Below are 144179 nucleotides of genomic sequence, written 5' to 3'. Positions count from 1 at the left end.
ATCATGACCTGAGCCCAAGTTGGACACTTAATGGACTGAGCCACCTAGGCGCCCCTATTACTTTTTCTTTAGTGAATGAACATGAAAAAATTATCTCAGAAAAATGATTTGCAACCTGAAATTCAAATGGCAACCCAAAATCTAATAATTGTCTTTTCTTTAAAATACCTTGAACAAAAGTTATTTTACATCTTATTTGACATTAAATGGCATATTAGACTCCTCAGATGTAAGCAACGGATACCCAACTCATACAGCTTAAACACAAAAGAAACCACAGGTTTGGCTTCAGATCTGATTAGAACCATAGGCTTTGTTACACCAGTATACTCACTGATTCATGTCATTTTCTCAAACAAGCCTTCCCTTCCTCCCATAGACTGTGAGGATACCTCTCATAACATTCTGCCTACTTCCTTCATATAACATTACAACTTCAATTATAGAAGTGATTATGTATATACTTTAATGTTGTATCTGCCACTAGATTTTAGGTTCCAGAAGGTAAGAGATCAAGTCTCTGATGTTCACTACTGTCTCCAAAACACCTAGTACAGGATTTTTCACATTATAAAACTATATAAATTTTTGTTGAATAAATATGTAAAATTCTTTTTGAAAAATACTGGAATTTATAGTCAGTAAAACCTAAGGAAATAGGCCTCAGAAATTGTCATTAAATTAAAAAAAAATTTTTTTAATGTTTACTTATTTGAGAGAGAGACAGACAGAGTGTGAGGAGGGGAGGAGCAGAGAGGGAGGGAGACACAGAATCTGAAGCAGGTTCCAGGCTCTGAGGTGTCAGCACAGAGCCTGATGTGGGGCTTGAACTCACGAACTGCAAGATCATGACCTTAGTGAAAGTTGGATGCTTAACCAACTGAGCCACCCAGGCACCCCTAAATCTTTTATTGAATACTGAAGCAGCCTCTTCTACCCCATATAAAAAGAAAAACTGTATGCAGTGAGTCTTTTTCTATACTAGGAGAAAAGTTACTCCTTTCTGGAAAGTACAGGTGGCCTAAAACAGAACAAGAATTATATAAAATACACTAATGGGCTAGCTCTCTTGATGTATATACCACTTGTCATTTTACTTATAAGATTTTTCACCTATCCATATACACAGCTGCATATGGATATCTGGTTTAGATAACAAGGAAGAATACAAAAAATGCTGTATAAAAGGAATAATTCTTTTATTTACACACTTTAACATGCCTCATGATCTGTTTCTTCCTGATTGTAAAACCAAGACCAATCTAGAATAACTATTTGAATTTCATGGGACCTTATATGTATTTTACATTAGTTCTTAAAGGAAATGGCATGTCAGAATTAAGATCATCAGAGACTAAGCATGGTGGCTAGATCAATGGTAAGTACTGACATAGTGTAAAATTATTTGTATTCCTGGTTTTTGTCATTTATTGCTCCTTGTTAGTTATGATGATTACTTTGACAAGGGAATGCTGAAGGCTTAGCAGTTTTTTCCAGGACTTCAAATATAGTTACCTTTTATTTGCACTATCAGTATATGAGAGATGACATTTGATGGTCAATGCTTACCACATCTTTATAATCTAAGAAATTAAATTGAATGCAAATGTATGTATTTTTATTATAATGTTAATAAGCATGGATTTATAAACCACTAATAAGAATCCTATCAAATTATAGTATCTCCAAGTTCTACATTGTAAACACATAAGAAAAATAATACAAAATGTGTCCAGATTTACTTTTATAAGTAAGTGGTTCAAATGTGTCATTATTTTTATTTTTTCTATTATAAGTCAACTATGAGGACTGCTATAGGGCAGGTTATTTTAGAAGACGGTGGGTCAGAAATTACCAAGGAATTGGAAGTAAAATTTTTATGTGTATATTCAGATTAACATAGTATCTATTGAAGAAAGTGATACTAAATTTAGTAAATGTTAATCTGGTAGCTTGAGAAATGCCTAATCATTGTTTTCTAAAATGAACTATCAACTCTTGAGGCACCTGGGTGGCTCAGTTGGCTGAGTGTCCTACTCTTGATTTTGGCCAAGGTCATGATCTCATGGTGGTGAGATCAAGCCCCATGTCAGTGTCCATGCTGGGTGTGGAGCCTGCTTGGGATTCTCTCTCTCCCTCTCTGCCTGTATGCTCTCTCTCCTCTGCTTGTATGCTCTCTCTCAAAACAACAAACTAATTAATTAATTAATTAAAATGAACTATCAACTCTAATTTTTGCATGAAAAAATAGTATTGTATCCTTTGCTATATCTCATCTGTTTTATATATATACTTAATGTTTGTTTATTTTTGAGAGAGAGAGAGAGGGAGAGAGAGAGAGAGAGAGAGAGAGAGAGAGCGAGCATGAGTGGGGGAGGGGTAGAGAGAGGGAGACACAGAATCCAAAGCAGGTTCCAGGCTCTGAGCTGTCAGCACAGAGCCTGACACAGGGCTCGAACCATGAACCATGAGATCATGACCTGAGCCAAAGTTGGATGCTTAAATGACTGAGCCACCCATGTGCCCCTCATCTCACTGTTTTATATTAAGATATATATATACTTGTTAAATTTAATATATATATTATAATAATATATATATTATATAAATATATAATTACACTTACATGTGTATATAATATAAATGTATTAATATCTATGATACAATAATATACTTGAAATATGGATATTAAATTAGTTGTAGTATTATGTAGAACATGCGATTAGCTTACCTACGGAAAAAGGGAGAGCTTAAATTTTATGCACTACACTTTCCTCTTTAATTTCCTCTCGTTTTGAGAAGAATATCTAGAGATAGTCTTCCTACTTCCCCTTTATGTATCTATCTTAATTTTTTTTTTTTTAGAGAGAGAGTGCAAATGGAGGAGAGGGGCAAAGAGGGAAAAAGAATCTTAAGCAGGCTCCACACCTACCACGGAGTCCAGTGCAGGGTTTGATTTATTTTAAATTTTTTTGTTTGTAAGCAATAGAAACTGACTCTTACTAAGTTAAGCCAAAACAAAAGGTGGGGTGGGGAATGAGGATTTATTGGAAGGATGGGAATAGCCTAGGAAATAGAAGCAAAAGCTGAACAATTGAGCCTTAGGAAGGCTAGGAACTGGAGAAATTCTGGGGATATAGGTCTCCAAGCTTCTGCCAATGGAGTGAATGAGCTCTAGTCATGTCTCCATCTTATATCACTCTGCTCAAGATTAAAATTTCCAGGAAAACCTAATTGGCATAATCTAGGTTATGTGATCACTTCCTGGTATCTTGATGGATGGTTCCGCCAAGACTGTATGGAGTCAGGGGAAGTAGTTTCTAAAAGGAAAATTAGATTCCTATTCTGAAAGGAGGGAAGATAGATGATAGATAAACAAAAACAGCACATGTCCATGACAATGCAGTACACATACATTCTTGCTAGTAGAAATTTTTCTCAAACGGACAGCAAGCATTTTGTCCTTGTCAGAATTCACTCATTTATTTAATAAGTATTCAACATGTACTGTATGCTAGGTCATGCAACATGTAGGGAATCCCAGAATAAGCAGTTAAAAATTGGTTTCTATATGATATAAGAAGTACAAAAAAAAATTCCTCTGGAAAACTAAGGAAAGAAGAGGTGTAATGAACAGTCCTTCCTCTACATTCTGTCATCTTTCCTTCAGCCCCATATTAACTTGAGTTCCCGGATAGCTGTTGCTGATAAAACATAAGACATAAGCTTCAGTTATGCCTAGCTTGTCCAGAAGTACCAAACTGCAGGTCTAAGGTCTTGTTAATCTTTCACAATGTTATAAATAATGGCTGACATTAAAAATTAGGACACAGGAGTTATGACTAAATGCAACATGGGATCTGGATTGGGTCCTGTTTCAGAAAAAAAATATTAGGGGGACAATTGGTGAAATTTGAAGAAGGTATGCACATGAGTTAATAATATATCAATGCTAATATTCTGGTATTAATAATTGTGCTGTGGCTATATAAGATACTAGCATGGATGTAAGTCTAAAATTATTTTTAATAAAAGGGTATTAATGAAACTTAATTTCTAGCTTCTTTTAAAAACTGGGAAGATCTGTCAAGTTTTTTATTTTATTTTATTTTATTCTTTTAATTTACATCCAAGTTAGTTAGCATATAGTGCAACAATGATTGCAGTGGTAGATTCCTTTTTTTTCTCAATATATGAAATTTATTGTCAAATTGGTTTTCATACAACACCCAGTGCTCATCCCAAAAGGTGCCCTCCTCAATACCCATCACCCACCCTCCCCTCCCTCCCACCCCCATCAACCCTCAGTTTGTTCTCAGTTTTTAAGAGTCTCTTATGTTTTGGCTCTCTCCCACTCTAACCTCTTTTTTTTTTCCTACCCCTCCCCCATGGGTTTCTGTTAAGTTTCTCAGGATCCACATAAGAGTGAAACATATGGTATCTGTCTTTCTCTGTATGGCTTATTTCACTTAGCATAACACTCTCCAGTTCCATCCACGTTGCTACAAAGGGCCATATTTCATTCTTTCTCATTGCCACGTAGTACTCCATTGTGTATATAAACCTCAGTGGTAGATTCCTTAATTCCCCTTACCCATTTAGCCCATCCCCCCTCCCACAATCCCTCCAGTAACCCTCTGTTTGTTCTCCGTGTTTAAGAGTCTCTTATGTTTGTCCCCCTCCCTGTTTTTATATTATTTTTGCTTCCCTTCCCTTATGTTAATCTGTTCTGTGTCTTAAAGGCCTCATATGAGTGAAGTCATATGATATTTGTCTTTCTCTGACTAATTTCGCTTAGCATAATACCTTCTAGTTCCATCCATGTAGTTGCAAATGGCAAGATTTTTTCATTCTTTCTGATTGCCAAGTAACACTCCATTGTGTGTGTGTGTGTGTGTATATATATATATATATATATATATATATATACCACATCTTCTTTATCCATTCATCCATCAATGGACATTTGGGCTCTTTCCATACCTTGGCTATTGTTGATAGTGCTGCTATAAACAATGGGGTACATGTGTTCCTTTGAAACAGCATACCTGTATCCCTTGGATAAATACCTAGTAGTGCAATTGCTGGGTCGTAGGGTAGTTCTATTTTTAATATTTTGAGGAACCTCCATACTGTTTTCCAGAGTGGCTGCACCAGTTTGCATTCCCACCAGCAGTGCAAAAGAGATCCTCTTTCTCCGCATTCTCACCAAACATCTGTTGTTGCCTTAGTTGTTAATGTTAGCCATTTTGACAGGTGTGAGGTGGTATCTCATTTTGGTTTTGATTTATATTTCCCTGATGATGAGTGATGTTGAGCATTTTTTTAATGTGTCGGTTGGTCATCTGGATGTCTTTGGAGAAGTGTCTATTAATGTTTTTTGCCCATTTCTTCACTGGATTATTTGTTTTTTGGGTGTTGAGTTTGATAAGTTCTTTATGGATTTTGGATACTAACCCTTTGTCTGATATGCCCTTTGCAAATATCTTCTCCCATTCTCTTGGTTGCCTTTTAGTCTTGCTGATTGTTTATTTTGATGAGGTCCCAATACTTCATTTTTGCTTTTGTTTCCCTTGCCTCTGGAGACGTGTTGAGTAAGAAGTTGCTGCAGCCAAGATCAAAGAGGTTTTTGCCTGCTTTCTCTTTGAGGATTCTGGTGGCTTCCTGTCTTACATTTAGATCTTTCATCATTTTGAGTTTATTTTTGTGTATGGTGTAAGATAATGGTCCAGGTTCATTTTTCTGCATGTCGCTGTCCAGTTTTCCCAGCACCACTTGCTGAAGAGATTGTCTTTATTCCATTGGATAGTCTTTCCTGCTTTGTCAAAGATTAGTTGGCCATACGTTTATGGATCCATTTCTGGGTTCTCTATTCTGTTCCATTGATCTGAGTGTCTTGTTTTTGTGCCACCGTAAAGATTATTTTGATGGAATGAATGATTTTCTAAAAGAAAAATAATTAAAACTAACTCAAGAAGAAAAACAATCATGTAACAAGTTGAAAAGTTTATTAAAATTAGCCTCTATAAAAAAATGTACCAGCCCTTAAAGGTTTTAATGGTTGTTACTATCAAACTATCAAAAACAGATAACTCATATGCTTTTAAAAGTATTTCTGAGCACAGAAAAAATACGGAACATCTCAGTTCATTTTAATAACTGATGTCAAAATCTGGCAATAATTACACACAAAAGAAAATTATACATGATTTATGAACTAATTTGGAATAACTTCTGAATAAAATACTAACAAATTAAGTCCAGAAATACATTAAACAGTCCCCACAAAAGTTTATTTTGTGAAATGCAATGATGGTTTAATGTTAAACCTATTCAGATGATTTATTATATTAATAAGTAAAAGGAATAAGAAATGTATATTGATAGATGTTGAAAAGACACTACTTAAAGTTCAGCATTGTTTCCTGATAAGATGCACACATACACCATCTCCAAAAAACCCCAAAAAACGATCTCAAACTTGTAATGAACATTGTGCTTAATGTAAACCCTAGAGGTATTAAGCAAAATAAGGATGAGTGAGAAAACTGGCATTCTTTAATATTATTTTGGAAGCTAAAGTTTCAAACTAATCAAGAAAAAATAAAAGAAATAAGCACATGAACTAAAAGGTAGAATCCAAAATTTTATTTTCAACTTATATGATTGTTTACCCAAGAAAATCAATAGAAAACCTATTAGAATTAATAAGGAATTTTAGCATGGGAGCCATATATAAATAAAAATATAAAAATCTATATCTTTTATATGCCATCAGTAATCTGTTAGAAAACATAATGAGAAAAAGTACCACCAGTCAGACATACCATTTTACATAAATGTGTAATTTTTATTACATACTTTTTAATGTAGTCTTTTTTTCTTTTTCCTTTTTTCTTTGCTCTTTTTTTTTCCCCCGTTCTACCATACTGATGTTCCCAAAACCTTTTTCTCCCCAGGTAACCCACATCAACAACCTGAGATGTATCTTTCTGTCTTTTTTCTATGCTCATGTTATCATAAAAAAGTATATAAGCTCACGTGCATACATACATATATTCACAAACACATAGGATTTTTTGTCATTATTTATTAAAAGGTGATTATATTACACATATTTTTCTTCATTTTGTTTTCTAACTCAACTTTGTTAAAATTCAAATCCACTGGTGTAGCACTAATTCATTATTTAACAGATGTGTAATATTATATGTCATTATTCTACCACTACCAAATTCATGGGTAGTCCCTTGTTTCTGGGTTTTGCCACTAAGAACAGATTCAATAAGCGGTTATATGTTTTTTATGCCCTGATGGATTTATTTCTATGGGAAAAATTCTCAGGCCTGAAATTAATGGGACTATTAATCCCACTATGAGAGATATTGGTCTGTAGTTTTTTGTTTCTTTTTTTGTGCTTGGTCTGACTTTGGTTATCAGTGTAATAGCAGCCTTATAAAATAAATTGGTAGGTGTTTCCTCCTCTTCTATTTTCTGGAACATACTGTGTACAATGGGTGTTAATTCTTTAAAAGTTTTATAGAATTTTCCAGTGTGTCTTTCTGGGCCTAATGATTTCTTTGGGGGAAGCTTTTTTTTTCAAACTAAACTTCCTTAATCATCCTAGGACTTATTGAGGTTTTCTACTTCATCTTCATTGAATTCTGGTAGTTTGTGATTTTTGAGGAATTGGTTTTTGAACTTATGAGCATAAAATTGTTCATAGTTGTGATGGTTAATTTTATGTGTCAACGTGGCTGGGCCTCAGTGCCTAGATATTTGGCCAAACATTATTCTGGATGTTTCTGTGAGGGTGTTTTTCGATGAGATTAACATTTAAATTGATGGACTTCTAGTAAAGCAGATTGCTCTCCATAATGTGAGTGTGCTTCATCCAATCAGTTAAAGGCCTGAATAGTACAGAGACTGACCTCCTCTGACCAAGCTACACACTGCACCAGATGGCTTCTGGACTTGGACTACATTGACTATTCCTGGGCCCCTAATCTGACTGCCTTCACACTTGAACTGCAACATTGGCTCTTTTCTGGGTTTCCAACTTGATAGCTTTAGAATTGAGCTGCAGCACTGGGCTTTTCTCTGGGTTGCCATAATCTCATGAGCCAATTCCTTAAAATAAGTCTCTTTCTATACATACACATATTACCAGTTCTGTTTCTCTGGAGAACCTGACTAGTAAGTATTTCCTTTTAATGGCAGCAGAATCTGTGGTAATGGTCTCTGTTTAATTGCTAGTATTGGTGATTTGGGTCTTCTCTTTATCTTTGTTGGTATTGTTGGAGATTTATCAATTTACTAATTTTTTTTAAAAAACAGCTTTTTATTGATTTTTCTCTATTTCAATTACACTAATTTCTCCTCTTCATCATTTTATTCCTTCATCTTGCTTTAGGTTTATTTTGTCTTTTTTTTATAGTTTCTTGAGGTAGGAACTTAGATTATTGATTTAAGATCTTTTTTCCCCTAATATTAGCATTTAATACTCAGCACTGCTCTAGCTGCATTCCACATATTTTCATATGTTTTATTTTCACTTTCATGCAGTTCTGTGTATTTTTAAATTTTTCTTTGAGACTCCTTCTTTGATCTATTTGTTATTTAGAAGTGCATTATTTTTATTTCCAAGCGTTTGAAGACTTTCTTAATTGTTTTTCTATTACTGATTTGTATTTTGGCTCCATTATGGTTACAGAATATACTTTCTAAAATTTCAGTTCTTTTGAGTGTGTTGATATTTTTTCTGTGGCCCAGAATATGGTCTCTCTTGGTGAATGTTTCATGGACACTAGAAAAAAATGTGTATTTTGCTGTTGCTAGGTATATATAGGTTCTGTATATTTCAGATCTTGTTGGTTGATTGTGTTGTTCAGATCTTCTATATCCTTGCTGATTTGCCACCTAGTAGTTGTTTAGTAGTAATGGCTTTGAGTGGGTTATTTAAGTCCCTAGTGTATAGTTGTAAATTTGTCTATTTCTCCTTTTACCCTATCAGTTTTTGTTTCATGGCTTTGAGATTCTGTCATCTGGTGTAACACACATTTAAGAGTAAGTCTTCCTACTGGGTTGATCCTTTCATCATATGTAACGTGCCTCTTTGTCTCTTGTAATTTTTATTGTTTTGAAGTCTATCTATCTGATGTTAATATAGCCACTCCTACTATATTATTATATGCTATTATTAAAAAATAATGTTTTTATGTACATCTCTTTCTATTCTTTTACTTTATTATTATTATTATTATTTTACAAATTAGGATTTTTTTTAATTAAAAATGCTTAAACCATTTATTTTCTTTTTTTTTTTTTAAAGACTTTACTTTTTTTTTTTTTACTTTTTTTTTTTTAATCTTTATTATTTGAGAGAGAAAGGGACAGAGAACAAGCAGGGGAGGGGCAGAGAGAGAGGGAGACACAGAATCAGAAGCAGGCTCCAGGCTCTGAGCTGCCAGCACAGAGCCTGACGCGGGGCTCGAACCCACAGACCATGAGATCATGACCTGAGCTGAAGTCAGCTACTTAACTGACTGAGCCACCCAGGTGCCCCCCATTTATTTTCTTAGTAAAGAATTTTGTGCATGTTCAATTTACTTGACTTGTATATTCAAATACAAATATATTAAGTTCAGAATTTAAAAAAAGAACATAAAATGATAGGTGCTTTGCAGAACACATAATTAGATAGCATTCCTGTAAAAGTTATTTTAATCCAAAATATTAATCACAAGTAAGGACTATTAATACTTTTCTATATTTTTCAGGCTTACATAGAGTTTTTTGTTGTAAAATTTCAACAAATGGAACCTTAAAGGTATTATAGTATTTCAATGCTAAATAAAAAGAAAATTCTTTTAAAAAAACTGAAAAAATCGAGATAAATGTTCAAAACTGCTATGAGCTTGTCATATATAGACTTTGTTGTGTTGAGATAAATTCCTTCTATACCTAGTATGTTGAGAGTTTTTATCATGAAATGGTGTTGAATTTTGTGAAATGTTTTTTCTGCATCTGTTGAGATGATCATGTGATTTTTATTCTTCATTCTATTAATGTTGTATATCATATTAATTCATTTGCAGCACTGAAAGGCTTGGGATGCTGGATGTTCACCTCACCCTCTCTTCTTCCCCTAACCCAGGGAGGAGTCACAATCTTTCTCAGTGATGAGCTGTGTCAGGTTCAGGGGACTAATGCAGACAAAGTGAAATTGCCCTTCTTAACTGTTTTAGTGCAGCTGATCTTGGATTTTTTACCCACGTGGGATATTGCAACTTCTTAACTGAATTCTGGACTTCTCATAAAGGTATTTTGTAATTTATGTTGTTAAATCTATGTTGTTGGGGAGATGGGAATGAGGGCTGGGACTTCCTGTTCTGTCATTTTGATGTCACTTGATCTCTTGCTTTTAACTTACCTGTGTAATTGTACTTGAAGTGAATTTATTATATACAGCATACTTTTGGATGATGTTTTCTCAGCCACTCTGCCAATGTCTGTCTTTAATGGTATATTTAAACTATTTATATTTAAGGTAATAACTGATACATTAAGCGTTAAGTCAGTTATTTTATTGTTTTCTGTTTGTTTTTTCTGTTTGCCTTTTCTTACCTTCCTGTGGGCTGTTTGTACATTTTTAGGAGGAGTGGGATTTTCCATTGGTGTTTGGCTGGAGTAGATTAAGTATTGCTGAGAGCTTTTCTTTTGTTAGGCCATTCAGTCCTTTGGCTAAGCAAAACAGATTTTTCTTGGTAGTTTTTTGTTTTTGTGTTTTGCTTTCTCCTGTTAGTGGTTTCAGTTTGGAGATTTCTGTAGTGCCTTGTCCAGAATATATGGGAGGCAACAAGGAAACTCAGGAACTAATCACTATGTTGATCCTTAAGCCCTTAGGTCTGTAGGCAGTCTGAGGTCTTTCAGAGTCTTCCTATCTTTCTTTGTTGTGTATCCCCAGGATTTTTTTATTTGCAGGGAGGAGGTCTTGGGAGGAATAAAAGTACTCCATCTTGGCAGAACTGGGGTATATGTATTTCAATAGCTGTTTCTAGACTGCTTTAATGTGCACTCAGTAGGATACAATTGCCTCTGGCTTTGATGGCAAATTCCAGTGTTAGAGAAACTTAAGGGGATTTACATATCTTTCCTTAGTACTGACAAATGAGATAATTAGGGTAAATAATATGTTAGGGTTCCTAATATGTTTAAACATTCCTTTTTTTTAAGTACTGTTTTATTAATCTTCACTTTGGAGCACTTTTTTTTTTTTTTTTTTTTTTTGCGAGAGAGAGTTTGAGCAGGAGAGAGGGTCAGAGGGAGAGAGAGAGAGAATCTTAAGCAGGTTCTATGCTTTGCATGGAGCCTGACAAGGGGCTTGATCCCATAACCCTGGGATCATGACCTGAGCTGAAATCAAGAGTCATATGCTCAACTGACTGAGCCACCCAGGCATTCCTGGAGCACATGTAAATAACATACACTAAATCTTTTCTCAGTACTGTATTTCTTGGTTTACTGTGTGTGTACAACATTCAAGAAAATAAATACCCTTCTCTTTGTAATTCCTCAGAATGGAATTTTCCATAAGATAAGAAGAAAACACAAGTAACAAGAAACAATGAAATTAATATAGTTGGTTTTTTTTTTTAACTTTTTAAAAAAATTCTTGAGAGAGAGCAAGTGCAAGTGGGGAAGGGGTAGAGAGAGCAGGGGACAGAGCAGGGGACAAAGTAGGCTGTGCACTGACAGCAGAGAGCCCAACACGGAGCTTGAACTCACAAACCGTGAGATCATGACCTGAGCCGAAGTTGGACTCTCAACTGACTGAGCCACCCAGGTGCCCCAAAATAAATATAGCTGTTTCACTGGATATTTGTACATATTCTCAATATCAACTGTCCTTTAGGTTATGCAGTCCAAGTACTCAATCAGAAGTATGGTCCCTTTGTCCATTTTTAAGTTGGGTTATTTGATTTTTGTTGTTGGTGAGTTGTAGAAGTGCTTTATATATTTCAGATATTAACCCCTTATCCGATATGTGATTTGAAAATATTTTCTACCATTCCGTTGGTTGCCATTTTACTTTGTTGATTATGTCCTTTGATACAAAATGTATTAAGCTCGATGTAATCCCGCTTGTCCAATTTTCCTTTTGTTGTCTGTGCTTTGGGTGTAATATCCAAGAAATACATTGTCATGAAGCTTTTCCTCAAGGTTTTCTTCAAGGAGTTTTATTGTTTTGAGTCTTACATTTAGGTCTTTAATTCTTCTTGAGTTAATTTTTAGGTATGGTATAACAGTCCAGCTTCATTATTTTTCAGGGGATATCCAGTTTTCCCAGCACCATTTTTTGAAGAGACTATTCTTTCTTCATTGAGTAGTCTAGACACTTTGTAAAAGATCATTTAACCATATACACAAGTTCATTTCTGGATTCTCTATTCTATTCCACTGGTGTATTTATATATCTTGATGTCAGTACCACATTCTTTTGAATATGGTAGCTTTGTAATATGTTTTAAAATCAGAAAGTGTGAGTCCTCTAATATTATTTTTCAAAAATTTTTTGGCTATTTAGGGTCCCTTGAGATTCCATATGAATTTTAGGATGAATTTGTCTATTTCTACAAGAAATGCCATTGGGATTTTGTTGGGGATTGAGTTGAATCTGTAGATTGCTTTGGGTAGTATGGGTATTTTAACAATATTGTTTTCTAATCTATGAACACAAAGTATTTTTTCACTTATTTGTGTTTTTTTATTTTTTTCATTAATAACTTGTAATTTTCAGTATACAAGTCTTTCACCTTCTTAGGTCTATTTCTAAATATTTTATTCTTTTTGATGCTGTTGTAAATGGAATTCTTTTTCAAATATTCTTTTTGGATTATCCATTCTCAGTGTAGAAAACAACTGATTTTTGCATATTGATTTTGTATCCTGCCATTTTGCTGAATTCTTTTATTCTGAAACATTTTTTTGTGTGTGAAATCTATAAAGTTTTCTGCAAATAAATTCATGTCATCTACAAACAGAGATAATTCTGCTTCTTCCTTTCCAATTTTGATGCTTTTTATTTCTTTTTTCTTGCCTAATTTCTCTGGCTAGGAATTCCAATGCTATGTTGAATAGAAATGGCAAGAGCAGGCATCCTTACCTTATTGCTGATTTTAGAAGAAAAGCTTTGCGTTTTTCACCATTCAGTTTGATGTTAATTATAGGGTTTTCACATATAAATTTTATTATGTTGAAGTAATTTCTTTCTACATCTAGTTTGGTGAGTGTTTTATCATGAAAGGGACTGAATTTTATCAAATGCTTTTTCTGGATCAGTTGTAATAATCATGTGGTTTTTGTCCTTCATTCTATTAGTTTGGTGTATCACATTTATTGATTTGCATATATTGTAGCATCCTTGCATTCCACAAATAAATCCCATTTGGTCATGGTAATATAATCCTTTTAATGTGCTACTGAATTCAAATTGCTAGTATTTAGTTGAAGATTTTTGCACCAATATTTGTCAGGGGTATTGGCGTTTTTGTCAGGGGTATTGTCAGGTTTTCTTTTCTTGTAGTGGAAAGGTATCAGAGTAATGCTGGCCTTATAAAATGAGTTTGAAAGTGTTCCCTCTGCTTCAGTATTTTGGAAGAGTTTTAGAAGTATAGGTATTAATTCCTTTTTAAATGTTTGGTAGAGGGGCGCCTGGGTGGCGCAGTCGGTTAAGCGTCCGACTTCAGCCAGGTCACGATCTCGCGGTCCGTGAGTTCGAGCCCCGCGTCAGGCTCTGGGCTGATGGCTCGGAGCCTGGAGCCTGTTTCCGATTCTGTGTCTCACTCTCTCTCTGCCCCTCCCCCGTTCATGCTCTGTCTCTCTCTGTCCCAAAAATAAAAAAATAAAAAACGTTGAAAAAAAAAATTTAAAAAAAAAAAAAATAAAAATAAATGTTTGGTAGAAATTCTCCAGTGAAACCATCTGGTCCTGGACTTTGTTGAGAGGTTTTTGATTATGGATACAATCTCCTTGCCAGTTATTGGTCTATTTTGATTTTCTATTTCTTCATGATTCAGTCTTGGTAGATTGTGAGTTTGTAGGAATTTATCCATTTCTTCTGGGTTATCCAATTTGTTGGCATACAGTTATTCATAGTATTCTCTTATGATCTTTTTTTTATTCTGTGGCGTTGGTAATGTCGCCTCTTTTGTTTTTAGTTTTAGTCATTTGAATCTTCTCTCTTTTTTTCTTAGTTACTCTAAGGGCTGGTCAGTTTTGTTTATCTTTTCAAACAACTAATTCTTAGTTTCATTTTTTTCTGTTTTTGTATTCTGTTTCATTGAGCTCTGGTCTAATCTTTACTATTTCCTTCCTTCTCCTAGCTTTGGGTTTAGTTTGTTCTTCTTTTCCTAGTTTCTTGAGTTGTAAAGTTAGGTTGTTGATTTGAAATCTTTCTCCTTTTTTAAAGTAGGCATTTTCAGCTAACTTCTCTCTTAGCCCAGCTATTGCTGAATCCCCTAAGTTTTGTGTTGTTTTTTTGTTTACATTTGTGTCAAGGTATTTTCTAGTTTCCCTGTGACTTCTTCTTTGAACCACTGGTTGTTTAAGAGTTTGTTGTTTAATTTCTATATATTTGTGAATTTCTCAGTTTTCCTTCTGTTATCTATTTGTAATTTTATTACATTGGGATTGAAAAAGATGTGATTTCAGTCTTCTTGCGTTGTTAAAAGCAATTTTTGGCTTAAAATGTGGTCTGTCCTGGAGAATGTCCCATGTGCACTTGAGAAAACTATATATCCTGCTGTTGTTGGGTGGAGTGGTCTTTATATGTCTGTTAGGTTCAGTGGTCTCTATTTCTCTATTTCTCTATGGTCTTTATTTCTCTGTCTGGTTGTTATATTTTTTATTGAAAGTAGTGTATTGAAGTATCCTGTCATTATCATGTTGCTGTTGTATCAAAATTTAGTGGTTAAACTGGTCAGTTGAGAATCATATTAACATAACACAAAACCATATATATGCTATATTAAAGTATTAAAATAGAAGAAGCATCTTAGAAACATTTCTCCAAACTCTTCTTTAGTTTTTTGAAAGAGATTGGCTTGCTTAAGTTAAAAGTCACAGTGATTTGGAAGATGGTGGCAGAGTAGGACCCTAGGCTTGCCTCCTCCCATGAATACAATTAGATAACCATCAAATCATCCTAAATACCCCAGAAATTGACCTGAAGACTAGCAGACAAACCCCACAACTAAAGGTAGAGAAGAATCCACATCAGAGAAGGTAGGAAGTGCAGAGATGTGGTTTGGGAGAGAAACGGATCATACCCACTAAGGTGGGGAGGGAGGTGCAATCATGGAGAAGGGCAAGAGACAGACCACCACACATGGGAACACACAGGGAAAATGAATCCCCATATCAACTGGCTTCAGAAGCAAGAGGTGCTGAATTTTGTGAGTTCTTGCAACCAGAAGGGATTAAAGCCTGGGGTTTTAAAAGTCAGTGGGCTAGGATGAGATAGAGCCCAGAGGGCACTGGTGATGATCTTGGAGAGAAGTCAGGCAAACAACCCATAGACTTACAGAATGGAAACAGCAATCTGAAGAGTACCTGGGGCACACAATGGGGAAATTATTCACTTATCTCAGAGTATGGCATCCCAGAGAGACAGTATTCATGAAAAGACCCCTCTGGGAACAAAGGAACTGGCAGTTTCCATTTCCCTCCCCAGCCTCTCAGCATAAGCACAAGGCTACCTGCAGGAACCAGCACAGTGTGAATACTCCCTGCTTACCTGCTTACACCAAGCCATGCCCCCGCGCTCCAGAAGAACCACTTCTCCCAGTCACATTTGCCCCAGTTCCAGCGCAGTGCCCGCTTCCCCAGAAGACTGGCCCAAACCGCTGCTCACACTGCATCTCCTGATGCAGGAGTTTCACAGAGCCTTGGTTCCAGCAGTGGTGGTGAAACCCTCATTTCACAAACAGATCAGAGCACATCTAGTTAAAATGCAACACATTCAGGTCAGGGACCAAACACTGGCCACAATAGGCAGAGAGCCTCTGAAGGATAAAGTGGCCAAGACAAAACAGCAGAGCACACACAGCACACACTCTCAGACACTCCCGCAAGTGCCAGGCCCTGGAGAACAGGGAACACAACATGGCAGACTCTACAGGACCTCTTCTTCATAAGGCCATTTCCCTCAAGAACAGGAGACTTAACTTTCTTAACACAGAGAAACAGGCACAGAGACAAAATGAGAAGACAGAGAAATTGATCCCAAATGAAAGAACAGGGCAAGGCCATGACCAGAGATCTAAGTGAAACAGATATAAGTAAAATGCCTTATAGAGAATTTAAAGTAATGATCATAAGTATAATCACCAGACTTGAGAAAAGAGTGGAAGACATGAGTGAGACCCTTAACACAGAGATAAGGAATTAACATAGCAGAGATAAAGGGCTCATTAAATGAAATGAGAAACATGCTTGTTGGAATGAACAGCAGGATGGAAGAAGCAGAGGAACAAATTAGTGACCTAGAAGACAGAGTAATGGAAAGTAATCAAGCTGAATAAAAGAGAGAAAAAAGAATTATGCAAAATAGTAATAGACTTAGGGAACTCAGTGGCTCCATGAAATGTAATAACATTCATATTATAGGAGTCCCAGAAGGAGAAGGAGGGAGGAAGGGAGAAGGAGGAAGGAGAGGCAGAAAACTTATTTGAAGGAATAATAGCTGAAAACTTCCCTAATTGGGGGAAGGAAACAGATATTCAGGTCTAAGAGGCACAGAGAACTCCCATAAAAACAAAAGCATATCCACTCCAAGACATATTGTAATTAAATTGGCAAAGTATAGTGCTAAAGGAAAATATTTTAAAGCAGCAAGACAAAAAAAGACAGTAACTTAAAAAGGAAAACCTGTAAGGAGGTTTTTCAACAGAAATTTTGGAAGTCGGAAGGGAGTGGCATGATCCATACAAAGTTCTGAATGGCAAAAATTTGCAGCCAAGAATACTCTATCCAGAAAGGCTATCATTCAGAATAGAAGGAGAGATAAAAAATTTCCCAGACAAACATCGGCTAAAGGAGCTGATGACCACTAAATCAGCCCTGCAAGAAATATTAAAGAGGACTCTTTGAGTGGAAAGGGGAGACCAAAAGTGACAGCAAAAAAAGGTAGGAAACACAAAAGCAGTAAAAATGAATATTTCTCTAAAAAATCAGTCAAGGAACTCACAAAATAAAAGGATGTAAAGTATGACAACACAAACCAAAAATGTGGGGAGGAGAGGAGTAAAGAATGGGTTCAAACTTAAACAACCATCAACTTAATATAAACTGCTGCATGCAAAAGAGGTTATAAATAAGAATTAAATCTTGCCACTTGCAACAACATGGATGGAGCCAGAGAGTATAATGCAAAGCGAAAGAAGTCAGAGAAAACAAATACCGTATGATTTCATTCATATGTGGAATTTAAGAAACAAAACAAATGAGCAAAGGGGGAAAATGAGAGAGACAAATTAAGAAACAGACTGTTTGTTAATTATAGAGAACAAACTGATGGTTACCAGAGGGGAGGGCAGTGGGGGGAGGGGGTTAAATAGGTGATGGAGATTAAGGAGTGCACTTGTGATGAGCACCAGGTGGTGTATGGAATTGTTGAATTGCTGAATTGTACACCTGAAACTAATATAATTAACTGGAATTAATTAAAAAGTTTAAAGAAGTCACTATGATTTTTCAGGGGCTTAAAACAAGCAATGGAAACTAGTCTTCAAGGTAATTTCTAAATTATCTCCTTTATGTCATTTTTCTGTATCGACCTAGTCAATAATGATGGCTTCCATTCAGAGGCAGATTTTTGGAAAACCTACCAAAACTTAAGCAGTTCTTTGACCCCTTCTGATGTTATGCTTTTGGAAAATTTCTAAGACTAAGGTATTTAACTGTAATCAGTTAAGGCCACCGGTGTGAAGTGGTGATGGAGTAGCCAGTGGCATGTTGGGGATTCAGATGAAGGACAAATGAAAGGAGGTACATCTTTTTTGAGTTTAATGGGGTCTATATAGGTAGCTTGCAGTTACTTGCATGTCTATTTAAGGCATTGTTAGATGTCAGAATAGTGTTGGAATGGCTTTCAGTATGCTCTCATGGCCCACTGAGCCTGCTTAGCCAGCAGCGTGACAGGAAGGTATAAGGCCAGAGTCCACAGTACCATATGAAGTTGTCCTATGGTGCTGTGACAGGCAGCTTATAGAATGATGCAACCTGGTATTCACACCCTGTGTAATTACTTTCTCTCGAGTGTGGGTGGGTCCTAGGGATTCCTTCCAACTGAATGGTGAAGGGATGACATTTCTGTGATTAGGTTACAAGAGACTGGCTTCTTGCTAGCTTGTTCTCTCTTGCTGCTGTGCTCTCTCTTGCCCTCTTGCCTGCATGCACTTCCTCTTGCATTGCTAATTGCCATGTTGTGAGATACTCAATGTAGACACATGCATGGAAAGGAACATTTTTTTTATAGTAACCACGTGAAATAGAATTTGTCAGACTCCTGTGTTTGTAACAAGCCTATAAGAAATGTACAAGCAACAAATACATTAAAAAAATTTTTTTTAATGCTTATTTGTGAGAGAGAGTGAGAGAGACAGAGCATGAGCAGGGGAGAGGTGGAGAGAAAAAGAGACACAGAATTCAAAGCAGGCTCCAGTCTCTAAGGTGTCATCACAGAGCTTGAACAAATACATCTTTTATAGCTGGTATTGGAAAGAAATTTGAAAGGAATTTTCAAAAATTTTCCTATAAAAATACTGGGTAAAATGTATTATACAGGCTTCTTAGGCAATTAATTAAAAAATTAACTTTTCTAGATTTTGTGATATTTGCAGTAGATATCTGTATTTTATTGTTAATTCCTCATTCTAAACATTCATTTTCTCACTTAAAAAAAAGTTTAAAAATTTGATACTCTGCCAAGGAATTTCGTTATTACATGTATTGTATCCAAAAATGGAATTACCACTTTTTTGAATGTTTTGGAAGAAGAGACGTGAAAACAATAAATTTATTTCTTAAAGATCCTCAAGAAAAAATATGAAGAGGCTCCTTTCTATTTAGAGAGAAACCTCAGAATTCAACACACCTGGCACAAATATTTGTGAGGGAGGAAGGTAAAAAATGAATGAATTATACTATCTGCACAGGACCACAATCTGTTTTATATCACACTAGATGCTTCATTATCACTACACTTTGTCTAACACAGTTAACACAGCACGTTGAGGAGTAAACAAAAAAGAAAATTTTAAAAGTTACTTTATTTGAATCTATTGATCAACATGCAAGGTTTTCTAAGAATTTTTGAGAAATTAGTAAAGTCTTTTAGGTATGAAATACCATCACACAAACAGAAAGAAAACAGAATTATACCTTTTAAAAATAACTTTCCAAAAGAAGCATTTTTACCAAGAGCAATTGAACTTTTGATTTGATTAGATGCTAGCATTTATGTACTGAAGGCTATAGAACAAGTTGGCATATCATTCTATTTGTAAAAAAGCTACATGAAGTCCCTTAATGCTGCACATATTCTTTTGAGTTGATATACCATTTGGTGAATCTAATTTGTTCAGTGATTTTCAAGTACCTTTAAAATTACATTGATTTACACCAAATCCTAGTGACTAGTGTTCATACTATAAGATGACATTAATCTAATTATAAGATATATTCCTTTTTAAAATGAAGACCTTATAAAACATCTTTCCTATTGACTGAAGTTTTTGTATTTAAACAATCTTTACCTATTAGGCATGGAATCACATTAATATTATAAGGTTAATACAAAACAGACACATAATGTGGGGAAAATAGCAAAATAGAAAGCTTATTCCACACAAATATTCATAAATTTCTGAAAAAACTGCAAAGAATTATTGCAGAAAAATAATAATTAGTGTTAGGTTTTTAACAGATGCAAAAGGAACATTAATATAAACATATTAGTGCATAGCTTTCATTATGCATACTTATGTCATTTAGCAGAACTTATTAACTAAGTTGAGTTTTTAGCACTCTGTGAAAAACAGACTCACTACTGCAAAATCAGAGATAATCACCAAATGTCAAAGTTTATTAATGAACTTTATTTGATGATAATTTTCTTTAACTATATTAGAATGACAAGCTAATTTAATAATGGCTCCTGATACATAAATATAACTATTTATTACATTTCTTAAAAAATTCATTAGACAGGGGGCCCCTGGATGGCTTAGTCAGTGTCTGGCTCTTGGTTTCTGCTCAGGTCATGATCTCGCGGCTTTGTGGCTTCAAGTCCTGCGTTGGTCTCTGTGCTGGCAGCGTGGGGCCTGCTTGGGATTCTCACTCTCTCCTCTCTCTCTGCCCCTCCCCCATGCACACTATCTTTCTCTCAAAATGGATAAATAAACTTAAAAAAATTCACTGGATGGAAAAGGAAAAGATATATAATTCCCATACTTTCAAATTTAAAATTTGAGCTTTTTATCCATTTTAAATTGTCACAACTCCCTAAATATTAGAGAGTAAGACTAAAATTATTTTATTATTTTTTACAATGTTTATTTATTTATGTTGAAAGAGAGAGCACAAGTGGGGTGGGGACGGGCAGAGAGGACAGAGAGAGAGAGAGAGAGAGAGAGAGAGACAGAGACAGAGAGTCCCAAGCAGGCTCCATGCTGCCCAGCACAGAGCTGGACATAGGGCCTGATCCCATGAACCATGAGATATGACCTGAGCTGAAGACAAGAATTGGACACTTAATCAACTGAGCCACCCAGGCGCCCCTAAAATTTTTTATTTTAAACATTTCAAAATTATAGTCACTTCTCAGGAAAAGGCAAAAGACAAAAAGGCTCTAAAATTACCTTTTTAATTTTTTCCATCTTTTTGGGGATATAGAAAAATTAAAATGATACACCATTGCTGAACTCATTTTACTCCATAATTTTAAACCAGTGACTAAGTCTACACACTCCACTGAAAAGCCAAGAATTTATTAAAAGGAGCAGAACAGGAATCAAAATGAGAACATTAAGTCAAGTTTAAAGTTCAAATTCATTTTAAAGGTTAGATTTTAATCGTTTAAAAAAACTGGGGAAACAATGAATTCCAGGCACTGAATGGTGGACACTAGCTTCTCCTTTTAAGTATATTTAAGTAATTCATTTGTTCACCAACTTACTGTTCAACAGATATGATACAAATATCTGCTATGTACTGAGCACTGTGTTAAATGCTGGGGATATAGTGGTGAACCCAGAGGACATGATCCCTGCCCTCATGGAGCTTCAGTTTCCAGGGATGCTTTATCTAGCAAACTAAGAAACTTGCTATGGAGCCTCAAATTGATTGCTGTTTTAAAGATAATTTTGTTGTTTTGGAGGGAAAATCTTATAAAAGTGTCAAAACTTGAAACAATTCTATACGTTCAATTATGATCATCATTTAGCCTTTTTGTAAAACAAGAAGAGGAACAACTTATTATTCTACCTACACCATATTTGAATCAGCAAAGACTAGCAGAGAAGCCACATGGAGCATAGCCTAAAGGAAAATGTATCTATGCTTCATTACATTCCTGCTATAGACTCACTGAATGATCTTGGGCAGCTAAGTCTACACCTGGGCTTATGTTTTCTCATGTATGAAATGGGATCATCTAGGGGGCATCTGGGTGGCTAGTCGATTGAGTGTCCAACTTCGGCTCAGGTCAGTCAGTGGGTTCAAGTCCTGCATCAGGCTTTGTGCTGACAGTGCAGAGCCTGCTTTGGATTCTCTGTCTCCCTTTCTCTCTGCCCCCACCCATTCTCTCTGTCTCAAACATAAATAAACATTTTTTAAAAATGTTTTAAAAATGGGTTTATCTGTGAATATTTTTAAGATAAGTGAGATCATATATGAGTGCTCAGATGAGCCACTACTTGAAACTGTTATTGTACATTACAATACATTATCATTGATGGTCAAAAGGAAAGATGAGGAAGCAATATCCTGAAATAAAGTCAAATTCATTGTGTTGTGTAGGTTCAGGAACCCTTCATAAGAGACTGAAGCTTTTAGCTCACTCTCAAATATCAGAAATAAAAGTTTTCTAGCTGCCCCATTGTGTTTGGTGATGATCGAGAGTGCTGGTCTGGGCCTACTTTCCCCAACAATCTGATCTCATCTCCATCATCACACATGCAGGCAGCCACATTTCATAGACATGTATTAAAGAGAGTCAAAGGCAGAGAATTAACACCTGCATAAAGGATGCAAACTAGGCCATCACATTAAAGAGCATAAATTGATTAAATGAAAATGTAGTAAATGACATCCTAATGGTCCTTATTCTGGCTTCCTAATTCTCTGTGCACAAGATGCTTTTATGCACCACTGAAGTAGAGCCATCACAACTTCCAACTAGCCCCAGTTAGTCTAATTACAGCCTAATGCTCTCCAAATATGTCTGGCATAAAAGCCTCATAACCTGCCTTTTCTTAATTTAGAAGGGTCAGATTGAGCACTTTTTGAATCTGAACTATAGTATAACCCGATAGTACACACAAAATATGCATTGTCTTTTTTTTCCAAAATATACATTCTTAAGGAAAATGTGCATTTAAACTATCTTTGGTAACCTGTCTCTGTACACAGATTGAGAATTTGTGAAACTGGAGGAGTTTGGGAGATCATGTGATTAAATTGCTATGAAAACCCTAGAAGGCACCATGTCTTAATATTTTTATTCACTGTGGACATGCAGTTTTGTCTTAATTAGACATGTAAAATTAAATCATTGTTTTATCATATAATCAATATAATAATAATAGCTAATAAGTACTAATTGCTTTATAAGGGTTAATTCATTTAATCCTATAATAACCCTAATCAAAAGGTACTGTTATTATCACTATTTTAAAGATGAGAAAACCAAAGCATAGAGAGGTTAAGTTATCTCAGGCCACATGATCTGTACATGGTGGACCTGGGATTTGAACCCAGGCAGTCAGTCTGTCTCTAGGTCAGCTCTTTTAACTATTATAACAGAATGCCTATATGGGTGTAGAAATACAAGTCAAAGTCTATTGTATCAGGCAGGGTATCTTAGCTCACAGAATGTCCAGGAGGGTCATAGAGCCAGGTGTGGGGCCATCTGGTTTGGAACAGTACTGAAAATCATGCCATTGACTTGGTTTCTTAAAACCACCTTAGTTCTCCTTCGGCACACAAGATCACACTTGAACCACGAACATCAGTCAAGCTGAATTCTGGGTGCTGCTGCCAGAATCTATTATAGCATCCCCCAGACAGTGGACATAGCCACCACTTCACCAGAATGACTGCCAAGTCCCCACTTCTTTGCATTCCTAGGTCCTGTTTCCAAGTCCAGGCTCTATGGCTGATGATAACTACAGAGAATACATCCTGCAAAGACATTGGAGGCAACACACTGTTTCAGTTGAAACAGTTATGTAAACCTTTGAGAAAGAAAGCAATTTTTAACTGTTGATACGTGTCACCATTGAGAGGAATTTAAAGTCACCAAGAACATTTCCATTAATTAGGCACAGTCATCAGTAGAGATAATGGAAAACAGGAGTGTTTCCTCAAGAATGTATTTTCCATTTAGATTAGTAAAAAGTATCTGTGAAAATCCTTAGAGGAAGTGAGTAATCACACACAGTATCTACTGAGTCTACATCTTTTTTGCCTGTAGAATGTTTCACCTCATATGACGCTAATGGAGAAAAAATAGTTTGTTGTTCGAGTGTAAAGACTAAATAATGATAAATTAGTTGCCTGAAGTGCAGTAAAAAAGAAACAAATGGATGTGTGGTATTAACAGAGTTAATTATAGATGCAGATTAAAAGGTAAGATTAAGTAGTGGAAGAAAAGCAGAGAGTCACCTTCCGCCCAGACCCGCCAAGCAGTAGCGGTCAGTCACCTAGCAACAAGTTTCCTATCCCTGCTGTGCTCTTTAATTCAGCAAATCTGCTCAGGATGGCAGGCTGTTCTCCTGACAAAACGCATTATGTAGGAGACGGAGGGATACAAAAATCCACTGTACACAGCACTCTGCTCCCTATTGACCACTGATCCTTTCTCTCAATCCACAAAAGAGGTTCACATAATGCCCTGAAAGGAGAAGAGTCTCCACAGAGAAAACATTTGCTTGTAATTGAGATTGACTACATAATGAAAATGATGTTCTTTTTAAAATTCTGCTTGTTGAGGCCACACTTTTGTCTCCTGGCACTCAAAACACATCCCTGCTGGGAAAAGGGGCAAACATTGTAAAAACTCAAAACTGTGATTTTTTTTTTCTTTTCTTTGCATTGAAAATACCCATTCTATAACAAAATGGCCAGGTCTCTCTCTTAGAACTTAAACAAGTGATAAGAAGGTAAACAGGAAAACTTCTATTCAGAGTTGCTGTCACAAATGCTTGCTTTGCTGAAGGCACACAGGCAATGCATGCTCATTCATTTGCAAAACAACTGGACAAAAATAGAATTTTGATTTCTTGATCGTGCCCTCTGTGCAGACCCATTAAAATTTTAACCTGGCCCAGAGATAGGAGCAGAGACAAGCAGAGAGCAGAATAGCTCATCTTCTTAATCTAGAGGACACCATTAAAGTGACCTGTGTAGGGCTTAGGTTGATTTCCTATTAAAAGATTACATTGGGATCTTTAAGAGGACTGATCCAGCATAGTCACAGTTGTTTTAAAACCAGATCATTAAATTAATTAATTTTGAAATAATACTGAAATTATTTTAAAATAGATTAGTAAACATTAATATATCTGGCTTCCTATACTTCAAAGATTTTATCATGCAAAATATATAACTTTTACAAAACATAAATGATTTCCCACACATTAAAATGCTTTCACCAAAACATGCATTCAACAGACTTTTATAAAACACCTACCTAATGCCAGGCACTGTTCTAGATGCTGGGGTTTTAGACATGAAAAATACAGAGTACTAGCCTTCAAGAGAAACTGAGGAGTATTGTACAATTACAGCACGGTGTGAAGGATGTTGGGGTAGAGTTTGGCATGTAAGAGAATACCTTGAGTGATATATGGCCCAGAATGTAGGGTAATGTTGTCCATACTGGTTAGATATTCTGGAAGAATGATACCTATCCTAGATATTTATATAAGTGAAATCATACACTATTTGTCCATTTGTATTTGGCTTATTTCATTTAGCATAATGCTTCCAAGTTCCATCCATGTTCTAAGATGTATCAGAATTTCATTCCTTTTTACAGCTATTATCCCAACAATGCACATGCCACAGTTTGTTTACCCATTTGCCCATTGATGCACAGGGGTTTTCCACCTTTTGGCTACTGTGCATAATGCTGCTATGAACATAGGTATATACAAATTTGAGTCCCTGTTTTCAATTCTTTTTTTTTAATTTTTATTTATTTTTTTAATTTACATTTAAGTTAGCATATAGTGCAACAATGATTTCAGTGGTAGATTCCTTAATTCCCCTTACCCATTTAGCCCATTCCCCCTCCCACAATCCCTCTGGCAACTCTCTGTTCTCTGTATTTAAAAGTCTCTTATGTTTTGTCCCCTCCCTGTTTTTATATTGTTTTTGCTTCCCTTCCCTTATATTTATCTGTTTAGTATCTTAAATTCCTCATATAAGTGAAGTCATATGATATTAGTCTTTCTCTGATTGTCTAATTTCACTTAGCATAATACCCTCCAGTTCCATCCACGTAGTTGCAAATGGCAAGATTTCATTCTTTTTGATTGCCAAGTAATACTTCATTATATATGTATATACCCCATCTTCTTTATCTATTCATCCATCAGTGGACATTGGGGCTCTTTCCATACTTTGGCTATTGTTGATAGTGCTGCTAAAAACATCGGGGTGCATGTGCCCCTTTGAAACAGCATACCTGTATCCCTTGGGTAAATACCTAGTAGTGCAATTGCTGGGTCGAGGGTAGTTCTATTTTTAATTTTTTGAGGAACCTCCATACTGTTTTCCAGAGTGGCTGCACCAGTTTGCATTCCCAGGTGTTAATTTTTCTTTAAATGTTTGCCAGAATTCACCAGTGAAGCCATCTGGTCCTGGGCTTTTCTTTTTGGGGAAACTTTTGATTACTAATTCAATTTCCTTACTAGTAATTGCTCTATTCAGATTTTCTGTATCTTCCTGTTCAGTCTTTGTAAGTTGTAGAATTTTGTCATTTCTTCTAGATTGTCCAGAAGTTGGTTGTTGGTGAATAGGTTGTTCATTATAAACTCTATGATACTTTGAATTTCTGTGGTATGGATGTAATGTCTCCTTTTTCATTTATAATTTTGTTGATTTGGGTCCTTTCTCTTTTTTTCCTTGGTTAGTCTAGTTAAGAGTTTGTCAACTTTTATCTTTTAAAAGAACCAACTCTGAGTTTGATTAATCTTTTGTTTTTCTGTTCTCTATTTCATTTATTTCTGCTCTAATCTTTACTATTTCTTTTCTTCTGCAAACTTTGGGCTCAGTTTGTTCTTCTTTTTTCTACTTCCTTAACACATAGAGTTAGGTCATTTATTTGAGTTCTTTCTTGCTTCTGAATGTAGGCATTTATTGCTATGAACTTCCCTCTTGGAATTGCTTTTGCTATATCCCATAAGTTCTGGTACATTACATTTCAGTTTTAATTTGTTTCAAGAAACTTTATTTCCCCTTTAATTTCTTTTTGATCCATTGGTTGTACAGGAGAATATTGTTTAATTTCCATATGTTCATGAATTTTCCAGTTTTCCTTTTGCTGTTGGTTTCTAGTTGTATGCCATTGTGGTCAGAGAAGATATTTGGTATGATTTCAATCATCTTGAATTTTCTAAGGCTCATTTTGTGGACTAACATATGGTCTATCCTAGAAAATGTTTTGTGTGCACTTGAGAAGAATGTATATTCTCCTGTTCTGTATATGTCTGTTAGATCCATTTAATCTATAATGTTATTCAAATCCACTGTTTCCTTATTGATTCTCTGTCTGGGTAACCTGTCCATTGCTGAGAGTAAGGTTATTAAAGTTTCCAATTATTATTGTATTACTGTTTATTTCTTTCTCCTTTTGGCGCTGTTAGTTTTAAATTTATATATTTTAGATGGTCCAGTATTAAGCACATCAGTATTTACAATTATATCTTAATTATTGACCCTTTTGTTATTATATAATGACCTTTGTCTTTTTATCAATTTTAGTTTAAAGTCTATTTTGTCTTAAGTATAGCTACTCTGGCTTTTTGTTTGTTTGTTTTGGTTACCATTTACTTGAAATCTGTTTTTCCCCCTTTACTCCCAGTGTATGTGTGTTTTCAAGGCTACCATGGGTCTCTTGTAGGCAGTGTATTGTTGGATCTTGGTTTTTTATCTATTCAACCATTCTGTGTCTTTTGATTGGAGAATTTAATCCATTTATGTTTAAAGTAATTATTAATAGGTAAGGACTTACTATTACCATTTTGTTAATTATTTTCTTATTTTGTAGGTGTTTTGTTCCTTGTTTCTCGTCCAGCTGTCTTTTCCTGTGCTTTGATGTGTTTTGGTATCAGTATGCTTTGACTTCTTTATCTTGTTCTTTTGTGTGTAATTACTATAAGATTTTCCCTTGTGGTTACCATGAGATTTACATAAAATATTTTAAATTTATAACACCCTATTTTAAACTGATAACAACTTAACTTCAATAGAATTTGTATATTTAATACTTTTACTTCTCACATTTTAGGTCATAGCTGTTACAGTTTATATGATTTTAATTGTGCAATAACCTAATAACAGGTTACCTCATTTATACTTATTTTTGATATATCCTTTTCTTTTAACTTTTAAACTACAATTGTGAGTTCAACACCACTATTACCATATTGTAGAATCTAATTATGAGTATGTATTTACCATTACCAGTGAGATTTACTCCACCTGTTTGTGTTTTTATGATGTTAATTAACATTCTTTTACTTCCACTTAGAGAACTCTCTTTAGCATTTATTGTAAGGCAGGTTTGATGGTAATGAACTGCCTCAGCTTTTGTTTTTTCAGGAAAGTATTTATTCCTCCTTTGTTTCTGAATGACAGCTTTGTCAGGTATAGAATTCTTGGTTGACAGTTATATTCTTTCAATATTCTGAATATGTCATCCCATTCTCTACTGGCATGAAAAGTGTCTGTTGAGAAACCTATTGATAGTATCATGGGGTTTCCCTTAAATGTAACTTCTTTTTTCTCTGGCTGCTCTTAAAATTCTTTCTTTGTCTTTGACTTTTGACAGATTTATTTAAAGTGCCTTGGTATGGCTTTGTTCAGGTTCAGCCCATTTTGAATACTTTGGGCCTCATGGATCTGGATATTCATTTCTTTTCCCAGGTTTCAGAAGTTTTCAACCTTTATTGCTTTAAATATACTCTCTGTCTCGTTCTCTTTCTTTCCCCCTTCTGGAATTCCTATTGGTTCCTCTCATTGTGTCCTGTAATTCCTGTTGATTTTCTTCACTCTTTCTTATTTTGTCTTTTTGGTTCTCTAACTGGGTAATTTCAATGTCCTATCCTCCAGATTACTGATTCTTTCTTCTGCATGGTCAAGTCTACTTTTCAAAATCTCTATTGAATTCTTCAGTTTAGTTATCACATTCTTCAACTCTAGGATTTCTTGGGTTTTTGTTTTTGATGATTGCTATTTCCTTGTCAAACTTCTTGTTTTATTTGTCTGTTTTTTTCTTAATTTCATTTAATTGTCTGTGTTTTCTTGTAGTACACTAAACTTCCTTAAGAGGATTATTCTGAATTCTTTGCCTGACAGTTCACAGATCTCCATTTCTTTAGGGCCAGTTATGATTAGCTTTATTAGTTTCCTTTGATGGTGTCATATTTTACCTGATTGTTTGTGATCTTTGATTCTTTACACTGTTATCTGTACATTTGGATAATGGGGCTCTTCTTAAAGGTTTGCTTTAGCAGAGATAGTTCTTCACTGGCCAGCTCAGTTTGGGTTTCTTGTTATGTCTGCTGATAATCTTTGGGCAGTTAAGACCCAGTATTATAGTCTACTTTTAGGTATGGCAATTGTTTGAACTTTGAGGACAGGGAACAGGGGTGTGCCACTGGCACAGAACAGTAGGAATGAACTGCAGGCTTGTTCCCTACTACTCAAATGAAGCTGTAGGATGGGCTCCACAGTTGTCTGAATTCTCTGGTCAGGCTTACTAGATGATCAGGACTGGGTACTATATTCAATAGTATGTAGGGCTATAAATTAGTTTCCCTGCCTGGCAGGGCAGCAGATGAGAGCCCAGGGCCTATAGAACTCATTGTTTAGGGGCCTGAAGCAGGCCTAACTATGCCCTGAATTCCCTGGTCTGGTGAAGTTTTGCTCTGCAGACAGGGGAATCCACAGACTGTGCTAGCTGTTCAAGTGCTATTATGTGGAGAGCTGTTGAATGAGCTACACAGCTTCCTATGTGCTCTGGCTAGGTCTCCTGGTCAGACAGCTCCAGCTATATTCAGCAATGAGCAGGGCTACAAATTAGACTCCCTGCTCAGATGCAACAGCAGAAGCAGTTCTAAAGCTTTTTGTTACTTTAACTCAAGCTGACCCACATCCCAAATTTTCTGGCCATACAGGACCATTGGCTCTGCCCTGCAAACTATCACTTCTGTCTGTACTTTTCTTAGCTGGAACACCACTAGGCCACATAGGTCCCAAGAGTTGTCACCAACCCTTCTAGTCAGATAAGACTAGAATACACTCCACAGAGAGTGGGGCTATGTTTCAGCCCTCTTTCCTGGGCAGAATGGATGGGGAATGTTGTAGGCCACTCTCGATTTCCTAAATAGGCTCTCCAGTTGGAAGGGACTAGGAGCTATCTTTAGCTTTGGCTAAGAATTGATCCCTCTGCCTGTTTTATAGCATTGGAAGCCTGCATTTTCAATATTGGCTTGGCTCTGGGGGTGATTAGCTATGCCCATCCACCTCTCAGCTCAAGCACCACTGGGCCACACAGCTTCCAGGAGTTGTTACCAACTTTCTGGTTAGATGGGTCTAGAAGAGACTCTTAACAGTAGATGGATCTGTGACTCAACATCTTGCTTGGGTGTGGACAAACTCTAGGGCCAGCAAAACTTCACATCTGAGGATCTCAAGCAGGCATATCTGTATCCCACTGAGTTCCTTGGTCAGAGTGTGCTCATTCCTGACTTGGTTCTGCAGATGAGCAAAGCTTCTGGTTGGGATTAATTCTTGGGCACTGCAGGTATGAATGCAGTCAGCCAAGATCCATGTGCTACTTATTGCAAGCCCCTTCTTGTCTCTGTCTCACAGTCAGATGCCCAGTAGCTTGGCCCCACAGATTTACCTGCCATCCCCATATGTGAGATCAGAGTAGGGGCTCCCACAAAGTGACCCACAAGGCTGGGAGAGGTTAGCTGTACCACTGATTCTCTTTTCCCCTTGGAGGAACTAGTGCCTCAGGGGAGGCCTCTCCATGCGGTGCTGTGCTATTCTGAGGTAGAGGCAATGTGGTGTACATGTAGTCATTTTTCTTACCCTTTTAATGCAGTCTCTCTTGGTCTCTAAGGTGTAGGGGATTCCTTAGCCTCACCTTCATGTTCTAGAATTACATCAGCAGTGTCTTGTTCCTGAATAGGTGTTAGTTCTTGTGAGGGGGAGTGAGGTCAGGAATGACCTATGTTGCTATCTTGGAGATGTCACTCTCAGGACTTTTCTTGAAGGGAGTGAGGAAATACTGATAGACCTTAGTATGACTAGACTTGCAGTGACATAACCGGTGATTTTTATTTCCTCTTCCTGAGGAAAGCTCCCAGGTAATAAAAGAATGTATATCCCTCATTATAAGTTACCATTTAACTTAGATGGTAGAGTTCAGATTTTGCTGAAAACGCTAATGGAAAAAGAGGATTGTTGGTTTTATTGAGTGGTGAAAAATAATATTTCAATTTTCAGGGCATAATGAAGTTGTGAGTTCTTGATATTACTGAGGCTGCACCAAATTGGCACAGAGTGAAACAAAGCAAATTATGGTTGAGGCATTTGTGCATCGTTATTTTGCTGATTAATAAAATTGTGGTAGTGCCTAAATATGAATAATGCAACAAATAGGCTATTTTCTGACTTTCTAGCCTTAAGTGTATATACTATGCATCCGGGCAGGAAAATGGAAGATTATATGAAACACAAAACAGATCCCATCAGACCAGTATATTATCTAAACAGAGACATGATTAAAAACATGTCAATACAAAGTATAGCAATTGTCTAGTAGTTGTCATAGGAAGGTAATACTATACTGTCTATAATCATGAACACCTGCCTGCCCTTTCTACCACATTTTCTCTTTCCACACCCTCAGAGTACAGATTTTTCTAGACAGGGCACAAGAGGGAGGGTCCAGTATTTATATCAGAACCAAATACGAACCAGTTCCAAATGATGACTTCATGTCTCTGCTAGATGGCACATTCCCATATTTTCCAGATTGCTGATGGCACCCAGTTTGAGGCCTTAGCACAAAGCAGTCCAAGCACAGCACTTCTTGGTTGGATGATTACCTAATTTTAAAAAGTCATCTCGGAACTCAAGAGGTAAAGAGATTATGAAAGGTGACAAAACTGAAATAGTGCTATAAGGACAGGAACTACATTAACAATAGACCCGGGGCCCTTCTATTTTGCAGCACTTGTTAAACTGATGGCTGATAGGCTTAGCACACTTTAGTATTCCCTTCATCCTTCTCCCAAAGCATATCTTTGCCAAAGTTTCATAGTGGGTATTTCAAGGGTTACTTCACAGTAGCTTTCTTCTTTACTAAGCGGAATCTGTTGGGAAAATAGTATCACAATAATGCTGATCAGTTCTCTATAAAAGGTGACTTTAAACTCTCAAGTGAAAATGGGCCATATCAAGTCTGCATGATGAGCCACAGAGGATTTATGAGAATGTTGTCAAAGGTTGTGGAAATATAAGAGTTAGGGAGTCTCACTCCAATAGTTTCTTTCAGAGAACATGCTTAATAACTTTGCAAATATTACCTTCTCACATTTATGTCTAATCAGTTAAACCACATTATCTACCTTCTTAGCTTTCTCATAGAAGATTATCTGACATTTAGCATTCACCAGTTTTTCTGAAAAGGTTAATAGTTCACCAGCCAAAGTTAGAACTAAACAGAATTGATCATTCCTAAAACTCTTGGTTGAAATGTGAGGGCTTTGTGTTGACAGCCAAGGGATTGTAATGAGTCTTTCGTACATTCTTAAAGCTTGTTTCATTTGCCTTGTGAATGGAGAGAGTAAAATTATAGTCTCTAGGTGTTTTCCATGGTTCTTTCACATGCAGGCTTCCCGACACCAATTAAAGAGATTATGTCATCAAGTGAAAGGAAAGCTATAACTTGTATGTTAATGCTGTGATTACTTGAGACAGGGTCACAGGACCCAACAGCATAGCAGCTGACCTTCAAAAAATTAACTTTGAGCTCAATTCCTAATTAACCTTTTTCAATGTAAGAAAGTATAATTTCAGGCCATTGGCCCTCTAAAATACTCTTATACATGAATGTGTTACGAAAATCAGTTAGTAATTATCAAGATATTTTTTTTCCTTAATGATGTTATCTTTGAGGATGAATTTTTATTTCCACTCAAAGTATTCTATTTTCTCCATTAATAAAACTGCAAGAAACACACTTAAACCTACAAAAAATTTAGTGTTAAAATAAGTTCATGCTGATGCACAAAATGTCAAATAAGTATTGTATTCTGCCACTGCAGCAACAATGTGAGATTATCATCATTTGGACGTATGGAAAGATAGGTAAACTTAAAAAGTTATGTTGGATTCCAAAAATTTCCTCATTTTGAATTAATGTTCCCTGTAATTCTTAAAACCTTGCTCTACTATATAGTGTGTATTTTATTCCAGAAATTGCTCTCTGATAAAGTACTCCAATTATATTAACTCTTATTTAGTCAGACTGAAGTTAATAGCTGGTGGACTTCACATTTCTTATAATCTCTGGTATCCTCTGGCTGAACAAAAGAGAAAGTTACTTTTAAAGTAGTGCTACATAATGGTTGAAAGGTTTGGTTCTGATATTCATGATTTGCCTCTGGAGATTATAAGGGTTCTCTGAATAAATAATTTTTACATCATTTGGTAATTATTCTCTTGTGATCTCCATATTAAAGTAGGATTTATCAAATTTAAGATCAAAATTAGCATTTTTGTGTTATAGATTTAGACAATGCTTTAAATGTAACTTGAAATGTGGGTTCTACTAGCTCACTCCTTTGACTGCTTTGAATCCAGATTGTATATAATGCAGGCCAAAATATTTGTTTTAGTAATAAATTATCAGAAACTATCCTAACAACATCTGTATTTTTCTATTTTGCATTTCCCCTAGTTTTGCCATAGCAGCATATTTTACTTGTAGAGTAGTGGACAATGCTCTACAAATTTCTGCAATATTATAATCAAAAGAATTAATAATTATTACCTTTCTGGTCAAAAGACCCCAGAGTTTAGATCTGAAGTGGCATTGTGGTAGAAATAGAGCAATAGACTTTTTTAAAGAGCCCCACAAAATGCCCTGAAATACACTGGCAAATATGAATTTCCCACTTACTCTTTGCCTCATGAACAATGTACAAAAGAATATACTGCTGTTTTGTTTATCAGTTGTATTTCTCTTGGAGCATTTATATATACCAGAATTGAAAAGAAGAGCTAGGACCAGTAATGAGATGCAATTAATGTTTTGCATAGGTTTCACTCAAATCAGAAAAATGACACCAAGAACACAGTAGTGAGCACAATAGAAAACAGTTGGAGCACAGCTGGAGAAGTTGCCTTGATATCTAAGTATGCAATTGGCATTGATCCTTAGGCTTTTAAGATGAAACAGGAAAAAAAATCTTCTAGCTCACAACCCAATCTGCAAAATAAAGAAACACATAATGTTGGAAACGCAAACAAAACATGTACATTCTTAAAGCAGATTTTATGTAGGTTTAGCGTTGTTCCAAAATTAAAAAATAACCCTGGAGAGGAGAGTTCAGGGTTCTTGTAAAATGTGTGTGTGTGTGTGTGTGTGTGTGTGTGTGTGTGTGTGTGTGTGTGTTTATCTATGTGCTTGGCATAGAAGGAGTTTAACATGGTTATGAAATAGAATTTTCCATTTCAGGGAAAGGCAAAGTGATTTATGAAGTCACCATCAACACATTTGTTCTACTCCTAATGGATTCTTTTGTTCTGTTTGATTCTCTTGAATTAATTTTAAAATGACAGGATTTGGGGTGTCTTGGTGGCTCACTCGGTTAAGCGTCCCACTTTGGCTGAGGTCATGATCTAGCAGCTCGTGAGTTTAAGCCCCATGTTGGGCTCTGCTGACAGCTCGGAGCCTGGAGCCTGCTTTGGATTCTGTGTCTCCCTCTGTCTCTGCCCCTCTCCCACTTGCGTTCTGTCTCTTTCTCTCTCTCAAAAGTAAATAAACATTAAAATAATTTTTTTAATGATAGGATATGAGGTATACTAAATAAGCCCCATTCTTCAATTGGTGACTAAAGTGACTTAGAGCACAACAAGTACATGGCTAATGCTGACTATTAATATTTACCTTTATTTGGTCAGCTTAAATACATATTAACTCACAGAAGGTATTGTGTAATTATAGAAAGGTCAGTTATTAATAAATTTTAATAGATCTTGGCAGATAAATATATTAAAATATTTGTAACACAAATGAAATAGTTACTGAATTTTTTTCCTCAGCTAGAATTATCTCCTTGATACATAAAGATAAAATGGAAGGATTCCTGTATTCTTTTTCCAGCCCTCATGGAACTCTATTTCATTCTCTAAAATGCTCTGGAATTGGGAGGAAGACCATTGCTCTCAAGTTTCCAAAGAGACTGCTTTCTTTTAAATATCCAGTAACAAGTATCACCATCAACAACTGTGCCTGCCCTCCACCAGCTATAGAGTGCCACAAACATATACATTTCTACCTCTTCTCAAAAGTCTTTCTATTTTCTTGATTCCTGTAACAGCTGCTCACCTATTCACCAACACATCTTTTAAAGTCTCACTGAATTATTCTGCATCTTATTTAATTCACAAATGTTTAATGAACACCTCCTATCCCAGTCCCTTTTCAATATCTGGTTAGCTCTATGCCTTTGAGCAAAGCCCTTAACCATCCTTGGCTTTTCATCCTTAAGACAAAATCTCTAGTCCCTAGTGATTCTCTATGAACTCTCATATAACTCTGTAAGTCCTTTTGAAATCTTTTCTTCTGAAAAAAAAAAAAAGACAAAGCATATGTAAATAGGTATTAACATGTGTATTTTCAATCTGCACTTTCTTGAATCAATTTGTACATATGGCAAATCTCATGTAAAAAAATAAACTGCAGACAAAATATCTTCGAGTTCCCAAGTTATACATGATAGGAAGTAGGTGGTATCAGTCCCTATCACTTATAACCTAGTTCCTTTCATTTAGATAAAACATAGTTGAGGCATCAAAATTCCAATATGGGGAGTTGGGTAATCCAATGAAATTCACTGTGATGAGATCTGATATTTATACAAATATAAGCATATGTCTACATATCTGTGCAATGGTAAATGCATGTATGTGTGGAAATGAGAATGTGTATGGGTACAGTACTTACATATGATTGTGTTTTATTCCTGAAAATGTTTGGATGTAAACCCCTTTTAATCATTATTGGTGCTTGCCAATAGTGTAGGAAAGCAGCTGAGGAAACTTCTTGACAAAGGAGTTTGGGGACTATGTGTGTTTTCAGCGTTTACAAGCCTTAGAATCATAGCACTATGGGGAAGACATTATGAAGGAGAGGAAGGCTCTGGTGGGGAGAGAGGCTTCTTCAATTCACCTGCCTGTGAGCAGCTCAGGATGCAGACAGGAGTGTAATGTAATTCTAGAAGTTCGTGTAGGCTAGCCTCCCATAGTGCCAGGGTAGGGGGAGCTGGGAAATGAGTGGTTAACAGTGAACACTTAATAAAGACATTCTTAAACCTAGACAGAGCTGTACTGTTTGGGAGAATCATGTCACACTTAGATAACCATATATAGATCTCTTAACACAGAAAATAAACTCGTATGAGTAATAAGCCATCATTTCTCTCCAACTCAGTAAGTAGTACAGTGAGAGGGAAGGAAAGAATTGTAATTTTTTAAAATGACTTTGCAATATGTTACAATGCTAAGGGAAAAAAATACCAGTGTCAGCATTTAGCTTGACAGTGGACTTAAGTATTTAGATTAAGTATTTTTATTGCTGTAATTTTAATGGAACCTTGAATGCTACATTTATTTGAGCTGGTATTGAATTTTTAATCCGTTAATTTTCAAATAACTTAAACATTGCTGGAATAGATTTGGGAACAGGGTTTACTCCGCCACCTGCTGGCCATTTAAAAATACTGCTGCTCTCAGGAGTTTGCCACATGAACAAGGAGACTAAACCCTGGTTTGTGAAAATGCTGTGCTATAGGGGAGAAGACTTCCTCTAGCCTGGGTGGTGATAGAAATAGCACTGGGGAGCAGGGGGGCACCGAGGTAGCGGGGGTGGTGCGTCTCATTTTTATCACTTATTCTATGGCCAGCTGCCTAAGGCTCCCTGAATAATAAGAGCTGCTCTCTTTCCCTCTCCATGGAAGGCCCTACCCATCCCTTTAACTTCCTCCTGCCTGGGATAGGTGTCATGAGACCCACCTTACATACCTCAAGTGGAAAAATGCTTTTAAAACTTTAAGGCATTATATAAATAAATGTATTGGTCAGAAGTAGGGGTTGAATTAACAGTATGCAGTAGTCCCTTGGCTTCCTATAATCTGTATGTCATGTGGACATTGTCAGAAAACTTTTAACATCCAACATCTAACTGAAGTCACTTTAAATCATATTTAGAAAAATGGAAAGTATAAATGTGTATGCATATTTCTATGATACCAAACTAGTTTCCAACTTCAACAGATCCCTTACCTGTATCATCCCTCCATCTTCCAAAAATATCTATTCCAATTAAAATGCTAAAAGTTTCCAAAATTTGTGCTTCAAACAGAGATAGTACAATAATCATAAAAACAAAATTGCCTTCACGATCTTTTCTAGTTATGCCAAATAGTATTCAAGGATAGCCTTAATGGCACTCAAGGAAACAAAACCAAGATACACAAAGCATAAAGGCCAAAATTGAATTGATTCAAATTGCCAAAATGAATTTTCTTTTTTTCCCCTAACAATCTCTTGATTTCCTAGCTATGGACAATTCCATTTTTTAAAGCCCCAATAAAATTCCCACAATTTATCTTTGTGAGGAACTCTGTGGTTGAGATTTAATATAAATTTGCAGGTATTCACAAAAGGCAGGTCAGGCAACATCACATCCTCCCCAATTGCTTTATTTCTTCACATAAATATCCCTTAAAATAGGCTTTTTCATGCTCCTGAACAGCATTGCAATCACCCTCACAAAACAAACATAGAATTCTGAACCTAAGCAAGCCACTTAGTCTGCTTGAGGGAGACAATGTCTTTCTTGTCACTTGATTTTGTTCGTTTTTTTTTTTTTTTAAGAAGAGGAAAGTTTTTTCCCCTCCTGTTTTCAGACCACCCATGAATCTTTTTATTTTTCTCTTTTAATCTGAGAAAGGGGAGAAAAGGAGACTTGTTGCTCTTAGCAGTTCTTGGGCTTTTCTGCCAGTGGGGTAAGTTAATTATTTTAACCTACTGATGAGGGGTGGCCAGGGCAGTCAGCATGGGAGGGAGGGGGAAACAGGTGTTTCAAACACCTGCATTTCTAGGCTTAATTGCTCTGAAATCTTGTAGGCTCTCAACTGCATTCTCCTTTCTTTACAGAGGCTCAGGGGGAAGGGTTCGTTTGTGGAGTTAACTAATTGTAGCATAAATATGCAACCACTTTTGGCTGAACAAATTATTTTCTTTAAAATGAACTCCAGGTAAATTTAATTAGGAAAAAGGTGATTGACAGGTATTACTCTGAATGCAAGGATTAAAAGTCCTGTTGTTAAAAGCAAAAGTCAGAGTCAATTACCAGCCATATTCTAGTTGTTTTCTTCTCACCGCAATAAGTTCAGGTAAAGAAAACGCAAATCAGTGATTCTGGAAATCTCCATGTCGTGTGGCATAACCACCACAATTAAGTACCAAGAAGTATTTTTTTTCACTGAGTGCATGGAAAAATCAGCTTTTAAAATATGTTGGGATAACCTATGCACCCAAATGAGTGTTTAATGTGGTATTTTACATTCAGCTTGAATGTTTTCATAAACACGGCTTATCATAATTGAGTGCTTACCACATGGCAAACATTCTTTTTTCTATGTGTTGTCTTATTTAACCCACACACCAACCCTGGGAGAGATTACCTAGTATTTGCCTCATTTTACAGGTGCAGAAGCTGAGGCATTAGGAAATTAATTAACTTATCCAAAACCAGGTATTAAATGGTTGAGTAGGGATTCCAACTCAAGCAGCAAGGTCCAGAGTCTGCAGCTCCCACGCATTCATTAATTCACAAGAAGTCAATAGTTAGTAAGTCTCCCTACACTGAACTGTTCTCTAGGAAATTTTCTTCATGATTCCTGAGGGTGGTAGAGGTAATATAGGGATTGGAACTTTCAATGCTGAGCAAAAAATTCAAGGAGTTCTGTTGCTGAGCCCTAAGTCATCAGAAGAGTCCTGGTCACACATAGTATTATTTAATAAATGGTATGGGAAGATTCTATAAAAGTACAGGACTCCAGGATAGCCTGGGTAGTCTGAAAGCAGGAAGTTTTTGAAAACCAATTATTTTGGAACTAATCCCCCTGCTCAATAAGTAATCTGTGGTCCAGAGAAATTAAGGGAGATTTCATCAAGCTTTCACAGCAGGGCCAGAGTCTGGTGCAAGATTATAATCCAGAAATACTGCCTTACAGCCAGTACCCTTTTATTCCCATTTACGGATTTTTCTTCCTTAGGTGAGGATAATTAGACCAATCAATTAGACCAACAATTTAATGACCTAGCCATGTGACTTCTTGTGTATTGGTGAAAAGGCCACTGAAATGGAAATACAGTCTGTTACTGACTTAATGGTTCTCATCAGGCAGCAGCTAACACAGGCTCACTTGGCACAGGAAATCAGGTGTCAACACTGGCTGATTCTGGCCAGTAAATATGCTAGCCCCAGACAAGGGAGCCTTAGTTCTTTCTTCCACCTTCCCTTCTGCCTGCCCATTTTCACCTATGGGTTTTCAGGATGTGGAGGTGTGGAAATAGGAAAGCAAGAGATTCCTCATTGGGAACTGCCTAAAACTCTCTGCTTCCTGATAAATCCCAGACACAGCCTTCCATTAGCCCTGGGTCTGCCTCTCCTTTCCCAGCCTCAAGTCACCTTTAAATGGAGGTCAGTGAGACATGTTAGCAGGAGACCTTGTTAAAAGTTCTGATGCAGGAGGGTTCAGGTGGGGCTGAGAGTCGACATTTCTGGCCAATTCTTAGGGAACGTTGATGCTGCTGGTCTATTGATCCTACTTTTGAGTAGCAAGGTGATAGAGTAAATTCAGCTCATTTAAGAAGGGCATTCTATTCCATTTTTTATGAATAAATTTACACTTTTAGGGAAGGTAGTTTAAAAAAATAATCACACTTTTGTGGATCAGTGAGTTCTGCTATCACAGTGTGGTCTGACCTGTGTTTTTCAGATATGTGAACAAGTTAAGAGAATTTCAAGTACACAATTGATAAGGGTAACTTACATGCTTAGGAATTTCTTGTTGATTTTGATGCTTAATTTTACATTTTAGATGTTTGAAGTGTTTGAGAGAATCAGATATGCTGAATTTATAATCGTACTTTGAAATAGCTAAGGGAATTTGAATAACTATGTAAATGTTATTACAACTATATAAAAGTTGAGGGAAATTTGATCTTTTAAATTGAAATTAATTGACTGTTCATCAAAGAATAAGATAAAGGAAGAAACATACCTAATTCATGGATCAATAAAGAAATTATAATGAAAATGAGAAAATATTGAGGATGGAATAATAACAAAATACTAACAAAACTTTGGGGAAAAAACTAAATTGATAGTTAAAGAAAAAAATCAGGTTTTTTAAAATTTACTTTGAGAGAGAGAGAGAGAGAGCACAAGCGGAGGAGGAAAGAGAGACAGAGAGAGAGAGAGAATCCCAAGCAGGCTTTGCACTGCCAGCACAGAGCCCCATGCGGGGCTTGAACTCATGAACCATGAGATCATGACCTAAGCCAAAATCCAGAGTTGGATACTTAACCAACTAAGCCACTCAGGCTCCCCCTGCAAAAATTCAGTTTTTAATACTTACATTAGAAAAGAAGAAAGGCTAAACATTAGAAGTTACAAAAAAAAATTGTAGAAAAGATAAATTGAGAAAGAAGAGTAAGAAAATGATTAAGAGCATAAATTCATGAAGTAGAAAATAGAGAATCAACAAAGTCCTAAATTAGCTATTTGAAAAGACATAACTTACAAATTTACATAAAGATTGATCAAGTAAAAAGTAGAGGACATATATAAACCAAATCAGGAATGAAAAGGAAGCACAACTATAGATGCAGCAGAGATTTTTTTAAATTATAAGGATATTATGAACAACAGGTTGCAAATACATTTGAAAATTTAGAAGAAATGGACAGATTCTTTTTTTTAATGTTTATTTATTTTTGAGAGGGAGACAGACAGAGCATGAGCAGGGGAGGGGCAGAGAGAGAAGGAGACAGGATCTGGATCCCAAGCAGGATCCAGGCTCTGAGCTGTCAGCACAGAGCCCGAAGTGGAGCTCGAACCTATCGAACTGTGAGATCATGACCTGAGCCGAAGTTGGACGTTTAACGACTGAGCCACCAAGGCACCCCTGGGCAAATTCTAAAAATATATCTATAAATCTTAAAACTGACTCAAGAAATAATAGGAAACCTGCATGGTTTTATAACCATTAAAGGAATTGAATTTAGTAGTTAAAAAATGTCACAGAGATTAAACACCAAACTCTTTCACTTTTAACAGTTTAACAAACATGGAAAGGAGCATAGGGGGGAAAAAAAGAAAACCCCCAAACACAGATCTAAATGGAAATTCCAGGTGGATTACAGACTTGAATGTGAAAGACAAAACTATCATGCTTTAAGAAGATGAATATATTTGTGGCCCGATAATGGAGAGCTATTTCTTAAGCCACTAAAAGCACAAACTGTGGAGGAAAAGACCAACAATAAAAAATGTCAGAATAACAGAACATTTGAGATAACATTTCATACTCCTCAAATCAGCAAAAATTTTAAAGTATGACCAAATCAAGTGTTGGAAAAAATGTGGAGGAAGAGAAACTCTTCTACACTGCTGGTGGGAGTGTAAATTATTACAATCACTTGGGAAAACAATTTGGCCTTATCTAAGGCCTGCCATATGATGCAACCATTAACTATACGTACCAGGAAACATGTACAAGAATATTCATAGCTGCAAAATTCATAATAGTCAAAAACCTGGAAATAACCCAAATATTATCCATGTGAGAATAGATAAATAAATTGTGATACTAGTCATACAATAGAATATTATACAATATTGAAAATGAATGAACTAAAATGGCACACAACAACATAGATGAATGTCAGGAACACAGTGTCACAGAAGAATATAAAAGCAGCAAGAAGCTTTATATGCATTCCTCTGCCTGGCACTCATAGCATTCTATAATCCATAAAGCCCATTTAATCTATCCAATCTCATAACCTTCCCCAAAGCACATTAAGTCATTGAATCTGCTAGGCACTACTTCTTTCATAGTGCCTCATGTAGACCATGATCCTTCCTCCTCCCTTGTTTTCACTTACATTATCACCACTTCTAGCTCCACCCCTACAGGAAGCCATTTGAGACGGTTCAACCTCTATCTTCCAAATTTCCACTGAATTTACTATCAGGACTGTGACATTTCGTGATAAGTTGTTCTCCTGGTAAAGTTGATTTAACAGGTACATAGTGAGCCCCCATTATGTGATTCAGCCTGTGGGATGTGCTGCAAGAGGCACAGAGATGATAGTCCCCAGTCCCCAGTTCTAAGGAGTGATCTATCAAAACTGGATGGGAAGTTAGGCAAAACTTTACAGCCTCTCAAGAGGCTGCTCTTGGGAAAGTTGTGAAGCAGCAGGTGGTGAAGTGGTTTGAGCATGGAATTCACAGACCTGCCTTTGACTCCTGGCTCCATCGCATGCACTAGTGGTATGACTTGAAGCAAGTCATTTTACTTTTCATGTTTTAGATTCAGGTATTGTGTTATTACTCACTTCCTGGGTTGTGTTGGGGATTACCCCAGATGATGCACTATGGTGTGCTGAGGGCATTATCTGGAACATCATAAGCACAGGGAAAACAGTGCCTAGTAGCAATGAAGATGGCTAGGATTTCAACAGGTAGAGATGATGTAGACAGGAAAAGTTGCTTCTTGTGAGTAGTCCAGTTTGCTGGAGTACAAAGTTCAGGCAAGAGCAGTCCAGGTAAAGGGAATGGTTCGGATATGTTGTACAGAAAGTAGCTGCAGTTGAGAGTTGTGTGCTTAATCCTGTGGGAAAAGGTACTGGGGAAGTTGACCAAGAAGGCCATGCTTGTTTCTAAGAAGGCCGTGTGGAGAGGGTAGAAGCAGGGAAACTGATCAAAACCTTGCAAACTTTTACTGTTTGGGCTGTAGTACAAAAATAATAATGTCATTAATAGTTGAAAATTGTAATAATATTGAGTTTATATTTTGCTTCTGTGGAAACAGAAGAGAGTAAATAAAAAATGATATAGACTTTTACTCTATAGCTTAAATTTAATTCCATTACCACTTTCAAATGTTCCAATAAGGTTGATAATGATTTTTGTTGCTACAACTCTACTCTACAAACATACGAAAGATTTTTATCACCAAGGACACCATGAGTGACTCAGTGCTATCACTGGCAAATCTGGTTAGCGTTTCACGAACTCTCATCTATTCTGGGAGGTAGGCAGGGGGTTGGAAGTGGTTTTAAACAAGGGCTTGAGATGCTGCCTTGAATTGATAATTAGTTTTATTTTTAAATTATCATGGCAAATAGTTATCATGTAACAAATTATGGTTGTCCTCTAACAAAAACATAGGAAATTGATTTAAAAAGTGAGCTAAATCTTTCATAGTCTTTGCAACATCTTTGAAATCTCTGAAACTCACCCAATCCACTTTTGTGCCCACACTAAACTAGAAAACCCCTAAAAGATCCTCTTAGCCTTATCAGTCAAAAAAGTAGAAGGATCTTTTTTCCATCCAATGTACTTTACTCTGGGCCTTTGAGTCGTTTTGTGACCCTGCCAAAAATAAAAATAATTAGAAATAAATATCATGAAATTTGTTTCCTTTGTGATTTTCTAGCAAGTGACATGGAGACCCCAAAGTTTCAATTCATGGCAGATTTGGTGGCAGATTCTTCATGCTGCGAATATAGGCAGTGGAGATGGAGGATTGTCTTTTTCATAACTAAGAAGTAAAAAGTCTATTCTCCCTTTCTCTGAATACCTGACTTTCCCTGCCAGCAATTCCCAAGATTATAGCTAAGTCTCCCTCACTGAATTTACCAGTCAAAAAATTTAGAAAGTGGATTGAATTATTCATTATGACCTAACCCACTTACAAATTAATTTTAAAAGAGTAAATCTCTGTATAAGAAAGCCAGCATTTTTCTTGCATTCTATTTCTGTGGACTACTTTTTAAAAAATATGTTTATTTTACTCCACTATAAGTTTGTTTTGAAAATCTGAAAGACTGAATTTTGGTAAATACGGATCTTGCTTATTTCCATTTCCTAGCTATTACCCAGAGATGTACAAAGGAATATTTGTAGTTCATCAGTAAATGCTAGAAAACATGCCATGCCAGGAAGTCTGCAATAACATAAGGTATATAGCTTCACTGACAAAAAAAAAATCCCTTCTTAAAAATGAGTTTCAAAAAAGAGTTCTTACTTTTACAATGCACCATAACGCTATAAAAAATAATCACCATGGTTTCCTTTCTTTAAAAGAAATAATTTATAGGCATTTCAATTTTCACCATCAACTGCCACAGCTTATGAGGTAGATCAAAATGCTATATGCAATTACCTGACTTCCACAAATGCTCCCTTGAAGTGGAAATAATGGGAGTTGATCATATTTCCTACTGAGGCAGGACTCCCAATGCCATAGATAGCAGCTGTCATGTGTATTTGAGAAGTGGGAGCCTAACAGGACCGTAGACAATGTGGAGACAGACCATGTGAGAAAGGCTCTATTACTAATGGCAGATACACTATTTGTTGCGTTAGCTTTAAAAAGCAGACACATATTACGAGCATATAAATGTATTATGAACCATGTAGTCAGTTAACAAGAATAGCGAGCATTTATTGGGAGTGTGCCTGGCACTGTTCTGAGTACTTTATGTGTTACAACTTTTCTCACTTCATCACAACAACCTGATAAAGGTGGTACTATCATCTCCACTTTACAGATGAAGAAACTGAGTCCTATGCAAGAGCATTGTCCAAGGTCACACAGTGCATAAGAGGCTCACTTAGGGGGGATCGAACCCAGGTTTGCTTCTCTGAGACCCGGACTCCTAAATACTGTGCAGCCTCACATCCTTGAAAGTTCAGGTGCAGTGACCTCTGCTATTGCCTATCATGGGCCTGAGGTGGGCCTTTGCCTACGGTGATGACCCAATGTCCGTGCGGGAGAACAAGACAAGCTCATTCCAGCCTGCTCCTCATTCTAGAGACACGAGGCACAAAACCGTGAAGTGGTGGAGGTAGGGCTCCATCTCCTGCTTTCCTCTCTGCCACACTCTGCTGTGTACCACACTCTTCTCACTTTTCACAAACTTGCTGGTTTTATGTGCAGCTATTCTAGCAGTTTTCCTATTGGCAAAGCTATTGTAAGGGGAGCTTTACTATTTAGTTGCAATAATAGGGCTTCCTAAGTCCAAGTCCCTCTATGTCAAGTATTATGTCTGTTTTCACAGTCAGGATTATCACACCACGATTAAGTAGCTGACAGACCTCCTGTTTTGCAGAACAAGATTGCATCACCAACCAGTTTCTCTGTCACTGATATTACTGTTGGGGACAAAGTGAATTGAATCATTTGGTAAAATGGTTCAGATTGGCCATATCACAGTTTGGTCAGTTTGAATATGACTTAGCCCAAAAGAAAATATCCTGCCCACATAGCTATTTCTCTCCTGTTTACCTTAGACACAGAAGGCTTCTGGAGAGTGGAGCTAAGCCATACTCAACAAATGCCAGTGGTGTCTCTGTTGAAGTTGCTGGCCTCTTCATAGTTATAATCCCCTCCCTCACAGAATTAAGTCTTCCAGGGGAGAGACAATCAAACATGCAACTACAGTAAAGTGTAATAAGGGAAAGTTGGGAGGTTTCTGTGATAACAGTGGAAGGGCACCCAGTTCAGAATTTGGGGGCCTGGGGTCAATGAAGCTTTCATAGAGGAAAGATGTCAGACCCGAAGGAAGACTAGGAATTACTCAGAATAAGTGGCCTGAGAAAGGAGAGAGGAATAGGGAAAAGAGATAAAGGGAATAGCAAAGGCTGGGAATTTGGAGGGAATATGGCACATCCCTCGAACTGGCAGGGGTTCCCAGCACTATTTTTTATTTACTGATTTACATAAGGGCCAAGGAACCCCCTATAAAAAGATTTTATCCTTGTTTGCCTGGGGTTTGGAAATATGCAGCCATAATCAAAACCAAATAGTGGGAAATGCTTGCAGAAAATGAGGTGAGAGTCAGCTCTATTTACATCCCATGTCATAAGATGTAGGGTTCTGTGTGTGCACAGGAGGGGCTGTGACACTGTAGGTCTCAAGTTGACTTGCGGTAGAACATATTCCCCTCTACCCACAAACTGACTACAATCCAGAAAGTGCATTCTTCTTACTGTTCCTGAGTGATAACGTGGATCTGTGGCCTTATGGTATAACCCCACCTTGAAGGTCTATCAGTCTCAAGGAGACCACAGTCCTGTTCTGCTTGCATTGAGCCAATGAGGGTTTTCTGCTCTGTCCACATCCAGGCAGTGGTGACAGCAAAGAATGAGAATAAGTAACACTCGGGCAGCACCTCTGTGGAACCCTAGAGGCTGGAGGCAGCCGAGTCCTGAAACAGGCAGCAAAAGAAAGAAGGTGACACTCTGTACCTAATACTTGGGAGCTCAAGCAATCTTGCTTTGGGACTCCAAGTGGGCAAAAGTAAAAACAGATTCTTCTGGCTTCATGAGAACAGTGATGCCCCCCTGGTATTGGGGCATACCACATTTTCAGCCCTACTGTCACCTGGTGGAGGCAATGGCAACAAGTGCAGGTACCAGCCTATAGATTTGTTGATCCTGAGACTCAGTTGTGATTTGGCCTCCACCAGCAACAAGTGATGACTGGGACTATTTATGGATTCCTGTAAGGACCTTGGGAGTTTCTAGAAATACTTTAGTAAGAGGGGACTACATAAAAGGTGAGAGCGCCTGGCTGGCTCAGTCAGTAGAGGATGTGACTCTTGATCTCGGGGTTGAGCCTCATGTTGGGTGTAGAGATTAATTTACAAAAAAGCAAAGAAAAAATTAAAAACAAAAAGAAGGTGTTTTCTGTGGCCAAGTAGGGAGCATGGGATTTAAGGCCCCTAAAATTTGGGCATGAATGGGTTTACATCCCTCCTCACCAACTGGGGAGGTTGAGAGATGTGGGTCACATCCAGAAGACATCACTAGCATAGCTAAACGTGAAGTTTCATAGAAGTAACGTGTGGTTGAATCCCCTGTAGCACTTACTACATATCTTGCACATAATAAAATTTCATAAATACTTGACAATCTAATGACTGACTGCATGTTTTTCTACTGGATCTTTCTGGAAGGAAAACCTGTAACCATGAAGGCATAAGGATTATGGTGACACAGAATGAGGATGTGTGCCCCTAGGCATGTGCTTGGAGAGAAACGTGGTGAATACTCACTGGCACACTGATTTTTCTAAAGAGTTTTTGGACAAACACTAAATGTTTGAACTGGTAAGTAATTTAAAACATTTTGTATTAAAACAGGCATGGCCATATTCAGGAATAGCATATTAAAAAGCACATTGAATCTATTCTTGCTGTATAAGTGATGTTTGAAATAGAATATCAAACAAAGATAAAATAAGTGATTTCAAACAAACACCAGCCTTGCCTTAGACACTTAGAACCTCCTCCCTCCACCTTCCTCCCTGGAGTCTTCTGCATCTTCATTGCCTTTGGCCAATAGAGATACTTGAATAGAAAAGTCTGCAAAGCACTGCTGGGTGGAAGTGTGGGATGGTGATCAGGAGATACAAGTTTTAACTTTCTGCTTAATAAAAATAATAATCCATTTTTTACTTATTAATAGTAATAACAATAGTAGCAACAGGCTAGTGTTCGGCAAATGCTTACTAAGTGCCAAGTACTTTTAATGCCTTATTTCATTTAAAACACACACACACACACACACACACACACACACACACACATATCTTTTGAGGTCTGTACTATTAATGTGTCAATTTATGAGGCACAGACAGCTGAAGTGACACAGGCTATGGGATGGAGCTGGCTTTCAAACCCAGGAGTGGGTCTTCCAAATCTAATTAAGCAATGGAACCTCAAGATGCCCACTAGCTGTGCTGCCCCTAGCTGGGGACACAGGCTGCTGGTCCTAAGCCAAAGCAGTCAGCTTTGCGTTTCACCCGTGGCCTGTGGGGTAGCCGGACAAGAAAATATGGCCCCAAAGGCATGCCTGAGATTGTGATGTCCAATGATCCCATTTGTATTTTCTTGAGAAAAGTGTGAAGGTAAGACAATCACAAAGAGCACACCAGGGCCAGAAGCAATAAAGGGGAAGCAAAGCAGGAAGAGAGGCAGAGGGTGATGCAGTTAGAAAGAGGCTGTGTCCCAGTGGCCTGAGTCCCTGGGAGAGATGACATGGTGGCCAAATCCCTCGAGCTTCCCTTGAAAAGCTATGTCTGCTCAATCTGTAACAGTGAGAAAACTTTGCTCTGCCTTTCTGTGGGGCCTGGTGAGCAACTTCCTGACATGTTTCCTAGGTTTCCTCACCTCCTGTGTAAACTTTCAGTCATCCTTCAGCATCCGAGGCTGTGTTTCTTCTTCTCAGTCTGGCAGCCCAACACAGTTCCAATTCAGTGTGGGTTCCAGGCAGGTCCCTTCTTCCTCCTGGGTCTCTGGTTTCGCTTCAGTCAGTTAGGCAGTTGTGTGCTTAAGTGAGGACGGTACTGCCCCACTGAGGACACTTGGGATGTGTGTGTATAGAGGGGGCAGTTCTGAAGGTCAAAAAAAGATGGAGGGGCATTTAGCACCCAGGAACCATCAATGCTAAACACTCTGCCAGGCCATTAGTACCCACGCTGAGAAACACTGGGTGATCTGGAATCTTTACAGTGGCTTCTTCCTATAGAAATATAAGTAAAGCCATTTTAAGTTTTGAAGTTCTGTTAAATGGGCTTCTTAGAGTTGAAAGTTAAAATGTTAAAGGGAAGTGAAAAATAGCTCATTATTTAGATGGAGATTTCCAAACAGACTTTTAAATACTGGGTGATTTTCTAAAGGAAACAGCTTTGCTGTGACTGGAGGATTTCTGGCATGTTTCTAATGCCCTTGAGCTCTAAAGATCTAAAGCCATGATCACATGAAACACAGATGTCCTATGAGCCAGAAGGTGTTCTGTTGATAAACTTTCATAGCAGAATTTCCTTAAATTGCAGGAAAAAAAAAACCCACCGTTTTTTTTTTTTAAAGCCATTTGTACCTGATTTTATTTGTCTGCTAGTGAGGAATAATGGAATGTTTGGCAAAGTCAAACTGGAGCATACTTTGTTAAGGGACCTTTCTTTCTTTCTTTTTTTTTTTAATGTTTATTTATTTTGAGAGAGAGTGAGAGAGCCGGGGAGGGGCAGAGAGAGAGGGAGACAGAGAATCCCAACCAGACTCCCTGCTGTCAGTGCAGAGCCTGATGTGGAGCTCGAACTCATGAACTGTGAGATCATGATGTGAGATGAAATTAAGAGCTGGATGCTTAACCGACTGAGCCACCCAGGTGCCCCAAGGGCCCTTTCTTTAGGGCCATGTGCAGTTGCCTTTTTTGGTCCTCCTAGATCATATATAAACCTATGACTTAAATATTTTAGGTGTTCCTTACTGCTTATGTTATTTTTGTTGTATCTGATTACCATGTGTTATAATTAACTGAATATTTTTTATCAGCTCACTTTTTAAAAACTTGTATTCATCCTAAGTAATTTCTGTGAGACAATGCTTTGATAAGCCATTTATATTTTTTTAATATACCCTAAAATGTACACATAACTTAAGAATTGTTTAAGTTCACGGGCACCTTGGTGGCTCAGTCGGCTAAGCGTCTGACTTGGGCTCAGGTCATGATCTCGCGGTCTATGAGTTTGAGCCCTGCCTTAGGCTCTGTGCTGACAGCTCAGAGCTTGGAGCCTGCTTCAGATTCTGTGTTTCCCTCTCTCTCTGCCCCTCCCCCACTCATGCTCTGTCTCTCTCTCTCTCTCTCAAAAATAAATAAACATTAAAAAAAATTTTTTTTTAATTTTTTTTTCAACGTTTTTTATTTATTTTTGGGACAGAGAGAGACAGAGCATGAACGGGGGAGGGGCAGAGAGAGAGGGAGACACAGAATCAGAAACAGGCTCCAGGCTCTGAGCCATCAGCCCAGAGCCTGATGCGGGGCTCGAACTCATGGACCGCGAGATCGTGACCTGGCTGAAGTCGGACGCTTAACCGACTGCGCCACCCAGGCGCCCCTAAAAAATTTTTTTAAATAAAAAAATTGTTTAAGTTCATTCCATATATTACCTTAAATCACCTCCAGTAAGTATAACTATAGCCATAGCCATAACCTACACAATAGTACAGAGGAGCTTTAAAAATCCAGATCCTATATAGAAAACACAGGGATTAACAGAGAATAAATAAACCCATGTTTGTAACATGAGTACATATAAGTTTATGATAGAGCTGACTTAAGCATGAGTTGGAATGTGTGAGTGTGTATGTGAGTGCAATCAGTTATATCTAATATTTTTTGTGGCCTTAAGTTGCACCCTGGTATTACCTTCCAAATACTCCTTAATAGGTAACTGGTAAAATAGTCAGTGTTACCACAATGAATTAAAAATGCTGTAGCCAAAAGCAAAGAAATTTGACATGTATGTTAGTCTGTCCTGGCTTTATGTAGGGTGGACATACAATATCTTTTGAGCTTTGGAAACCATTGAAACAGAACCTATGGCAGACACAAGGGAAAAGATATAATGCATGATCATGGAATTGAAGGTGGGGTAGGAGGGAAATGAAGACAGGAAGAAGGGAGGGAGAGAAAGTTAAAACAGATGAATAGATCATGTCCCCTAAAGTTAGGTATCAACTTCACCAAATTCATAAGAAGGAATTAGACCTCTTTTCTATTCTTTAAAACATTTGGATTCCTCCATCAGCGATGCCTTTTTCTTTGAAATCATTCAATAATCACAGTGATAGCTTCACATGAATGGAGGATGTTCAGTGTGTCAAAATTCTCACTAAGTCAAAAGGAAGGATTCTATTTATGGGAAATTAGTGCCACACCATTGTCAGTTTGATATTGTCCATAGATTTTATCAATTTCTCTAGTGTCTTGCCAGCTCCACACTGACCAAGTTTCTTACCTGTTTTGTTCAGAGTCTGAGCATCTGGGCTCAACACATAGAAGGCACTTGAACAACATTTGTTGAATGAATGAATGAAACTTGGTCTTTCCCAGCTTCCGTGAAAAGCACTGCGGGCGACTGAGAAGAAAATAAGAAAGCCTCGTCCCTGACATTTGTTGATGGAGGAGACAAAAAGTCCATGAGGATTGAGGTGAGGAGGCTTTTCCATGCCACATGGGCCTGAGTGAAAGGCAGGAAATGCACCATGACCTCATTGGTCCTTCCTGAAGCCCATTTCAGACACTTAGAACCTTAGCTAGAAAGCTCAGTAGTTCCTCTGCTCCCTCACTGGGGACAGTTCCCACTTATTTAGAGATAAACTGTCTGATGGATACAATTCGTCTGACTTCAATTTTCAATGGTCTTTGCAGCTTGAAAATTATAGTGGTGCATGGCTATTCAGCCCTCAGAACTCTTAAATCCCTTTCCTTTTGCTCAGCACTCCCCCACCCCAGCGGTAACTCAGAAGCCCAACTCTCCTTCCCTGTGTTTCAGAAATCATCCCCAACTGCTAGTGCTGTCCAATTTTATCGTTTTCAATTAAAATATTTTTAATGTATCTCTAAAAGCAATTTAACTTGCCTAGCTTTGTAAGATTTTCCCCATCTGAATATCCAAGTCATAGAAAAAAGTCATTTGGGGCATCTGGGTGGCTCAGTCTGTTAAGGATTGGACTTTGGCTCGGGTAACGATCTCACGATTCCTGGGTTGGAGCCCCAGGTCAGGCTCTGTGCTGACAGCTCAGAGCCTGGAGCCTGCTTAGGATTCTGTGTCTCCCTCTCTCTCTGCCCCTCGCTTTCTCTCTCAAAAATAAATAAACATTAAAAAAAAAATTTAAGTCATTGACAGATATAAAGGGTAGCATATGGATGATTTGGGGTTTATGGATGATCGACTTGGGTTTGGAAAATAGGCTTACCACCTGTAAACCATGGCTATGACACTTTCACACAAAACTAACTCTCTCTCAGGCGTGGTTCAGTATCATCTTTAGTGTGTGCGTGCCAGCTACTTTACCAGCCACAGCCTGGCTTTTAAGGTTACACGAGGGCGACCATGTCTTTGCTCATCTGCACACACCTCCCAGGCGAGGAGCACCCGCAGGCCTGGATAAATGCTTGTACGCTTCATTAACATCCCCCTGAGAGCTGGAGCTGGGGGTATCCGTATCGGGGCGGGCGAGCCACCTGAGCGCCGCCTGAGGCCGGGCGCCCGCAGGTGCAGAGGGCAGATGAAGCCACGGAGAGGCCTCGCCTGGCCGGCGCAGCCCCCAGCCCAGGAGTTAGACCAAACTTGTAGTGTCTCGGAGTCGGGAGCCACGCTCAGCCCACTCCTGGGGCCTCGCGGACGGCGACCTCCTCCCGGGTGCCCCGCGGGCAGCGCCCTCTGAGCCTGGCGGCAGCTGCACCACGCCCGCCGCCCCCCTCGCGCAGCCGTGAGCGCAGTGGGGCCGTCCCGGGGATTTGTCAGTGCGCCCTAGATAGCCGCAGACAGCTGCCATCTGTTATGTTTAGTAACAACCCCACGCCGCTCCCCCTTCCCGGTGAATAAGCCTGCCTCGGTCATTAAGCCGGGAAGTTATTTTTTAACGGCTCCCACTCCCTCTCGCAAGCAGGTTTTGCCCATTAGGCAGCGGCTGCGGCTGTCTTCAGCGCCGCCGAATCCTCCTTTCTCCCCGCCTCCGGCTCGGGCCGGAGGCCGTTTTCACTGTCAGCCTAGGCCTACGGGCAGGTGCTTCACTGCAAAGGCGGAGAGAGCACCTCCCTCCACGAGTTCACTGAAGAGAAAAATCTGTGATGTGTGCACCATTTTAATGCATCGCATTTCAGGTCTGCAAATGCGAAGTGTAAATTGGACTAGAGTATGATTGTGAATCAGACCAGACGTCATGATTAATTTATCACCGTGCTCCAGATACATCAGCTAAAATAATATGAATTTCAAGTAACGGTTCCTCTTGCCTTTGTGTTGGCTGGTGAACTCTAAAGAATAGATCACTAAAAAGCAAGAAAGGAATTCACTTTCTTCTGGTATTGGCAAGGCATGGATGTAATTAAACATTCCTAACCAGGTTCCTAACACCACTTGAAACTGAATTTGCCCGTTGACATTTTATATCAGCCTATATCCAACTCTCAGTGATACACCCTAAGCGGCTGGAAAACACTGAAGTGGAGATGAGCTCTTTCATATTTCAGGCAATGTTTGAAATGCCTAAGGTTCTGGTTCTCCAACTGGCTGATTATTAGAATGTTTTAGGGCATTGCCACTCAGAGTGTGGTCCATGAAGCAGCAGCACCCCATCCCTTTCAAGATGATTAGAATGCAAAATCTCAGGCCCTACCTCAGACCTGTGGAGGCAGGTCCTGAGAATCTAACTTTTTAACAAGACCTCATATTAAAGTTTGAGAAGAAATGATTTAGTTTTTTTAAAACCACAAATATTTGCCCAAACGTCTAGATGCATTTAGTAAGCAGCCCAGATGATTCTTATAAGTAGAGTGGTTAGGTTTCGGAGGTCACTGTCACGAAAGTCTAAGGTTCAGGTGACTTTTATGCTCATGACATCAGCCGAATATTTGAATCAGTAGAACTGTCTTAAAGTTTGGCGCAAGTGGGTTTATCTCTTTGGGCATCCATGAATTACAAATGCAGTAAAGCTTATGAATTTTTTTTGGTTAAATCACAACACATTTATTGCTCCATTAGGAAAGCTCAAAACTGAGAAGGTGGGTTTTCTCCTTACATAACTGGCTTATTCACTTCCAGACTGAATGTAGGCATCAGAAAATCTTTTGCTTGGCCATTAAAACTGCCCCCTCCCCATCCAAATGGTCTGACTTTAGTTATAACGGTACCTTTCATTCAGAGGGACACAAGAAGTCCTTTATGCTGATGCTCAGTGCTGTTTAGGGTTATACTGGAAGACTGTGTCTCATTCTGGACTTTACAATAAAAGAAGGACGTGGAGACCTTGGCAAAGGGTTCAGAAGAAATTCCTAAAGATTATTTTTAAAATTCAAAGTGAATCTTCAAGTTGCACAGCATTTCTAGAAAGTAGACATCCATCCATTCACTGATATAAACAACATGAAATGAACTGTCACTGCAGCTTGAGAGCTTTTCACTTTTAGAGAAATTAATATTGTAGGAATAAGTAGAGGAAGAGGTAGGAATGTCTCTGGCACACCAGTTCTCCCCCTTGGTCGCACATTGCAATCACCTGGGGAGGTTTTAAAACTCCCAGTGCCAATTAAGTGGATGGTAAGGAGGCTTCAGTAGTGTCTAAAGTTCTCTAGGTGTTTCTGATTTGCAGCTAAAAACGAGAAGAGAGCAGTGCTTCTCCAACAGTAGCACACATCAGCACCACCTGGGGATTTTGTTAAAATGCAGATTCTGATGGAGCAGGTCTGGGGTGGGACTTCTGCGGCTCTAACAAGTGCTCAGGTGATGTCAAAGCTCCGGTCTGTACCCCAGGCTTGAGTGGCAAGGGGCTAGAGGCCTTTGATAGTAGACAAATCTCTCTCCCCGAAAGAGTTCAGGATCTTATTTTAGGACTATACCAAACTCCCTGTGGCTTTATTACATTTGTTAACAAGAAAAAGACATCCCTTCAGGCATCACCTAAACCAATGGAAAGAAAAAAGCAACATCAGGAACACTGCTTTGGATGAAAATATTTAACAATGATCAGTATCTCCTTGAATGGAGAAGTATTTACAGAATTTAAAGGACAGAGATATTCCTGGATTTGGGGGACAATATTGCCATCCCTAATATCATGCTACTCTTTCCTCAGAATGGTTTTATTTAGTAGCAGAGTCATCACAATGGTATCTGGTCAAGTTTAGGGGCAGCTGGGGGCGGGTGCTGCCACATCTATGTTGGGAACATCTGGTCCATCTCAGAACCGAGAGGATCCTCTGAGTTCTTGGCATAGGAGAGCCGGCCACTTTGTCATGAGACTCCATTCAGCTGTCAACATGGTGGGGCAATTAACTAAACACAGTTTTAAAAACTTCAAATTTAAACGTGTCCACAGTGAAAGGAATGGCTAGCCTAGATGACATGGCTTTAAGTGTGTTATCTCATTTAGATTCTCAACAACCTTATGGGGTGATTACTATTATTATCCATATTTTACAAATAACAGAGCTTAGAAACGATGAGAGACTTGTCCAAGACCACACAACTAGAAAGTAGCAGAACCAAGGTTGGACCCCACTTCCATTTGGCCCCAAAATTGCCACACTAAGCTCATCCGTGTGACGATAAATCTAGCTTGCTGTTTAGAGTTTTCTATGGCTATTTCTGCTGCTATAAGCAGTGTGTTCATGTTTTCCCTAGGCTGTGGTCTAAATATTTTTTAAAAAGCAGCCTTTTAATTTTTTAATTAGCCGGGTTCCCCAAAGATAAGGCTCTTTAAAGGTCAGATGTTAACTTAATCCTCTTTGGGTTATCATTGAAAAAGATCAGCTGTATTGACCTTGACAAAACCGCCTCAGAGGCTTGGGGACAGACAGGCCCTTCAGTATCAGTGAACACAGACAACTGCTGTTATGGGAAGGGGCATCTTCTGTGCTTTTGATAGCAGGCAGATTTGTTTTTCTTGACAAGACCCTGAGTAAAAAGACTTAATATCCATCTTCAGTGTGAATTGAATCGTGTCCTGCTGACATTAGATCCTCAGCCCCAAGGAACACCAGGCTGGCCACTGAGGGGCTGCGCTAGGCAGACTCAATGACCGCGAGAAGAAACAGAGCGTGACAGGGGCTGAATTGCATTGCCAAAAAGGGCAGGCTTGTCACATGCTTATCAGGCTGCCTCCACCGCAAAGCCTGACCAATGACACAAGACAACAGTGGCCCACAGCTTGTGGAACACTTTCCTAAGGAGAGTCAGGACTTCTAAGATATCAGCCTAAAATGCAGAGTTTGCCTGAAAAGAGAAAAACTCTATCAGCTTTGAGTCAACATGGTAACAGCTCTTCTACGTGACAGCCGTAACAAAGCATTGCTATCCTGGGTGCGTGCTGGGATAAAGATGGGGGCACGCTGACCCACCCCAAGCCTGCACAAGGCTAGAGGGGGAACCGCTAGGACCAGCATTGGCAGTTGAGACAATTGGAGTCCTTCCCTGGGATTGTTTAAACTGTAAGTAAAAGAAGGAATCTTCACCCTTCCAGGGGCAGCGGCGGAGGGATCAAAGTTTAGGAGTTGGCAGCAGCCTTTCTGGAGGCGCTGGTCTAACCTAGAGGAGGCAACTGGTCTAACCTAGAAGGTAAGAAAGGCTACAGAGAAATCAGGGAGGGCCCTCAGGCTCCTGGGCCCAGTTGTTCCTGAGGCTCAGCTCCTCCTGACCAGCCACAACGTAGTTGTTCAACAGTAGATACTACAAAGTAATAAATTCCCTTTTTGCCTAACCTAGTTAAATTTCTATCAGTTGTTGGCAAGAAAGCCCTGACTCCTACAGAGGAAGTATGAAATGTGATCTTAGAAAATCTGCACTTCATTTTCAGTGTCCTCTCCTCTGAAGTGGACAAGCAGTGCATTCCTGCAGGGGACACTGTTTTCTCCCATTTCATAACCAGCAGGCTGATGGCCCCTTCCCAGAGGATCTGGCCATCAGCTTTCTGCCATGTGGTTTTAAAAAAAAGCTGAGAATTTCAAAATGTCTCCTCTGGGGTTTCTCTAAGAATGGAAGAAGGAATGCACTTTGGTAAGCTGAGGAGTGCAGGTACTTTAGGAGAGCAGGTCTCCCAGCTGGTGTTCACATGACATCATAATGTCAGAAATGGAAAGGGATGTGCATTTATGGAACGTGCCTCGCAACATATAAGGCACATTTTATAAAATAATCATTACATCACAGATAAGAACTGCTAGTCCATTTTGTAATGTAGCCGAGAAATATTATGATTTTAACTACTTTCTAACCCCTTACCCATATCCTCTCTCTTATCATTCAAACATCCTTGGGGACTTTCTATATGGATAGGACTAAAATCCTAGCAGAAGAAAATTCTTGCTGTTTTAGTTCAAAGGTAGATTTTTAAAAAAAATTTATAGCAGATACCAGATTTTCAAATGTAAGAGCCAAGCTCTTGAATAATTTTTGTCTTTTTAATTCTAAAATCTTGTTTCCAAATACTAAGGGCCAAAGATAAAAGGACCTAGAGTCTGGACTTTATTCTATAAACCAGGGGTCAGCAAGCTATGGCCTTCAGGGGTAAAGCTTTTGTAAATAAAGTTTTATGGAAATAGTCACACCCATTTCTTTATGAATTGTCTATAGCTACTTTTGCCCTAGAACAGCAGAGCTGGGTGGTTGCAACAGAGACTGTATGGAATGTAAAGCCTAAAATAGTTACTTACTATCTGGCCCTTTTCAGAAAGCTTGCTGACCTCTGCATAAATCATAGGAAGGAGGAAGTATATAATAAGAGGTGGTGTTTTGTTCCCCCAAAAGGGATAAGGGTTTGACCTGCAAGAGAGAGAAATTTAAGGATGGGTGACTAAAGCTTAGAGACTTCTGAGCTCTGAAGAATAGACATAGAGCCCACCATCCTGAACTAAGTCTAAAAGAGAGAGTGAGAAATAAAAACCACAGATTGACTTGGAAGTAGAGAGTAGAGAAACTTTTGCCTACAGGTGACCCTGTGAAGGGTCTAGGGGCAGCCTCAATACAGAGTGTTCTGTAGGAGTTTCCAGAAGATTCCTATGTCCCCTAAAAAGGACTGGAGGTGACTTAAAGGGCTGAAAGCCTGGATGAAGTCTCTCAGTTATGACGTGGGACTGCCACCAACAAATGAGCTGGACCATACATGTTGGAGACCCCAGAAGGACAAAAGCAGCATTAGAGACTGAGCCAGTATCCAAAATGCTATCGAGGGCAGGGGATGTTACATGTCCTGGATGCCTCATTCCTAATGCCAGGATAAACTCTTGGAGCCCCTGATTCACCCTCAGAACTCCAATTACTCCTTGGACAGAAAGAGATAAAATATGGGATCCTTGTCTAAGTGGTTCCCAAAAAGTGCTGAGCAGGCTTCCTGGAAGATAGTGTGGTCTCACTGTTAGCAGTATCTTTTAGCTTATCCTTCAGAAGTTCCGCCCCAATGAAGTGTCATCAGCATTAGGACAATAATATTGGTGTCTGAAACAGCACTGTCCACAGAACTTTCTGCTGGGGTGGAAATGTTCTATATCTTCACTGTTCAATATGGCATCCACTAACTGCATGTGGCTATTGTGCTTGAAGTATGGCTGTGCAACTGAAGGACTGATTTTTTTCACTTGCATTTAATCTTTATTAACTTATGTTATAATTTAAATAGCTACAGTACAGGTCTAAGAGATTAGATTATTTTCCAGGTAAAAATGAAAAGAAGTAACTGAAAAAATCCAGTTTGAGAGCTAGTGGACCTTGTGACATCTGTTTTCTAGTCTCTTCAGTTTTGTCTCCGGATTAAATTCCTAGAGTGTTCCTGGAATGTTCTCACACATATTACAGATTAGAGAACCCAAATGAAGAAGCAAAACACAGATCGTTTGACATGAGGATGCCTCAAGAACTTTTCTTTTGATCCCCGCAGGCCATCTGGAGCTGATGGACAAAGAGGTCTGAGATGAGGGGAAAAACACAGATCACAAAAGAAACCCAAGGTGAGGGGGCATCTGGGTGGCTCAGTCAGTTAAGCATCCAACTTCAGCTCAGGTCATGATCTCACGGTTCGTGGGTTCCAGTCCTGCGTCGGGCTCTGCGCTGCCAGCTCAGAGCCTGGAACCTGCTTCGGATTTTGTGTCTTCCACTCTCTCTGCCCCTCCCCAACTTGTGTTCTATCTCTGTTTCTCAAAAATAAATAAACGTTAAAATTTTATTTATTTATTTATTTATTTATTTATTTATTTATTTATGAGAGAGAGAGAGAGAGAGAGAGAGAGAGAGAGAGAGAGAGAAAGTGCGCGAGCGCCGAGCATGAGCAGGGGAGGGGCAGAGAGAGAGGGGGCCGGAGGATCCGAAGCAGGCTCCGTGCCGATAGGCTGACAGCAACTGCAAGCCGGATGTGGGGCTTGAACTCACAAACCGCGAGATCACGACCTGAGCCCAAGTCGGACGCTCAACCGACTGAGCCAGCCAGGCGCCCCTGCATTAAAAAATGTTGAAAGAAAGAAAGAAAGAAACCCAAGGTAAGAAGAGAAGGTGGAGGGGCACGGTTGGGGCGGGAGATGATGTAACTTCCTCAGCTGCCTGGTTTCTCATCCCCCAGTACTGTCAAAACCCCTCCTGAACCAGTCTCCACACCCAGCTGTATTTGGTCTGCTCTTATCCCTTCTTTCCTCCGTGTCCAAGCCTGTAATTATTGACACCAGGTGCACTGCTAACATTCATCTCCTGTGACTTTATCATTCACAGAACTGTGAGTGGTAATTTGCCAACTTCCATGGAAGTTTCTTTTTAAAGGCAGAAAACGCTGGGTATAATGTTACATCACTAAAGAACCCTTAGACAATAGAAAAGGAAATGGAATTTATCCAGGGAACAAAGGAGTCTGCAGCTCACTTCTCTTCAGCTCTAGACAACACTGTGGAATTGACTGCAGGGCTCTGGGAGAACAGAGACGGTGCTCAGGACAGGAAGCGGCTTGTGGCAGGAGAAGCTCCTGGGGTTGGTGCTTAGTAACTCCAAGTGGGGCATTTGCCCTAATGTCAAGCTGAGATTGAAGTGAGGAAGCAAAAGACTGGTTTATCCACTCAACAGGTTGCCAGGGAAGACCACAAACTAGTTAGGAGGCTTTGAAGGCAGGCTTCCTGGTTTCAGACCCGGGCTTAACCAGTTAGTAGTGGTGCACCCCTGTACAAGTCAGGCACCCTTTCTAAGCCTCAGTTGTTCATCTGAGTAATAGGACAATTATCATGCCTATGTCAGGGTGGTGTTTGAAGGATTTAAAGAAGATGCTGTGTGGAAAGCACTCAACCAACTACCTGACACAGAATACACACAGTGTCAACCGTGTGGCAGTGCTGGTTTGCTTTGCTTTGCTTTGCCCAGCCATGTGCAAAGTGGTCATAAGACAGAGTAACCGTGTACTTTGGGGCATACACCTGCAAATCTGTCATGTTCGGTATCTTTGGAAGAAAAATGTTCCATCTGCAGCTGGTTTTGTGTATCTCTTGCTTCTGTTGGCCTCTGTGCAAGTCTCTTTCCTTAGAAAGGCAGACTGACAAAGACTCCTTCCTCCCTTCAGGCCTTTACTTGGCTGGAGACCTACGGCTCCAGACTGAGAGGTTCGGAAGTCCCCTCCAGTGAGCTAAGAGATAAGAAGAGAGTAATTAGTAAATAACTTTCACCTTGGATGACAGACGGATGAACAAATTACACATTGTGACTCAAATACAGGGGACTCTAAACTATATGTTCAGCGTGTCTCCCAGCTTTGGGGTTTCTCAGGGGTGGGAAAATGAGGTCCAAATCCCAAGGGTCCGTGGTAGGTTCTTCAGTCTCTTCAAGACCAGTGCAGTTTCTAAGGAGCCAGTTCTGGAGGATTTAAAATCTTATCTTAGTAACCAGATTTCCTTGCCACTCCTCCCCATCAGCTCTTCTGTGGACTACATTGCTGCTGAGGAATTTGTGTGAACGCCAGTTCCCCAGTCATGCTCCTTTCTCCGAGAGAGACTGAGGAAGAATTTAGCAAAGCAAGGAGTTAGGAATAAGGTGGAGTGATGATACGGGACACCTGGGAAGGAGAGGCCATGAGGAAGGATCAGACACCTGCCCACAGATGAGAAGCATGATGATAATTCCCCACAACTCCCTTCCTGAACTTGTCTGTGAGACTTCATCTTAACCCCTGGCAACAGATGAAAACACTGCCTACCCTCCATTTAGAGAACAAATAATCGTGGTTCACAAGTTAGAAATTAGGCCAAATTTAGTCATAGGGATACAACCAATATTCACAGCCCTTGAAAAACTGCCCTGGCCATGGGGGCAGGCACTTTGGATGGCCTCCAGCCCCCCTCCCCTTGCCCGTCAGGGCAGGAGACCACAGTGCTTGCTTCTGTGCTTCCCAAAGGCTGAGAGCCTGCCTGAAGATATCTCAAAGGTGAGTTTTTGAAAGTCATACTCATGGTGATCTTGACTTTTTGTGGTGAAAAGATTAATTGGCCAATTTGAATTTAAGACCCAAATGGACTTGACAGGCAGTGTCTGCAGTGCTGCATAAAATATTTTCTTGTTATTCATTCAGCTCAACTCACCCTAACCTTGAATATGGGGGAAGCATACATCTGAAACCAAGAGCTCACCCTGCTTGCAGAGTGGTGGGTGGGAGCCCCCATGGGAGCCTTCTTCCTGCCAATGGGGAACCACAAGCCTGACTCTGTAGGGGCAGTGGACACCCAGGGAAACAGTCACTTCCTGTTCAGGAGGAACCTCCAGTCTACTACTGTAGCTCATGGCCTTGAGGAAGTTGAAGGGGCCCCCAAAAACCTAGCAAAAATCTATCTGAATACACAAACTCCAAGACAGACTTCAGAGCTGTGCCCACAAAAGATGGTGCCAGCTCACCTGCTGACAAGCCAGGGGTAGGGTGTGGGGACTCAGGAACAGGGTGCACTCAAAATGACATATCAGAGAAAGGGTTAGTATCCAAAATCTATAAAGAGCTTATCAAAATCAACATCCAAAAAACAACCCAGTGAAGAAATGGGCAGAAGACAAGAACAGACATCCAGATGGCTAACAGACAGATGAAAAAAATGCTCAACATCACTCATCATCAGGGAAATACAAATCAAACCACAATGAGATACCACCTCATACCTGTCAGAATGGCTAAAATGAATAACTCCGGCAACAACAGATGTTGGCAAGGATGTGGAGGAGAAACACTTTTGCACTGTTGGGAATGCAAACTGGTTCAGTTGCTCTGGAAAATGGTATGGAGGTTCCTCAAAAAATTAAAAATAGAGCTATCCTATGACCCAGTGATTGCACTACTAGGTATTTATCCAAAGGATACAGAAGTGCAGTTTCAAAGGGGCACATTTCACCCCAATGTTTTTGGTAGCACTATCAACAATAGCCAAAGTATGGAAAGAGCCCAAATGTCCATCAACTCATGAATGGATAAAGAAGATGTGGCATATACATACACAATGGAATATTATTTGGCAATCAAAAAGAATGAAATCTCGCCATTTGCAACAGTGTGGAAGGAACTAGAGTGTATTATGCTCAGCGAGATAAATCAATCAGAGAAAAACAAATATATGACTTCACTCATATGTGAAATTTAAGATACAAAAGAGATGAACATAAGGGAAGGAAAGCAAAAATAATATAAAAAGAAACAGGGAGATAAACCATAAGAGACTCTTAAATACAGAGAACAAACTGAGGATTGCTGGAGGGGTGTTGGGTGTGGGGAGGGGATGAGCTAAATGGGCAAGAGGCATTAAGGATGGCACTTGTTGAGATAAGCACTGGGTGTTATATGTAAGTGATGAATCACTAAATTCTATTCCTGAAATCATCATTACACTATATGTTAACTAACTTGGATTTAAATTAAAAAAGAACACGGTACACTCAGAACTTAAGTCCCAGGTGAGCACCTCCCATTAGCCCCATCCAGGTGCCCCTTCCCCACCTCAGGGCAGCTCTGAAACAACAGGTAGGAGCTTTTCGGAATGACAGTGGCAGCCCGTGTGGTCTCTGCTCCCGTTCTGCTCTCTCCTGTTTGCAAAAGCAGCTGTACCACTACAGACTGGCTGTGCCTGCACCCCAGACTTTCTTGGTCTAGCAGAACTGGCACAAGCACATGCCTGGGAGGCTCCAGGATGGGGCTTTATCTGCTGTCTCCATAGCAACAACTATCACTTACTGAGTTGTTATTAGGGAGCGTCCCTGAGTTAAGCAATTGACCTACATGCTTGACTCAGGGGGCTGACATTCTGCATCAGCTGAATGCTGCCATTCTTCCACTCCCCTGTTCATTCACTGGCTTGTCTCATAAATGTGAACAGCATCTGTCACTGTTTCTCAAAGACCGGAATCCAGTCTTTCCCACATCTTCATCTCCTACAGAGAATTAGCTCAGGGGCTTGCATGTACTGTTGGAAATGTGAAGGAAAATCCTCCATGTATGTACTGGATGTCGTCGACTGAATGCCTGCCATGCTCACAATTGATCTTGCCTTATCCCACGTGACTTTCCTGCCCTACGTCAGAGGTTGGCACCTGAGCTTCAGGCTCCTGTCTCAGGCTGGATGTGGTCTGTGAGATGGCTGGTCCAGAGAGGGAGCACCGTCGAATGAGACTCTTGAGAATGGATGTTGACTAGCCAGGCAATCAGATTCTCTCCCTTGGGGAATTTTGATTAAAGGCCTATGGAAGGAGTTCATCAGTTGGTGGCAGCAAAAGTAGAAGAAATAAGTTGAGTCACACATATGGTGGAATCCTGAAAGTGAACAGCAATGTCTGCCCACATATAAGAGGCTAGAGCCCTTATATCCTTGAATGATGTAACCCTGAGGCTCTATTTGTCTAACTAAAATTAAGTGCTATATTTAGGAACATGTTTCCTCTTCTACAGCCATCATCCAAATGTATAAATGCTGTAAAAGAATTTGGGAACATAAACCAAAATGAAAAACAGCCAAAGGGTTTCTCTTTGCTGAGCCCATTGTTTTCAAATTCAGGACAAGGCCAAGCACTGTCCATTGCCTGCACCTGCTTTCTTCCTCCCCTTCCTCAGCCGATTCCATGGTCTCACATGGCTAACTGGAATGGGGTCTCTGGCCACGTAGGCTGCTATACCTAGACAATGGGTCACTGCCGTGTTCTCCAGATGGTCTGTGGGTTGGGAAATCAGACTCTGCCTGACTGTTGTATTTCTGGTTGGCCAGGGAGGGGCATTCTCTGGACATGGTAGATCTAGCATGTGGTCTACTGTTCCCTGTAGTGCCAAATGGTAGGTGCTTTTTGTCAATTTCTAGGTAATTTAATTTTTTTCAGTGTACATTGTCTTTTTCTATCCTCATTATAGTTTGTCTCCAGATAATGGGGAATTGAGTATTCTCAGTAAATCTGCGTATCTCCATACAGAGCCATATAAGATGCAAACATGTTTACATGATGGGTATTGCCAGCAAATGTGACATAATAACCAAAAATAACTACACTGTAGAAAGTAAGTATTGGGTTCAGCTAATAACATGACCAGCTAATAACATAACAGGATTTTTTTTTGCCATGAAATAAAATATATTGATCAAAATACATGCACATTGCAAATAGGTATTGCCAATTGTCCACAAAAATAATGGCTGTATTAATCTACATTCAAGAGCATATACGTTCATATGTTCTCATGCATTGACCAACACAGGATCGTATCATTTTTTAGTTTTTGCCCATCTGAGAGGTGAAGAATCATACCTACAAAGCAACCACTAGTTCTCCTTTTTCTAATGGGTGGTGGTTTTTATCAGTCACAGTCTAGTCAGGAAAACAGAAAATTTATTCCAGCTTTCTGGTCCATCTCCTATAATTAGCATGAAGTAACTTAAAAAGGAAAAAAAAAAAATCAGCTGGCAAAGGAGAAATGTAGTTGAAGGGATCAGAGCCCCAGCATCACAAGGTGGAGTTGAGAAGAACAGATCTGGAACTGAGATGTTAGCTTCAAGACCAGCGTATTTCCATGGTCACTGGAAGTTAATATTTCTTCTGCAATGCTTTTGAATTGTCTTTTTTTTAATTGAAGTATAGTTGACACACAATGTTACATTAGTTTCAGGTGTAAAACATAGTGATTTGGCCAGTGTATATAACATAAGATGATTTTGTAATACTACAAAATCCCCTTTCCTAACTCATTGTGGATATGAGAACATCCAACCTGAATGCAGTTAGAGGAAATAAAATGTCATAGAGTTTCTCTTTGGATATTTTTATATAAATGTTTCTTAGAAGACAGTGGTTCCTGAAAGTTCTGATCACAGGTCAATGCATCCAAGTTAGAACTTAACAGTGTGAGGTTGTCAAGAAACAAGGGACTTAAGATTCCAGTCAAGAAGGAGTATTGGGGACCAGATTTATCCTTCCACATGAAGCAATTAAGGACATAGACAAAATATATGAAACAAAGATTTTTAGGACATTGGACAACCAGGAAGTAAGGCACAGGGATCCCTGAGAGAAGAGAAACATAAAATATGAACCTGTGAATGCCCCAGCTTATTGCCTGGGGAGAGGCTACATCACAGGGAGGAGGGGGGATTAGGTGGAGAATTGTGACCCCTCCGCATTGGGTAGACAGAGTTTGGAGTCTGGGGAAGCTCAGGCACTAGAGTTCTCAGGAGAGCGTCTCTGAGAAAGCTTAAGAGGGCTCTAGAGAGCAGCAGAGGCTCCTGCCAAGTCTCCAGCTGAGCTCCAGCCAGCACATGCATATGAGGAAACTACCTAAGACCAGGTACAGGATCACCCAGTACTGGATAACGTATAAATATTCCACATATTCAGTAGCAAACTTTATGTGACCTCAATTTAGAGAATTTTGAAAAGTATCACCCCCCCTTATGACTTAATTACCTCTTAAAGGTCCCACCGCCAAACACCATGACATTGGGGTTTAGGGTTTCAACATACTGATTTTTTTAAAGTTTATTTATTTTAAGAGAGAAAGAGAGAGATAGAGAAAGAGAGAGAGAGAAAGCAGGGGAGGAACACAGAGAGAAGGAGAGAAGGAATCCCAAGCAGACTCCATGCTGTCAGTGCAGAGCCTGACATGGGTCTGTATCCCATGAACCATGAGATCTTGAGCTGAAATCAAGAGTTGGAGGCTTAACTGACTGAAGCACCCAAGTGCCCCTTGACATATGGATTTTTATATATGAACATATTAGACATTTGAACATTTAGCTCGTTGCATAGCTTAATCCCTATTCTCTCTCTTAAAGTCATTGGTATATTTTTGAAAACTACCTTTGAGAATAAGGTATAAACAAATAGTCAAATCAGGACTCCTGTTTTGCAAAGAAAAATTCTAGCTTTGACTTTTGGAAAAGCCAATCAGACAAAGATTAGCAATGAAAGTATGTCTAAAACTTTCAGGATTGATGGAATAGTTGAAATCTACCTCCTTAAAAGGAGGTGAAGATTGATGTAATGTTCTCTCTGAGATAAATGCTTTTGCTAGCACATTATCAATGTCCAGTCTACTCTCCAGGGCACATTATCCAGACTCAAGGCCAAAAATAGAGTGGGGTGAGGGAGCCAGGAAAGCTTGGGGATGGATGAAGCTCAGAGATGGAGCAGGAGGCAGGCTGGGATGGCAGTCAGTCAAAGGCAAAGCTCAGGATTGGATCAGGAACCAATAGAGGGTTGAAGCTCAGGGCAGGGAATTCAAGGATGGAGTGAGAATATGCTAGGCACATGTATTAATTCTTAAAAAGTTAAAAGTTGGAAAGGAAAGGGAAAGCCTTTCTTTACAGTAGAATACAGAAAGTATGGAGTTACAAAATCAATTGATGCTAAAACTGGTAGGTGAGAGTTTGATGAGGAATAGACAACACAGTCTCAAAAAATCAAATTCCACATTAATTACAAGGTGAAAAACAGTGACTTCACAGTCAAGAAAACCAGCAGATATCACCTTACTTGAGTGATCAAAGATGACATAAACCAGCAATAATGGGACAAATAGGTAACATGTGCCTCCTGGATGTGATGCACCAAGGAGGACATGGCATCAGTTCTGTGGTGGTCCTGCCACAACTGCATCATCTGAACTAGTAATAAGAAAGCACTGGAGGGGCGCCTGGGTGGCGCAGTCGGTTAAGCGTCCGACTTCAGCCAGGTCACGATCTCGCGGTCTGTGAGTTCGAGCCCCGCGTCGGGCTCTGGGCTGATGGCTCGGAGCCTGGAGCCTGTTTCCGATTCTGTGTCTCCCTCTCTCTCTGCCCCTCCCCGTTCATGCTCTGTCTCTCTCTGTCCCAAAAATAAATAAAAAACGTTGAAATTAAAAAAAAAAAAAAAAAAAAAAAAGCACTGGAAAACCCAAACTGAGGGATAGTCTCAGAATAACTGGCTTCTTTTCCTCAAAAGTGGCACAGTCATTAAAGACAAAGGTGGGCCGAGGGACTGTTCCAGAATGAAGAAACTAGAGAGACACGACAGCTGATTGCAATGCATGATCCTGGGTTGACCTTGGAGTGGCAGAAAGGGCTATGAAAGGCATTTTGGTGTAATTGATGAAATTTGAATATGGACTGTAGATTAGGTGACTGTGTTTTATGAATGTTATCTTTCCTGGTTATGATAATTGGGCTGTGATTATGTAAGAAAACATCCTTGTTCTATGGAAATACACGTTGAAGTATTCAGAGGTGAAGAAGTACAGTGTTTCAACTCATTTTCAAATGGTTCAGAAAACAGTAACTGCTGATACAACCAATAGTGTACTTATCTAAATGTTTTAGATAATTTAGTGTTTGCCCACTCCTCCTATTGCCAGGAGTTGGTTAAATTCACCATCTAGTATGTAAGCTACTGAACGCAAGGACTAAAGAGTAGACATCACAGAGATGTCCTGGACTTGGAACAGTAATTGATGACACTTTGTATTGTCCCCTCTGGGAGGGGCTAATGCAGTTTTGAAAATTGCATTATGTGAGGCCAGGAGCATTTTGGGAAGCATTTGAATGAAAAAGACGTGGATGTAGATATTGGGAGACTTGCGAGATGATTTACAGAAGACAGTTGCCATAAATTGTTGCCCAGTATTCACCCCCTCTTCCTGTGCTCTGATCTCCTTTAGGACATCTCTTGTACAGCCTTATGTCTGGTCTCAGTGCATCACTAAATTTTGGCATCTGTCTTACAATGAAGCTAAGAGGATAGACCATTCCTCTGATTACCTTGGTTTTCACTCATTTCCAAGCCTGGTTTTCCAGCCTTCTTATAAGTCTGTGAGCTTCTAAGAGCCTTGCTATAAATTTCACTTTTTCCTTAAGTATTTCCTAGAGTCAAGATCTGTGGCCTGGAAAGGAAGAACCCTGACTGATCCATTCACTGTGTGGTGGGCACTGTGGTAGGTGTTTTGCATACACTGTCAACAATTCTCAGAGCCCTCCAGTCTCATGGAGAAGACAGGCATATAAAGGCTAATTGCTAGTAGCAAGAACCACAAATCCATTTGTCTCAGCTAATCGAGAGTTTTAAATAGGGATCCTAAGTACAGTTTTTACTGTGGGAATCGGAGTTGATCCTCACCAGCCAGATAAGAGGAAGGGGAAAAAGCGGTTTGCAAGCTCTGTGCCTCCAGCCTGTGCCCACGGCCAGGTGAGGCAGGAAGAGAAATCCATCCTCATAAAAAAAGTTGTTAATCTTTTAAACAAATGGTGCTGGGAAAACTGGATATCCATATGTGAAGAATGAAGCTGGACCCTTACCTTACACCATATACAAAAATTAACTAAAAAATGGATCAAAGACCTAAATTTAAGAACTATATAGCCCTTGGAATAAAACACAGCTGAAAATCTTCATGACTTTGGGTTAGGCAATGATTTCTTAGTTATGACACCAAAAGCACAGGCAATAAAAATAAATAAATCAGGCTTCACCAAAATTAAAAACTTTTGCACATCAAAAGACACTATCAACAGAGTAGAAAGACAACCCACAGAATGGGAGGAAATATTTGCAAATCATCTATCTGATAAGAAATTAATATCCAGAATATATAAAGAATCCCTACAAGTCAACACACCAACAAAACCAAGCAACCTAGTTAAAAATGGGCAAAAGTTAAACTAGATATTTCTCCAAAAAAGATACACAAATAGCCAATACACACATAAAAAGATGCTCAACATCATTAGTCATCAGGGAAATGCAAATCAAAACCAGTGAGAAACCACCATAGGATGGCTATTTTTCAAACAAATAAACAAAGAGAAAAGTATTGGTGAGGATATGGGGAACTGGAACCCACATCATTGCTCCTGGGAATGTAAAATGGTGCAGCTGCTGTGGGTGACAATCTGGCAGCTCCTCAATAAGTTGAACACAGAGTTACAATATGACCCAGCAATTCCACTCCTAGGTATATACCCAAAAGAATTGAAAACATGGACTTCAAGCTGTATTACAAAGATGTAATCATCAAGACAGTATGGTACTGGCACAAGAACACTGAGATCAATGGAACAGAATAGAGAACCCAGAAGTAGACCCACAAACGTATGGCCAACTAATTTTTGACAAAGCAGGAAAGAATATCCAATGGAATAAAGACAGTCTTTTCAGCAAGTTGTGCTGAGAAAACTGGACATAACATGCAGAAAAATGAACCTGGACCACTTTCTTACACCATACACAAAAATTAAAAAATGGATGAAAGACCTAAATGTAAGACAGGAAGCCATCAATATCCTCGAGGAGAAAGCAGACAAAAGCTTTGATCTTGGTTGCAGCAACTTCTTACTCAACACGTCTCCAGAGGCAAGGGAAATAAAAGCAAAAATGAACTATGGGGACCTCATCAAAATAAAAAGCTTCTGCACAGCAAAGGAAACAATCAGCAAAACTAAAAGGCAACCGACAGAATGGGAGAAGATATTTGCAGACGACATATCGGATAAAGGGTTAGTATCCAAAATCTATAAAGAACTTATCAAACTCAACACCCAAAAAACAAATAATCCAGTGAAGAAATGGGCAAAAGACATTAATAGATACTTCTCCAAAGAAGACATCCAGGTGGCCAACCAACACATGAAAAAATGCTCAACATCACTCATCATCAGGGAAAGACAAATCAAAACCACAATCACACCTGTCAGAATGGCTAACATTAACAACTCAGGCAACAACAGATGTTGGTGAGAATGCGGAGAAAGAGGATCTCTTTTGCACTGCTGGTGGGAATGCAAACTGGTGCAGCCACTCTGGAAAACAGTATGGAGGTTCCTCAAAAAATTAAAAATAGAACTACCCTATGACCCAGCAATTGCACTACTAGGTATTTATCCAAGGGATACAGGTATGCCGTTTCCAAGGGGCACATGCACCCCAATGTTTATAGCAGCACTATCAACAATAGCCAAGGTATGGAAAGAGCCCAAATGTACATCGATGAATGAATGGATAAAGATGTGTGTGTGTGTGTGTATGTGTGTGTGTGTGTGTGTGTGTGTGTGTATACACACACACACACACACATACACACATACATACAGTGGAGTATTACTTGGCAATCAAGACAAATGAAATCTTGCTGTTTGCAACTACATGGATGAAGCTAGAGGGTATTATGCTAGGTGAAGTTAGAGAAAGACAAATATCATATGACTTCACTCATACGAGGACTTTAAGACACAGAACAGATGAACACAAGGGAAGGGAAACAAATAATATAAAAACAGGGAGGAGGACAAAACAGAAGAGACTCATAAATATGGAGAACAAACTGAGGGTTACTGGAGGGGTTGTGGGAGGGGGAATGGGCTAAATGGGTAAGGGGCATTAAGGAATCTACTCCTGAAATCACTGTTGCACTAGATGCTAACTTAGATGTAAATTTATTTTTTTTTTGCATTTCTTTTTTTTTCAATATATGAAATTTATTGTCAAATTGGTTTCCATACAACACCCAGTGCTCATCCCAAAAGGTGCCCTCCTCAATACCCATCACCCACCCTCCCCTCCCTCCCACCCCCCATCAACCCTCAGTTTGTTCTCAGTTTTTAAGAGTCTCTTATGCTTTGGCTCTCTCCCACTCTAACCTCTTTTTTTTTTTTCCTTCCCCTCCCCCATGGGTTTCTGTTAAGTTTCTCAGGATCCACATAAGAGTGAAAACATATGGTATCTGACTTTCTCTGTATGGCTTATTTCACTTAGCATCACACTCTCCTAGATGTAAATTTAAAAAATAAAAATAAAAATAAAAAGAATTGAAAACAGGGACTCAAATTTGTATACGTATGTTCATAGCAGCATTATGCACAGTAGCCAAAAGGTGGAAAAACCCCTGTCCATCAATGGGCAAATGGGTAAACAAACTGTGGCATATGCATTGTTGGGATAATAGCTGTAAAAAGGAATGAAATTCTGATACATCTTAGAACATGGATGAAACTTGGAAGCATTATGCTAAGTGAAATAAGCCACATACAAATGGACAAATAGTGTATGATTTCACTTATATAAATATCTAGGATAGGTAAATTTCTCAAGATAGAAAGTAGACTAGAGGTTACCAAGGGCTGAGGGGAGGGGAAAATGGGAAGTGACTGCTTAATGGATACAGTTTCTGTTTTGGGTGATGAAAATGCTCTGGAACTAGACAGCAGTAATGGTTAAACAACATTGTGAATGTACCTAATGCCACTGAATTGTACACTTAAAATGGTAACTTTGTTATGTATCTCTTACAATAACAAAATTATGTGAAGAGATAATAAAGCTGGTGAGATTTTCTCTGAGAAGTTAATTTGGGTGGCTAATGATCAAAGATGTTTGAAAAAAATGTTGGGTTTTTGTTTTTCCCAGCTTGAGGTTATTTTTTTTACAGGTTATCTAAATCATGGATGGAGGTATATCTAGTATATTTTGATTACTAATATTCTTCAGCTTGCACAATAATCCATATACACTAGAATTTCTCTTTGTCTTTTCCCCCAGTCACAAGAAAATGATTGGAAAGACTGTCACCAAATTTGGAGGCTTAAGTTAGTCTAACTTCAAATAATAGGCTCTGTGGCAAACATCACATTCACTTTGATGCTCCCAGAAACACTGAGGGGTAAGATTATCTGCAGAAGACCAGACTGAGGGCCAACTGTCTGCGGGCACACAGGAGCAGTTGCAGGTGAGGATAGCAGTGGAGGGGCCTCTGACAGGGCGGCTTTAGCATATCTGAGGGGTAGTGACAGCAGGGCTTTCTTTAGTTAATATTGGTTAATAATTCTGCCCAGCAATGGGCAGCATGGCTGGGACAGCGGGAGGATGAAGTAGCCAGTAAGTGGGCAGAGCCCACGCTGGTGGGTTTTGCTTTTTTTTTTGTTTTTGCTCACCACTTATATTCAGAAAATTTCTACTCCAAAGAATTGCATTTACTAAGAAGAAAAACATATTATTGTTTTACCTCCTGTCCTGGCCACAACTGGCATAGGTTACTGGCTCAGAATGGAAGGAAGCAGAGCACAGTGTGAGGAGGGAAGCTTTCTGATAACACAGAGCTTCTGGCAGGGTTCACACCCAAACTGTCATATTCACGGTGAATGGACTTGGGTAGCGGCTTTAGAAGCAGCTCAAAAATAGGCGCATGATTATTGTACACCCGAAGAGAGTCACCTCAGAAATAAGTTGCTGATAAATTGTTTTTTGAATTGTGAAGTGTTTTTTGAATTGTGAAGTATGTGGTCCATTGTTGAAACTTGAAAAAAATGATACGCTGTCAAATGCCGAACTGCTCTTAGCTGACTCTACGTTCTGAATGTTAATGTTATTTTGTTTTGGCTGGGAGGGCGGTGGTGGCAGAGGGCAGCGGCAGCAGCGAGCTAGAGCAAACAGGAAACCTCAAACAGCATTTCATGTGGTCCCCGCCTGTCTGCTCCCACGCACTTGCCTCAAAGTACGCAGTTCAAATTAGACCACCGCTCCTGGGTCGTGCTGGCCAAGTAATAGCTAGGCCAGCTAAGTCGGGGCTCAGCTAAGGTCATGAACGTCTCCTTCATGGAGTCACAGTTCTGCCACAGATACTAAGGCTCTCTACAACCCCTATCTCTTCCAGAAGCTTCAGAACACTCCTCAGGTGGAAGAAATAACAGATAAACTTTGTTGACTGGGTAATCAGCCCAAATTACTTAATGACTGTTAGGTTTGGGGCAGCACTGTTCTGGGTGGTGTATGAGAATAACACACAGCTCCTCTATGTGTTGTGGAAATGCCACTGAACTTGACAGTAAAGCTGATTTAACATAAGCAATGCCATATTCCTAACATAGACTTAGTGAAAAGCTCTCTTCAGGAAGCAAGGACATAAAAAGCAGGCTTTCTTAGTGTTGTGCCTTTAAACCTCTCTCACTCCCCTTTGGGGATCTGAGTGTGGGAAGTTCCTGCTAAACCAGGCATTCTCACTGGCCTCAGCTGCCTTACCTTTTCCTTTGCTCGTCTGTTTTCTCTGCTGGGAAAACATCCTGTTTAGCCCTGTCTATGCAAATCCAACCACACCCTTAATGCCAGGTAGTCCGATTCAACACCCAAAGATGCAGAAACACTGACCTCTCATAATTAGGACCACTTGCGATACGAGATAATCCCATGTGGTCCCTGCATCTGCCATCAGCACTTATCTCAAAGTGCACAGTTCGAATAAGACCACATCTCCTGGAGTGTGTGTAACACCAATCTCATTTTTTGCAGGCACACACACATGCACAGGCTTATTTATCCAAACGCATACTATGCCCCCCTGGTAGCTATTAGGGTTATCCACAATTATTGTGGTTTGTTCCTTTCAGGTTTCCTGAAGTTAGATGTGACTTGTTTTGACCAGTGAAACAATCCAGGTGGAGTGAACAGTAAAGCAATTCCCATAAGACCCTAGGATCTGAAGGAGACAGGCATGTTTGGCGACAGCCAGGAGACCAGTGTGGCTGAAGCAAAAGCAAGGGAGGGGAGTCTGAGAGGTCTCAAGAACATCACATAGGGGGCTTTGTAGGCCACTGTTAAGGACTTTGGCTGTTAGTGAAATGGGAGCCACCTCAGGAATTTGAACAAAAGATCCCAGGAGGGGCAAGAGGGAATGTAGGCATCACTGGGATGGTGGTGGGGTAACCTTCCAGCTTAACCTTGATTGATGAAAGAGTTTTTAGTTTTCCAGGTCATTCTATCTTGCAGGCAGGTTCAGAATCACTGCTTCAGAGAAGACAGGGAAACAAATAGAAGGGAAACCTGCAATCCTTACCTTAAACTTCATTTTAATCACTTTCCTAATCGAACCTACAAGTGACAGTGACAAATGATATTGGGTTATCCCCTCCTTCCCTTTATACAAGGCCTTTGGAGGGACATACTGGAGGGAGAACAAGACGACTAATCTACCGACCAGTGATGTATTATATTGACTGCTGTAAAACATAAGGAGGATTTATGGAGCCTAAATTGGTTGTTTTTAATTTCAGAAAAATAGAATTTTCTTAAGTTAAAAAAAAAATGATACCTTGTTTTTCCACTTTAGAACCTCTTCTTGCCCTTTTCTCCTTTTCTTCCCCTCCTCCACATTCTTTTCCTCTTCCTCCTTTACCAAAGAGAAAACTGCCAACTTCATCAAATGACTTCAAATTATTAAAGTCTAAGAAAGTCACAGATTCTAAGATTAAAAAGTACAATTATTTTCACATAAACATTCAAATTTTTATATCTGAACAAATGAGTTTTGAACAAAAGTGTTTGACTTTCAGTCCAAGAAACTAAAATATCAAAACAGTTCCAAGAGACTTAGAGAACCAACTATGTGATCTTCAGAAACTGCTACTGCATTCTTCCTTATTTCAAATCATGGAGACTTGCCCTCCAGGAAGTTTCCTTCTTGGAGCCCTGCTCCTCCTGAGATGAAGCTTTTACTGACACTGTAGTTCTGTCAGATGCCAAATCCATCTGGTAGTGAAGCAGCAAACCTCTCTGAAGGTCAAGTTGAACCAGTAACACTAGTGACAGGCACCTGCAGTTGACCTTGAACAAGGATATTTATATATGCATATGTAACACACTTATAACCATATTGTCAGTAAACAGTCCAGCCTACCTATATTGTAGAAATCAGGACAGAGCACAACGATATCCAAGGATGCAGAATTCAACACCCTGAGACTTCCCTTAAAAAATGTTTACGCAAGTCCTAAAGTGAATGTAGTCTAGGAACTTACATATTAAAAACAAAGCCAAAGGACAAAAACAAGGCAAGCATTCTGATTTCAGACATAAAAGTAAATACTAAGGAAGGACACCCAAGCAAGCTTCCTTTCTGTGATCTTGGCACATTAGCAGTTTTGTTGCCCTTATTAAATGCTAAGACCTCTTTTTATTTTATTAAGGATCATTGCAGCAAAATCTGTCAAAATACGTCAAGAAAAGTGGACAGTTATAAAAGCTGAATTTATATAAGTAACATGAGGACTTTTTTTTTTTTTCATCTATCAACTAATTTATCTACTAGCATGAGGACTTTTATTTGCCTAATGCCAAGTTAAAAACTCACTTCCCATGTGATCCTACTGTATCAAATCACTAGAACATTTTACTTGTTTTGTTAGGAATGTTGTGGAGACTTTTATTTAATAAAAAAACTTTGTTTTGTTATAAGCAGTTAAAAGATCAATGGCTAAAATGACAGAATAACTCTGCTCTTATAATGATATATATAGTGAATCTTCATTTTCTTCATTAAATATGATCAAATACACATTGAAAATTGTTATATTGAAAATTTAAAAGACAATCTTTGGAATGGTTTCAGTATGCTAATGTGAGGTACATATATAAACCCATTTGACCTAGAACAGTCACAAACTCATCTAGCAAATCCTCTGATTTTTAAATATGAAACAATTTTAGTTGATAGCAAAACAAACACAAATAGCAAAATACAATACAAAAAAGATTTTTAGGAAGGACACAGCACGACTACAATCTAAGCCAGATTTGTCACCTAGTTAGAGCCTTCATCCACCTATAACAAAGAGACCACTTAAAAGAGTAATTTTCAGAGACTCGAGTGATGTCTCTGTCAGACTGAGTTGGATCCATAAATCCCTATGACCTTAATGTGTGAAAGTAACTCTGCTCACCTTACTTTTATGTTAATTCAAAATAAAACCGTAAAATCATTTTCCCATCTTATCTTTATGCTTTATTATAATCCAGCATTAATATTTAAACTCTAATTTCCTTTCCAGGTCAACTGCTGGAATAACATTTCTCATAGCAATGTCCAAGCAAGTTGATCTGATACCGGAGCATCTAGAGGGCTGGCTCTACGAGAAGCTGAAATGACAAAGAATAAGTTAGTGACTTAAAAACTGGAGATTTAATTTCAAGGTAGGAATCATAAACTTGGTATTGTCTGTTTTTACCAAACTTCATATATGCAAATTTTACATACGTATGGTTTTTCTTTAAACCTGTCATCCAGTTCTAAGGGTCAATTCCAAGGAGACACAACTAAATTGCAGTAATGAGAGAAGTACTGATTTGCAGTCTGATCATTCAAGAATAACTAACTTCAGGGGTGCCTGGATTACGCAGTCAGTTAAGCATCCCACTCTTGATCCTGGTTCAGGTCATGATCTCATGGTTCATAAGATCGAGTGCCGCGTTGGGCTCTACACTGACATTGTGGAACCTGCTTGGGATTTTCCCTCCCTCTACTGCCCCACTCATTCTCCCTCAAAATAAAAAAATAAACTTAAAAAAAAAAACCTTTAGAAACTACTAAATTGAACGAAAAAAACTGGCATTTTTATAGATCAAAGATGGCCAAATATCAGAAATTTCACTGACTCAAACTGACATCTGAAAAAATGTACCTTATGTACTCTTGCGTACCTGTAAGGAAAGCCACAGAGAAAATGCTTTGGTCTAGGAGACCCAAGCCTCTACCTGAACTATAGCAGAGGACACATACGCAGTATGTTGAGGTAAGCCACTATCTAGGTAACAGTACAACTATTAAACAATCTTATAAAAAGCTTTCTAGATACTCTGAATCACCTTGTACAAGGTATCAGAGAAATTAATATGAATTTCACTAGACAACATGTAGCAGCTGAGTCCAAATCGCTTACCCATGTCTGGCAAGTGGCTGGTTTTGAGACAAGTAAACAAAATGCTGTAGAGGGCATGCAAGCTAAGCTTGTCTGGGGCAGTTCGCCTAAGAATAGATTTTTCAACTTGAATCAAAATTTCTGTGATTTGATGGGAATTTCAATCTAAGCAATTAAGTGATAGCAAGGAAAGAGCACCCTAATATTCGTTGCTCGGTAAATAATAGCTTAAAGGGAAAAAAAAATAATTGAAATAAACAATTTTTACTTAAAAAAAAAAAACCACAACAAACCCTACCTTCAATGTTTAAAAGAATTACAAAAAAACCAAAACCCCAGGACACAAAACTGCACTTTGACACGTGAACATGTACTCATTACATGTGAGCCAAATAAACTTATTTGCCTCAACCCTCATTTCCAAGACTTCCCACCTTTAATTAATTAACGTGTTTTCATTATACATTTCACAATGAAAATAGGTTTTGCAGTTCCTGGAACTTCACTTACATCACTAATTCGGTGTACTTTAAAATCCCTCTAATTATGCAAGCCTATAAAGTAAGTCACACTTTCAGACATGAACACAGGTAATACAAAATACCAGAATTAGCAGAAGCATCAAAGCACACAGACACGCACACACACTGCTGCTATGACGTGAGCACTACATCAGGGATACTCAATGGGTAAGGCCTTTTCCAGACCACTTCCAATTCCTAATCTCAACTCTTCAAGAGAGTAAGAAATATTTATCATCTGTAAGAAGACAAATGTAAATGTTCTTGCCAAAGAACTTCTTTGTTTCTGGAATGTTTTATGAAAACCATCATTTCAAACTTGCTTTCAGTACTCTTCCTAAAATCAAGAAGGCACAAGACTATCAGTTCCATCTTCTTTAGCCAATTAACCAAATTCAGTTGAACAAAAATTCTCTTAATTTGTCCTAATAACTTCGAATTTTCCACATTTCTAGGCAGAACAAAAATGCTGCTTGCAATATCAAACAATCATAAATACACACACATTATGCAATTGCCTGTTTATTTAGTGGCACCAGTTTTGCAAACTAGAAATTATTTCTACTTTTCATCTCACATACAATCTGCAACCATTCACAGGCTGAATGCAATTTCTTCAACAGACTTGAAAACAAAAAGTACATTCTTAAAATTAGGACTGAATTCACATGTCTTCTTTGGACCAAGAAAATGGTACATAATACAAAATATACATTTATGGAATTTCTTTAAAAGTTTGGATCACATAAACAGCAAACAGTGGGTGAGTTAACTGTGGAGAATTTCATTATACACTGTTTAGGAAAAGTATTTCTGCAGTTGTATTAGTTTTACATTTATAGATTTTTAAAAAATGAATCTATGTATAATACAACATGCTTTTAACATGTACATGGACTCTCCACTTGTAACATTTATACAAATTAAGTGAAATAAACCATTTCAAGAGTGAAACCAACTACTATTGGGGCATATTACTACAAACAAGATACTTCCTGCGGATATGCTGATGTCTTCGTGAAGGGCTAACCAAGCAAGACAATGGTTTCTGTTTCAAAATTCCCACACATGGGAATTAAATAAGCTGTAACTGAACATCCAACTTGGGCAACAAATGAGACAAGCTAATCAATTTTTTCATGGTCGTTACATTTTAGTAGAAATCCCATTAATCCTGTACATTGATGGCCATATGTTACATCCTATTTTAACATTCTGTATCAGTAAGTAAATACCTAATACCCTAGAATCTGAAGTGAATTAAACATTTAATGAACTCTAAAACTAGGAAGCTCAAAATTTTAAAACCTGAGTGCGATCAGACAGTTAAATGTCTTGTGAATATACTATATTTGCACTATGCAGGTCAGAAACATTCCAAACTTTCAATCTCCATCTTACCTCTTTTGAATTTCAAAAGTGGCAAACTTAGAGTGATGTTATCCTCCAAAACTGGTCCAAATAAGATTATTTTATTCACCTTTAATTACTCTTTCCCCCAAAATACCACCTTTAAAAAGGGTATTTTAATATCAGATTCTAGCCTAGGCTCCCATCCACCTCCTCTCTCTCTCAAAAAGTTAAACACTTCCTTAAATTACTCAAATTATTTTGACACCTTTGAAATATTTTTTACGGGCTTTTTGCAGGAAAAAAAAGGCTGATGAACCCCTTCAATATTGTAAACTTTGGGGAGTTAGGTACATTATATGAATTTTCCTGGGTAAGGAAGTTCCTAGGATTCATCATTTTCAAAGGGCCTGGGAACCTAAAAAGTTAAGAATTGTTCCTAAAATGGATTTGTAGCACTCACTATACCTAATTGAAATATTACTAATTTTGTCCTGTGTCTACAATCTCCTACACCAATCTTACTTCAGGTAGTACAATACAAACACAAATGTTACTCAATGTCTTCTACTGGACCAGGAGGACTATGGAAAAGAAAGGAAAAACATTAAATTTTTCTGAATATTTAATTCGATGAGAAAGCTAATAGAAACCGAGGTTTGGAGCAATTAAAAGACCGAAAGGATTGGGTTTTGTGGTGAATAAACATTTGCATTTATTTTTTCTGTTTTTAAGTTGAAGCAGCAGTATTTTTGTTTATCATTATCTCCCTTGATGGAAAATCAAATGATCTGAAGAAGCAAAGGTTGGTTCTTGCCGGTTTATGTAACAGTTCTTAATAGACAGCCTGGCTAGAGGAAGATCTCTCTATGGCTTTTACAACAATTAAGAGTAATCCTCTCTGTCCTCCTCACTGGCATCTCCCAAATTTTCTTTTTTTCGGCCCAGTTTTATACAGTAGAAATTGGCCTTGGTGAAGTAATGCCCTAAACTCTTGCTCAAGAAAATGGAATCAGCCTGCTTACGTTTGAAAAAGAGACAGAGAGACAACCACCACAAAGAGGGCAGTAGAGGAAATAAAGCAACATTTCGTGCTGGATAAGGGAGGGAAAAAAGTCACTTCTTTGTTACATCAATCCAAACAACATTTTCCCCCATCTAATAAAATGCAAGTTAGTCAACTATAATTTCAATACATCTGAGTGTTTCTAGTTGGCGCACTCCTACCTGCTGGTAATATAACCAGAAAAATACGAGAGCAGAGGCCACTAGGGCATAAAGCAGGTAAAAGGGAAAGAATGAGTGAAGGTGAACAAATGGAGAAATGTTCATTTGACAATCAAGTGGAACCAAATGCCTCTCATCATTTCTGATGGCATTCTGATTATCAGTAATAACTAACACTTGAGACTTAACTATTCTGACCTACAAAACAATACAGTATTATACTCGCAACATTTAGAAAATGTATCCTTAAATATTTCAAGCATATTCTAAAGTAATATAGAATTTAAAAATACAATCCAAAACTCATGGCACATTATTGAAGAAAATAAAGTAAAATTATGCTTCTAAAGTTTTAAACTATAAAGAACTCCTCCTAATGCCTAAAAGAAAAACTAATGAGAGGACTAGATCACTCAGTTACAAAATGGTCATCTCACCGGCAGTATCTGCAAGCAAAAGTATGAAACTCTTTAAGGTTCCTTCAAAGAAAAACCTCAAAAGAGAAACATTTATGTACTGAAATATTTACATATTTTCTACTACCAAATCCTAATATAATACTGTACAAATAACAAAACATTATAGGCTTATACCTCTAATTCAAATTTTATGAATTAAAAGTATACATGAAATTCAAAATTAAAAAAGAAAACCTATAACCAATTTTGTCACTTCTTTCAGAAATCACAAATTGAATTCACATATGAACTTGTCCAGTAAAGATGGGCAGTGAAATTATTTTTAAAAATTAACACATATAATAATCATTTGGCTAAAACTAGATATTAATGGCAGTGTGTTTCAAAGAAACAGAATTTTTCTTAAATTTAGCTGTCTGTATATAGCAGGAAACTAATTTTATAGCAGGAGTAGTAAAAGGCCATTTGTTAAAGGTAGTCAAGCATACTGAATAGATTTGAGCCTCATCAGTCCTATATTATTACTATGCTGAGCAAAATTTTCTTTTGAATGAGATTTTAACTTTGGGGAGAGGAAAACAAATGGAAGTTTTCAAGTGAATAATGGAAGCATAAATGAGCTCTTTAGGACAGAGACCTGCCTTATTCAGGAAAATTATCTGGCAGACAGTAGGAGGGTGACAGCTATTTTTTTTTTTTTTTGGATGAGTGATTCAGTTATAATATTAACATATGTTAGATTATAAATTCTACTCAAATGTAAACTCCTTGAGGGCAAGGATCTAGTCATTTCTTTATAGTTCCAAGCTACTTCGCCTAGAACAGTGTTTTGCAGATAACACTCAATATGTTTTGTGAGAAAGCTGATTAGTGGAATTAATATGTGGTCAGATGGATGATCACTAAAAATGCTAGTATAACTCAGATTATTTGAATTACATAATTTATTCTTTAATCTAAATTTCTTAATGTAGTAATAAAAAATAAGTGGCTGGAGCAGTATACTAATTGCATAGTACTCTAGAAGCAAGCATTATAATTAAAAATGTTTGAAACAGTTCTAAAGCTAAATAAGAAAAATACCATTTGGATTTTGTAAAGTTAATGCTAATATTGAGAACTGCTTCTGTTATCTATAAAAGTATATTCCTTAACAAAGTGGAAATTAAGAGAGCTTACTGCTACGACAGTAAGAGACCAGTGAAATTTTTTAATGTTAGGGTTAAGAGTCTGCTACACAAAATGAATTTCCTATTACAAGCAGCAAAATGAGTTCATCCTAAGAAAACACTTAAATGAAAGTACATTTTGAATGGTATATTATCATCACAAAAGAACTTTCACCCTCCAAAGAAAATAACATACAACACATTGAAAAATTTTGAGGCATTGCCCTGAGATGCTAATTAGCACACAAAAGGGGGTTGGGAGGGCAAGAACTTAAGTGGTACAAAAATGAAGTGCACCATAGAGGTGCAAAAGTGCCTTTTAAACGTGTGGTCGGTTCCCACCACCACCATTACCCCCAGGAATCAAGAACACACACAGTCTGCTATAATAATGGATACTTCCTTTTTTATAATGAAAGGTTATATCTAGTATGGCAATGCTGACTCATGTGGAAAAGATTTAGTCTTCTCAGAGAACATTTAATAGTTTTCTCTCACTTCCAAGCTTCATTTCAGTACTAATAATTTTAACAGAGGAATAGCTTAACTTCCTCTTTTTTATTTAAAAACTCTCAAAAAAAAAGCTCTAAATATGCTGTTATGGTTTGAAATATAGCTCTCCATCACATATTTTAACTTGTGATTTATGATTTTGCAGATCAAAATCCAATTCAAAGTTTTGCAATTTCTAGAACTAAAAAATTCAGTTTACTTAAAAAATTAAGAACCTGGCTTCTTATAATAGGAATTTAGTTTTCAGTACTAGTATGTCTGGTAATCACTCTATACTAGAAGCATTGTATTCATTAAATGCACACTGAGATGCTTGCAAAGCCATAACTTAGAACATTATCATACTTCGCACTCTACCACAGATTTAGACACTGAGCATTTATTTGTAAGTATGGAATTGGTTCTGTAATTCCAACTTATGAATTTCTAAATATAAATAGTACTTGTTTTTCTTCATTCATGCTGGATTGAGATATAAATTAAATACAATTAAATTACATTTAATCGCCTCACAAATAAGGGGGATAATGAAAAGGTTTTGCTGGTATGTAACTACTTAAATCTGAGACATTTCACATTACTTTTCCCACTACTCCCCTAACTTTACATTAGTTTTAAGGCTATATATACAAATATGTATATTTCCAAGTTAGGGAAAAAACAAATGTAACAAAGTTGATTATACTACCTTTTATACACAGAGTTTTGATTTTGTATTCAATGTTGTATTGTAATCTTACATTTTAATAATTTCTAGTGGGGAATCTGCCTACTGAATGATTAAATTACACGGCAATAAATACAATATTCAACCTAAAGAGACAAAAATACAGAAGGGCACAAAACAGTAGTCTTTTCAACGTGACAGATTTTAAAACTTACTTTCACATGCTTAATCAGAGGAATTTAAGCCTAAATTAAATTAGGTTATTTTTATATCTACAATTCCTTAAGCTTCGAATGTTATTTTTAAAGGCCAACAGCTAAATATTAGCAACATGCTCTATTTCAAATCACAAATACATCTTAACTACTTGGATTCTAAAGACATGAGTCCATTAAAAATCACAGGCAAACACACGCACGTGCACACACGCGCACACCCACCCACCCACCCACACACACGCACACCCCTACCATAGAGTGTTAGATTGTCAAGCTCTGACAATTATTTTAATTAAACAGTAGGCAAATTCAAGCTGATACACATAGAATGAAAAATAAGCAGCCAGAAAGAAACCCATTAAAAAACAGATCAAGAAACAACAGAGATTTAAATCTTTTAGTCTTTCTAATGGAAGGGAAACAGTTCCATCTGTGCCGTGAGTAACATTATTTCCCAATTAAAAGAGACAAACATCTTTCCCCACGAGAAACTTCTCACTTACAATGGCATGGTGTTTTAAAAGGGCGGGGTAAAGGAGGAATTACACATACATGATTAAATTTCTTGTTTGTTAAATCAAGCTTTATTGATAAAATGGAATTCAGAATACCTTACTAGGAACAGCAGCAGGCCCAGCCAATCATGATAGCAAAAATGTGGCAGTCTCCTACTATACGTAGGAAGCTGCTGCTTATCAATTAGTAATTCAATGTAAGGACTTGGAAAAGAGGTGCAAAGAATCAAGGCATTTCAGCCCCAAGATTGATATTCTTATGAATATACTGTATTACCTGCAATACTCCTGGCAACAAGGAGAGAACAACCTAGACGACAGTTAAATGAAGGGACCAGCTTTATCAACAGTGCCAACCCCACTGCCAAAACATGAAGACAGTTTTCAGTTAACTCCCTGGATGTCCGGCTTTGTAAGATTTGGGAATTCTTCTCCATAGTCATGTGCACATTTGAGTGCCTAGCTGACATGGCTGCTGCTCTCCCTGTCCCAACCCCAAGTCCAAACACAACATGACTTGAAAGGGCTATATATCTGTTGCATCACACAACAAGCCAAACATTTGTTTGTAACTCTGATAGTGATTTAAAGCAGTTCATAATTAAATATGAGCATTTTGTACAAGGACAATTACACTTTACAAAAAACAAAATCATACAACAAAAATTGCTGGAGTCTGATTTACAACATGAATTATGGTTTGAAATCACGTTTACATAAGTCTCAAATTTACAAAAAAAAAAAAAAACAATCAGTTCTGGGCTAGCTGTTGTACTGCTGAAGTTCTCTGGTGTGATCCACTCTCACCCATGACACATGTCCTTCTTTAAAGTTGAGGAGGGATGTTTAAAAGGTTCAAGGAAGTTGAGCTGTACTCTCCTTTGGAGGTGAAGGTAAACTCCATGGCTAGATGAGCAGTTTTACCACATATCATCAGTCGATGTAGAATCCTTTATAAAAGGAAACAAAGCAAAAGAAGGAACTACATTAAAGCTGAGAGGTGCCAAAGCACATTACTCTCGGGATAATGCAGCAAGATAAGGTTTTGTAAAGTTGACATTCAGTCTATAAATGCTTTCAAAGTATGTAAGTGTGTGTGTGTCTAATATGAAGTATCAGTATTCAAGTTGTTCAAAAAATCTGTTTTGGAGTAAAATATTTAAAATATGATTTTACCATGAGGTGGACCAAATGTATTTCTAAACCATATAATAAAAATTTCTTATTTTCTTCAATTAAAACCCAATTTATTTTTAGACCACTTTTATAAACTTTTATTACACAAGAAGAGATTAAGACCTCAAGTCATAAGAGATGTAAGGAATACAGATGTGAGCAGTATATATTTTTGAGCTGTGCCCAAATGATTTTTAAGTTACCACTTTTCTGTAAACACCATACTGCAACAGAATCCTAACAGGAAACTGGAGAATAGGGCATTCTTTTCACGTAAGTAGAATTCTCTACTTTAGTATTTAAATGAAGTATATACTTCAGGGTTTTCAGACAAGGTATTTCCAAACATAAAAACTATTCAGTGGAGCTGGGCAATCTGAAGTTCTATTGTAGCTCCGTATAAAACTCAGAATAATTCAAGATTCTGAGCAACTTCAAAAAAAAACATTTAGTGGAGACAAACCTTCTGAAGTTGATTGCTTGCCGAGGCTTAAAAAACCAGCAATAATTCAAAGGGACTTTCTTCTTTTTTGAGAGAGGTGGCCACTCACCATGACTATGTCCTCAATCACGAGAACTTTGGTGCACCCAGAGTTCAGAACAATCAATCAGGGGTGTGTGTAAGGGCAAATGGGTACAGTGAACAGCTCTGCAAAATACAGGTACGAGGGTGTGCACATTTAGAGTGGAGGGGAAGGAGAAGCAGAGGGAGCGAAAATGCTACTTACAGTGTCATCATTTTTGTAAGGATTCAGTCTATTGTAAACGGCTTCAATTACATTCCGCCTAAATTCAAAAAAATGCAGAAAGTTAATTCTTTAGAGCACAGAACTGCTTAATAACTCATAGGTGCTCATTAAAATGTCAGATAATCTTACACTTAGAAATTATTTTAATTCTATTTCTTACTGTCAGTAAGTGATCCACTTTAAGATATTTGAACCCCAATGTTAAACTAGATGTGAATTTATTCTAAAATGTAACATTCCACCAACCCAATTAATAGAAGACTGAAAGTCATGGTTTAAAGAAAAAAATCAGTCAGTAGGGTTAACTTCACTTGAACTCGCTTATGTGGTTATGACTCAGCAGTGATGCTAGTCTTAAGATATAATAGTAACACATTCTGGTTAAGAGTTGAACGTTAGTTTTGAAATAGAAGTAACGTCAACATCTGCTGTGGTAAAATAATTTGGATAAATTTTTACATTTGAATTTCTGCTTTTTGTAATGCCCCCTTTAAAAAGCTCTATAAAACAGAAATGTCAAATATGACATTTTCCCTGCAAAGTCTAGGAATTAATTTTTGAATAATATTTTGTTAAAAAATCTGTAGTGGTATTATAAGTTATAGCCTCCCTACTTCCAAAATTGATTTGAAGCAATTTTATAGACAGTCATTTCACAGAAGGTCCCATTGGAAGAAAAGAAATAAAAGCTTCAAACAGGAATTTTTACAATTTCTATTTAGACAAATGATCATAAGGAACCTGGCTTCATTTCTATAACACAGTAGAAAATCAAGGAAATTGTCAATATATCTTTGTAGGTCAATTATATGGATAGTTAAGGTACAAATGCTTGATTTATAAAATTTCCTACAAAGATGTAAGCTTAATATTTAACACAAATTAGTCCAGTTCTGTGAACTGAGGTGCACATAGAAGAAGGCAAGAAATGCTTCCTCCTATCTTCCCTCACAACAAAATCCACCCAACCAGGAATCAACAACCAAAAACACTGGGAAAATCAGAGATACAGAAAAATGGCCCAGATGGAGGAAGAGAAAAATGCTTATCCCTGGGGTGCTAAATTATCCAGGGATCAACAAAATCAAATTACAATAGCAGCAATAAAAATGAAAATTGTAGTGCTATGTAATTTAGCTTAAAAAATTCTTTCACTATATTATACTTATGCTACATGAGGAAGTCAATGTAACCCACGTCTCCACTAAAGACGGCCTTCAGTGTAATAAGTTACAAACAATGACATCCTGACACCTGTTCTGAACAAGCACCATGTGCCATTAATAATGAAAAACACTGAACTGCGGTTAAACATCCTGAAGATCACTTCAGAAATTAGGTAAATACACATTTGATCAATGAACACCTAATATTTTTATGTACTGAGACAAATTTTAAGAGTGTGCAGAATGTAACTTACTTGCTTGCCAATTCACCCCCCGGTGGGAGGCTGGGGATGTTCTCACTTGCTAATGTGCGCATCACATGGACTAAGTCAGGGACGCCTTCCCCCTGCTTCTTTATGATTTCTGGGAATCAGAAGTACTTTTTTTGTAAGTGTTATTCAAATTTAATCAAAAAAAAAAAAACGAAACAAAGATAACTTAGGTTTTTAAAGATGGCATTTACCACATCTGAGATTTTCTAAGCTGGTATTAGAAAAAAAATTAAGTTGACTTTTGAAAATTTATGACAAAGGGATGCACAAAATGACACACAAAAATGAGATACTTTCCAGATTAACTTGAAAGAATGAAAATGAACAAGATAAACATGTGGAAAAATTTTCATGTTAAAATCAATGCATTACCTAATCAAGGATATAGGTATAAAAATGAAATGCCAACTAGTTTACTTTGGAGGAGGTCAACTCCTCTCTTTACACTAGAAACATGTTTCCTGAATTTTACACAGATTTAAAAAAATAATTTCAAAATTTGAAAGGAAAAAAACCCTTTAAGTATAGGGGAATTTATTGATTATATACTAACCCAAATCATTTTTACATGTTTACATTTGCAAAACGATACTTAAGTAGCATGTGCAGATTAGGTTATATAACTGAATACCACTCACAGCTTAGTTTTTGTCTGAAGTAACTTTAGGCAATAAACAGATATATAATACCATTTCTTTAGTTGATTATTTGAACAAGGCATACAGAATGGAAAAAAGTCTAAATTTCATAACTTTTAATTTGATAAACCATACAACTGCATTTTAAATTGTTAATTTCAAAACATCCAGTTACTAAATGGGTATAGTGATATGATCTGCAGTGTTGCCATGTAGATGCATACTGTTCCTCATACCACAGAATACCAACAGTTACGTACAAAAGTCTTAACTCTCAGACTAAATCTTTACATGGGAGTTTCAGCATATTTACTCTAAACGCAAGATCATACCAAACGTATCTGTAAATTAAAGGTTCAAGTTTTATTCAATTTTCTGTTTAAATGTTTATCCTAAGAGATTCTCTTTGTCATCATTAGGGCAATAAAATTATCATTCTAGTTCTCAATTTGTAAATACCCTTGAAAGTCACAATGCATATAAAGATCTTCTGTCTTCTGATCAGGTTTTAAAATACTATTTCCTCATTAAAGCCGCATATTAAAAGACAGACATTGCTACCCGTATTTCTTTAAATGGCTCAAATTGTCCTTTTGGAATTAAGGCCAGATTTTACCGTGTATTATTTTTTTGCCTTTTTTTTTTTTTTTTTTTTTTAACCAGTCTTAAATCTGAACAAAAAGCAAGGATCTCAGATTTGGTTTGCCAAGTTCCTTTATTGTATAATCTTTAACATCTAGTATATTTATTCTACATAGTTCTAATGCTGGAAATCTGCCGTACAAAAATAAAGGGTTTTGATGTTTACCTAAGCTGCACAATTTCACAATCTAAAGCTGTAATACACTTAACATACAGTCTCTGCTAAGCCAACACAATTATTGGATAGATAACTAAATACAATAGAAATGAACACTGATGATAAATTCAATCAATGATAGTTTCAGGTCTAAAAAACATTACCTTAATTCATCTATATTTGATGTATCTTACATCTCCTCTGTTAAAATATATATTTGGGTATTTTAATTGTGAAGAAAATTACAGGAAGACAAATTCTTTAAAAAAAAATGAATGTAAGTCTTTAAAAACAGTTAATATCTCCTATTCCACATGGGACAGTAATACATTTAAACTGTCTTACCATTAATACTATACTAGCATTGCCTCTTCTGCTTTTAAAAAGGAAAACAAAATGAATCTTAAATATTCCTTTAATTGCTGTTGGACTATACATTTTAATTAGAACTGTAAAAAGACTGAATGTTTACTAAAGAATATATATGTATAGAAGATGTCTCTCACACTCACATATAAACACATTCTACTCTTCCCCACTCCACTTCACACCAAGTTTGAGGGATTCTAGTATTTATCTCCAAATTAGCAACTTTAAAGCTTGGGCAGTCAGCAGCAAAGATTTAAAAAATATATGTGTAGAAGAAGAACAATCTTACATTGGCTTAAAAGGACCACAACCTTAAGTAATGTGGTTTAAATTATGAGCTGAATCTTTTCACAACCCTACAGAGTCAAGTATTTAGAAGGACACAGATAACAGGAGAGCTGAAAAGCCTTTTCTCTTTTCTACGGTGTGGACAGAGAAGCCAAAAGTATTCAAAGCAAATAAAATGAGGTTTGATAGGTCACAGCAATTTTGAAGGCATGTATTTAAAAAAATAAAGAAAAAAGAAGAGAATATTCAGTGCCTGTTCTGGAAGCTGAATGCAGTCTTTTTTTCTTAGAACAACTTTTGCAATTTAAATAGTTACATTCTGTGTTTTAAAATATAGTAGCAATTTTAATGTAATATATTTATTCTCTAGTTGTAGTCTTATCAAATCTATCTCAATAAGGAATATAAAATTTAACTTCTGACACAATAATCTTAAATTGAATGGTACAAGTATAACACTTCAACATATCAAAAATATTGAGTATTGATGTAAACTCTGTTCAGGTGGCAATCCTTGCTGGATAAAAAGCAATATAAAACTTAATATTGTAACATAAAATTATGTATCTAAAGCAATTATTTAGAATTGCACCAAAAACTTAAAGAGTGCATACTAAAGAGAAAAGTTGTATTTCAAAAATGTGACCCTATTTCATAGCAAATAAAACTGAAGTATTTATTCTTTATATCAATAAGAAAACATGTACACCCAAGTTAAAGTGCCAATAAATCAAATACCAATTTATCCCAATACAGATTCTTACGGTTTCATTTTTCCACTAACCAGCAGTTTGAATCAATGTGAAATAACTTGGTAGCATTCTAAATATTTTATTTTACTGTATTATATATATAAATAACATATCAAAATGACTCATTTAAAATATAAAAAATTCCAAGATCCTTGGATAATAGTGAGAAAACAAAGTCATTGAATAAGTAGGTCCAATGAATGAAATAGTAAATAGTACATACATACACTAGATATATCGCTATCAAGTGGGGGGAGAGCAATAAAAACAAAACAGCAGCTCCAGATAGTACTGAAAATCAAAACCAATCATGATTCTAGTATCAGACTGATAATTGATATCAAACAGTAAAAAGGGAGAAAACAAAATTAAAGTGCATATTAATTTTAATAATGCAGGCACAGCAGGATATAATAGTGTGTAGGTCAATGCTTACATGCTCTTAGATCTTTAACGTGCAAATTCATAACATTAGGAGCCCAAAATGTATTTTAACGCTTTTATAGGCATGTTAAGTTTTTCTTCTTAAAGAAACTGCATAATATACATGCTTACTGCATATATGCAGTGAAATGCAATTCTCTGGGGAGACTTAGCATTTATATCAAGTAGTAGCTGAGTAAAAGGTTATATATTTTCAAATGTTTAAAGCCATTACACTTGACAGTTACAGACATCTTTCTAATTGTCTCAAAATAATTTGCAGAATTATGACAAATCCACTGCTGGAACTCCCAATAAAATGCTGATTTTATTCTATTCAGCATTTGCATTTCTGCCAAGTAGAGACCTAGCATATCTTCTATTCAAGTCTATGTTATCTCGATGAGGCAGTTTATGTCTTATGTCTTCAAGTCTTTAAACTTGAAACAGTTTAAAATAAATTTTTAAAAGCTGTGGCACATGAAAGTTGCTAATAACCAGGCTGTGATCTTCAAGTTATTGAAAAAAAAAGTCCTAAAAATCTTAAATTCATATACATAGCTTTACACAAAAAGATGGTATTCAAATTATCACCATCATAAACAATCTGTTCATCATTAAATAAATCACAAATCAGACTTTCCTGGCATAAAATTACTCATGCCAGTGAATTCATCAAGAATTTTAAAGCACACAGTTTTTAGCCTTTTTAAACAAAAGTATCCTGAACAGAACGTACAGCGCCACATTAGTTCTTATTTCTATTATAACTGTGATAGGACAATCAAAAACATCTGAACAGTGACTACAGAAATGCCCTTTCCCACCTTTGTACACTAAACACTAAATGTCAAAGGCATGTAAGGTCTAAAAGCTAAAATATTAAAGTTTGATTGTGTTGAGGTTTTTCTTTAAGAAAGCTACTTATTTTTTGTTAAATGATCCACCTTCTACTCTGCTTTCCAGGTACTTGTCCAATTCTGCCTCCTTCTTCACTGCTTCTGGTGATACTTTCGGTGCATTTGGGAAACAGATCAATATCACACTCATGTTGTCTCGACTTCCCTAGGAAGAAAAAAGTTTGAGAAATATTATGCTTTCTTCTTGCTCTTTAAAGCTTTGAGAATCTTTATAGCCACGACAATTTTAATTATACTTGTTCTAGTAAAAAATATACACCTATGGTTTTTAAGGAGAAAAAAATACGCATATGTGGAGAGGCACCCCCCCGCCATACACATAATAGTACGTATGGTATACAGTATAACTAACACTCCAAAACACAGAAGAAACACTACAGGCTAACCTCCACTGCAACAATCATTTTTTTAAATGCTATAAAAAAAAATATTGCCGAACATTTACTACTGGTGGCCTACTTAACTTGCAGTGATACCTAACCCGAATACATGTACATACTCACTCAACAAAACAGAAAATTCTAGTGGTATTCCTTACAAGAGGATTTGATCTGTAGTTACATGTATGCTTGACAAATTTATATTTAAAATGAATCATAATAAATTATGGGGCTAATTAACTTGCTTCATAATAGAAACATGAAATTAAAAGTAAAAATACATGTATATAGTTTATAAAACAGTTTTTAACTTTCGTAAGTTAAAAACAACTGACTTTTTAGGAAGTACATTAACTTTTAAAGACACCTAGGTATTCAAAATGTTATAATTAAAATACTCGAATCAATGGTAGCCTCCCCATACTCCTCTTCCTATTGGGAACTGGAGTTAACTTTTACATGTTAAGTATTTGATGCCTCTGTATGGGAAAACTGACCTTATAACATTAGTTTAAGCAAACCATACAAAGAATTTAATATTAAAAAGAATCTTGGAGAAAAACAGTATAAAATGTGGCAAATGATAAGGTACTGAATAATTTTTAAAATGGAGTGGAATGCAGAAGAAATAAAGTGGAAGTTGAGTCATAATTTACTAGTTTCTGAATGCGATAATTCTCTCAAGAAAACAGCTTTGAATTTAGCTAACAACTACTTAATTCTCAAGAGCTACAGAATAAGACCAACAAATGGATACTACTTTTATGCATACTAAAAGGGACAAAAAAACACAAGCATCACTGTTCATCATTGTTCGCCTCTCATCAAATTCAGAAATTAACAGTGTGCACTATTAAGTTGTTGCTCTACTGATTTTTTGTAACATGTGTTGGATGTTACATAAACTTGATTTGTATTGGATGTTACATAAACCTGATTACTAAGTATGATCAGATTTTAATTAAGATTTTAGGTAGAGCTGACTGTATGCTTATAAAACTACACAGAACATTAGACGACTTTCATTTTCTGCACGTTGAAAGAAAATCAAATAAGTAGCCTCAGAGAGTTTTATAAAATCAACATTTGCTGGGGGGAAAAACAAAATCAAAGAATTAGTTAATGAACACTACTGACAAAAAATTTAATTCCTCAATAGCCCTGTGAGTTAGATACTATGGTCTCCGTTCAAAAGCTGAGAAAGGTTGAACACTTTGTCCAAGACTGTAGAGTACAAAAGTAACAGAGGTAAGCCTGATTCAAGGCCTGACTCTTAAGTATGCTTCCTCTTGCTTCAGCTTCCTCACCTGTAAAATAAAGGGGCTGACCTGGCTCATCTGTATATATTACCCCTTTGGATCCTCCCCAACAACCCCAGTGACAGTATAATAATCTCTCTTACCTTTTTTACAATGATAGAAACTGATTTTTTCCACACAGCTTAAATAGCTTACCTGAAGTCATAGTCTCAGACCAAGTTCTTCTGACTCCATGTCCAAGGCTATTCTTATTACATCACACCAATGATCACTAAATTCTTTGCTGGTGCTACAGATTCATTACACCATAGTCTCAAAGTACATCCATGAATATACTGAGATATCACATGATAAAAATAAAATATTAAAATTCTAAAATGCTTTTCAATTATAGACAAAGGCCTAACCCTCCCTTTCCTTTTAAAACATGCACTTCTGATGTTATCTTTTTGCCTTTGATAATCTTCCACAATACTGAAAGACTCAAGTAGTAATGGTTAGTAAAAGTCCATAGAAAGATCATAACTCTTGCATATTTGGTAATTTATTTCTAAAAAATGTTCCTAAATTTTCCTAATTGGTAAAGAGTATCCTGCAGTTTTTGTGCCAAAAACTTATTTCGGAGAACTATAGTTTCTAAAATGATTAAATACTAGAGTAATAATTAAGATGACATAAAATCATTTTTATCTTTTAAAAGAAAGTCTAGCTACCTTATACAAACAGGTGTCGACTACTTCATTGCAAACTTTCTCAAGGTCATCAGTGACTTCAAGTCTGGATCTTACAAAATCACAGAGCTCTTCATTTCCCATAACATCCCAAATACCATCACATGCAAGGATAATGAACTGATCATCTTCTTCAGATCTTTCAATATCATGGACTTCGGGCTCTGGTGAGACAAGCTGCTCTGTAGGACCTTTTCCATGGACACATTTGTAATCAAAGTCCCCAAGGGCCCTCGATACAGCCAGAGAGCCATTCACACGCTGAATCATTACAGAACCACCTGCATTCTGAATTCGTTCTTTTTCCAGCGGATTACTTGGTTTGTGATCTTGTGTGAAGAAGTGAACTTTCCTGTTCCTACAAAGTAAACCTCTCGAGTCTCCACAGTTAATGAAATAAGTATGTTGAGGAGAAATTAAGACACCCACAGCTGTTGACCCACTTCTATCTGCACCATGTTTCTTCTCTGACATAACTCTCATGTGTTCATCAATCTCCAGAAAACCTGTTCTGATTCCATTCTTTACATTTTCCACAGAAGGTGCTCCTGCAGACCCTTTAAAATCCTGGTTATTGGTGATGTGATCTAGCAAATGCTCACAGCAGTATTTGGCAACCTGAGAACCAGCATGCCCATCATACACAGCAAAGAATGACCATGTTTCAAGTCCACTTGGCAAACCGATCACAGCCGTATGTGCATCCTCCATTTCAACTCGCCAACCTTGCATGCTGCTTAGCCCATATCGCAACCCATTACCCTGCCCCTGGGCATTATGTTTTTCCATCTTTGGCTTGTCTAAAAATGCTCCCATTATGTCTTGATATTCTAGGTCTGCAAAGGAAGAGAAACAGGAAAGTTAATAACTATCTCACACACAAAATACATATCCAACAACCTTTTTAAGAGTGAAGGAGACAAAAAAACCTTTAAATAAGAAATCAAAATTTTTTAAAATGAGAGAGACAGCATGAGCAGGGGAGGGGCAGAGAGAGAGAGGGAGAGAAAGAATCCCAAGCAGGCTTTGCACTGCCAGCACAGAGGACTCGGGCTCGAACCGCATTGGTGTTCGAACTCACAGACCTCAACATCATGACCTGAGCCAAAACCAAGAATGGGACACTTAACCAAATGAGCCACCCAGGCACCCAGGAAATCACAACTCTTAGATGCCTGGCTGATTGGCTCAGTCACTGGGTCGTGAGTTCAAGCCGTATGTTGGGCGTAGGGTTTACTTAAAAAAAGAGAGAGATTTAGAAATCACAACTCTTATAAGCAGACATTGTGTTGCTGATGTGGAACCTGGAGATTAACAGGAAAGAGTTGGGGGAAAGGCTGATCAGGCACAGCTTAGAACCAGGCAAATAGAACTAAAGCATCAGGATAAAGGTAGCTGACCTGACACTGCCCCCATGAGGCACAACCATATGAGGTAGCAAGGAGATCTGGCAGTAGTCATCAGCTTATTAGAACCAGGCCAAGTGTTTACGAATGCAATGAACAGGTGAATCTCTTAGGAAATCTCAGACCTAAGTTGTATGTGTATATTAATCAAGAAAAAGCCAAATGAATTCACAACATACCAAAAGCCTACTAATTCAAACATCTTGGTTGAAGATTCAGGATTTTCCGGTTTAATTCTGAACTACCTATAGTTTTATTGCTACTACATGAACTCTCTGAAAAAGTAAAAAATGATCTACTCACAATGGTCCAAATTTGCACACTCCTTCAAGCCTTTGCTCATGTTAGTTCCCCTAACTGGAATCTCCTTCCCCTCCTCCCTACTTATTGAGAAAAGTACATCCATCTTTTAAAGTTTAGTGCAAATTCTACCATTTCCATAGGTTTTTCAGTCTTTGACAAAGCCATTAAGTTATTAAATTACTATAAGTAGTACAGCCTCAACCGTCAAAGTGCAAAAGAATTATCATACATATAGCAAAGCTTGTTACACAGAACAAAATCAACCTACTATAATCTACTGATGTATTAATTTAATGGTAATAACATGTATCATTATTATTATACTCTATGACCCTTAGTTATAAATAGTAAAGGAGATTAGAGGGTCTAGAAACAGCCATGTGGACAAGCCTGAAGGCTTAGCTAATCTAATCCTTTCCCAAGAACCAGTAACTACAAACCCTGGTCTGGAATGGGCCCAGACAACACAGGGAGACAGTTGGTTAGAATTTAGGTCGACCTCTACTTGAGTAATAGCCTAGGAATGCAGAGACTTGGGGTGCAAGTCATCAAATAAGTCACAACTCAAATCAAACCAATCTGAACAAAGGATAGAATGAAATTTAATAGAGGTAAAGGGGGGAGGGGAAGTAGGGGGAAGGGAAAAGTACCTAGGTACATCAGGATGCAGTTATGAGACTAAAGGATTGATGATGCCAGTGATGCTAAGCTTTCAGAAGAAGATGGGAGAGAAAGGGAAAGAAAAACTCCTCAGGAAGGTAGTAGTTTCCAGTAACCTTTTTCCCCTTCTTTCCCTATCAGGGCCAAAGTAATACATAAGAGAGAAGTATGACTGATTGGTGTGATAAAACAATCTCCTGCCTACTCCTCTGTCCCTTATTACAATTCCGCTAATGAAGGTAAATAATGAAAACTAGCCATCATTTATTCCTTATGCTCATATTCATCAGATTACCAGATACCAACTTGATACATATCATGACAAGGGTGAGTGTTTTGACTGGACAAAGGATAACATAACGATGACACCTTAATAGCAGACAACGTTTAAGAATCACGCATTCATTCTCAACAACTCTCTAAAGTGAGTAATAATACCTTCCTTTATAGATGAATCTTAATGAGACTAAAGGACTTGGCCAAGGTCACTCAACTGATTAAGTTTAGAGGAATCAGGACTCTAATTCAAGCCTGACTCTGAAGTACCATTTTACTAAGGCAATGGTCTTGATAATAGATGTACAAAAGAATTACCTGTGGACCTTCTGAAAAATAACAATTAACAAATCAGAATTTCCAGGGTAGGGTTGGAACCTAGGCATCTGCGTATCCATAGAAAAGATTAGATGGGACGCCTACATAGGTATGTGATTAGATGATGATTGAGTCATCATAAAGTTAAGTTATCTGCTGAAAGTCAACAGCAATTTGCCTCATTTCTGTACCTCAATTCCTTTAGCTAAGCTAAAGGGGAGGAGGGAGATATAGTTAAGATGTTTGATATTTACTAATCTAGCATTTCTTCTCTATACAATGGACACATTTATACTTACCTCTGAATGTTGCTTTGAGGTTTAAATGAGGCACTCAGCAAACAAGTATTTAATTATTACTACATTCTGACATACACAGTCACATCTAGATTCTGATATTACCTAAAAGGGAACTTACTCTTTTATAGAAAAGTCCAGTAGTTATTTTCCAGATATATATGTATGAAATTACAAAGTAAATAATTTTTTGAAGACAAATAGGGTAAAAGTTCTAAAAACAAAACCCAAACTTTTGAAATATATATGTTAGAATATATATTCTAACATATATATGTTGAAATATATATATGTTTGAAATATACATGTTAGAAATGTAAAAATGTAACAAACTAAGTCAACCATCTGATAAAATTTTAGGTCCTGCTCAATCATAAATATAAAAATATGGGTCAAGGACACATTCAAAGTTTTGTGGTTGGACTTTCACATAGCAAAAACAGGCAATTTAGAAATCTTACCTCCTGGAATTTTGAGTAATTTGTAGAATCCTAGTGAAGCAGCTAACAATAGCTACATAAATACAGCAGATGGTTATGTAAATTAATACCATAAATATATTTTCTTATAAATACTATGTTTACATAATCATCTTCCAGAAGTGGACTACTTACTAATTATGTAGTCAAATTATTAAAATGGCATAAATCTAGAAATAGTAAATTCCAAGGGGATTCAATATGCCAATGAAAGCTTAAGCTAGTTTCTGAGAGAAATTCTACTTCTCACCTCATCTTTTTTTTATGTTTATTTATTTGAGAGAGAGCACTAGTGAGTGTGGGGGAGGGGCAGAGAGACAAGGAGAGAATCCCAAGCAGGTTCAATGCTCAAAGCAGAGTCCAAGGAGGGGCTTGATCTCACTAACTGTGAGATCATGGCCTGAGCCAAAAATCAAGAGTCAGATGCTCACCTGACTGAGCCACCCAGGTGCCCCTCACCTCATCTTAAATCTACTCTGCACACATGCTGAACAGATCTCACCACAACACTAGCTTATCAGTTGATCTGAACTTTTCAAAACAAAGTACTATGACAATCACAAGACTGTATTCATCTTTGATATAATCAGAAAATTCGGTGAATATTTTTTGTCTTTTTAAAAACGAACTCCTAAACTGAAAAATTCTAAGGCCGAGCCAGGAAATAATTCATTAAAGTCCATCCATTGGCTTTTATTAAGAAAAACTGATCTCATAATGACAGCATAAACTCTTAATAAACCTTGTCATTTGGTTTAATCTGCTCATAAATCCTCCCCTCCTCCCCATAAAAGCTCTATATATTCAACTGTTAAGATCCTCAAGCAACATATTAGTCCAGAAACAAGAGTTTTTCAAGTGACCGTTTGGGTAGTCTTTTAATAAAAAAACTGTGGTTTTTTTGTTTACCTATGGACACATAGTGGGCTCCATACACAGAGGTCAAAATACACATATGTAAACAATGTGAAGAAATTATATTTTAAAGATTAGGGGGGATCCAGAGGGATTATATACGACAAAGATTAGAAGCTCCTTGGGGGAAGAGGGAAAAAATGGAACACTAACTGGTAGCAGTGTATAAAACATGGCAAAATTCAAGTCATTTGCAGTGAGATATGGGAAATAAACCCTCTACCACTACCAAATATTTAGCATATTCTACATTGCCCACTAATGCTTATATATAGATTTTGTCAAAGAAGATGACAAATGCTCAGCTGACCCTGGAAATGCACATTTACTAAATAACAGAATATTAAGCAATATATTCCACAGCTGGGGTTCAATAAAGAAACACAGATTCCTTGTGGACGTATATCTGCTGTAAAGGATAATTTAGGGTACACAAACTACTTTTAACTTCCTACACTATGAGACATGGTAATTCATAAATTATATTTTGTAATACAAGGCAGTCACCTCAAAATTATCTATGGTAATGATAAATAAGTGCATGAGGGGTGCCTGAATGGCTCAGTGGGGTAAGTGGCCAACTCTTGATTTTGGCTCAGGTCAGGATCTCACGGTCATGAGATTGAGCCCTGGGTAGAGTTCCATGTTGTTGGGTTCCATGCTGGGCGTGGAGCCCGTAGAAGATTCTCTCTCCTTCTCCCTCTCTCTCTGCCCCTCTCCTGCTCTCTCTCTCTCCCCCTCTCCTGCTCTCTCTCTCTCTCTCAAAAGTAATAAATAAATAAATAAATGCATGAAAAAACTTTTTACCAATTTGAGGGAAAAAAGTTAATCTTTGGATAATTTTTCTCTCATTGGGAGTCTGAAATTTCTCATCTCATTTACTTTAAAAAATGATCACACATATTTATATTTACAAATTTGATTTTGATTAACTTGTATAACTCATCAGAGCCAAAAGGTAGAAATTATCTGTCCAAACCTATTTTACAAATGAGAAGGCACCAAGAAATAGAATGATTTGCTCAAGGTCACAAAGCTAGTTCTGCAGTAAAGGCTGAGAAATAGGACCTAGGTTTTGGACTTTTACTCCAATTCTACACATGCTATCCTGTGTACTTGCAAATGAAGTAATGGAAACCTAAAAACATAGACTTTTTATTTTTATTAATGTTTATTTTTTTTAGAGAGAGAGAAAGAGAGTTTGAGGAGGGAAGGAGCAGAAAGGGAGACACAGAATCTGAAGCAGGCTCCAGGCTCCGAGCTGTCAACACAGAGCCCCACATGGGGCTCGAACTCATGAACCATGAGATCATGACCTGAGCAGAAGTTGGACACTTAACTGACTAAGCCACACAGGCGCCAAAGAAACATAAGCTTTTTAAAGACAAAACACAAAGCACATAGGCAGGGGAGGCTGTCAGAGAATAAAGCTGAAACTTCCTTAAGTGCCATTTCTTCCTCTGCCTATTTTAACTTGTTTTCTAACCTTCTATCCTACCAAAGATAAATGACCAAAACAAACAAACAAACAAAAGGAAAGGTAAAGAGAAAAGGAAAAAAGGCAAGAAATCTAAACTTCGGGGTTTTTTTGTCTGGGACAGAGAGAAAACAACAGAGAACAATTAAATTTCTGGCAAAGCAAATCTCAAATACTCAGGCTAAATAAAATATGAGCAAAGAAAAGTTAGGGGATATATTTTTAAAGATTCACAAGTTACAGGGAGAATGGGAGTACCTCAATATTCATTAGCTCCAAACTGGAAACTACCCATCAACATACAAGGTATGAGAGGTCACTGAATGAATAAAAACTGCAGGCTGTCAATTAAAAAAACAAACAAAAAAACAAAAGGCACTCTGAAAGTAGGTTCATGGAAATGAAAAACTATTATTGAACTAAAAATTTCAATGAATAGCCAATCAGAGACTACAGAAAAAACAAACCTATACATGAGATCACCTCAAGAAATTCTTTTAGAACTCAGGTCTTTCCTCATCTTGTTAATTCCAAACATACAAACCCACCCATATCTATACCCATCCTATCCTCATACCTTTCTGTTACAAAAGAGGACTCTATGCTCTCACTTAACATAAATCCCTCTACTAGAGCTTTAAAGCCCATGCTTCAAAGGAATCTTACACTACTTACATGTCTTCTCTGGAACCTTACACTATTATCCTCTTTATATTCAACCTCTCTCTTTCAATTGGAGTACAACTTTTTTTTTTTTTTAACGTTTATTTATTTTTGAGAGAGAGACAGTGTGTGAGTCGGGGAGAGGCAGAGAGAGACACAGACACACAGCATCTGAAGCAGGCTCCAGGCTCTGAACTGTCAGCACAAAGTCTGACGCGGGGCTCGAACCCACAAACCGCGAGATCATGACCTGAACCAAAGTCAGACGCTTAACTGACTGAGCCACCCAGGTGCGCCCCTGGATTACAACTTTTAAAGATACTCAAATGCCACCCATTACTAATAAGTCTTTACGTGACTCCTGCCCCTCTAGCTACTCGTCTGCCTTTTTCTTCCCTTTGCAGTTCACCTTCTTAAAAACAAGTATTGATGCTCTCTACACTGTTGTCTGACCATTCCACCAAAATAAACTTCTCCAAGTTGCTTATTACAATGGACATTTTTAGTCCTCATTTGATTGATTTCTTACAAAAGCTTTCAACACTCCCTCTTCCAATTTCCCACTAGTTTTTCAAGAGGCTACACACTCCCAGCTTTCCTCCTGCCCCTAGCTTTTCCATCCTTGTTCCCTTTGCAGACCCATCTTCATCTTCCAAGCCATTAAATGTTGACATTCAAGGCTTAAACCTAAGCCCTTTTCTCATTTTATGCTGGCTTCGAAACTATTATTAATGTATACAGGAGGAAAGGGAAACAGAACAGATACACAAGGACTCAAAGTATACACTCATACTTTATTAATGAAAAACCCAGCCACGCAAACATATACTTTCTACGGTTTAAAATTAAGTTCATCTCTATGACTTGTCATTATTTATCTCTTAAGTAATCTCCTTCTTAAAAATAATCTAGGAAAACAAAATCCTGTACATAAAGTAAAAAGAACTTGAGAAATTGCCCACTTATCCAATTTAATAATAAGGAGACACCCGTTTTATGTCTGTAAATTACATGGAAATACCTTTCATAAGATTAACTGAAAAGTTATGGATGTATCCAATATGTGACTTTGGACAAATCCTTTCACTTAATTTCTAACTCTCTTCATTGATAAATACACACTGATAAATTAAGTGAAAGATAAACCATTCTCAGAACAAGGTAATTCTACATTGAGAAATGTAGAAGTGAGAAGCCTAAAGTTTTAGGAATACTTAGGTAAATGGCATTAGTAAATTAATACTTCAATCTAAAACCATGCTGATGAATCCTATTTAAAACTTTTTATTCTCAATACCAAGATGAAGGTTATGAGACAAAGATTATTTTATAACAGAAAAATCAACTTGTAGAGAATGAAAAAAGAAAACACACAAAAACCAAAACCAAATTCAAACAAAAGACAAAAAAAGAAAAAAGAGAAAAACAGTCACCAACAGTTGTAGGACTACAAGCTGGTAGCCTGAATTTGACCTTCACATTTATGGTTAGCCCCTTCCCTGAACATGCATTCTTCAGAGTCCCTACTACTTTTTATTGACTACACGGCATCTGAGCTTGTATCATTTGATAAAGAGGACAATATCTACTATGATGGTAACAGCATATAATTCATGAGGATGAACTCTAATCTGTTATTTCATGAGTGGTCACCTCATCTCAATGTAGCAAAACAAAATGATATCTGTAATAGGCTGAATAATGGCTTCCAACGATACCAGGTCCAAATCCTACAAATATTACGTTATTTGGAAAATCTTTGCAGGTGTGTTAAGAAACTTGCAATGGGGTAATTATTTTGGATTATACTGGGGTCCCTAAATGCAATCACAAGGGTCCTTGTAAGAGAAAGACAGTGGAAGAATTGTCACAGAGAAGTGATGTGAAGATAGAGCAAAGAGAGATTTGAAGATGCTGGCACTGAAGATTACAGTGACATATGGCTACAATCCAAGGAATGCTGCATTCTTCCCTAAAGCCTCCAGAGTGAACACATTCCTGCCAACACCTTGACTCTGGCCCACTGCAAATGATTTTGGACTTGTGCCCTCTAGATCGGTAAGAGAACAAACGTGTATGAAAAATAAGAAACTAGCGGTAAGAGAACAAACATGTATGAAAAATAAGAAACTAGAGTATAAAAAGTATTAATAGAGCTAAGGAAAGAAATTTAAGAGGCAAAAATTATTGTAGTATTTTAAATGGCATGAAAAACAATAATGAGCAGAAAACCTATAGAAAACAACCTGCAGGGGGTAAAATTCAAAACAGGAGAAAAATCATCCTGTATGCAGATAAGAATAAAGAGATGAAAGTGGGTAGATTAAAGATACAAAGAATGTAGATCCAGCAATTGAATTAGTACATTATAAAAAGAAAATCAAATACTGGAGAATAAATTAAACTTCAAAGAAAAGAGAAATTAATCCTAAACTGAGGGAAAATTTGATGATTTAAAATGTTCATCAAATACTAGATAATTTTAGTAGAAATGACCAACACCAAAGTATAATTTGATAATGAATTTCAAGAATATACAAATTCAGAAAAGTGAAACATACCAAAAAACAAAAGCAAATCAGGCTGGCCTCAAACTTGTCACATGATATGCAATAATGAAGTCATGCCTATACATGTTGAGAGTAAAGGGGAATATTCCCAGAATTCTATACCCAGCAAAGCTGGCATTTATATGTGAAGGTAATAGAAAAGGTATCATCAACCATGACAGCACTAAACAAGTGTCATCCATGTACCATTCATGAACAACCTATTTAAAGCCAAAATGATGCCACCAAGAGATTAATCAAAACCAGAAACTCAGTAATGGAGATGTCATAATATAGAGGACTTTGGGGTGGGCAAAATATGCTAAGCAAATATAGGTGACCCTTGAAAAACATGGGTTTGATCTGCACAGGTCCACTTATACACAGATTTCCTTTTTTTAAAATACAGTACAGTACTATAAATGTATTTTCTCTTTCTTATGAGTTTTTTAACATTTTTATTTAGCTTATTTTATTATAAGAATATGGTATACAACGCATAACATGCAAAATATGCACTAATCAACTGTTTATGTTTTCAGTAAGGCTTCTAATCAACAGTAAGCTATCAGTAGTTTTGGGGGAGACAAAAGTTATATGTGAATTTTTGGCCACGTGGAGAGATGGTACCCCTAACCTCCATGTTGTTCAAGGGTCAACTGCGTAACAAAAGTCAAGGGCTGAGATTTTAATTTCAGACAAAGAAAAGCATAAGACTAAGTCAATAAATACGATTGTCTTTTTTTAATTGATGAGAGTGTACTCTAAAATTATAACTTCCAAATTTTATGGGCTAAATATTTTTATGCCAGATAATACAGAACAATCCTTCAAATATACTATATATTGAAATCAAGACTATATGTTCTGTTCAAACATGCTTAAAACATTAGTTAAAAACCAAGCATTTACTTGATTGTATACTGGAAAATGGAAGGGGTAAAGTTTCCTAACATACTCCCACCCATCCTACCCCAGGACCCCTCTCCCCTCCAAAAAAGAAAAAGAAAAACAAATGACACAGACCATACTATCTGACTTTACTACAATAACAGTAGATGCTGGTAGCAGTAAAGAAAGAAGAACACTTCTGAGACCTGGATATTGCTTTAAATAAGGCATGCTTCTAATAAACCTTGCATTGAGTTTGTATATTTTTAGAATTATAGGATATTTAAAAACAATAATGAGATGTCTCATTAAAATTATCAATTTTAATGAGATGTGACCAAACATTACTCAGGAAAACTCACACTTCCTTAGTAAAAAAGTAAAAATCAGCATACTAAACATCAACTCAATAAGTAAAAAGAACAACCACACACACCTACACAAGACCTATGGAGAGAAATATATTAAGGAATATATTAAGAAAAATTAAGGTAAGGGGTGCCTGGGTGGCTCAGGCGGTAAGACTTCAGCTCAGGTCATGATCTCGCGGTTCGTGAGTTTGAGCCCTGCATCAGGCTCTGTGCTGATAGCTCAGAGCCTGGAGTATGCTTCAGATTCTGTGTCTCCCTCTCTCTGTTCCTCCCTCTCTCACACTCTGTCTCTGTCTCTCTCTTTCTCTCTCTCTCAAAAATAAATAAACATTAAAAAAAAAGAAAGAAAAAGTAAGGTAAATATGATGTTATAGGAGGAAAATACAAGTAAAAATAGGTTAAACCACTAGTCTAAGAAAAAATATTATACAAAATTAGAAATCAAACGACTGTACTTGCCTCTCGGATAGGTGTTTTGTTTTTTTTTAATAAAAACACACTGTACAATTCTTTGCCAATAAATTTGAAAATATGGAGGAAACAGACAATGTTCTTAAAAATAAATTATCAAAATTTTTTCAAGCAGTTATGAAATAGAGACCAGTAACTCTGGAACAAAATGAGAAAGTTATCAAAGAACTAAAGAGCTCTAGGGTTCATGAAAAATAAAATAAAAAAAACATAAGAACCATTCCAGGGTAAAGAAGACCAAAGAGATGTAAGTGTAATGTATAATAGTGCACTGGCTTATACATATTTGTGTGTGCAAAAAGAACATGCATGAGTATACACACAAAAGGAAAAAAATAAAATTTGTAAAACAAATGTGGCAAATGTTAATTAGTCATTCAGGTTAATATTAAAGTTCGCTGTACTTTTTTTCTTAAAATTTTGTTAACTTAAATTGTTTTCAAAATAAAGTTATTAAAAACAAAAGTGTATCAGATTTCACAATCAATATCTTACAAGCCTTAAAAGAAATAGTAATAATACCCAATTTACCTAAATTACCTAAAGAACAGAGAAAAAAGCTTCCCATTTCTTTTTACAACCCTACCATAATCCTGATTAAAAACTGAAAAAGACAGCGCCCAAAAATACAACTACAGTCTGAACATATTAATACAGAAGCAAAAAACCCTAAGTAAAATATGAATATATATTACAAATCAACAAGTAGAGCTCATTTTAAGAATTTAACTATGAGCCAACATTTAACAACCTATTAAGATGTCATCTTCTTAAAAAAAGTTCAAAGAAAAGAAAACACATGATCATCTCTTCATATGATAAAAGAGATCTGATAAAATTAATTCCATAATATAACATATATTTGAAGCCAAAGAGGACACACAGTGATTAGGACAATTCCCAGGAAAAAAACGAATACAGGATACCTGCTCTTATCCTTTAGCAATGTCTAGAAACGGTGATCAATACAGTTAACATTTTTTTAAAGGTGTAAAATTATGAGACGAGATAAAATTGCTATTTGCAAATAATAATTATGTCATGACAAACTCAAAATCTAAAACATTATTAGGAAAAAAAGTTCAGTAAGGTTATCTGATTACAGAAAATCATATAAGAAAACTATTAATAACCACTTACAAAATAAAGAAAAAATGCCAACAAAAGTATATCTGAATATATATTCAAAGAAATATTCAGGACCTTTAAGAAGAGAGCCTCAGGGGCGCCTGGGTGGCTCAGTCAGTTAAGCGTCTGACTCTTGATTTTGGCTCATGGCATGATCTCACACATTTCTGAGATCCAGCCCTGCGTGGAGTCTGCTTGGGATTCACTCTCTCCCTCTCTGTCTGTCCTTCCCCCAATCACATGCATGCCCAAGTGCTTTCTATCTATATAAATAAACTTAAACCCTCCTCCCCCCACAAAAAAAGAAAAGAGTCTCAGAATAAAAGACACTTCTATTTCCGAGACAGGAAGATTCAATATTACAAAGACAGTTACCCTCACTTTATTAATCGATAAATTCAGTGTAACCACAACTGGGTCCTTTTGTTCCCAGACCTTGATGAAATGATTCCAAAATTCTTATGAAACAATAAATGTTTGAGAATATCCAAAACATTCTAAAAAACATTAGCACTTGCCATACGTAATATTAAACAATTTCAAATTATGGTAATTAAGAGGGAATACTATTGCAGGAATGAACTGATCAGTGGAATAGAATTGAGACTCCAGAAAGACAACTGTGCAAACAAAAATTCAAAAAATGGTGTTAAAACAGCTGGCCTATTCTAATCCTCCCCTCTCCCATGGCAAGTAACTGAATCCCTATCACATAGCTTAAAATAAATATCAGGTAATTAAAGATTTAAGCTTGAAATACTAATAATAAAACAATACAAGTGCATCTAGGCAAATATTTCTATAATCTTATAGTAGGAAAGGACTTTCTGAGTATGACATTTTTTTGCCATTGTGGCAAAAAGACTCTAAAGGAATAAAAAGCAACTCCAGAGGAATAAAACTCCTACACTATAAAACCAGGCTTATAAAGTTGAAAGGCAAGTATCTTTGAAATAACTATTTGCAGGGGTGCCTGGGTGGCTCAGTCAGTGAGCACCCGACTTTGGCTCAGGTCATGATCTCACGGTTCATGGGTTCAAGCCCCGCATCAGGCTCTGTGCAGACAAGCTCAGAGCTTGGAGCCTGCTCTGGATTCTCTGTTTCCCTCTCTCTCTTTGCCCTCCTCTGCTTGTGCTTTGTCTCGCTCACTCTCAAAAATAAAATAAAATGAAAAATAAATTAAAAAAAAAATTGTCCATACAAATGGACAATACATGGAGTAATAAGCAAGCTCGCTAGCCATTAAACATAAATTCCTTTCTTACACATTATTAAAGATTAAAAATGTATAATGTCCACTATTGGCAAAGGAATACAAAAAATATGCTTCTCCTAGATAAAGAGTAAACAGCCATCTTTCTAAAGGATATATACGACACACATTAATTTTAAATGTTGATCGCCCTATAAATGTTTTTGTATATTCACACTCTGAAGTGCCCTTCTACTCCAGAAGTATTTTTTTTTTTAATTTTTTTTTTCAACGTTTTTTATTTATTTTTGGGACAGAGAGAGACAGAGCATGAACCGGGGAGGGGCAGAGAGAGAGGGAGACACAGAATCGGAAACAGGCTCCAGGCTCTGAGCCATCAGCCCAGAGCCTGACGCGGGGCTCGAACTCACGGACCGCGAGATCGTGACCTGGCTGAAGTCGGACGCTTAACCGACTGCGCCATCCAGGCGCCCCTCCAGAAGTATTTTTAAATAAATGAACTATAAAACAAAATTAAGAAGACCAAGCCACTTGCTAACGATAAATTCTTGAAATACAAAGCTCTTTGTGAAGCTGAAACTATGAGCCTCCTGGGTTCAACTCCCAGAGATGGACAAGAGTCTACATCCTGTAGAGATAGTAACAGAGATTAAAAATGCCCTGTGCAAGGCTGAAACAGAATTCTACCTCACTGAAACTAATGCCTGGGACGGAAGGGCTCTGCTGCCTATAAAAGGAGCTGGAAAAGGCTACTTACTAATCCTTACCTGGGGCTATACTTTGAATGAAGTTAGGTGCCCAGTGAGCAGAAGTATAGAAATCTTTTAGTCTGTCTTTTCTTGGGAGAGATAAGGCTGATTCTGATGCTATTGAGAATCAGGAACCACACCTCCAATATAAGACATGGTTTCAGACTGGACACCCTAGGGCCAAGATGTGGGCACATACAAAAACACTGGATAAGGGCGAAAACAAAAAACTTCTAACATGAGAATGCAAAACCGAATTCCAAAACACATGAGGGAAAAAAAAAACCAACTAACATGGACAAACAAAACAAGAGACATGAAGAGGAAAAAATTTTAAACAGAAACCAAATCAGAATAGGTGGCTATTAGAGACAGAGATCCTGAAAAGGAAAAAATACTCACTGAAAATTAAAACAACTTGAGGCCACGTAAACTCTAGCTGAATAAAGTCAAGAGGGTAATTAGTAAATTGAAAACTGATACTTAGGTAGTATCTGGAACATAACACAGAGATTAAAACGAACACCACAAAAGCAATATTCAAAAATTTAGGGGCGCCTGGCTGACTAAGTCAGTAAAGCATGTGACTCTTGATCTCAGGAATGTAAGTTCAAGTCTCATGTTAGGTGTAGAAATTACTTAAAAATAAATTTTTTAAAAAGACGGGGCGCCTGGGTGGCTCAGTCTGTTAAGCGTCTGACTTCGGCTCAGGTCATGATGTCACAGCTCGTGGGTTCGAGCCCCGCACCGGGCTCTGTGCTGACAGCTCAGAGCCTGGAGCCTGCTTCTGATTCCGTGTCTCCCTCTCTCTCTGCCCCAACCCACTCGCATTCTGTCTCTTTCTCTCTCAAAAATAAACATTAAAAATTTTTTAAAAAGAAAAATATAAAGGTTAAAGAATTTCCTAGAATTGAAAGATACTTGTCTTTAGATCAACAATGCACATCAACCACGTATTTCAAGGAATACTTACAGCACAGCATACACATATCTAGGCATATGAGAATGTGTTTAGAATAGTAATATTTATATCACACTTAAAAACAGGACTCTGTCCTACATACATTTTACATAGATTAATGTAATCACTGCTACAACCCCCCCACAATACAGATAATATCTCATTATCTCTGTTTGCAACTTGCCAAAGGTCACACAGTGGTGACAGATACAGAAAAGGAATCTTTTTAAAACTATCAGAGAGAAGACCCTCCCCTGTTCATGCTCTGTCTCTCCCTGTCTCAAAAATAAATAAAACGTTAAAAAAAAATTAAAAAAAAAAAAAACTATCAGAGAGAAAAATTATATACAAAAGCCTAACAGCTAGGTAGAAACCAGACTTCTCAGGGAGTAAAGTTTCATGATACAATGAAATAATACCTTAAGGGTACTAATAGGAAAGGGGGGTACCTATTAGCGAAAAAGTCTTTATTTGCTAAAAGAGAAAGAAATGTATAAAATATACTTTCAGACAAAAACTACAGATGTCTACAGGCCACACTCTGTTATTAACAATATTACTAAAGGATATACTTTAGCAAGAAAGGTAAATCCAGGAATGAGATATAAGGAACAGTTAAGCATAATAAAATATATTGGCTGATTACATTAGGTGTTAAATATAAAAAAGAAAATGACTTTTTTATGCTACAAAAAGAGGAAATAAAATTATAGACAGTTATACAGAAGATAAAGGAATGTTGTGTTTAATCAAATATGAGCTCACAGAAAAAAAACCTCACCAAATATACAAGGAAACAGGCTGCCATGAGTAGGAGTTAACATGACAAATATAAGATATAAAATAACTACGTAAGGAGTATTTAACAAGATTTTTCTCTCTCACACACACACACAAACACACACACACACACACACGAAAATGAGAAGAAATTATTTAAAAATTACCAGGCAAATTGGGAAAGAATTAAATGCCACTTTTGGAACTTAAGAATTAAAAATTTATTTACTTATTTTTAATGTTTATTTATATTTGAGAGAGAGAGCACGCGCACAAGCGGGGTGGGGGCAGAGAGAGAGAGAGGGAGACACAGAATCAGAAGCAGGCTTCAGGCTCTGAGCTGTCAGCACACAGTCTGACACGGGGCTTTAACTCATGAGTGCCGTGAGATCATGACCAGAGCTGAAGTCAGATGCCCGACTGACTGAGCCACCCAGGTGCCCCAAGAATTAAAAATTTTTTAAAAGAATTAAAAATTTGTTGATGACAAAATTTCAAAGGATGACAACAGACTAAAAACGAACGCAATAAATGTAGTTGACTGATTTGAAGAAATAAATAAATAAAATTATGTTCACTTCAAAAAAACCTACAACCAAGGATGAAGGAAAGGGGAAGGAGAAATAGAAAATCAAATTCTCCATAAACAGAAAGTAGCATAAATAGTCCACATAAGTAGGTTCTTAGAAATTTAAGACTTGGACATTGTAGGACCCCTGAAAGCCCAGGAATTATGAACTAACCTCTCTCTGTTGATGTCAACTCCCTAGAACATGGTAGTAGTAGCAGAGTTCTTTATACTCTATAATCAATATTTATTCCACTATGAAATCAGAAAACACCAGTAAAATAATGGTACCTTACTCTACACATACATACAGCTTAATCTCATTTAACAAACGCTCCTCTAGTACCTCATATTTATTTTTAATTGTGTATGTGAGAGAGAGAGAGCACAGGCAAGCAGGGGAGAGGGGCAGAGGGAGATAGAGAATCTTAAGCAGGCTCCACACTCAGCACGGAGCCTAACATGGGGCTCAATCCCACAACACTGGGATCATCACCTGAGCCAAAAATCAAGAGTCAGATGCTCAACCAAGCCATCCAGGTGACCCATTATCTATTTTCTAAACATACATAAATCATAGTCTCTAACTTTGTACATCTTTATTTATTTTTATTTAATTTTTATTTATTTTTGAGAGAGAGAGTGCAAGCAGAAGAGGGGCAGAGAGAGAGGAGACCCAGAATGCGAAGCAGGCTACAGGCTCTGAGCTGTCAGCCCCCCACCCCCCATGTGGGGCTCAAACTCACAGACCACAGATCATGACCGGAGTTGAAGTCAGACTCTTAACCAACTGAGCCACCCAGGCAGCCCCATCTTGCTTCAGTTAGAAGTTTCTTATAGGGTCCATTAGTTTGCAGCTCATAGGGCTAAGACCTCCGGAATGTTGCTCCAATCTCCCTCAGGCCTAAAATATTTTCACAGGTTTCTTATTAAATATTCTTTTAGGGACGCCTGGGTAACTCAGTCAGTTAAGCGTCCGGCTTCCACTAAGGTCATGATCTCATGGTTCGTGAGTTTGAGCCCCATGTGGGGCTCTGTGATGACAGCTCAGAGCCTGGAGCCTGCTTTAGATTCTGTCTCCCTCTTTAGATTCTGTCTGCCCCTCCCCTGCTCATGCTCTGTCTCTCTCTCTCTCCTTCAAAAATAAACATTAAAAAAATAAAATGTAACTATTCTTTTAATAAAGCTCAATCTGATAGTCAGTTAAATCAACAAATAACTGTACTCTTAAGTTTCTCCTACAATATAACCTATAAAAGAATTATGCAGATTTATAAGAGTTCTTTTGAAAAGAAACACGTCCTTGTTATTAAAAAAATTATTTACACATTTTATAAACTTAGGGTTCCAATACTAAAAACATTTAAATCATGTAACATATTTCATGTTAAATAATGAATCTCAATTGTTCTAAAGAAACTATCTTCATCACCTGCTCCTTTAAAAAGTTATATACAAATACAGTACGCAATATTTTTTTTGAGAGAGAGAGTGGGAACAAGCACGAGTTGGGGAAGGGCAGAGAGAGGAGAGGGAAAGAGAGAATCCTAAGCAGGCTCGACACCCAGCATGGAGCCTGATGCAGGGCTGGATCTCACCACTGTGAGATCATGACCTGAGTGGAAATCAAGAGTTGGATGCTTAACCGACTGAGCCACCCAAGCACCCTGGCAGTATTTCTGATAAGGAACTGAATATAGGGTTTTAAATATGTCATCCAAAATGTAAAATACACGCACAAACAGTTCCCATCAGTTTTGTACTCCCCTCCTCCCAAATTTTGACTTTGCTTATTACAGGAATTTACTCCTTTAACACTTGATGTAGGACTGTGGCTCTTTGGGGGCACTTTTAGCAAATGCTCTTAAAATCCTACTGACAATTCTAATCCAACCAGAAGGCCTCTGATCTATCAAATCAAATCTTCTTTGGCAGAAGCAACCTCTCAATTAGCATGATTCTGCCCCTCCAATTTGAAATTCTAGGGGGGGACAGTGCCATTTAATTTTCTGTGGAATATCTCTGAACAATAATCCCAAGCTAATAAGGGTTTCCCATGCTGCACTGGTTCAAACCTGAAGATCTTCAAACAACCCCCCAAAAACAAAAAACATACAAACAAACAAAAAAAACCATGACTATAGTTAAGCTTCAAAGTTCCTATACAAAGTTCTGGAAAGAAAATATATGAAGGGCATTAAATCTCATCAGAAAATGGAATTATCATTTGTGTCTCACTGACATTATGACTAAAATTCAACATTCAGAACTGAGAACTTAAAAAAATTCTTTTCTTCTACTACATTATAACATCTTTGCCTTTTCTTCCCTCTAGGTGTTATTCTCTCCTACACAGCCTCCAAGTTTTATTCTTGTATCTACAAATTCAGTCTCCTTGCAAACTTTATACCATTTCTGTTCCTGTTCTTACAACCTTGATCACAATCTGTTCTATTTTCCTGTTCTTGCCTTTAATTGTTTCTCATTCTTGGGTTTAGGGGAGTAAGAAGGTAGAGTTCAGGCAAGTCAGCTGCAAGGGGAAACATTTCAGTGAACTCATCAAGACTGAGTTTACAAGGTAGAAGAGAAATGGCTACTACACACACTTCAGGGAAAGCTGACGGGCTACTGAGCAACCCACAGTACTGGAGATGAGGACTAATGGTACATGTTCTTTGAAGTTTTAATACTAGTGAAGAGCCTGATTCTTGGTCTAAATTTGGATACAGTCTTCCAATTACTGAATAATTTTTCCTGGTCAGAGGACAAGGAAACCACCATTATTCAAGCTATAAAAGGAGGCTACATTATTCATCACTGGTTATCTCATAAGATATACAACATGCTTATAAACTGATCAAAAAGTTATCTAAGATTGCATTTATATGAAATATCAAAAAAAATCTATAGAGACAAGAAAGTAGATGAGTGGTTGACAAGGGCTGGAGGAGAGGAGAATGGGGAGTGACTGCTAATGAGTATAAAGTTTCTGTGGGGGAGATATAAATGTGCTAAAATTAAATTGTGGTTAATGGTTGCACAATTCTGCGAATACGCTAAAAACTACTGAGATACAAACTTTAAATGGGTCAATTTTATGCTATGTGAGTTATATCTCAATAAAGCCATTTAAAAAGATGGTCTTACACGGTTTTCTGTATATTTTATTTTGCATAAAAAGATTATTATTTTTATTTTTTTCCAAGTTTATTTATTTATTTTTGAAAGCAGGGGAGAGAACGAGTGGGGGGAGGGACAAAGAAATGGGGAGAGAGAGAATCCCAAGCAGGCTCTGAGCTGTCAGGGCAGAACCGGATGTGGGGCTCATCTCACAAACCCTGAGACCTTGACCTGAGCCAAAATCAAGAGTCCAGCGCTTAACTGACTGAGCAATGCAGGTGTTCCTGCATTAAAAGATTTTTAAAGATGACTATAGATTATATGGGACAACATGGAAAATACTACATTAAATTTTTTCAAAGATTATCTGAAAACTTCCTTGGCTGCCCAATATTTCATCTTACAGCTTCAATTAAATATTGACTTCACTCTTAGATTTAAATATTTCTTCCAAAAAACCAAATTTCATCCAAAGGAATTATAATGCAAAAAGACTGTTACAGAGTTAAATAATACCTAAATTTAAATGTCCTAAATTAAAACCTTAAAAATGAAATTTCAAAAAGCAAACCAAAAGTGACCAAGCAAACCAAGCAAAATAAGTCAAATACAGCTCTTCTATGCTAAATAGCATTTCCATGAAGTCCATGACACAGGTCATTTTTTTCCGACCAAAAATTATTCAAAAATAATCAGTCTTCGCTGAATTAGGGAAAAATATACAACTACCTTGGGGGTGCCTGGGTGGCTGAGTTGGTTAAGTGTCTGACTCTAGATTTTGGCTCAGGTCATGATCTCATGGTCCGAGATCTAGCCCCATGTCAGGCTCTGCACTGAGCAGGGAAACTATTTGGGATTCTCTCTCACCTTCTGCCCCTCCCTTGCTAATGCACACACGTGCTCAATGGCTCTCTCCCTATCAAAATAAATAAATAAACTTAAAGAAAAATGTACAACTACCCAAACCATAGTTACTTTGTGCAGGTTATGAGCAGCAGTCTCAATTTCACATGGTATGTGCAAGTCAGAGCTTGTTGCTTTTGATGTTTCCTCCATGTTTTCTCACAATTTATTTACTTTATTTTTAAATTTTTATTTATTTATGGGGGGGGGGGGTGGAGAGCAAGGTGCAGGGGGAGAAAAAGAATCCCAAGCAGGCTCCATGATCCAACGTGGGGCTCGATCCCAGGACCCTGGGATCGTGACCTGAGCTGTAATCAAGAGTCAGTTGCTCAACCCAGTGAGCCATTCAGGTGCCCCATATTTCATGATTTTTTAATGTGTCAGTATCTTCTAGACATGTGCTGTGATATGAACTACATGCTCCATAAGGTAGTCTTACTAAACTTCTAGGTATGTACTAGCAGTACATACAAAGGTATGTACTGCATAATTTTTAAAAGTAAACTTTAGAAGTACATAATTACCTGAAAAATATCTAAGCTCAATTTAGTTTGAGGTTTCTAGTGACTATAAACATTAGATACTGACCTATTTTCACTAACAGCTATAGTATGAGCAAAACATTGAAAAGATGTGGAAAACATGGAGCTATTTAAAGTTTTCTAAGAATGTTCTATAGTATTCACAATTTCAATTTGCCTCATCTGTCAACTATTTCAAATTTCTCAGTTTTGAATAACTGTCTACAGAAGTGGATTCAATTTCCAGTCTGTTATTTTTTAATCCTTGCATATTTGAGGATTCAGACTCAGACTGACCTAGAAAATAACTGACTCCCTTAGCCAATCCATCCTTTTTCCTTTTGCTTAAAATAAACAAACCCCCGTGTGACTGAGCATTTATATGTTTGCTGATAACCTGAAAGAAGTGGAAATAAAACTTACTAAATATTTAAGACAATGAAAGATTTATTGTCTTAACAATATGTAGCAATTCTAAATATTTTACACAAAATACAGAAAAGAGGACCAAAAAATATTTGCCTCTAAGAGAAAGACTTCGGTCCATACATTTCAAAACAGATTCATTCACTGAGTCCACAAGTTTTGATGAGATGTTTTGTGTATGGAAAAGGGTGTTGGGGAAGAGAAAACATTTGTTTTTTTTTAAGTGAAGATTCTATCTTTCTAAGAGCTTAAAAAAAATATATATCCAACTACCTCCTATACTTGATTAGCCACACCTCAAATGACATGACCTAAAGTGAATTTTTCAATGCCCTGCCACTTCTCCTACTCAGTTCCCTGTCTCAGGAAATAGATCTACCATTAGTCATAAGCTCACAGAATCCTGTATTCTACCCTTATCATAGCACAGAAGACCCTGTGAATTCTCACTCATTTTAGATTGTAAGATCCATGAGGGAAGGGATTATGTCTTTTTTATTCATAGTACGTTGCATACAGTCAGACACTTGTTTAATATGTAGGACAAAGGAGTGACAGCCATTATCATGACTTCTCTCTTGTCAACAGAATTAGGAATTCTTTTCTACCCAGGAAAGGTATTCCCGGACGATGACCTCTGCAAACAAACTATACCCTACCATTTCCATCTTGTTATTCTACAAAATGCATAATCTAATTTTTAAAATCTCTATAGAAATTTAATTGATTTCTAGTAAGAAAATATTGGACCCTAAAACAAATGTGCAGCCTATTAATCAAAAATCTGATTTTCAGATTAGTGTTCATTAATGACTTTTAAAAGTTTCTTGACATCATTAGTTACATACTCTTATTGTTGAAAAATGCCACAGAACATATACCAGAGGAAACAAAAGAGAAAGATGTAGTTTTGACTGTAAGTTAGAGCCTATACAGTCTCTTTCCCTGTGCTATTTATCTGCTCAATCAATAGTCATGAATGGGTAAAATTTTAAAAGTCTTTTCTATATGAGAAGCAAAGTATAAGGTAATTAAAAAAAATTTTTTTAATGTTTATTTTTGAGAAAGAGAGAGAGACAGAGCATGAATGGGGGAGGGTCAGAGAGAGAGGGAGACACAGAATCTGAAGCAGGCTCCAGGCTCTGAGCTGTCAGCACAGAGCCCGATGCGGGGCTCGAACTCGCGGACCGTGATATCATGACCTGAGCCGAAGTAGGATGCTTAACCGACTGAGCCACCCAGGCACCCCAAGTACAAGGTAATTTAGACACAAAGGAATAATTTCTGAGAGCTAAGAAATCCACTTTCAATGTATTTTAGACAAAAGTATCTTTAACTTAGTCTGGGAGTTTTACTGTATAAAATGAATTAATCTCATTTGCACTTAAGGAGCTCCTTATTCTATTGACTATAGCACACCATTACACTAGATCACACTAGACCGCTGACTAGTAGAAGTACTTACTTATACTATCAGGAAGCATTTACATAGATAGAGAAAAATGAAGATGACAGATATGGAGTAATTAATACAGGGTTAAGTTGTGGGTTGACAGCAAAACAAAATCTGCTATTTCTAAGATCAGCCCCTAACATCCCAAACAGGCTTACACACTCTCAGCAAGGATAATAACTACTGTTTTAAATAGTGAAAATTTTATTTACTATCTATTTACATTCTAAAGCATAATGGCATACTGCAAAGATGTTTTTCTAAAGCCTGGTAAGCAATCTGTAAACAGTTGTAAACCTTGTAAACAATCCTGTTTGCAAAACAAGAGAAGAACCAATATATAGCCACTCATTGCTTACCCTTAATATTTTCATTTCTGAAATTTGGTAACAAAGGTAAGTAAGCAAGTTGCATCTCCTATAGATATAATGTCAAATTAGATGCACTTTTCTACCACTCACACTAAAGAAAAGGAGCAATACTTAAAAAACAAAAACAAACAAACAAAAAAAGCCAAGGCCTTTATTCAGTCAGTAATGAATTACATTCTTAGAAACACCAGAATAGTTCTTGAATAACATATTAAGAGAAATAATTAAGCTACATATAGCATGACTCAAAACACACAAAAAAACCCATTTATCTATCTACATCCCTGCCTGAGATAGTCATAACACACATTTGAATAAAAAGAACGAGCCTAAATTTAAAATGGATTGTATGTGACCTATGCTCTCATAATTTGCTATATTTCTGGCTCACAATCAATTTTCTTTGTCATGTGTTCATCAGAAAGTAAGCAAGGAGACTACAAGGATTAATCCAATATTGAACATCTACTTAAAACAAATGAAACCTGGTCCTTGCTTTCAAAGATTTATTTTTAAAAAATCTTAATAATGAAATATTCCATTTATAGTATAACTTTTACTGTAAGCCCAATTAGGTAGCTTGTGCTTAAGACTATATTCTTCTTAAATTCACTAAGAATTTCATTTGAATAAAGGAATGATGAAATCATGTCAGTGGGTTGCAAAGTAGTGAACATAAGTAAGGTAAAATTGCATGTGGCTTGTGGTACCAGTTATATTATGCCTTTATCTTATATTCTTTTTATATAACAAAGTTTAATAGTTCTTGGTAAAAAGCTCCTTTTTTAAAAAAAGATTTTATTTTTAAGTAATCTTCACATCCAACAGTGGGGCTCAAACTCACAATCCAGACATCAAAGGTCACATACTCCATGGACGTGAGCCAGCCAGTGGCCCAAGTACTTGGTAAAAAGCTCTAAAGAGAGCTGACATGATGTGACATATGACACTATACTTTTCAAATTTAGTGTACACGTCTACCTCAGATCCCAGCTCAATCACAAGGTCCACTCACTGAGTATGATGGAAATGTAGTTATAAGCTTCAAAATCAAATACTTTCTTTGTATCTATTTATTTAGAGAGAAAAAGAGAGAGCGCGTGCATGAGCAGGGGAAGAGCAGATAGAGAAGGAAAGAGAGAATCCCAAGCAGGCTCAGCACTGTTAGTGCAGAGCCCGATGTGGGGCTCGATCCCGCGAACTGTGAGATCATGACCTGAGCTGAAATCAAGAGTTGGATGCTTAATGAGGGCACGTAGGTGGCTCAGTTGGTTAAACATCTGACTTCAGCTCAGGTCATGATCTCACAGCTTGTGAGTTCGAGCCCCACGTCGGGCTGTGTGCTGACAGCCTGGAGCCAGGAGCCTGTTTCAGGTTCTGTTTCTCCCTCTCTCTGCCTCTCCTCCCCCACTCCCCCCGCAACGCTGTCTCTCTCTCAAAAATAAATGAACGTCAAAAAAAAATTTTTTTTTTTAAGAACTGGATGCTTAACCGACTGAGCCGCTCAGGCACCCCAGTATAATCAAAGATTTTCTAAACCATCACAACTGCCAACAATTTCTTTTAGCAGAAGCAATAAAACTGCATATATATAACAACTATGAGAAGTCCAAGGACATGTGTTTAGCTTCTGTTACTAGCTGTGAAACTGAACAAGTAACTTAACCTGTCTCAATTTCCTCATCTGTTAAGATACAACTAACAGTAGTATCTACCTCATATACAGAAATATGAAGATTTAATGAGATAGTAATTAAAAATTTTCTATGATAATGCCTGGCATACTGCCCAATATTAGCTATCATTGTTAGTAGCTAATGTTAAAGCTAGAAAAACCTAAAAGGTACACAAAGAATCAAATTTATGATTCTGGTCTCATTAGTATCATACCTCAATAAAGGAGTCTAAGCAGCCACAGACTGTCTATATAAAATTATTCATTTTAAAATTCAATAAAGGAAATTTTACTGTGCATTTTTCAAATACTGGAAATAGTTTAACAGTTTGATATGGTTTAAAGTTCAGCTTTAAGGTTCATATGAACAGACTATTCATAATGTTAGACATTTATTTTGGTTTAAATTAAATCAGTTGAGTTATCTCCCATCTTTAACTAATACATCATCTAATTACTGTGATTCCACCACTCCGGTTAAAAGGTTGCCTAGGTCATAATATCTGCAAATATAACTCTGGAAAGAGATGCAAGATTATGAATGTCCTATTAACCCTTAACTGGAAATTAAAATGAAACCATTAGGTCTAGAATCAATCAACCTAATTTTCTACACCAACGTAAGAACTCTCCCACATTTCTGATTTGTATGATCTTCACACTTAAATATCCAGGTTCAATGAAAATAATACATAGGAAGAAAAGCAGCAATGTCCACTACTTGAAAGCTCTTAACTTTTTCCACCACCTCCAAAGCAATCACTCCCACTCTCAGGTAGATTGTGCCTAATATTTACAAAATATCTGAGTATCTACTATCCACAAGGTCCTGTGGTAGGCCTCAGGGATAATAAAAAGCTATTGTATTTTCCCCGTCAGAATTTGTAATTAAATTGAACAATTATAATTACAACACAGACACCTAGCAGTATACTATTAAAGCCACACAAATAATACAATAGATACTACTATAGAAGTACAGAGAAATGAGAGATGAAACACTGTGATCAGAGAAGGCTTTGTGGGAGAGGAAATACTAGAAAAGAGCTTTGATACAGAGGAAAGCAAAAGCTGGAAAAGGAAGGGCAAGAATTCCAAGCTACCACTTAGCATGAGTGACAGACAATCCACTGAGAGAAAAGTACAGGGTGTGTTCTAGAGATGGAAAGCGTACCAGTTTGGCTGAAATAGATCAGTCCTGAGGTTCAGTCATGGAAAGTGTCAAAAGCGCAACAAAGATTTCTAAACCTTATTCTGGAGGAAAAGGGAATCACTGAGTATGCTGAGCAAAGAAATAATATGGTGCAAATAGTTTATTAGGACGGGGTTTGTAATGGTTTATAGAATGGGGGAGGGAGATGCAGCACAAGATGAAAGTGGGAAAGACCAGCTGGAGTGCTGAAACCATGGTCTGGGTATGAAGTGACAAGACCTGTAGTATCTCAACACAATTTTTCAACCTTAAAGGACACAGGAGCCACCTGAAAACCTTAATATATTTATGTAAAGACTCCCTATTTTTTTTTTTTTACAAGAACTGGTTAATTAGAATAATTTAGTTTTCTCACTCTCTCACATTTTTTTCCTGTAGCAGTATCTTCTTGCTCATTTCTAATCATAGACTGTAACTCCTCTTCAAAATAGCAACCCTTGTCTTTCCTCACTTACTGATCACTCTAGTCTAAACATTCACGGTTGCTTTATTACTCTTATTCTTTATCCTCTGTTTAACTGTCTATTCCCACCTAACCACTAACTCCAAACCCATGACCTCTCCAGCTTCATATAATCAAATAGATCTAATCATACTCTCTTCCGTTACCTCTTAACTTTTTCACTTTTATAGATATATATAAGTTCTATATGCCTACAATCTTTACAACTTCTTCTAAAGTCTCTACTCAATCTCTTATAGTATGGCTTTCAGATTCACTGCTAAAACTGTGCTCAAAGAATCAGTAAGTCTCTATTCCTGTATCTCAAGATTTCACAAACTCAATAGCAGCTACTATTTATCTAGTACTTTCTTCATGGTAGAAGAAGTCAAGTATTTTACACAATCATCTCATTTAATCTTCAAGAATATCTTATGAGAAAGACTTTTCCATATGACAAATAAAGAAAACTAAGACTTAGAGAAATCAAGTGGCTTGCTCCAAATAACCCCACTAGGAAATTCTACCACCTTCTCCCCTCTAAAGCCTTTAATGTGGTTGTATTGACTGTATGTACATAGAAACATTCCCCTTAATCCTTCATTAAGGACACCAACCATTTGAGAATTTAATATTGATTCCATTCCTCAATCTGAACAATGATAGGTGAAGACATAAAACCGTCTAGCTCTGTTGACTTCTGAAACTTGGGGAATGACAAAATGAATTTAACTTCTGAATGTTTTCAGAAGACACTCTTGTAATGGATGACTTAATCTGAATCATAGTGTTAACATTCAGCTTTTCAATTTTTGATTCCTAGGAACAAGAAGGCTCATTTAATTGGGACAAATTCACTTAGGAAGATTTGGAAAATACTTTTATATCTACATAGTTCTGATTCTGGCATGTTACTTAGATTCTGAGTCTATTTCTTCATTTGTAAAACAGAGATAACATCATATATGTTAGAGGGTTGTGGTGAAAATTAAAGCTTGACAAATAATAAACTATGGCTTTTATTATTCACTTTATCTAGAAGTAGTTTGGTCTCATAGGATTTTAATTTAAATCATACCAGTGACAAAAACTCTAATGACTTTCAATCCAGATCCTACATAAACTGAGTCAATGGATTCCAAATAAACATATTAAGAATTATAAAAGCTCAAGCTCCCTTCTTCATCACACATTCAAGGAATGTTTAAAACATCTCTTATTTTATAAACACATGTATCAATAGTCTACTTTATTAATACACATTAACATCTAGTACTTTTCCCTCAGTCTCTTTAAAAAATTCTAAAGTCTATTAGATTTTAGATAAAGGTACACAGAAGCTCACCTCTCTTAAACCTTTACTTTCTCTAGCTCCTCCTACCTGCCTCAGCAAAAGAAAAGCTAGGTAAAGAGATTATCTAGGTAGTATATAGATAGTAGCTAGGACTTGCAAAGGTCAAAATCATCAAGGAATATATTCTGGAGACTCAATCAAATACAAAATCTTTACTCATGTAATATGAAGTACATTAGAAAGAGCAAAAGAAGAATACAATCAACCTTTTGATTTTTATATCATTTAACCCAAGCTCCTTTCATATTAGGGCAGTTCGTCATCCCAGATAGAAATTCACTGAATTTCTTGGTTAATAATGCAATAATAGATGAAGCAACTGAATTTTAAAAATTTTGCCACCAACATTATTTGAAATGTAAGAACACATTCTGGCATAAAATTACTACCCAAGGTACAAGAAGAAACAAACTTTTGCCCAGTTGCCTCACACCTTCCCTTCACCCATCGTCCACATATTTCACAGGGCCACACCTTGTTTTATCTTCTTGCTTAACTCTTATAGGACTCCACTTGAGCCAATTTTCTTACATGGCTGCCTCACTTCTCTGATCTAAGGATGGAAAGTAATCAGTACCACTCAGAGGCAGGTGCTCAGGCAAGAGTTCGATAATCATGGGGGGGGGGGGAGAAGGAGGAGGAGGGGGATCATCAAAATATCACCCTATAATTAATTATTTCTACATGATCATAGACTTACACCTTAAGAAATTAATCCAGCTCTCATGCGTGAGCACTTCAAGGATAATAAGCTCTCTGTGGACATGGCAGTCTTTAAATTATTAAATAAACATTCATAGTTAAACCAGAATCAGCTACACATTCTGTTGGCCATTATACAGTCTAGGCATAATGTGAACAAATTCAAAGACTGTAAGTTTTTGGTAACTGTTTAGCAATGTTTACAATGTGACAACATGATGTTGCTATAGATTCCTTTGAAAAAAAGTTAGGTATTAGGAAACAAATTTTCACACAAAGGTTTATTAACAAGTCAAGATAGCAAGACCCAGCCTGAACCCACAGAAAGATATAATGTGTTCTTATAATGCCCTTCACATCAAACTACCCAGGGTCCTGTGCTTGTTCAAGCCTATAGTCTCAACCACCCTGTCTCCAACCTAAGAGTTCTTCCTTCCTCTTTCTCCTAAGAGTTTTTCTAGACTTCCCAATCCCAACAGAAAAATCAATAAAGCCTACCTACAGGACTATCTTCCCTAAAGAAGAATCACAAATTTAAAATTCTTTTAATTAAGACACTTATTTCTAAGTAACACACATCTTTAGAACACTGAAACATCTAAATGCCTGGTATGGTCAAGGCATACTGAATAGACAATGTTAACAGAATAAAAAAATTTAACAACTGGGCATGCATTTGACAATACGGTATACCACTTTAGCTTTACCAATATGCAAAAGCTGAGACTCAAAAGGTTAAAGGATTTGTCCATGGACACAGGTATTTTGGAGCACAGCCATGACTAAACATTTCTTATCTCCCAGCGCAGTGTTCCCTTCAACAGGTTATATTGTAATTATGATCATCACTTCAGCCCTCCAATCTAAAATATAAAAAAATACAACCTGTGTTTTAAAAAAGAATGTGAAAACAAATTTATGTAAATTTCCACCAAAAAAGAAATTTTGATGACGCCAGCATTTAACACAGTTATTTCTCAAATACAATCTGAGACAGCTAGCTAAACCTTACTGGTCTTAATATACCCCTCCCATAATAAAATTACTTCACTGAGGTGAAAAATGTTTGAGGATATCCAATCAAAAATGTCTTAAGCAACTTCCATGTGAAGTTCTCATTAATGGCTGCAACTTGCAACTTAAAAGTAATCATCCCTACATGACTGAATGTTTATTCAGATATATGTGAGTTATACATAAGAACAGAACTACAACACGAGGCCAGGGATGTGACTTTAGGCTTCAATTTTTTGACAAAAGAAACATTAAATCAAAGGTAACATCTAGGATTAGAAAATAGGCAGTGGGGTGGGTCACCATCCCTCTAATCAGTTTTCTACTCTGTAAAGAGTTACAGAAATGCAGTATTTGTAAAAGGCCCAATATGTTAAAAAGATAAAAGCTGTTAAAGTGAAGTTGTTCCAATTAGAGAGGAATTGGGGAGTAAGCCCCGTTGGACTCCTGTGAGCTCTGGAACTCAGAAGGCTCAGCAGAGCACAGTTTAAATAAATAAATCCTCTGACTCTTCAGAGCTCTTTGCATCTTTAAAAAAAAAAAAAAAAGTGGTTGTGTTTAAAATCCCAACGTGCGAGTTTGAAAAGATTAAGCCTTTTTCCTCAGAACCATTTTTTTAATTTCGAATTTCTAATACCTATATCCCATTGATTTTTACACCTCCCATTACTCTTCCAATCACTTCTTACAGTTCATTCGGCTCATTATTCCAATTAGCAGAAAATTCAGTGGGGAGGGCAGGGGCGGCACAGATTTCTTTGGACAACTTAAGAACGACCTTTGTGGATTTGTAAGTCCCATGCGGTGCTTGAGAAGAGAGAAGGAAAAAGACCTCAGGTGGGTGATGAAATGTTCAAAACGTATCTAAACTGCGGTTGCTAAAAGGCTCTCCACAGTCAGCTGTCTTTCAAGAAAATATTTAAAATCTACAGGCAGAACAGAACCATACCTCAACCATCAAACTCTGACGTTAAGAACTTTTACCAATTTACACAGTTAAAAATACGAGAAGAAATCAGTGTGATTTACTCCAATGCATTTGTTCGATGCCTTAATAATGAATGAACTGGAGGCATCACAGACTGGAGTTCAGAAAGAGCCTCACTCTCAGCTCAGCCCCCCTATAAACCTGAAGCAAACCGTCCAGAATTTGGTGCCTCGAGGCTAAGTCCGGTCCAGAGGAAGCCAACCCCCTTCTTTCTCCCGGCCTCCCTCCCAGGGGTTGGAGCCCTGGGCGGCCCGGCGGGCAGGGGCGGGGGGGGGGGGGGGGGGGAGGGGGCGGGCGCGCCGCGACGCCCCACTCCTCGCCCCGGAAAAAAAGTTCCGCCCGCCGCTCTCGAGCCAGGATGGCCTGCGGCCCTCGCCCGCGTCGCGGCTACGAACACCCGCCCGGCCTCGGCGGCGGGAGGGTCGCGCCCCCTCCCCGCGCCGCCGCCACCAACACTCCGCCCCCGCCTCCCTGCCGCCACCGCCCTCGCGGAGCGTTAACCCCTCGCCGCCCGCCGCCCGGCTTCGGGGAGGAGGCCGGGCCAGGGGGTGGAGTTGTCGTGTCTCCTCCCGGGAGCGCCCGGGCAGACGCCCGGCTTGTTTACAGGCCCCAGGCCCAGGCCTGGCCGCCACCGCCGCCGCGCAGGCCCGCGCCGTCCGCCCGCCCGCCCTCGGCCCAAGCGTCGCGCTTACCCGGAGCAGCCGCGGGCGGGCAGGTCCCTGGTCGGCCAAGGCAGCGGCGGCGACGGCGGCCGGGGAGGGGGCTGGAAGGGGGTCACCGCGGCGGCCGCCGGCCAGGTCAGGCCGGGGAGGGGGCGGAGGAGGGGAGGAGCCGGGCTGCGTCCGGGCCCCCGGCTCTCGGCGCCCTCGCGACTCAGATCATCCGGGCGTTGGAGCGGGAGGCGGAGAGCGGGTCCCGGAGGAGGAGGAGGAAGAGCCAAAGATTCATCGCTTTCGCGCCCCACCTGCCTGGCGCCCCCCCACCCCCCCTCCCCAACCACCCGTTCTGGCGCTGCAGCCGCCCGAGCACCCGAAGCTGCGGGCCGGGCCGGCGCCGAGACCACTGCTCCCTCGCTCCCGCGCGCGCTCCCGTCCCTAGCGCCGCCGCCACCGCCGCCTCGAGCGCGTCCCCGCGCAGGCGCGCTCACGACGGCGCCGTGCGGCCCCTCCCCGACTCCTCTGTCAGCCCCGCCCCGGCGGCTCAGCGGCCGCTACAGCTGCGGCGCGGCGGAGCAGCTGGAGAGACCCGGATGTCGTTGGGCAGGAACTGCGGCGAGGGCCGGCAGGCGGGGGAGGGGCGGCCGCAGATGACATCACTGCCCTACCCTGCTTCTCTCGCCGCAGCCCCCTCGCGGCCAGGGCCCCAGGCGAAGGCCGAACGGAGCATCCGAATGCCGGATCAGAACCGGCACTGGGGTCGTTATGCCCCCGGCGTTGGGGGCTGGACAGAGTGTGTGAGTGTAAGGCGCCCCGGCCGTCGAGAGCTTCTCCAAGCCCGACAGTCTGTCCAGCCGGGACTCGGGAAGCTCCCCCTTAGGGCGTCGGCTCCTCCCGCCCCGGCGCTTCCACTTGTCTTAAATACACACCCCACTCCCTGCAGAGACGCCGTTCTCTGAGCACCGAGGACCACCTCTTTCCGGCGCAGTCGCGGCCTGGTTGCCGCCTCGCTGCTGTGGTTTAAACGCACTGTTGGATACAGGCTGCGGCCAGACCCCCTCCCCCTGGGCTCTAAGCCACCCTCACCAGTGACCCTGGGAGCCCCACGCAGGTGCTTCTGCTACAACACACCTCGAGTCCCGAAGGGCAGCAACACCCTACAACCACCCATTCACACGCGAATGCAACCGATACACGGGGCACATGCTCTGAGTTTCTGGCAGGTTTTGCATCTGTAGGTCATCAGATTCCACATTGTATTTATTTGCACATGTTAGACAGTCACGTGATTCTGTCACAGGGGACCTCCTACGACCTCCAGCGAGGTTTAAGGAACTAAAGATTTTTCAAAATCTGGAGGATAATCAGAAACGTAACAGCTGTTTCTGTTAAGAGTTAGAGATCAACTGAACCTAATTGAAACTGCACATGCAGGCGGCCACAATCCAGTTTAGCTAGCTGGCCTACGGAAAACCGACCCACGCTGTTTGCAGACGCCGGGATAGAATGACAAACCCTAGGCGGCCAATGAATCAGAACTGGGAGCAGTACATCACCAGCACGAGTTCCCATTGGCTGGGGTGCCTTTCCCTTTCTTGTCAGAGGCTTAACCTGTTCAGGGATTTGACCTATACCACATTTGCTGAAAGAGAAGTTTAAAAGCAAGATCCGCGTTTTTAAAAGATGCTCTTGTATATACAAAGAAAAACCAAATAGTTCAGTGTAGGAGGCAGGTACTTTAAAAAGAACACCTGAAAATATTAACCAAATTGTGTTCTGGCCAATAAAAAGGTTAGTAGGTGATGAGTCCTATCCGTTTTTATCTGAGGAACTCACTGTAGCAATTTTTACATTGCTGCTTACTATCTCCTAAAACCACTTTGCCCCACACCTCCTAGATCAAAAAGCAATCTATTTTTTCTTTTTGTCATTCAACGAACACTTAGCTGTTTTTGAAGCTGTGAAAGGCATTTCCAATTTTTTCTACATGACTTTTTTTGAGGAAGTTTCTGTTCCTTTCACGTTTAGGCCTGGAACCTGACAACAGGATAAAACAGTATCACCAAATAGTCCCTGGGAGGCCCATTCTTCAAGGAACCCAAAAGTCACTCTACCCAATATCTATGGTGTTCGAATTTCTTAGAATAAGATGACAATGGATCTTTTCCAGGTATACAACGTGAAAATAAAATTCACTTATGCATTTGGTCCCAGTATCATCTGAGGACACATTTCCTAATTGCTTCTCCATACACTTGCCAAAAAAAAAAAAAAAAAAAAAGGAAATTAGATCAAAGATCTTTGAAACTGTTCTGTATTGAAATCCTTAATACTTCAGACAAGTAACAGCATGATTTGCATGCTAGTGGACTCATTACCATTCTGAAACTGAAAAGCCCATGTGGCAACCACCATTTGAAGTGCCGTTGGAAAACAAATTTTCTTATTCATAAGGCAGAGCCCGGACAGCCAATGGCAGTAGTGGACCACAGTGAACTTGAAGGGCTTTCCTATCTTTCTGCTTCCTTCGTTCAGGCTCCCATATCTTTCTTCTCTCTGTTCTACACTTGGAGGAGAATCTGGGTCAATTATAGCAGAAGAGGCAGAAAAATAGAAAATATGAGCATAAAGAGATTTTGAAGAAGGCTGCACAGTGTACCACAGACTGCTGATAAAGTTGTACCTTCCTACTATTTCTTATTTCTGGATACAGCCTGCAGGGACATTTTGGTATGAACTAGGAAACTCATGGTTTATAAGCTAACATTTTAAAGTTTGGAACAAAGATATCTTAGTATTGTCTGAATAAATATGCTCGATCTTATAATATCCCCCTCCTTATTATTATTATACTAAATATTATGTTTCCTAAATATGCTATGGGCAAAACCCAACTATTTAGAAGGGAGGAAAGGACATTGAAAAAAGAGAGTTAAAAGTTTTCTTTTTGTTTGAACTACAAGGCTTTGCTTGGGCCTCCTACACAAATTTGGGATGTTCATAGTGAGTTTCTGTGAAACATCAGTGAGCATATATTCCCATAATTGTTTTTTAGTAATTTTTATAGGTACAACACAATCCTACTCTGCGTCAGAAATCTGTTTACATTACAATTACCAAAGAGGAAGGTTTTCTGAAAGATTGGCTTTCAAGTCCTGAATTTAACTGTATGTGATTGGCCTAGTAATTGGGAGGCATGCGGTGAGGATGGGGGTGGGGGCCGAGGTGAGGAGTCTGAAGCTCAATCTGGTTAACAATAACACTCTCTCTTCTTTCCCTCCACAATCGTAATTTAAAGTGAAGGTTAAATCACTTGTTCCCAAATTACTATTGTGAATCCACCCAGGAGAGTCACCCATGAGACATCCTGGCTTGGGCCTCTCAAAATAAGGGTCGCCCTTTAAGTGACCCCTCTAGGAAGCACCTGAGAATTCCCCTCGCCTCAGCCATCCATCCTTTCCCACTGAAGTCAGTCACTCACTTCTCAAGAGTCACAAAGTCGAGCAGAATGAGATCCAACTCTTCCTCCTCCACCTTCATTACCTGTTCCGTGTTTCTTTCTCACATATATCCTCTTCATATGTCTTCCTCTTCTCTCTTTTCTCATCACTCTTCTCCCTTTCTTCTGTTCTTTTTTGATCCCCTTTGCCCTTCTTTTCCCCATTCTTCTCTTCTCACTTTTTCTTATCTTAGCCCAAATTACAGCCTCTGCTACGCACTTCCTCCTGAAGCAGTACAAATCGGTGGATAGAGCCCCTAAACTAATTTTGTTGGTGGGGGGTGTACCCCCCACCCTGGTCCTATTTTCTCCATCGTCCCCCTCCCCTTGCACCATGTCAAGTCATGAAACACTTAGGTCTTTAAAGGACTGTCACAGAATGAGAAGGATTAGAGAATCCTGCCCTGTGTGACATCACTGAGGCAGCTCCATTAGGGTGGAGCAGACTGGAGCCAGCAGTCTTGTGTTGCCACTGTGACTCCTCCTAGGCCTTTTGAGGGAAGTGCAGGCCACCATGAACACCACAGGCCAAGCCTTGGAGAGTCTTTAGAGGAGGCTATCACCTCCAGAGAACTGTATATGGCCACAGCTCCACAACATTGGTGTGGATCCTTTCAGACAAATTCATTTGTTCAACAGATAGTTATGGTATGCTAGGCTGGAAGTAGATAAGGATATGAATGGGCAAAGTCCTAGCCCTCAAAGATCTGATATTATAATCAGGGATATAGACACAAAAGCAAACAAATAAGGAAATTAAGATTGTGATCAGTGCTATGAAGAAAACAGATTGGGGAGATGATTTGAAACAGGTCTTCAGAGAAGACCTTTGTAAGAAGGTAGCATTTGAGCTAAAGGATGAGGAGGAGTTAACTTTGCAAAGAATCAAGGGAAAGCTTTCTTGGCAGAGGGGTCAGCATAGGCAAAGGGCCTGATGTGGGAAGACTCTGGCAGAAAAGTTGTCTACAGGCCAAAGAGAAGTTCAGCAAGCGTAAGGTATACATTTTTTAAAAAGGCAATCAAGTTTAGAATTTCAACTTGGGATATTTGGGATACTTAATCAAATTCACGTAGAAACCACCTTCAGCAGAGGGGCATGACCCATACAAAATAACTTAGTGAATTTGTGTGGCCCCAAAAGGAAAGCAGCTTGAAAAATCAAAATTACAAAATCAAAAGATCTTTATTCAATAATTAAAAATAAGAAGCATTCTATACCCCCAGGGAGAGATCCCCTCAGACAATCCAACAACAGCTAGAAATGAGTAAAAAGAATCTCTTTTCTCCCAATATAGATAGCTACTCTCAGTAAGTGAAGACTAGCAAAAATTTGGACTTCTCAGAAACAGTTTTTCTGGGTTTACTGTCTATGGTAGGCATTATAGAGGATCTCAAACCATATCTTTGAAAGCTGCAACACATTTTGCATCCTTTTTTTTTTTTTTTCATGTTTATTTTTGAGAGAACACACATGCGAGCAGAGAGAATCCCGAGCAGGATCTCTACACTGTCAGCACAGAGGCTGATGTGGGGGGTTGAACTCACAAACCATGAGATCATGACCTAAGCCAAAATTAAGAGTCAGATGCATAACCATCTGAGCCACCAAGGTGCCCCCCTCCCTCCATTTTGTATCCTTACTGATGGTGGCCTGGTTGAACACCAGTGATGAAATGACAAGCATAATAAAGACTTTTTTCTGTATCTGGCTCTGCAGTTTTCAAAGCACTCTCACTTAGACCAACCAGTTTAATCCTCACAACATCCCTTGTGCGTAGGCAGGGCAAGGACTGTTGTTCTCATCCTTCTCCATAGGAGAAAACGAAGTGTCCAGTAGCAGCAATACAGGGGCACCGGAAGTAATGGCTGGTACCCAGATTTTCCCCTGCATCCTACAGATCATCTCTAGCTTTTACATGCCAGTAATAAAGGCAGCAAGGAGACTCAGTGGAAAGTGTATGGGCTTAGAGTCAACAGCGGTGTGTGGAGCTGGCTTATACTAGCATTGAGAGCACACTTAGATTTTCAAGGAGTTTGCCAGTAGTTTGTTAAATAAAGCCATTATTAAAAATTAAATTATATAAAACTTCAAAGTAAATAAAATTTAAGCAAAGATAATGTGTATTAAAAACTCACCACTTCCAAATTATTTTAATGTAGCTTATTATTATCTGTGCTCTTGAGGTTACCTGTCTTGTGTCTGTGTGGTGAAAATTCTCTGTAATGTGTTACTGCACATCTCTTCTCACTGCTCTATTCAGTGACTTCACTTTAGTGGCTTGAAATTGGCTATGAAAGGAGTATTTACACCATGGAAATCAGCAAGTGCCACCATTCAGGACTTAACTTATCACTTTGTTGATTGTCTAGACTTAAGTGACAGAGAAACTGTCAATGCAGATTAAACTTTAAAAAGCATGTTGTGGGCACCTGGGCAGCTCACTTGGTTAAGTGTCTGGCTCTTGATTTCAGCTCAGGTCATGATCTCATGGATTGTGAGACTGAGCTCCATGTGGGGCTCTGAGCTGGGAGTAGAACACTCTTAAGGTTCTCTCTTAAGGGTCTCCCTCTGTCCCTCCCCTGATTGTGTGTGGGAGCATTCTCTCTCTCACTCAGTAACTAACTAACTAATAAATAAATAAATAAATAAATAAAGACAAATACAAAGCATATTATGTCTATAGCTGTTACATGGTGACTGGTACACAACATCCAGTTCTGTACTAGAGCTACTCAGATCATTGACAAAGTAAGTCCCCATACACGTTTGCTGTTTCAGTTTTATCTTAAATATTAACCAACAGGCATGTCAGAACTACATTTGGAAAAGCTGATTGTTACACATTTACCAGCATTCCACTGGTTCTCATCCACTGTGCCAACTGGGCCACTTACTGGCTCTGTGACCTTAAGCAAGTCATTTAAATTATTAGCCTCAATTTCATTCTCCATGTTCAAACCCCTTGGACATGGCAGGGATTTAGGGATGCTGACCCCTTGTACAGTTGAGAATCTGCCTATAACTTTTGATTCACCAAAAACTCAACTAATAGCCTACAGTTGATCAGAAGCCTTACCAATAACACAAAACACATATTAACACATATTTTGTATATTATATATATTATATACTGTATCATTACAATAAGCCAGAGAAAAGAAAATGTTAGTAAGAAAATCGTAAGGAAGGGGAAATACATTTATAGTACTGTACTGTAAAAATTCTGCGAAAAAGTGGACACACGCAGTTCAATCCCGTGTTGTTCAAAGGTCAAGTACACTTCTTCTCATTGTATTGTAAGATTTAGAATAGATGAGGCACCCTTGACCACCATGTCCTTTTTCCTTCTCACTGGTAGATCCTTCTCCCACTACAGTTTGTGTATGGATAATGCTCTCTCAGTCTGTCTTGTAGTCTAGAGCACAGTGTCCCAATCTATGTGCCAGCACACACTGGTATGTATTGAATGGGTTAGAGATGTGACACAGTATTGATCCCTTATGCCTTTGGAATATTCCAGTAAGGGTCAACTACTGAAACCTGAGACTGTCTTGTCTGGCCACAAGCAACCTCACTCAGGTACCCCTGTATGTCATAAAAACCATAATCTTCCAGGGCACCTGGGTGGCTCAGTCGGTTAAGTGTCCGACTTCGGCTCAGGTCATGATCTCACGGTTTGTGACCTTGACCCCTGTATTGGGCTCTGCACTGACAGCTCAGAGCCTGGAGCCTGCTTCAGATTCTGTCTGTCTGTCTCTCTCTCTGCCCCTCCCTTACTCACACTCTGTCTCTGTCTCTGTCTCTCTCTCTCAAATAAACATTAAAAAAATAAAAAAAATAAGTAAAACATTAAAACAAACAAACCATTATCTTTCTTATTTGTGTCATGATGTGAAAAAATTGGGAAGCACTGGCTTAAGGCATGGGTATGTGACACAATTCTAACCAACGGAACCCAGGGAAAAGGCTTGGGAGATGGATCTGGGAAAGATTACTCTCCCTAATAATAAGAGTCACCCAAGAGAAAATGCCTTCTTCAACCATAAGCTGTTACGTTTATGTCTGAGCCTGGAACTTCTGAGCCATCTTGCAAAGAACCAGTGTAACAGGGAGGAGGTGAATGATGACAAGGGTTGGGTCCTGCACATTGTTGAGCCATTGAGCCCTCCCTGCAATTGCCTACCTTGGGAATCTATTTGGGGACAGGGGTGGATAATAAATATTTCTCATTGTTTAAGCCACTCTTATTTTTGTATTCAGTTATTTGTAGTTAAGAGCAGCTCAATACTGCAGAAGACCTGGACATCCTTGACACCTAGTAAGTACTTAATAAGGTGCTTGCTACCAAAATACATCCTTTGCCTTTAGAAAAGCTACAAGATGAGATGTATACTTATCTTATTCTTTAATAGTTGAAGGATTTGTTCAGTATGTTGATTCATTTTTCATCTCTTTCTTGTTTCATAAAAGTGTTTCTAATTGGGTAGTAAAAGCAGTAATTGAAAAGTTAAGTCATTTAAAGCTTGAGAGGGATTGATGCAGAGATGTTGCTATGCCTTTTCTTGAAAGCTCTAGACAAACTAGAGCTTTATTTCTTAGAGTTTTGCTTCCAACTGTCACCAATTCCATTCTCCTGCTCTTTCCATTCAAGGAAAACTTCTCTCTTCCCTTCGTGGAAGACTCTCTCCTTTCTTTTTGGCTGATTATTTATAAAACCCACTTAATAAGATAAAAGCCAGCATAACGGCCTTTGACCCCCACTCAGGGGGTCCTTGGAGAACATTCTCAACCTGTTATTGGTACAAACATGGCAGAGGCCTCTTTGTAGAGAAGCAGCCCATAGAAGGAAGAATTCAGATTAGCATCAGAGACTGAAAACTCTAGGGGTGCCTGGGTGGCTCAGTCTTCAACTTTGGCTTAGGTCATGATCTTGCAGTTTGTGAGTTCTAGCCCCACGTCAGGCTCTGTGCATGAAAAAAAAAAAAAAGAGATAGAGATAGAGAGAGACATACAGAGAAAGAGGGAGAGAGAGAGAGAGAGAGAGAGAGAGAGAGAGAACTCTAGAGTCTATGGTAGAGGCCAGACAGATCCATAAGTGTGAGATCAGGCTGGGTATGACCCAACAGACCATGGTGAAAACTGTGGAGGAGGAGAGCATATTTATTCATTTTGAAGATATTCAAAACAATCATTTTTAAATACTTTAAACATATTAGAGCCAAAGAGGATATCCCAAAGTCTATCTCTGCTCTATCTTGTGGACAAGTTATTAACCTCTCTTAGTCTTGGTTTCTTCATCAGGACATGGAATAATCGCCTTGCAGAAACAGATGAGATCTTGCACAGAAAGAACCTACCACATTGCCTGATACCATGGTGTGCAGACACACAAGAAAATGTAACTGTTACTTTAAAGCACATAATGTGATATTTTTAATAATAATACATTGTAAATGATTTGACACCTGCTGTGCAATATTTTATCTCTTCCATAGGCCTAGTTAGGTTCATATAGACTTGTCCCTTGCAGGGCTAAAACTGTTCTCTTGAAGGCTTGTTTTGACTTCTAGCCCTTTGGCTTACTGAGGCCTGCTGGACTGTTCTGCCAATCCCACCACTGCTGACCCTTTTTATGTGAGTTTCACTTCATGTCATCTATACCAGAGGTAACCATTTGGTTCCGAACCTAAACCCTGGATTGTTCTTATATTGCTTTAAAAGACTGACTCCAAACCCTAGATTTTATGTATGTGTGTGTGTGTGTGTGTGTGTATGAAACTATATATGTTATATATATAAAACTATATGCATATATATAGAATATATAACATATGTTATGGTATTTGTAATTTTTATACTATAGACTTGAGTCACCATGCATTTTATTTAATCAATAGATATTGAGTAACTTGAAAATGCCAGCTACTGCTCTAGAGGCTAGGGATCTTTTTTTTTTTTTTTCGACTGAACCCCCAGGCACCCACCTAGAGGGATCTTATGGTGAAGAGGAGGGGCAGTTTTCATAGACCTTACTTGGGATTAATAGAAAACAAACAAGATCATTACAGAGGAATAAATAATGGATGTGGAGCAAAGTATGATGTAGGCAAGTAGTATGGGAGAGGGGGCAAAGGAGAGGTTACTTTATACCAATTGGTGAAAGAAATCCTGTTAGAGGAGGTGGCAGCTGGGCAGGCCTGAATCACAGAGGAAGCCACCATGTAAAAATCTAAGGGAAGACCCAAGCAAGAGCAAAGGCCCTGGGGTGGGGGTGATCTTGACATGTCAAGGAACAGACAGAACTCAGGGATGTCTGGGGCACAGTCAAGGCGGGAAAGAGTGCTATGTAGTCAGGGTACCTATAGGCCACAGTTAAGGATTTTGATTTTATTTTAAGTGTGATGGAAAACCGCTGGAGGTTTTTATGCAGGGGGATGATGTGATCTGATTTGCGTTTTGCTCTGGTTGCAATATGGAGAAGAGATTTTAGAAAAGCAAAAGTGGAAGTAGAAAAATCCTTTCATGTCAGTTTCATAAATCCTTAAAGAGGAAGTGAAATTAGTTTCAGCTTTAAATGGCATAGAATGATTACATTTTGGTGATAGGAATATGGTCTTTTAGAGAGCTCTTGTTACTGGAGCTTATGTTTTCATTTTCTGAGAACTATACTTAGATATTTTTGCCAATGACTCATCATGTAACCTTTCTTGGTAAGTATAGTGAAATGTTGCAAGAAGTACCTTGTAGGAAAGGCCAAATTAAGAGTAGGTAAGACAGACACCCATTTAAGTGGTTCAATTTCAGGTGAATACTTAGTGCCCTCAAAAATATTCTCCAAGAACCTCATTACCCTCTCTCTCTCCCCTTGATACTTTCCCAACACACATCTGAAGGCTGAAGACTAAAATTCGACTAATTATTTATACCTTGTGCTATCCAGTGAGAATGATAGTTTAGGTGTCCTTACCTATGGCGGACATTTACATCTTAATATGAAAGTTTTTAGATCTTTTGAATAGTCAAATTTTAATACTTGGGAAGCAAGTTCCATGGACATGCATTAGTGGGATAGGGGAAAAGAAATTTACAAAGGAATTTGGCAAAGACCTCAATAAAATTAAAGATGAATTCTACTTCTTCCATAGCCATACCTAGTTTCAGTCTTGCTCATGGACCAATGAAAGAAATACAAACACTTCACATGCTTAATCTTATTTACTACAGTTTTCTTCCTTTAATGTAATGGTCATATATAGGTAGTTTTCAAAGTAAACCTAGAATAGGCCCTTGGAAAAGGATCATGACTAATTTTACGCTTAATAATCTTATAACTTGTACATTATAGATACCCAAGAAATATTTCATAATAAAAATTATTAAGGCTATTATATTACAATTGTAGAATCTGTAGTCTCTGCATTGATGACCAAACAACAATTTCTGCCTATAGTGCCAAATTCAGCCTGTGCACTAGATGGTATAAATCATAAGCATCTACTACTGGGAAAATAATCCATCATTCCAAACTAAGTACAGATGAAGATCCTATCTGTCAAATCCATTAAAAATGGAAAAGGATGCAAATAATAGTTGATGTAATGTAGCGCAAACCTCCAATTTACCAGACTCTGATATATGTCATATCCATTCTATTAGAAATACCTGTTAGAAATAATTTGTTATTTAAATTATATTTTATAGAAATCATAAGTTCTTGAAATAAATATTTAATAAAATATGTGAATGAATCTTTAGTTCTAAAGAGCCACATGTACGTGTCCTGGGGAGGGGTCAGTAAAATTACTGACCTTTATCCAAGTAGGCAAGACATACAAAACTCTTTTGTGTTGTCAATCACAACAAAAGCATGGAAAGGTTAAAGGGAACAATGTGAGTACTTGAAACATGGGATGCCAAAAAAAAATCTTGGCCTGATATAAAATACCAGTGATTTATATGGCCTGGTGAGTCATGTGTATCATATCTGGGTTATGTACCCATAAACATTGCCTTAAAGGCAGTTAGACTATTTGGATTGTCATCACTAAAGTCATCATCACATGTCAGTCCTGCATGAATTCAAAAGCAAAAGCTAAAATACAGAAACACATGGAACTGATAACAAATAAAATTTCTGCTTCCTACGCCTAGATTCCCAAAAGCAATGTTACAAAAGGGTGTTTAAAAGTCCATGATATGCTCTTTGTAATTCTATCTAAGTTGGATTAGATACATCCTTTTTGGTTATTAATATTTGTCTGAAGGCTGTTAAGGACAAGAACTTTCACTGACTGGATAAAATGCTCTAGAAGACATAAATCACAACCCCCACACCTATGGAAAGAATTGTTAGTCAAACACCAAGTTCAAAATAAAAAACACAGTATGTGTCAAATCCCATTAAACATAGCAAGAGATAAAAATAATGACTACCATTTATTGGGCACTTCCTTTTTTGCTAGAATCTTTATCTCTGCACTATCTAATTGAATCTCAACAATATTCCTTCAAGGTAGCTGTCATTACTGTATTTCACAGATGAGAAATGGAAGCTCAGAAGGCTTAAGTCACTTGTCCAAATTCACAGAGCAAGTGAGTGGATAGAATGTGAATCCCATGTGACTCCAACTTTTGCTGTTTTTTATAACATGAAACTACAGTTTAAAATATAATCTTGGCATCTATTAAGACATCAGGTTATACAAGGACCCTCTGGCCTGGGGAATCAGAACCCAGGGTTTCAGTCTTGGCTCTGATGCTATGCCACCAAGTGCAACTTAGGCAAGTCATTTCATCTTTTTTGAATTTCAAATTTTCACATATGTAAAAGGAAGGTGTTGAATCAAATAATCTTTACAGTTCCTTCCATCTTTAACATTCCACTACTCTAGCAATGAAATTGGAACTGGACTCTGGAATTGGGCTTCTATCTCTTCCATATTCTGGTAACAGTAATGCACATTTCTTAAGAAGGAACTGCTTCTTCCTCACAGTATAATTCCTTTATTTGACCCCAGAATCTGGTGAAGGGTTGGACACATGACCTACGTGGACAAATTGGAGTAAATCCTAGGAATTGTTTGGGAGTCCTTAGAGGAAAGCCATCCTGTTCCTCTATGATTGTTAGCAGGAAGAATGATGAGAGTTTAGAGCTTCTAGGGGCATGTACAGAGATAGCCCCTTCTCTGGATTGTTTAGTTTCTAGAGGCAATGAATTCTCTGTTTTGTTACACTGATTTAAATGGGAATTTTCTCTGGCTCCTAGAGTCACAATAGGGCTACTCCTTGAAGGATAGGTTGGATTTGCATTTGGAGGGGACTTTTCAGAGGGGAAAGTTTTGAGATGGGCATGACTGTCTTAACTGGATTGGAAGCTAAGTGTGAAGAGGCCATTAGATACCAGGAATGAAAAGTATGAGACTGAATTGTCAAAGACATTGTAAGCCTCCGGGAGGACTTTAGCCTTGGACGGTTAGGTCAGATTTTATTTTTCAAAAAAGACCCTTATCAGGGGCACCTGGGTGGCTCAGTTGGTTAAGCATCCAACTTTGCTCGGGTCATGATCTCGTGGTTCATGGGTTTGAGCTCTGCATCAGACTCTGTGCTGACAGTGGGGAGCCTGCTTGGGATATTTTCTTTCTCTCTCTCTCTCTCTCTCTCTCTCTCTCTCTCTCTCTCCCCCTCTCAAAATAAATACCCCCCTCCAAAAGGACCCTTATCATATTTCTAGGTCTAGGTCTACCTCTCCTTTTCCAAACCTTGCCATTCTTCCATCAAAAGATGGGAGACAATTTATATCTTTTCCCATTGATCTTAGGTAAGTCTTTATTTTTTCTATTTTTATTTATTTTTTATGTTTATTTATTTTTGAGAGAGAGAGAGAGACAGAGCGTGAGCGGGGTGTTGCAGGATTTTTTACCACAATACCCAGGATTCATTGTCTCGCCGCTTCAAAGAATGAAGAGGTGGACACGAAATGAGCAGTAGGCAAAAGTTTATTAAGAGTATAAAATTAAAGGGGCGCCTGGGTGGCGCAGTCGGTTGGGCGTCCGACTTCAGCCAGGTCACGATCTCGCGGTCCGTGAGTTCGAGCCCCGCGTCAGGCTCTGGGCTGATGGCTCGGAGCCTGGAGCCTGTTTCCGATTCTGTGTCTCCCTCTCTCTCTGCCCCTCCCCCGTTCATGCTCTGTCTCTCTCTGTCCCAAAAATAAAAATAAAAAGCGTTGAAAAAAAAAAATTAAAAAAAAAAAAAAAGAGTGTAAGATTAAAAAGGAAGAATAGTAGGAAAGCTCTCTGTATAGAAAGGGCACATTCAAAAGTGAATGCCCAAGACTATAGGCAAGGGTCCTTGCTTTATAAGGTTCTGGTCAGCCCCCCTTGTTCCTTCTCAGGATCCACCCTTATTGCCTTGATAGCTCTAAGTGCTGGGCTGTCCATTCCTGATTGGCTCATTTTCATTGTATGAGGAGTGGTCTATGGCCACACTTAGGTCTTTCTCAAATTCCTGAGGGAAACCTGAGGGGGAGTAGGTGGGATCTGTTACATTCTTAAGAGGAACCTTAAGCCTGAGGGAGTTTGGTGTGGTCCAACACTCCCAGCATTGTTCCAAAATATGTGTTTTTTCCCCACCCAGGGACCTCAGGTTCTAATCCTTCCCTCTCTGCCTATTTTATCCTCTTTTCCTATTACAGGGAGAGGGGCAAACAGAGAAGGAGACATAGAATCTGAAGCAGGCTCCAAGTTCTGAGCTGTCAGCACAGAGCCCAATGCAGGGCCTGAACTCACAAACTGTGAGATCATGACCTGAGCCAAAGTCAGATACTTAACCGACTGAGCCACCCAGGCACCCCTGATCTTAGGTAAGTCTTTAAAACTGCCTCAACCAATAGAATATGATTGACACAACACCGCATCACTCCCACAGCTAGGTCTTAAAAGGCAATATGGTTTCCATATGGTTTTCTCTCTTTCAGAACATTTGCCCTTGAAACCATACTACCATGTTGTGAGTAGAAGCCATGTGTAGGTGTTTTAGTTGACAACCTGTGCAATAAAGAATTTGGCCTTTCTCCCCAGTTCCTGGGAAGCAGCCCTTAAAACCTTGGAATGTCCCAAGTGATAGGAGTATCTTTGTTATTCATCCTGTTCCCTGATAGTTTATGCTGATAGGCTGACTAATGTGGGACCTTAGGTAATTCAAACAAATGTGATGACTCAAGATAGAAGATGCCTATGCCTGAAAGACCAGTCATGTGACTAGAAGTTTGGGGTTTTGAATTGGGTGATATTAACCCAACTTATGAGATGGGGGTGGGGGTGGCGGTGCGCCAGCTGGAGACTGAGTCACATGGTCAGCGATTTAGTCAATTATGTCTATGTAATGGAACCCTAATTAAAACTCTGGACACTGTGGGGCACCTGGGTAGCTCTGTCGGTTAAGCATCCAACTTTGGCTCAGGTCATGAACTTTCAGTTCGTGATTTCGCGTCCCCCATCAGGCTCTGTGCTGACAGCTCAGAGCCTGGAACCTGCTTCCAAATCTGTGTCTCCCTCGCTCTCTGCCCCTCCCCCGCTGGCGCTCTGTCTCTCTGTCTCTCTGTCTCTCTCTCTCTCTCAAAAATAAATAAAAACTTAACAAAAATAAAAACACAACACAAAACAAAAAAACCTCAGGACACTGAAGTTTGGGTAAGCTTCCATGGTGGACAATATTCTGTATATTATCATATATCGATGTGCTAGGAGAGTGACATGCTGTAGCTCCACAGGGAAAGGACAAAGGAAGCTTCATATCCGGAACCTTCCCAGACCTCACCTCATTTGTCTCTCCCTTTGGTTAGTTCTGATTTGTACCCTTTAAATTAGTCATAAGAATAGCACTTTCCTGAGTTCTATAAGTTATACAAATCAATGATTTAACCTGAGGAGTACTGAGAACCTCTGAATTTAGACAGCTGGTCAGAAGTGAAGGTGGCCTAAAGACCCCAAACATGTGGCTGGTGTCTGAGGTGAGGGAAATCTTGTGGATGACTGTGCACTTAACCTGTGCATTTTGGCCCAACTCTGGGTAGTTGGTGTCAGAAGTCATTGCACAGCCCCAGCTAAGGTCCAAGCTAACTGCAAGCATCAGCCATCAGTCATGAATAAGACTTCATCTGACTTCAGTACACAGTCATCAAGTTATCCCTAGACTTTGGGTCTTCCAGTTGATGCCCTAGACAATGTGGGCCAGAGAGAAATCATCCCCACTCCATCTGGCCCAAATTCCTGTCCCACAGATCCATTAACATAATAAATAATTATTTTATACTACTACATATTAAGGAGATTTATTACAGAGTGAATGACAACCGGAATGTATTTTTGTACCTGGGAGTGGGATGGAATTGTAACAATATGTAAAACATGAGGCAGTGGCTTTCTGACCAAGTGGAAGACAGAAGGTGAAAAGTTGAGGAGAGTTAGTGAAGAAAGTTGTTTGTAGTGTGAAGGGGCAGGGACAGAGGATAGATTTCAGGCAGAAATGACATTAAAAAAAAATTTTTTTTTTTCATTTTTAGAGAGAGACAGAGAGCATGTGTGAGTGAGGGAAGGGCAGAGGGAGAGAGAGAAAGAGAGAGATAGGGAAAGAGAATCCTAAGCAGGCTCCTCACTCAGCACAGAGCCCAATGCAGGGCTCAATCCCACAACCCTGGGATCATGACCTGGGCCAAAATTAAGAGTCAGACACTCAAATGACTGAGCCACCCAAGCACGCCAAGCAGAAATAACATTTTGCACACAATATTGGGCAAAAACATATGAAGTTATCAAGCAATTTCAAATAATTTAATAGTGCCTGGTTATTTTGTTTGGAAAGGAGAGTAATGCAGTAAAAAATTATGGGGGAGAGGTGGGCCTCAGCTTAGGAACTGAGGTGCCTATATGCTATATTGAAGTTTTATAGAAGGATACCGGTAAGCCATGCAAGATTCGATAGGGAAATGATAGGATTTGATAAGCCTTTTGGAAGGATGAGCTGGAGGAAGTTTGGAATCTGGGCTGGAAGGCAGTGATCTCAGAGGTTTAACATTATGCACACAGTTGGAAGTCGACATCTAAAAACATATTAGAAACGACAGGGTCATTTTGAAAAGCTAGTTGCATCCATTCCTGTAGTAATCATGACAAACCCAGTGTGACTGGCAGCCAGAATAAGGGAAAAGGGGGTAGGTGGTCATAAAGCAATAGAACAGGAGGATCCATAGCATCTAAAGTAGACAGCCTTCTAAGATGGCCACAATGATCCCCACCTCCTGCTATCCACATCACATTGTAATTCCTTCCCCTTGAGTGTGGGCTGGACCTAGTGAGTCCTTTCTAACAAACAGAATGTGGCAAAAGTAATGATGTTACCTCCAAGATTAAGTTGCAAATGACTGTGGTTTCTGTCTTGCTGGAACTCTCTCTTTCCATTCCAGCTTGTTTGTGCTGATGAAGGAAGCTGGCATGATGTGAGCTGTCTTCTCCACAGAGAGGTCCATTTGGCTGGGACCTAGAGGCTGCCTCCAGCCAAGAGCAAGTGAGGAACTGAGGCCCTTGGTCCAACAGCCTGGGAGAAACTGAATCCTGCCAACAAGAGCATGAATGAGCTCGGAAGGGGATCCATCCCCAGTTGAGCCTTCAGGTCACAGCAGCTCTGGCCAACACTTTGATTGTACACTGTGCCAGAGGACCCTTGAGGAACCTTGAGCCAGAAAACCCAGCTAAGCCACCCCCAGATAACTGACCAGAAATTGTGAGGTATCATGTGTTTGTTGCTTTAAGCCACAAAGGTTTGGGGGTAATTTGAAAGCAACAATAGATAACTAATATAGCATTGAAGCCCATGATTTCTACTCTACCCCTAGCAATATTACAATGATACTTAAAAATTTTTTTGCAACATTGTTCTTTATACATCCCTAAATATATATGGTACATTTGCTTCAAGTTATGGTGAATAAAAACAAGTTTCATCTTGAAACATTTTTGAAAATTTAACATCTTAAAGAAATTTTTTTAAATGTTTACTTATTTTTGAGAGAGAGAGAAACAGAGTACAAGCAGGGGAGGGGCAGAGAGAGAGGCAAACACAGAATCCAAAGCAGGCTCCAGGCTCTGAGCTGTCAGCACAGAGCCCGACATGGGGCTCAAACTCAGGAACTGTGAGATCATGACCTGAGACGTAGTCCTAGCTTAACCGACTGAGCCACCCAAGCGCCCCTAAAATTTAACATCTTTTGGAGTGATTAGAGAAATCCTGTAATGTCCCAAGCCCAGGAAGTCTACAATTTTGGAAACTGGAATGGGTTAGGAAAGATTATATTCTCTTGTTTTCCAAAGACATTCAAATACTAGCAAGTTTATTCCAAATGTGTTACTAATAATTTTCTTAATTGAAAACTAGAGTGTACAGAGGGCAGTCTGCAAGCTGCAATAGGCCTAAAGAGTCCAGAATTGTAAATAGGGAGGGTGTGGACCATTAACATCTTACAATTATAATTCTTTAATTCTGTGTGTGTGTGTGTGTGTGTGTGTGTGTGTGTGTGTGTGTGTGTGTTTTAAAGCAAATACTCTCACAGTGTGGTGAACAGAAAAATGGCTCCACCAAAATGTTCACCTCTAATCCCTGGAACATGCAAATATGTTACGTTACATGGCAAAAGGAACTTTGCAAATGTTATTAAATTAAGAATATTGAGAGGGCGCCTGGGTGGCTCAGTCGGTTGAGCGACCGTCATGACCTCGCGGTCTGTAAGTCTGAGCCCCGAGTGGGGCTCTGTGCTGACAGCTCAGAGCCTGGAGCCTGCTTCTGATTCTGTGTCTCCCTCTCTCTCTCTCTGCCCCTCCCCCACTCATGCTCTGTCTCTCTCTGTCAAAAATAAATAAACATTAAAAAAAAAAAAAAGAATATGGAGGTGGGGGGGGGTGCCTGTGTTGCTCAGTTGGCTGAGCGTCTGACTCTTGATTTTGGCTCAGGCTGTGATCTCACAGTTCGTGGATTCGAGCTCTACATAGGACTCCTCACTGGCAATGCAAGTCTGATCAGGATTCTCTCTCTGCTTCCCACCCCAATTCAACAGATAAACTTTAAAAAAAAAAAAAAAAAAAGGATATTGAGATAGGAAGATTATCATGGATAGCCTGAGGTCTAGTGTAATCATAAGTGTCCTTGTAGGAGTGAATCAGGAGGAGCAGAGTCAGAGAAGGATGTGATGATGGAAGCAGAAGTCAGAATGATATGAAGAAAGGGTCACGCGTATCTCTAGAAGAGGGAAAAGGCAAGCAAACGGATTCCTCCCTAGAGCTTCCAGAAGGAACATGGTGCTGTAGGGAGATCTTACAATTTCTGATCTCCAGAACTGTAAGATAATACATTTACACTGTTTGAAGCCATTGAGTTTCTGATAACTTGCAATAGTAAAGCAAATTTGCAATTTGTAAAGCAGCAACAGGAAGCTAGTGCATATACTTTACTTCTTTCGGATCTAAATTTGCTTCTTATTGTAATCAGGCTATATTTTCAAATCTAATTAAATAATGGCATTTTATTACAGAAAACCAGCTGACTATCAAAATCATTTGGAAAACTTTTAAAAAATACATTTCCCTAAGCGTCATCCCCAGGGATTCTAAGGTGGGAATTATTGCTACAGAATGAGTATGGCTAGAAGGGAGAGCCCCCTCTAATGGGGTGGGTGGTTAAAGTGTAAATGGCAACTTTAAGCCCATTTATGGTTAAGATATATTTTTAATGAGACTTTTACGATCAGACTATTTTTTAAACCTATTTTTTAATCCTAGGTTTCCTTTTCCAGCATTCAAAGATTTCCCTTCTGATGATCTCCGATGAATGAACTTGGCTGCAAGCATTGCAGAGAGAACCTGATTGCAATCCAGTGATGGTAAAACAAAACAAAAACCAAAACCAAAAACCCTTTATGGGACTGAATAGGTACTGACACAGATATACCAGCACCACAGTGGGGAGAAGATTGTATTAGTGCCCTGGGGCTCCCATAATAAAG

The 144179-nt window shown here is 38.2% G+C and overlaps 1 protein-coding gene across 3 annotated transcripts; it reads right to left on the bottom strand.

The window, feature by feature from the left end:
• Positions 1 to 79354: 79354 nt before the first annotated feature.
• PPM1A (protein phosphatase, Mg2+/Mn2+ dependent 1A) lies at positions 79355 to 128494 on the bottom strand. Of its 3 annotated transcripts, XM_042989823.1 has the most exons (7): positions 128175 to 128494; positions 126579 to 126668; positions 93302 to 94155; positions 90977 to 91094; positions 86743 to 86851; positions 85302 to 85359; positions 79355 to 84347 (listed from the first exon to the last, which is right to left on the bottom strand). In XM_042989823.1, the coding sequence occupies exons 1-7, from the start codon at positions 128464 to 128466 to the stop codon at positions 84318 to 84320; spliced, it is 1551 nt and encodes a 516-aa protein (XP_042845757.1). In that variant the 5' UTR covers positions 128467 to 128494; the 3' UTR covers positions 79355 to 84317. The 3 variants fall into 3 exon arrangements, with proteins under 3 accessions (XP_042845757.1, XP_042845758.1, XP_042845759.1); XM_042989824.1 differs by lacking the exon at positions 126579 to 126668; XM_042989825.1 differs by lacking the exons at positions 126579 to 126668; positions 128175 to 128494 and adding an exon at positions 124668 to 124743.
• Between the last annotated feature and the right edge of the window lie 15685 nt (positions 128495 to 144179).

Source organism: Panthera tigris, chromosome B3 (assembly GCF_018350195.1).
Source record: "Panthera tigris isolate Pti1 chromosome B3, P.tigris_Pti1_mat1.1, whole genome shotgun sequence".
In the NCBI taxonomy this organism is placed as follows: domain Eukaryota; kingdom Metazoa; phylum Chordata; class Mammalia; order Carnivora; family Felidae; genus Panthera; species Panthera tigris.
The sequence above is the reverse complement of the archived record's forward strand: the minus strand, read 5'-3'. Positions and strand labels throughout refer to the sequence as shown.

Coding starts and splice junctions, on each gene's coding strand:
- PPM1A (XM_042989823.1), bottom strand. CDS start 128,466: ATGGTGCAAGGGGAGGGGGACGATGGAGAAAATAGGACCAGGGTGGGG. Junction 85,360..86,742: donor GGGGGTGAATTGGCAAGCAA/GTAAGTTACATT, acceptor TTTTGAATTTAG/GCGGAATGTAATTGAAGCCG. Junction 84,348..85,301: donor CTTACAAAAATGATGACACT/GTAAGTAGCATT, acceptor CCTTTTATAAAG/GATTCTACATCGACTGATGA.